Genomic DNA, 139860 nt, shown 5'->3' on the forward strand with positions numbered 1-139860 from the left:
AAAAACGAACCTGCGAATATTACGAATGCTTGGAGGCATACTTATAGTAACATCTTTCTGTATGTTATTTCAAACCATTAATCCAAGCATTGAAAACAACCCTTTTCCCTTTTTTTATTGTCTAGTCTCTTTTCCCTTTTTTTTTTGGGGCTTTCTGGGGCTGGGTACGTAATTGATTACCGAATGGTTTGCGTAATGCGTAAACAAACTGTTCCAAATCCTTACCCGTGAAACACTGGAAAAGCCCAAATGCGCAGATTCAGGAAGGAACTTTTATACTACACACAATTAGGCCTGTCAATGGACCGGATTCGATCCGGATCCGATCCCAAAAATCCGATCCGGATCCGGATCCGAATCCGATAACATCGATCCGATAATCCGATAATCCGGATCCGGTAATTCAATACGGATCCGGGTCGGATCCGGGTCGGATCGGATTAAATCCGTTATCAATCCGAATCCGAACTTTGTTTTTTTTTAAAATTTTAATTTTTTTAAAAAAAATAGTAAAATTTTTATTTTGAAAAAAAAAATGTTTAAGAAGTTGTATTTTTATTTTTATTTTTTATTTTAATTTTTTTAATTTTTTTTTCTGAAAATAATTTTTTTTTGAAAAAAAAATTGTATTTTTTTGAAAAAAATATTTTTTTTTGGCTAAAATTTTTGAAGTAAAAAAAGTTTCCGGATCGGATTCGGATTTTCGGATCGGATCCGGATTTTTCGGATTCGGATCCGGATTCTCACTATCGGATTTGAGTCTTATCGGATCCGGATCGGATTGTGTCTTATCGGATTCGGATCCGGATCCGGATCTGTCGGATCCGGATCGGATCCGGCCCATTGACAGGCCTACACACAATTCGTATTTCAGAAAACTTCCGACACAATTTTGAAACACAAATTGGGACACAAGTATATTCGAAATCGATAGATGTATATGAATCTATATGCATTCATCGGTTTCAAATATAGTTGCATCCGGAGTTACTTGCCTTGTTTGGAAAATAATTTGCAAAAAAAATTTCAACTCAAAAAATACACATTACCTCTAATTCTAATTATTACTCTCATTATCTTCAATTATTTCTCTAATTTCTCTTTCTATATCTCTCTATTCATTACCCCTTTATCCAATTACCCTACTTTCTCTCTCCATCATAACTTCAAAAATTCTTTTCAAAATTTTCAAAACTGTCATCCAAACATAGCAATACGGGTGTTCAAGAAAACCATATGAATCGTAAAACCGGCCCGGCCCGGCCCGACCTACTTGGTCCGGTTATGCGGTTCTACGGGGCTCAAAAAAATAAGAACTGTTAGTTTTGGTTCGGTTATTGCTTATCAATTAATGAACCGTGGTTACAATCGAACCGGACCATTTAAAACTAAGATAAATATAGATATACATATGTGTGTGTAATTAAATATGTATTTGAATTTAGTAGGTTAATCTTTTCCTTACTAAACTTAATTTATCTAGAGATGAAATTTTATTTATTAGGAAAGCTTTTATTTTCTTCATTCCTTTCCTATTCCATCAGATTATCTTTCTATTTCTTTAATTTTATGAGTTCATATTTTCTGAATGGAAGCAGATAATGCCACGACTCCAATTTATAGTGCCACGACAACTTTCTATTAAATGACCAACATACCCTCTCTCCACTCTACAACAAATCTCTCTCTCTCTCTCTTTCGCTTTACAGCAACCAACTTCCATCTTCTTCCATTGCTTTCAATCATCGTCAACGTGATACAACGGCTTGCCCTAGGATTCATCTCTATTGCTCCTTCTCTTCCCCTCCTCCGCTGCCACCACATCCACAAGACCCAATTTCCCCCACCGCCCCATTGAATCGTCTCCTTAAATTCCCTCTTTTATAAACAAAAAAAAAAAAAACAAGAAACCCCTCTCTCATAGCCCACAGTATGTAGTACAATATAAAATTGAGCGCTAAAAAGACGGTGATTATTGCAATTAATATTTGCATCAAGCACCATGTACACCACACAATTTCTACATTGGTCTAGATCTATATATTAATTTAACCCGTTAAAGGTGAACGCAACAGTTGGTCTGGCCAATTTTTATCTTTTTTAAATAGCAATAATCCTCCAGTCTTCTCTGTCTATTATTGTCCACTGCCACGCAGGTATAGATTGTGGATTCAGAAAATGATTTTCTGCATGGGATGGGGAAGGAATAGATTATAGAGGTAATCGAAGCAAATTGGACGGTGGCAGTTGTGGCTGGTTAATGTCAAGTGAGAGGAAAGAAGGAGAGAAAACTAGGTCTTTTGGAAGTAGCAGAGGCCAAAGAGTAAATGAGATGGATTCTAGAGGTGAACAGATTTGTCAACGATGAAGTGCGAGGGAAAATTTTGGGAGAGTGACAGACAGAGAGAGAGAGAGGAGAAATTATTCATTGCCCATGGGACAACACATCAGCTCTTGCCTTCCACCAATCAAAATTTGATTTGTGGGTAAAAAGTAAATTGCTATTCTCCCTTTTGACACCCCACCCCCGACCCCACAGCACTTTTTCCGCACTTTTCCCCGGGTTCTTCCCCAGACCCTAAAACGTTGCCGTTTTATTTATAAAAAAAAATTCAAAACCATCAATTTGCAATCCTGTGGAACAGAAACGTAATTATGAGAGCCTTAGAGCCAAAATTTAACTATGTCTCTTTAGAATAATATGATCAGAATAAAAATATCCGCACACCCGTTCAAACGGATTAAAAATTAAAGCACTTAATTTTTTAATTATATTTTTTAATATATAAACGGTTTCAAATAAGTCAAGTCACCAAAAAAAATTTGAATAAGTTAAAAAAAAAATAAATCACTTGACCTATTTAGTAGAACAACCTACTAAAGTTCTCTGAATCAAAAGAAAAAAGCTTTCCGCTAAAATAATAAAATCTTCACATCCGTTCAAATGGATTAAAAATTGAAGCACTTAATTTTTTAACCATATTTTTAAATATATAAACAGTCTCAAAAAATTAAGTGTTCAAATTTTTACTCCATTTGAATCAGTACAAAGATCTTGTCAATATAATCAGAATAACAAGATCTTTGCACGGATAAACGAAGTGAAAATTTAAGCACTTACCGTTTATATATTAAAAAATATGGTTAAAAAATTAAGTGCTTCAATTTTTAATCCGTTTGAACGGGTGTGCAGATATTTTTATTTTGATCATATTATTCTAAAGAGACATAGTTAAATTTTGACTCTAAGGCTCTCATAATTACGTTTCTGTTTCGTAGGATTGCAAATCGATGGTTTTGAATTTTTTTTAAAAAATAAAACGGTAACGTTTTAGGGACTGGGGGGAGAGCCGGGGAAAAATAGTGTGGAAAAAGTGCTGTGGGTTCGGGGGTGGGATGTAAGAGGGGAATAGCAAAAGGTAAATTTTGATTAGGGAAGGCAAGAGCTGACGTGTTGCTCCAAGTGCGATGAATAATTTCTCGAGAGGAGAGAGAGAGAGGGGGGACAAAAAGCCTGCAGTTTGCATCAGTTAACACGTGGAGGGTAAAATAGTCAGCAGCTCCAAAATGTCGTGGCACTAAAAGATCTCATCGTGGCATTATCAATACCCTTTGTGAATGCTTATTGAATAGAACCGGAACCGAACCAAAACTGGATCGGTCTTGCGGTTTGATTTTGGTTCGGTTCCATGCATATATTGGTTAGATTCTGATTCTCAATTTTTTAGAACAGTTTAAAATTGTCCGATTACTGATTTTCTAAAAAATCGGACCGTATACCCTCCTACGTAGCAACTATGATTTGTGCTCTTTTATAAGTACAAGTATTTCACTTTGAACATGACATTTTACTTATGGTAGAACATCGCAAGTCACAGGCTCTCCGCCATTTTCCCTTTTGGGGGGAGAAGTTTTTCAGTCCATGCAAAAAGTGTTGGGTGGGCACGGGTCACGTGGTGCCGAGCGCGATATCGGCTGTCAAAATATATTTTGGATGGTTCAGATCTGTTTAGGTAATTTTTTAGGATACAAATTACCAAAACACTCTCTTAAGCCCAAACAGATTTGGCCCGTCCAAAATACATTTGGATGGCCGAAATTGTGCTTGGCACCACGTGGCCCGTGTCCACCGGCACTGAAAAATTCCCCTATTGGTAGGCAGTAGGCACCTGATTAGGAGTAATTAGCTTGGCAATGATTATCAGTGGTTATTGATGATCTCGATCGGTCGCGTTTGGACCAACTTTAGCTTTCAACTTTTTTTGCCGAAAATAAATTAATCATGGGTAATGACCAAGCATTACACAAATCTTATGCATCCACCCACCCTCAATTCTCACTCTAGCAATTTTCAATAATTTTAAAGTTTGGACAGATGCTTTCTTGATCGTGCTCTTACTCACCTTTGCAGAGTCGCAATTATGTGATTTAGATCATGACTACAGAAAAGAACGAAGGACTAAACGTTGAAACAAAGAAAAATATAAAGAATCCGAAACAAGCGTAAAACAATTGTAGAGGGAAAAATATTGTCTTACTGCTAGATTTTGGCGAACCTACGTATTATGTGCAGTCGTTCACATTATTTTCTATGTTTTTTTTAGGAAAATGATTTTGTACACCACTTTCTTATAAATGCACTCCATAATTTGTATTTTAGCGCTTTCTTTGTGTGTAATTCTGAGTACTGAAAGACAACATTTGGAGTGCATTAATAAGAAAGTGAAGTGACAAAATCATTATTTTTTATTCATAATTGTTGGTATTCAAAATCATTACTGTACTATTATAATAAGCCCATAAAATAAAGAAATGATGTTCAGCTCGCCAAACAAACCAAAGTCCAGAACATTAATTCACTGGTAGTTAGCAGAAGAACGACATTTGCGTTGATGAGTTCAGCTACCAAACAATTGTTTTACTTTAAAAAAAGTTTTAAATGGGCAATAGCAATATTAGTGGAGAATAGGTAACACTGTTTTTTGTTTTTTTTTTCCATTCGTTAAACATAATTTACTCTATCCTAAGGGACTTGGGGAGAGGGGTAAGTGTTTATGGGAATCGAATCATGTACATATGCATGAGAATATAATGAAGACACCAACTTGAAAGAGTTCTGCAAGCGGGTTCATGTTCAACAATGCTAGAACTTCCGAAAAGTTTTTCCGAAAAATATCTCCGAAAGAAAAATTCAGTGATTCTGATTCACTTGGATGTTTGGATCAATAGAAATAGCACTAAGTCTAGGTACACTACATCCAACTATTACACCATACTACATTTTTTGTAGGGTCCACCTCAGGTCTTAAAAAAATACAGAAAAATGTTCATAAATTTATAAATAATATATTATGAGGCCCTATAAAAAATAAGCTCCAACAAATATCGGTAAGTATTATTTTTTGATTCGTAGGGACAAAATTGTTTAGTTGAGCAGTTTCGCCCCTACAAATCAAAAAATAATAATTACCGATATCCGTTGGAGCTGATTTTTTACATGGCCCGATAAAATATTGTTCTAAAATTTATGGACATTTTTCTATATATTTTTGGGACCCGGAGTGAGCCCTACAAAAAATGTAGTTGATGATACAGTTGATGAATTATAGTGTACGTAGCATCTATCATAAAAATAATTATTGGTTTGTGGTTATGAAAATTTGTCGTGAGGAATGATTGGACGTAATTCGAATAACTTGCTCGAGTGACAAAAAATGTATTTAATGTAGAACTAAAATGGCCTATAATCCACAAAAAATTGAAACGAAACTAAAAAATGCAAATTTTTTTATATAAAACAAAAAAGTTAATTGACTTATTTACCCGAAATTTTCGTGTCCGAAATGCAATATCCAAAAAGCCGGAAAACCCGCAAAACCAAAATTCCGAAAATTCGAAAACTGCGGTGGCATTTCCGTTATTTCCCGTAGTTTCGGAGGGTTTTAAACAACTCAGATCAACACGGAGGAGACATCAAAGAGGAAAGTTCCTCTCTTCCTACTTCAAAAATCAAACCCCATCGATTCATCCTTCCCGCATCGCCACGCTTCCTCTCTCTCTCTCTACATCCACCCCTTCCACTTCTCTCTCTCCTCCAAGGTTTATAGGGTTTGCGCGGCGAGAGAGATACACAGTGAGATAGAGACATGGGCCAGCAATCCCTCATATACAGCTTCGTTGCCAGGGGCACCGTAATCGTCGCCGAGTTCACCGAATTCACCGGCAACTTCACCAGCATCGCCTCCCAGTGCCTCCAGAAACTCCCCGCCACCAACAACAAGTTCACCTACAACTGCGATGGCCACACCTTCAACTACCTCGTCGAAGACGGCTTCAGTAAATTTCGTATTCCTTCTCTGTCGTTTTCCTCGTCAACGCGTAGATCTGATTGTCCTTAACGTGTTCCGATCTGATCGTAGTCGTAGTTTACTTTCTGTTGGCCTTATCCGTTTTGCCCCGATTTGACCTAGTTTTGAAGTTTTTTTCACTGATGTTTAGCTTGGATCATCGTTTATCTTGTGTTTGGAACCCGATTGCAGGATTTTGGATTATCGTTGAGTGTTTTCTTATTTTTTGGTTGAACTCTACATGGAGTATAGGTTTTGTCGGTGTGGATCTGTACTTTGTGAAGCTTCTTTTTATTTTTCTTTGTGGGCACGTATTGTTATTGTGAGCAGAACAATGATCACATATTGTTCGGATTGATCTCGGTGCTTATCCTTAACCTGATAGGGCGGGATGAAAACAGCGATCGAAGTTCGTGTACTAGTCTATTTTGAGGATCTCTCTACTCAAATCTGAGTAAGTGATTCACTTGATATGAAGCACTCCAATGTCCCAACTCAAAACTAAGCATAAAGTTGAGTAAAAACTTCATTAATGGCATTGTTGTAAATTTGAGAAGGGAGAAATAGCCTGTAAAAATTTGAGTGGCCATGATTTCAGCACAAATTTAAGTAATCAATTTGATATAGATTTGAGTCAGAGTGGAGTGCATTCTTACTTAAATTTTGAGTTTGAGTAAAAACAAGGGTAAGGGCGGGAGATGCTCTAAGCTATTTTACAGTAGCTCCAAATTGAAAATTACTTGCAATGGATATACTTTTAGGCACCTGAGGCCTGGTGGCTTGAATGCTTTTCCAAGTGTTATTATTATAGTAGTGTAAGCATGTCGTGATTTCTCGGCATGTTTGTTATAACTTATGACTTATCCACCTAGGATATGGTGTTTCAAACTTTAGTTGTTGCAAATGTTTTGGTGTTGCGATGATATTTGGCTATTTTATTCTTGTAGTCAATTATTTTCTGTCAGTTAATTGTGGGTGGAGATTGTTTCTGTGTATTTTTATTTTATGGAAACAAGACCTTTTATTCACTTTTCTCCCCTGCTCATAATGTGGTTTTTATTATCCTTATATGTCGATATGACCCCGTTATGTCATCTAGGATTGATTTAGTGAGAGTTGTGTTTTAACTTTAGTAAATGAGCTGCAGATGGCTTTAATGGACGTATTGCAATGGGGGAGTATCTGTCGTAATCTTGTTGAAGTACAAGATTGGCTAATGTTAATAACTCCACATATTTGCTACTTTTGGATTCGTTGTATTTCACTGTTATATTGGTCATATTTCCCAGTGTATTTACAAGTTTGTGGTTTATCCTGGCTTCGACACAGTAATTTTCTTTAAGTGAGAGGTCGCAAGTTGAATCTTTTATGGTAGAATTTCTGCATGTTTCTTTTTGTGTAGTATTTTTAGTTGCTAATCGCAATGTCAAACTTTCTATTATGGCATCATTGGTGTCAATTTGAAATCACCCGATCATTCTGTACTCCAAATATCTATGTCAGAGTAAACAAAACTAAGCTGTTCTGTGAATTGATTACATGGTGTATGCTATGTCTATATCTGTTAACTGGTCTTACTTTTCAGATCAGGATTAGACTTGTCTAAAATTCTTAGTTCTCCGTGCTTCCCCATAGACATTGGAGATGCTTAGTGTGTCTTTCTGCTCAATTGGGTTACTAAATTTGTCTGTCAAACTTTGCAGCTTATTGTGTTGTTGCCGTGGAATCTGCTGGCAGACAGATCCCAATGGCATTTCTTGAGCGAATTAAAGAAGATTTTACCAAGAGATATGGTGGTGGAAAAGCTGCAACAGCTGCTGCTAATAGCCTGAATAGGGAGTTTGGGTAATCGTCTTCCTCATTTATGCTGTATTTTTTTCCTGGTGATCTCTATAACTTAAATCTTGCAATGTAGGCCCAAACTTAAGGAGCAGATGCAGTACTGTGTGGATCATCCAGAGGAGATCAGCAAGCTTGCAAAAGTGAAGGCTCAGGTTTCAGAAGTCAAAGGAGTGATGATGGAAAATATTGAGAAGGTGAGGAAAAACTAAGGCCTTCTGGTCGTGCAAATGCTACTGCCAACCGATTTGGCTCTATGATATTCATCACGTGAAAGTTTTATTCTTGGGGAACTGGATTATAAGAAGTCTGAAAGTTGAGAGATGGCCTGTGGTATTAAGGAAGTATGTGATTTTGCAGGTTCTTGATCGTGGAGAGAAGATTGAGCTTCTAGTAGATAAAACAGAAAACCTTCGCTCTCAGGTCAGTGGATGCTATACATAACTTCTTGAGCTTTGAGTAGTGTTCTGTAAATCTAGCTTAGTGGTTATATTGAATGGATTTGTTCCTGATTTTTTTGGTTTGTTGTGATGGCAATTGGCCATGACATTGCATATAGCAGTATCACTTAAGACAGGAAGGATGTAATGATATGAAACAGAGGGAGAATAGGCTATGTTCAGTAGGGTTTAGTTTACTCCTATTTGAATTTTCAAAATTTCCAGATGAGTGCTTGGGTTTTTGGGTCGCAAACTCATAGGTCTGGAGCTGCTAAATTCGGTTCTTTAGATTCCAAGTGATCTTAACGGCCTTAATGTTCTCCTTTCATCAGTAAATGTAGTGCGGTAGAATTAGAAGTGCTGCATTTTTTTAGAGCCTTATTGGTAATATGTTGCAATGCAGGCACAAGACTTCAGGACTCAGGGTACCCAAATGAGGAGGAAGATGTGGTTTCAGAATATGAAGATAAAGCTTATAGTTCTTGGTATCCTTGTTGCCTTAATACTGATCATAGTGTTATCCATCTGTGGTGGCGGCAAATGTAAGTAGTGTATGGTGTGTTACACTTGCGTTAATTAGGATCATATTATTAGCAAATTAACGGTGTTCTACCAGTTTGATATCCTTTTGGTGTTGTTTACTTGTAATTTTTTGATGGTACATTTCGTATTGTAAGACCAGTGTAGAGTTTGGGATTCTGAATTCTTCTATTCTTCTGGTACTAGTAAATTGTCTTTTGATGTGTGGATGTCTCTTGCCCATGTACCTCTTCTTTTGTTCATTCATACCTGGTAAAATTGATAGTGTCTTTTGTTCATTCATACCTGGTAAAATTGATAGTGAAGATGGTGGATTTATAGTACTCTGAGCCGAATGTCCATTGTTGGGAAAATGAGAGTGTGTTATTACTGAGGGTCGATTTGCCTTTGCACGAGTCGTGGTTATTCTAAGTTCTTAGCCTTGCTGAACATGTTGGCTAGACTAGGAGGTACTTGTACAACCTGTGTGCTGTGTTTAATATCATTGGGATATTTAAGGGACTTCCCAGAAACGAAAAAGGAAGGGGGAAATGGAAGGGAAACCGAAATAGAAATTGATTAGCTTTTTCATTTGTGAAACCCTCCACAAGTTCATCATTCAGCCAATTATTGCCCTTTTAAGATTTTACGCAAATGTCTCGGCATAGATTCGAACACAGATATGTCTTTGGCTGTGTGATAAATGTGAGGTTCATGACTTCATGTGCATTGTGGAGGATTCACGTTATTGAATAAATCAAATACAAATTGCGCACAAAACAAGAAAAGCCGCAAAAAGTTAGCTCTGGTGTCGGATTCATCATTCCGCTCAAGGTGGATGGGGAGAATCATGGTGTGCACCATGCGCCATACGTGCCTCTTTCCGTCGTAGGTCGGAGGTCAAAGCCGGAACAATGCCGAATCCATTGCAAATGCCGTACCATCCCCGTCGGGTTATCCTACATCTGTATACGTAACACAGCTCTTGGGCGTCATGGTCAATCTTAAGTTGGGGGAAGAGAGAGACAGCCTTCTTGACATCTACCGGACTGAGGGGAGGCTTTTCTCGGAGCGCCTCTAACCCTTCCACTTGGAGTGAGTTCCGCTTCCTCATTCCATGATTCACAACTCGTCTTACGTAAGACGAAGAAACTCCAACTTCGAGCTAGCTTATTCCAAATTCAATTCGGAAAAGGTTTTTATTCCAATCTTTGTTAGCATTCTGAGGGTTCCCGGGAACCAGACAGAGGGAGCGGTGTTTTGTTCGAATCTTTGTCGTGAATGCGTCCATCGTTACCGGAAATTTTGTCTTACCATACCCCCGTTCATTGAGTGAGGCTTCTTCTGTTCAGCGAGTCCCTCATCCAGTGGTGGTCGGTCCGACTCAAAGTAATATCTTGGTTCCATTCCCGTCCACCGCATAGCGGCGTATACGCCGGATAAAAGCCTCTGCTCCCCTTCCCTGTCGTAGTTGTTGGGTGTTCCCGTTTCAGTCCGTGCATATCAGTAAGTGTGAAGTGAAATAAAGATAAAGTAAAGTGACAAGAATACTTGTTTTTTTTTTTTTTTTGGTGATGTACAAGAATACTTGTTGCCTTACTTTCAGTCATTCTTTTCTATAGGAAATGGTAAAATTGTTTGTTCGTTGTAAATTGTACAGTAATAATGTAATATATGCCTATAAGGCATATATCCAAGGGAATCCATGTAGGGAATATGTCTATGTAGCCATGTGACATCATTATGCTTGTATGCTTTCACTTTTCTAAATTCCTTGCTTCTCATTTCTCTATAAAAGGAAGTCGCCTGCAATGTATTTTCAAACTTGTGTAGTAATATTTTTTTGTTTGTCTTTTGATCATCTCCCTTCTTTGTGATTGTACTCTCTTAGTGATTGCACTTGCAATCAGAGACGGATCCATACTACGGCATACGGAGGCCACGGCCCCCATGTGGTTTCGAATTTTTATAATTATTCAAGTTTTTTTTTTTAAATATCAAAATTATACATGGTGGCCTCCCAGTAAATAAAATTAGTGGATAGAAATGACATTTTCAACTAAATATTGTCAGAACACGTACATGTTTCGAATGGAGGACGAGTTTCTCACAAATGCTTTGGTTATATTTAATGAGAAGGAAATTGCTGAACAATTAGTTCCAACTCAATTATGGATGACTTTTTGATCTAATGTGTCATTAAATTCCATTTTGATACATGCTTGGGGTATAACATATTGGAAAAGTTTTATTTTTTCACCTATAATTTAGTTGTTTTTGGTTTGTAAGGATCACGTGTTTTTGGTTTGTAAAGATCACCTCGATAATATTTTATTTTGTAATAGGCATTTTGTTGTCATTCAGATATTTTATATTCTTAAACATTGAAATTTCAAAATTTTATTGTTCATGTTGTGACCGGTCTCCTCGAATAAAAAATCCTGATTCCGTCCCTGCTTGCAATCACTCGTCGATTTTCATATCCAAACCAAGCAACAACAGATAATACAACACCACATTTGCTCTCTTCCACTGCTTCCCAAGAATCCCAACCCTCTTGGTCTAACACGTATTTTTGTGTGTTAAAAAGCTACTTATTCAACTTGGCTCGTGATCGACTCAATTTCAGTCCTGTTAAAATCGTCTCCAACGCTCACTGAGCCAAATTTCGACATTCCTCGATCAGAATCATTAACATTTTGAAACCAATTTTGAACAACTTGCTACTCGACTTATTTATTTATACCGTTATATAAACATCTGTTTTAACCTTATGTTATGTACACATATTGTTACACACCCATTTACCCATTGTTTTTCGCTGCCTATCTTCACGACTTTCCGGTCCGGTGCGAAAATCACCTAAGAAAATTCTAACTGATATCCAAAGGGTGAGATCTTTCTTCAAAGATTGGAAGCCTTTTTTATGTATCCCAAAGGAGCTCAGTCGTCATTCATCAAACGCTCAAGCCCATCAACCAAATCAGTATCCATGTCGAGGACCGGTCCATCCGGCAACAACGGTGGACGCCACCGTGATCCCATTTCCGATAACAACTCCTCGGCTCGAGTCCTGGACCTTGGATCATCCGAGCCCGGAAGCCTGCCCTGCAACACATCCTCGAGAACGGAACATGCGTCGTCGAACCGGGCCTGCTTGATGAGGCAGAGGGCCAGGTTGCAGGCCTTGTTCGTGTCCGGGTCGATCGCTTGGGCTTTCTTGTAGACCATTTCCGCTGCCATGTAATTGGTTTTCTGGATATAGGCCCAGCCCAAGTTTCCCTGCCACAGTCAGCACTGCAATCGGTCTCTTCAAAGTTACAAGATTAAAAATGCACCCAAGAATTGGGATATTTGCAAATATGCCAAATACGGTACGGCTGACGTGATACCTTTCGCGCACATCCGAGCCATCTAAAAATGCAACTAATGGTCCTGATTGAAACACACTTTTCCTTTCCTTTTAATATATATATATATATATATATATATATATATATATATATATATGTATGTTCGGCTTTCAATCCGAGCCGTCGGTTGCATTTTTAGATGTTCCGGATGTGCGCGTTGGGTACCACGTGGTACCCGATTTGCAACCAATAATTTCTCAAGAATAGGAGAGAGGGGACGTAATAACTACTAATGGTAACTAAAACAATAAAAGCTACACCTAGTTTGTCTCTACTTGTTTACCCTCACTTCAATTGATGGAAATCGTGTGAGGTCTATGATAAATACACGATTAGAAAATACGGTGATTAGTTTGTGGTGGAATTCACATAATTTTCACCAATTAGAACGAGGGTGAACAAAATCATTCTTGGACCTGAGAGACATAAATTGGGTGTAAACCTTGTCTTTTCACATCATATCCACAAATGGTTGTGACCAGAGCCTATAATCTTGGAAAATCAGAGGGAATTGGCCAATTGGGATCCTTTGCGATATCTGTGTGTGATCCTCACGTGAGGAGAAATGAAACTCATAATTTGATGATCCCAATCAATCCTTCTTTATATTATATATATATATATATACTAGTGCATGCCCGTGCCCGAAGGCACGGCTCATCAGTTTTGTCTCTCTAACCTCTTGAAGGCCAATGCCTCATTCGCAAAATTCTAACTACAAAAAAACAACAGCGCAAGTATATCTACCGGTTAACTTGAATAAGCACAAAACAAACTAACAGTTGTAGTGTCCATACTTGTGGGGTACTTATAGCAAGCCATTTGAATTCATAATATGCACACACACACACATATATAAATGTATCATCAATGTAAAATATCAGGTTAATAGTAGTAGATTGGTAAGTATCTCACAGAATCATATTTATCCCATGAGAAAAAGATTATCCGAAATGAACCTTTGTACTTCTGTTCATCCATTTCTCTCAAGACAAATGTGATTCGTACGTCCAGACTATCAAAAAAAATGAACAAATCAACAAATTGAATTATCAAAACGAGTCCGTCGCGAGTTCCATTCTATTCATGATCTGATAATCAAATGAGAGGATCGAAAATCACATATGAAAGGAAGTTATATACCAGAAGTCTGGAGGTTTCTTGTTTGATGGAGACGTCAAACTTCTTGCCATGTGAACGAGCTTTCTTTGTTGGCTTTCCATTGAAGGCTTCTCCTTCGTATATCAACCTTAGCTTGTGCTTTAACAATGCTATTTGTTCATCTACTTCACCACTTTTCTGCAATATTCGTGAAAACATATTAATCCTTTGTGAGTCTGTCCCATCTCAAAAGAGTGCAGCAAGCATGTATTAGGGGTGAGAATTTCCGACACAACACGAGAATACGACACAAACCCAACACGAAGTTAGCGGGTTAGGGGTCAGCTATTTCTGATACAGAACACGAATATAACACGAAAAGCTAAACAGGTCGGATTAGAGTTGAGAGAATTTTGACACGAACACATACGAGATGACACGATGCCCACCCCTAGCATGTATACACACGTGTGAACTGTGACGTATGTATGTACTCCTATATTTGTTTGAAAAAATTATTAGGTACTCCCGAAGTACCACATAGCATCATCACATGATGTCTCCAGCAACTAAAAATTGGCAAGACAAAATATGGGACACTTTTTTGTCTCTCATTCACCCAATACCTGGTAAATTTTTCACCATATATGTGATTTGCCGAGAGCACCAAGTGAATAACGCTACAAGGTATTCTGAGAGTATCGCTTTATTACTCGTTTATTAGAGTTCGTATCACATTGGTTTTCTAAGCCACTCAAACTTGATCAATATTGCAGTTTTAATACGAAATTCGAAAACAAGTACCTTGTATAAGTCGAGGAGGACATTGTCTAGTGAGTTTTGTGCTTGTTTGGAGCAACGACCCCTAAAAGACTTGATAGCTTCAATGGCCTCATCAGCTCTGTCCAGTTGCTTCATCACCACTGCCATGTCCTTAAGGGCACTATCTACTCTGTCTCCTTCATTTATTGCCTTCCAAAACCAAACCACTGCTCCTTCTAAATCCTTTTCCACCAGCTGATCATCAATTCTCACACCAAGTTAAAAATTACTACATTCATTTAAAGCGTGTGTACCCTATTTAAGAAGAGATTTATATTCTTTATACCTCCGGTGTAAATATTTGTTTCCTTCAAATCAAATTACATTGCGTCACGTCACCATGTTCAAATAATTGGGACTATTGTTTTGACGATGTGTCGCAATATAATTAATTTGGAGAAAACAAATGTTTACACCGGCGGTGTAAAGAATTTAATCTCATTTAAGAATATAAAAAAGTCTACACCCACCGCTAAACATTCGCTGTTCTCCCCCCCTCTCAATCTCACCGTTCAAAAGTGTTTTGGATGATCCGAATTTCAAAAAACTTTTATAGGGAAGAGTTAAAACTTTCCCTGGAGAATAGTTTTTTTTTTTTTTTAAATCCAAACAATTGATTGCAGAGACGGACGGTGAAATGTTGAGCGATGAGAACAGTCTTGCTGTTAAGTAACTTCTCTTTTGAGCGAGTGTGTTTAGACTGTGGGACTCACCCTATTTGCTAAGGGTGAGTCCCAAGGTATGTAGACCTAGACCTCACTGCAAGAATCACTCTTTATAACTCTCCAAGGTCTAGGGTTGATAAACGAGTTGATTGAGCCAATTAATCATTAATTGTTCAAGCTTCGTTTTAATATTTATTGAGCTTAAAAAATTTGTTGATGCTTATTTGGTTTATTAGGTAAATCGATCTCGATGGAGCTTTAATTGAGCAGATTTCGGATTGATCTCAAGTACTTTGAATTTTTCTTACATCATAAATCCAATGAAATAGGTAACAGTTTGTTTAAATTTTATACGAAAGGCTTAACGAGATTCAAAAAAAAATTAACCTTGGCTGTTTATATGACTAATTAGTCTTGAACGAGTGTTTTATGAGCAAATTTAAGCAGTTTGGATCGTTTATCAACCCTGCTTTAAGTCATGTTTATTTCTCAATTAATAATTTGAAAAACCCTAATTAATGCAACCTTAAAAACGAATAACTATGAAGAAAGAGAGGAGTTATAGAAATACGAGCTTTTATGAGAGAACTCGAGTAGCTTGGTTCGTTATCGGCCTTACTCAAGTCGTATTTATTCCTCTTTACAAATTCAAAATTCGTAGAACCAATAACTAGAATGAAGAATGAGAGAAGCTTTGGGAGAACAAACCTGTGCTTGTTTGGCCTTAACAAAAGGACCATCACCAGATGGAACCTTATGAATTATATGAAACATATCCTTCTCCATCTTCCCCAACCTCTTATCTGAACTCCCTTCCATTCTCTCTCTTACTCACTCGACCTGGAATATGATTTTAGAGAGAGAGAGAGAGAGAGAGAGAGAGAGAAAAGTGGTCATCAAAGTACATGCAAGAAATGAAAGAGAGTAATGAATATGGGCTAAACTTCCGTCCACATTCAGGGTTACTTTTTGGGAAAGTGATACAATACATACTCCTTATTTGGGTGTGTATCATATAAACCCTTATTGAAACACACCAAAATGTAATAATTCCTAAAATATTATGAATCTATTGCTAAAAAGTTACGAATCATATTGATAAAAAAATTACGAATTTTTAGCATAAAAGTTACGATACGAATTAAAATATTATGAATGCTACTCAAATTTGCAAATTTGACCCACGGCTCCGACCCGTATGTGATAAAAAATAATGCTACTCAAATTCACACTGTCGGGGTGTTTCCGGCGGTGAAAAATTTATAGATTTTTATTTGTGGTTGAGAAGTTGTCAGGTGTTTTCAGTAACGAGGTTGAAAATTTTCAAGTTGTTTTCAGCAGTGAATAAGTTGTTGCTGAGTTTGTGAGTAAAGTTATTGTAGCAAAAAAAAAAAATTTGTTGACAACTTTTTTGTTAGTGAAAACGAGATGGTAAAATGCTGAAACTTTTTTGTTAATAAAAACGAGATGGTAAAATGTAGGAGTATTAAGTTTTTCGTATTTTTTTTGTTAGTGAAAACACCACCTAAATAATGTGAGTAGCATTGTTGTATGATAAAAGGTGTTAGCAGTATTACGAACACATACGCAATAGCACTCACATTTACTATGGGTTCCGCACACACTCAAGGAGAGTGTATGTGTGTGTAAGTATTTGTGGTGCTAGAATGATTACATATAAATTGGGATTTGATACAATACATGAAAAGTATCCATGAAAGGATAATGAACAGCTTAAATTTACAGTAATGTACGTGAATCTGAATCGTTCATTGCCCTTTCATGGACCAATCCATGAATACTTGTTATGTATCTTAACATTTTCGACATAAACTATCTCATCAAAGTTATTAAGTGGGCCCAGATTACATGCTCGATCTTCTCACCCAAGTCAACTAATCTTGGCCTATTGACCGTTTGATCCCACGTTACTTCTTAATTTGCCCCATTTCCTCATTTTTTTAATATAAAATCGCATGGACTCTCAAGGGGATTCGGATTCCCCATCAGGATCTTGTGAGATTTTTGGTGTGGGCTTGACAACACATTAATGAGGAGATTTAATGGTCCACAACCGTCATTTTATTTCTAAAGCAAAACAACGCCGATTTAGAGGATCAAAGTGTAACGGAAAGTAAAGCCACAAATGGCCGTTTATTCTTCCGTTTCTTTCTTTTGCTCAACGTTTCTTCTTCTCCGTTTCGTCGATAGCAAAGCAAAAAAATCCTTCTCAGTTCTCACCAACTCTTCCAAGGCTGAACAATCACCTCCTCCTTAGGCCATTGCCGACGGTAACGAGCTTAGAGGTCGATCTAACCATCCCACATTACTTTTTTTTCTTCTCCTCCCCATCTCCTTTCTGATAGTTTATTGAGATCTAAATGTTAGGATTTTGAATTTTTGCAACCATTACTTGATTTGTGTGCATGTGAGGTTCAATAATATTATATTCGGTGAGTTTTTTTGATGCTTTTAATAGTATATAACAGGTATTGCTCTGCACAAAGACGGATCCATGTATCGGCATATGGGGGCCACGGCCTCCGCGTCGTTTTCGGAAATTTTTTTTCTCTCTAAATTTTAATATTAAAATTAGTTTTTTTTTTGTGGTTAAAAACACTTATTAGAATGTGTTTGTTTTTGGTTCCAAAACCCAATTTCTCTCAGCACACGGTCTCCCATAAGTTTTTCCTTTCTTAATTAATCTCATTTCTCTTTCTATATTTTTCCACTCATTACTAAAAAAAAACCTTGCTCAAAACCTAAACCAAATAAACCATTAGATTCTCAAACCTTGAAATTTTAAAATCTTATTGTTCCTAGTTCGGCCCCCGCGTTTATGAAATCCTAGTTCCGTCCCTGGCTCTACATATTGTTTAGTTTAAGAGTAGTTACATTATTGAGTTTTTTTTTTTTAAGTTATCCTACAGGTTGGGATGTGTGTGTGTCTATATATATATATATATTGCTCTTAACCATTTTTAATGTGCTTTTTGTAGATTGCACAGTTGATTTGATCGCGGATGAATGATGTAGAAAATGAGATTGAAATGGGTGAGGATGACAGTGAAGGAATACAATGGAAACCGAAAATGGGTATGGGGTTCGGCTCATAATGCATTCTCAAGCATTTAAAAAGCATTTTCGTCCTGGTGGTCCTGGAGGATCGGAAGTGATCATGCACAATGCTTTGGGAAAGTTTATGAACGAATATGAGGAGGAGTACGAGTTTCTTACGGCTTGGAATGTTATGTTATTAGATGTTCGTGACAATAATACCTGCAGGTTGCATCAGACTTTTGCATTGCGTAAAAAAATGGGCAAGGTCGACATATGTTAGGTCGGCATGGTCTGCGTGCTGGGATGAAGAGCACTCAACTTGGTGAGAGCTAGTTTCAATTTGGATTTGAAAGATTTCTTGAGATCTTGACTATAGCTTGGTACAATTTATGTAATCACATTCACCGGTAATATTGATGTGTTTCAATTTCAGTTTTTACAATGGCCTCCAAATTTTCAGGGTTTACAAATGCCTCCAAATATGCTCCCATATCTGTTGTCACAGTATGGGTCAATGCAGTGGCGGACCCAGAATTTATTGACAGTGGGGTCAATTACCTACCCTAAACCTTAAACCAACGTACAAAAAAGATTTAAGAAGACATCTATTGATCTTATATAGTTCATTTACAATATACTTACAAAAATTACATGCACTGAAATGCCATACAAGAAGTGGTTAAGTGAATTATCTATCTATAAAATTTCTCAAAACGATATCTATTTATACCTTAAAATTAAAATTCCAAATGAGTAATGATTTTTGCACTCATATATATATTTTTAATATGTCCACTCCTTTTATTGTCTTTTAATGAAAACTACACAAAGTTCACACTAAAAGATAAAAAAAAAATGGAGTGCCTTTATAAAAAAAGAGAGGATGATAATCATTTTCTTCCAAAAATACATACAAGAGAAAAAGAAATTAATTAATGCCCCTGGAATATGATTGAGCACAAACTTGGATCACACAAATGTATGATGTCCACTCTCAAGTGTGTAAAATCCATATAAATATGTGGTTCAGATTCGTGTTCAACCTAACTCAGGAGCATGGAATAACTTCTCCTAAAAGAAGTCGCACGCAATCCTTTTGCCCCCGTCGATCTTTCTTGTTGAGAGAGAGAGAGATACCTAAAAAATCTGGACAATTATTTTACTTATGGGACAAGAGCCAAAGGATATAGAACTCTTATGAGGCAATTCTATTATCTTTGGGGCAACAACTACAAGTTCAAAAGCCTATGGGGCAAAATTATCAAAAATGTCCGAAAATTGAAGTATTCCTCTGCTGGGTTTTCCAACTTAGGGGGGTCACTTGACTTCCCTTGCCCATTAATGGGTCCACCCCTGGGTCAATGCCACACATAGTTCTTCTTTGGCCTTCATTGAACTCTTGACCTGTGTGCTGGACAAGAATTAAATCATGTATCTTTGGAATTGCCCTTGGCTCTTAGTATTTCTTTTTCTATTTTCCCCCTTGAACATATGATCTATAATAGGGAGACACAGTTCCATTTTTGGGTTGGATGTTGGAGGAATTGTGTCTATAATCTACATAGTGGATGGAGGCTCCTAGCTAACTGGTTTATTTAATATTAATGAACTTTTAAATGTCAATTCTCTTTGCCTACTCCATTAGACACAAATATTTGACACGAAACTAACAAATGCAAAAAAGATTGAATAAAGAAAAAAAAATTAAGCCAATTAACTTATTTATCCAAGCTAGACCTTGAGTTGTTGATCCAAACAAGACCTTAAGTTTGATAATGTCAAGTTTGAGGTAACAAAGAAGAAGAAACGTTGAGCAAAAGAAAGAAACGGAAGAAGAAATAGCCGTTTGTAGCTTTACTCTTCGTTACACTTTTATCCTTTAAAACATCGCCGTTTTGCTTTAGAAATAAAGAAGGTTGTTGTGAACCATTAGATCTCCTCACCGGTGTGTTGTCAAACCCACAGTAAAAGCCTCACAAGGGATCCTTATAGAGGATCTAGATCCGTAGGGATGAACCTAGCCTTTTAAACAACCAAATTCAGATATAGGTTCAAACAAATTCATTACACCAATAGTCTATAGTCTTTGGGAAATGATTTTCACACTCCCCTTTTATCCATTGGCACTCATTCGTTTGTCTTTTATTCATGTGAAATTACTAAATTACCTTTATTTCTTGAATCACTTTTTTCATATGAATGATAATTTGGTACTTTCACATGAATAAAACAAAAAGGAGTGCTAATAGATAAAAAAAGTGAATCATTTCCCATAGTCCAAATGTGTGCTTATTTATATTGGTGCAACTCCTTAGGATCAAAGGCCCAAGACATTGGGTTTGCTCCCTCCTAGATTTTAGGTTCGAAACTTTCTAAGTGTTATCAACTCTAATATGATCAACTATCTAAACCTTTACTATGACTTTAACTAGACCTTGGCTAGCGGGCAGTGAGATTAATCCCACGACATTAGTCTAGGTACATCATATACATAAGCTGACCCGAACGCTCTCGATTGTAAACAAACTGGTGCTCAACTTAAATTATTTTAGAGCCTGCAAGTGTTTGGCGTTAGTTACTGCTTGCAGTATAAGCTGAAAAAGAGAGATTTTCTACAATTATTTAGGGCTTAAGCTAAATTCATGTTGTAAAGATTTAGACATTCATATATACCTTGATAAAGCTCAAAGTTGTTCTTAACAAAGTAGAGTGTATTTCTCTCTCTTCTGTGATCTGTATTCCTCTCACTTAAGGTCTGGGAGGATGTGAAAGGCAACATTGTTATGTATACGCTCAAACAAAAGGAGCTTGGGCAGTGAACCGAACAGCTAGATATGGACCAAAAATTAAGAAATTTGAATAAATACAATAGCATACTTGGGCAGTGAACTGAACAGCAATCAGAAACCGGCTACTTGCTCTTTGGCTAAAATAAAAAAAAGCAACAGAGTTAAACACGCCTTGCCCACATTCATAACCCTATGAAAAAGAACAAATCAAATGCTTGAAAACCCTGAAGAACATAATAAGCCACAATTCCAGAATTTCCAAACAGACTTTGGACAATATAGCAACTGCAAAACCATGGCAAACATTTAGCTAGAGCAAGACACACCCATTCCCCATTATGCTTGGTTTCCACCACCCCTCGGGCGGCCGCCCATCCGTCCACGTCCACGGCCACGGCCATATCCTCTGCCGCCTCCCCCGCCTCTACCTGTGTCATACCCACCTCCCCCGCCCCCGCCTCTGCCTGTGTCATAACCACCTCCCTCGCCTCCGCCTCTGCTTGTGTCATACCCACCTCCCCCACCTCTACCTGTGTCATACCCACCTCCCCCGCCACCGCCTCTACCTGAGTCATACCCACCTCCCCCGCCTCTACCTGTGTCATACCCACCTCCCCCGCCACCGCCTCTACCTGAGTCATACCCACCTCCCCCGCCTCTACCTGTGTCATACCCACCTCCCCCGCCACCGCCTCTACCTGAGTCATACCCACCTCCGCCTCTACCTGTGTCATACCGAGGACCTGCCAAAAAATAAAGGTTTTTAAGCTGTCAAAACCCAATAGATTTACCAAAACACAGACACAAATTTGCACTAACAGAAGACTTGAGCTGTCAAAAGAGAACTGGTATTATAGCCTGAAAACTAGGCCAGTTCTGGGTTCTATAAATAATGTCACACTGAAACATTATGCATGCAAGATTGCAAGTAAAACCATTTATTATACTAACCACGGTAGCCCCAACTTCTGCCACGCCCACCACCTCGGCCAAAGTTTGAATGTTCGCCATTTTCTGACATAAAGAGAATGCAGTGAATATGTAGGATAGGCAATGACTTCATAATTTATATGAAAATCTATAGAATTTGTTAAATTTCCAGTATGGCAAAACATAACTCCAAGAGCCACTACCTTGGTAATTTTCACTTGGGTAATAGTTGCCATATCCACGACCACCACCTCGGCCCCAGTTTGAATAACCGCCATTTTCTAGAAATAAGGTAATGCAGCAAAACATTAAGGATTATACAGGAAAGTCAAGATACATTTAAATACAAACAGATTGATCTTCAGGAGCCAATACCTTGGTAATTTCCACCTTGGTAGTTTCCATATCCACCCCTGTTCCAACCCCGTCCTCTCCCTCTACCACGGCCTCGCCCTCGACCATACGAATCTAAATCACATGTACAATAGCATTTCAATAACTTTATAATTGCAATTTAACAAGTATTCATATTTGCTATTGGTTGTTGCCCAAACCTTCATTAACAGCATTATACGGTTCACGTGCTTGTCTAGGCTGCTGCTGTTGTTGCTGCTGCTGATAATTATTTTGTGGCCGTCGTTGATCTGCATGTGTTGGAGCTTGGTACCTATGAACACATATTTCCACTCAGCCAGATTCGAGTCGAAGAACCAGGAAAGAAACAGATTTATTTAGCAGTTGAATGAAACATATTTTGAGAGAGAGAGAGAGAGAGAGAGAGAGAGATGAGGAAACCATGGGTAGGTAAAATTCAAAAATCATAGGTGGGTCATTAGACTCGTTACAACAAGAAAAGCAAAATAAATGGAAGCTAGAAGCAGAGGAGTTTAAATAGGTATTTCCAGATCTCCTGAATCAAGCAAAGTTTTCTGCGAGAGCCACAATCGTGTCTAGTATTTGTATTCAGGCATAATGTCCAAGCTTCCCAAACAGAATCATAAGCTTAGAACTGAAATTTACCCTGGAGAGTTCTTGTTTAGCTCCTTAAATGACAAGGTAATCGAAATCATTGAGACCTGACGAGTCTGCTCCACACTGCGTTAGAAAACAATGGTAACCTAACATTAGACATGTAGCTTCAATACACTAACCTAGAGATGTTGAAGAAGAATAGAAAAACTTACGTTGAAAGACCCTCTTCAATGGGTTCATATACATCAGTGATCTTTACTGAACTGATGGTAGTATCTTGATGCAACTGGGGGATTCTCCTCTGTTTCAGGAATAAGACTCCGTTGATTTGTATATGGAGATCCAAAAGAAAGAAAACATAATTGACCAAATGTAGGTGAACAAACCTTTATAATCTCTGCAATGGCTACTGTCTTGCTAATTGCATTTCCCATTGCCTTTAGGACAATCTCTCTTCCACGTCTTTCCTACATACAAGATAATAAATTTCTTCCTTAATCAGAGATGATTCCCGATATATATGAAAAAAGAACCACATAACGGATGTAAGTATAAGATAAGAAAGACTACTCAATTGACTTGAGGCATAGAAAAATTGCATCATTTTTTATGAATACAAGATCAATTTGCCGTGGCAATACAAATATGTTGGGCAATATTAAAGACCCCCAGTCACCAACATCTGGACATAATCAACGAGCCGGAGGTACAGAGGATAGGTGGACAAACTTTACATAATGCACGCAGGCCACGTTTGAGCTAATCCTAACTTTTTAAGTATATCATATTGCGAGTCAGTGCAATTTCACACCCCACAAGGATCTACAATAATCTACATTTAATTTCATTCAGTTTTCAACCCAACACCCAGATCAGATCACTCATGTCTAATCATGTTGCACATTAATCAACTAAGAGAGCTGTTCCATAAGGGATCCTAAGGTAAAGTCACCTACTCGGACTGTGCACCATAATTGTTCATCAAGTATCTCATTTGCTTTCAACACAAAACAGCTTGTCTACGAAAAAGTTCTGCAAATCCATGATGCAACCTAATAATGAAGCGAAATTACCAAATGGTGCCAAACAAAGCCATGAGCTAGAGTCCATTTTTCATTCCAAATCGCACATAATGGACCAAGACAGGATATGCACATACTAATTCCATATGTTCAGCATGCTTTAGCGTAAAGCATAAACATTAGCCCAATAGGCTTGATTTTAGACCAGAAACAACTAAAGTTGTCCTACTTTGGTTCATTTAAGTCCATAAAAACATGCACCTATTCAGTTGAGCTCCTTCACATCAAGCCTAGAGGAGATGAAGGAGCCAAATAAATGGTAAGCCCCTACAAAAGCCGAATATAGAGCCCCTTAATTTTGGAATATAATACAAATTTAGACAGATTATGCGTTGTATCTCACAAAACGAGCAGAAAGTCAGATGTAGTGATGCACTAGTGTAGAACTCCAAATTTCATGACCGCTGCAGCCTGCAAATGCTCGTATATGAACTAAATGTCTAAACTAGGAACCAAGAACCTCAAAAATTTCTAGCCAAGCCTACATGGTTTCAACTGAAATACCAATACTACGCACAATGCGAAAAATAGAAAGATAAACTATAAGTTACATGACCACCTCAGAATACAAGTCAAAAACTAAAGGTCTAGAGCATGTGGAGAACTTGAAGCCATCACAACACCAGTAAGCCTCATGAACCCAAAACACACACGGAAACTAAACAGATCACAACAGGGCAAAAACAACCAATGGATAGATGAATAAGTTCATCAAACCTTTAGGGAAAATGACGGCTCAGGTCGTGTTTTGATAATTAATACCCGCCAAGGACAAACTAAGAACATTTGTTAATGCTGAAAATGTCCTTGGCGGGTATTAATTATCAAAACACGTCCTCGGCTGTCATTTTCCCAAACCTTTACAGCAATCCATCACCGTCATGGAAACCAAAATATAAAATAATAACTAGGAACATGTGAACCCAATATTAACATCTTGAACTGCCCCCTTGCTCCTGTAATGGTAGCTTAATAAAATTTACGTTACCCTAAAAAAATTAACATCTCGAACTATAGTTTAACAAATCATAGCCGCTGCATGTCAGCCAGTCACTCCAACTATAAACCTAAACTGATTGCCCCAGAAATTCAACGCAACTGTCTGCATAATTTTACCCAACGCTGGAAAAATTCTCAATAAATTAGTGGAAAAAACACAAAACAAAACCCGTGTCATGTACAATAAACCAAGCAAGGCCATACAAATTACTGCAGTATCAAATGAGGACAATAAAAACAAGTTTTGATAAACACATCAAATCCATATCTACCAACATAAAACATAGTCAGCACCAAAACCAATCCACCAAAATAACAAAAAACAAAACCCTAGAACCAGAGAAAACAGTACGATCGACTAAAGCTAACAAAAAATAAAGGAGTAGATTGGACGAACGGTAAGAGTACCTGAAGAAGAGTGGTGGCATAGGTGAGGTAGTTCCTGACCAAGCCCGACGCAGTGATTCGGATCTCGTTCTCGTTTATGGGCACTTCGGGCCTGGGTTTCTCCACCTTCTGGTACCTATCCATGGTTCTGGGTTTCAGGATGAGGAGGGAACAACAGGAGTGAGAGAGAGAGAGAGTTTGGAGAGAGAGTAACCCTAAAACCCTCGTCCAGATTTAAGGGGCAGAAATATCGCAGCGATTAGTGAACAGACACGCGGGCCGGGTTTTCATCCGGCACTACTTTGGCCAAATATCACTTTACCCCCTCGACTGTATAATTGCTTTCTAATTCGTCCTTAATCTATCAAGTACTAAATCAATCGAGAAAGAAATTGATTCACCAGAATATTGTAATGAATATTTTGACTTATTTGATCTGAGTTATTGCTTCCTTGTTCTTTGACAAAGAAAATTCAAAAATCTCTTTCATTCCGAAGGCATAACCCGTATCCATGCATTTTATATTTGTTCGGAGTTTGTTGCTAGAAATATAATTATCTCTACCCCTCACATCAAATTTAATAATTTATTTTTAAAATTTCTTAAACTTTTCAAATCCATGCTAACTTTTAGTCTAATTTTGGATTTCATGGCTTTTTTTTTTTATACAACAACCAACGTGCTTTTAAAAAATATCACGGAACTTATGGCACTCAGTCATAAAAAAATCATTGATTTTGAAGCCTTTAATTTTTTTAGGGACAATATTCTTTTCATTTTTTTTCTTTTTAAATCAAGGATAGCGTTCCTAATTGGATTATAAAATAAAAAAGATAAATTTTTGCTTGCCATCTTGTATATATACACACCTGATATATATTCAACACGCAATTCAAGGGTTAATTTTTTATATAAACCACCGGATCAAATGACGATAATGAGTCTAAATGCTGACTCCAGCAAGGGAATAGTAGCTATTGTTAAGTACATAAATTTGAATTGGGAAATTCAAAATTAGACTAAATGGATATTGATTTGAAGAGTTTGAGGACTTAATATGTTTTAATTGGACAAATTAAAGATAAATACCAAGAAATTAGATAGTTTAGGGAATAAGTGAAATTTTAGCCACTGCTTTCAGGCCGACGAAAAGTCGGTTTAATTTGTGAGATAGGAACAGTCACTTCCATTTGAAGCGCGTGGTTAAAACGAAGGGTGAGGATTGGGCAAATAGGTGGGTAATCCACATAGCGACCGTCTACGTGATGGGATGAAAGCAAAAAGTCTACCCCACTGCTCTACATTTACCGCTCTTCCACTGCTCTCAATTTTTACTGTTCAAAATTGGATAGTTCAAATTTAAAAAAACTCTTTTTTCAGAGAAGAGTTAAAATCTGGACCATTGAATGCTCAGACGGATGGTGAGATATTGAGCGGTGGGCGTTGTCTTGCTCGGATGAAAGTCTGTATTTAGCCCCAAGGTTAGTTCGGTTGACTGAGGAATTTGCTACCCATACAATTGATCAGGATCTAATTATTTGGATTAGACTGCGAAAAAGAAATTTTTTTGTGAATTTTCTTGTCCCGACGTGGATGACATTCCTTAACAAACCGAGGAAAATATTAGTTAAAGTGTGCGTAAACTGGCTTGGACACTCCGGCCGGACCGTCCAAAAAAGAAGTCTATATTTTGGTGGGTAGGAATCCGTGCAAGTCTATCTAGCTACATATTTGGTGCGTGGTGTTCCATCCTTTTGGAACCTGCTATGTAACCATTTTTCATTTCTAAAGAAATGGATTCAGTTTTTAGATTTTCCAGTAACTTCTTCCCTGTTTGTAACTACCACATCACATATTTAATGATCCTAGTTTAAGCATCGATCAAAGGGAATGCAGCAGGCAAAGAGAGTGCGAAGATCGCGTGTACAGATGTAATTTGTTCATATTGGTATCGATGACTGTCGCACGTTCTATTCTTAGGGTCGAAAAGACCAACGATTCTGAATTCATTTAGCGAGGGAGAGAGGTTCACAAAAATTCAAAACTGATCTGGACTGCAAATCAAATTGGAAGTTGCCCGAAGCCTCGCCCCAAAGAGAAGCAACAAGGAGGATAGAGTAAGACGATCACCGTCTCTTCAAAACGAAAGACGATCCCCTTGTATACAGTTTACACGCGTCATGTGTGCACGTGTCCTATAGTGTACATTTTGTGTGCACGAATCCTGTGAAGTCATGCAATACTTCATCTCACAAGAGATAGAAGAAAATTGTCCTAAACGAAAAAGATGTGGAAGAGAAGTCCAGTGCAGTATCGATAAGGCCAAAGTACACTTTCAACTTTTGTGGTCATCGCCATGTACGGATATCTCTCTCATGGTTCAAAACTGACCACATAACCTATTTGTGGTTTTGAAAATGTGCGAATAGACCACCTGCCTTCATATTTTTCATTCATATTAACGGAATTGTATCTCACAAGCCTTTAGAATGTAATCTGAGTCGTTCATAATGTATTAAATAAAGAGTAGAGTATCTCTGTAAAAAATCATCTCGATCAGGCATCAATAACCCAGTGATCTAACTTTTAGCAAATTCAAATTTGAAATTTTAATTTTACAACAAAATCGATTCGACCATGAGATTTTCATTTTTTGTTTGACTTGAATTTGGGCATAGATGTAGTACTCGTCAAAATTTACAATATCAATGATTTGAATTCAATTTTTGGTATAGGAAATGGTGTTGTTAGATTTAAAAAAGAAGAAAAATCAAGGGACATGATGAGGATATATTAGTCTTTTAATATTGTGTCTGTTAATATGGATAAATAACATGACGGCAGGGAGTCTATCCGCACATTTTCAAAACCACAGGTATGTTATGTGATCAGTTTTGAACCGTAAGAGTGGTATCCGCACATAGCGACAATCCCAAGAGGTGAAAGTGGACTTTTCCCGTTGATAACTCATCAAAGACGCCATCAGAAAAACAAATTCTTGGTTTAACCTTTCTCACTGAAAGTCAAATAAATACATCATATTATTGAAGCAATATTTCTCTGCTTACGAAGTCACAAACAACCATAATAGTAATCAATATAACAATTCAGAAGCCAAACATGGAAGTTGATGGAGAGAAATGCTAAGTGTAAAGAAAATGGGCAAAAAAAAGATCCTTAAAATGTACATGAACGGCTCAAATTCACTGCACATTGAATCTGAGCCGTTCATGTACACTTTAAGGGTTTTTTCTTTGCCCATTTTCGTTGATGAATAAAAAGAAGACATCTTAAGAATAACCATACATGGGAGACCAACGGATCACCCCTCATATACAATACAACTGTGCAAGTCTCCTACCATGCCTAAGAAAGTAGTCAAGCAGCGACTGCTACGCTGTGAACTTCATTGGCCATAATTCCCAATCTCGTACGTGTTGTCATTGCTGCCAAACAATCAACGCTGAATCAAATATTTATAGAGCTCAATCTAATGATAAACACATAAATCACTATGCGGGGAGAGGTAAACAAATCAAACCAAGCAAATCCTAAGTTCCAATCGATTGAGATCAGCTACGTGAATCTGTCTTTTCTATTGAGCTAGATGTTGAGTAACCCATAATGATAATTGGATTCATGTCATAACTATACAAAGGGTCTTTTACATGCAGGTTGTCAGCAACCTAAGGTACAACCCTCCACCTTTATCCGGGCTTGGGACCTGATGTGCAGAAGATAATACTCTAAACACTAACTATACTACGCAGAGTTCTACTATGCGGGTAGAACTATAGTACTAGCATTATTCAAAACATGGATGTAACTATGTACGAAAGTACACGGATTGTAAAAACAAACATTGCAGAACGAAAACTCATTACAATGTAAATTCAGTTCCGAAAATAAAGGACTCAAAAAGCACAGAACTAATTTCCCTCTCTTGGGTGTTGAAATGCTCAAAGATTTGGGGTGTTTACACGAAGAAGAAACCAACAAAATTGAAAATTGGGAGGTGTTTATGGAGGCAATGCAACCAGGAGGAGACAAGGTTCAAGATGCTTTTCCAGCGAAATTGAATGAAGGGAGAGATAGTTGCCCTGATAATTCTGATATTTCACCACTGTGTCAAAGTTCGATGCAGCAAGCAAAATGAGTACTGTTCTGAGCTTCGCTATAGATACCATATTTTGGATCTCCCATTCAAAGCATTAAAAAATTAGTACCTTGTATAGAATTCAATATGAGGCAGGGTGAATACTTGAGTTTGGTTGTTGTAAAGTTGGCAGGGATTTTACTAACACGGAATTGCAACAAGTTTTCCATTGCCTTAGCAAAAATAGGAATTCGCTCTGTGTAAATTGAAGAATGGGTTATTTTGATTGTGTGTACAAATGTCAGATTTCCAATACACCATTTACTGAACCACTTTGAGGCCGACAACTAAAATCTCAACAAAATAAGAAAGATTGCCATCATAAAGAATAGACCTAAAGAGCTAAATCTTATTTGTGGTTTCTTCCAAAAGAAAAAAGGACTCGGAACCCAAACAATTCGCATCACCTAATGATGACCAAATGTCCTTTGCCATAGAAAAGAACACAAACATCATGGTGGAACTTGGAAGTAATAATCTTCAATGCAAAGTCAAAAGATGAAAGCAAGTAACAAGTGAGAACCAGTGAGAAGGCAGATGTCAAAAGAAAAAAGGATATACTATCAACGGCTTTGACGGTAAGCTTCAAAGCATTTTCGCAAAAGCAGACATCGGAAACATTAGGGTCTGCCCATCATATCCCTCTAACGATCTATGATGGTCATTCACAATTGAGTCAGATGCTAATTAAGGACAAAGGAAATCCTAGAATCATACGTATCAAACCTTATATATAGAGGAATTACATTTGTAGGTTGAGGAGAGTATACTTCTGTATTTTTTCACTGGGTGAATTTCAGAAAATTTTAATTTCTAAATAGAGTCAAAATACTTGTTGAAGCACCATAGCACCATAGATTCGAGAATCAAATAAAAAATGGGAAATTATGACCATGGGAGCAGAAAGCAGAAGAAAACAAATACAAGAGAGGTTTCTGGGTCAATTAGAATACATTAGGTAAGGTGACATCCCCTTTAAGAAAGAAAGTGGAATTAGAAAAAAAACCAACTTATCTTTCAACAGCAAAAGGGCTGGCCCACACCTTGGACGTATACGGATCCAATGTCTTGCTTTGAATTTTCCTTTTCCTTTTAACTCATGTTATCCAAGACTTGTCAAGAATATAGAAAAATATTAAAAGCAATTCCTTTAAGAGTCAGAGAGGAACATGTTTTTCCAAAAACTTGTATAGTAATGGCACTATCTTGCACAATAACCCCAACCTGTTGCATTCTCACCTACTTTTTCATGACTAGAATAACTAATTAAAACTCTAAATCGATCACAATAGCTGTTTTCCACACAGATAGTTCCGGTAGTCAATAATTGGATGCTTTCTAGGGAATTAATGATGCAAAATAATTGGTCTAGTGACATCACCTCTAACAATTGACGGATGGCTGACCAAAGCCAAGTTCAACTCAATGGTCACTTTCCCCAGCCTCAGAACCGAGGACCAAGCCTATACATGTTCACAAGAATATTTCTGCACCAAAATTACTCCCAGATAGACATGACTTGCAGTAATAACCAATCCAGCCTACTACTAAAACACAGCCCTACCAAATCCTACAGTCTGCAGATTCAAAAACTACGTTCTCACATACAAGACATCTACAACTTGTACGTGTATCACCACATCATTAGAATCCAAAAATTCTCCCATCACCACGGGGAAGTTGACACCATGCCAGAAGTTTAAATTAAGTATCAATTCAAATACCTTTAGTATGCCCAGTATATATGCAAAAGGACTTTAATATTTATATGCCCAATGAGAAGAGAATTTAAGAACGTCTAGACAATAATTAATCAAACAAGGAAATGAAAGCTAAATACCTGAGAAATTGGAAACTCAATGAACAGCCTGCCCCAGACCGAGTTCTTCCCCTTCACCTTGAAGAATATTCCCAAGCGAAATGGTGGAACAAAAGCTGATAACCTTATGAAACCGATTAGCGGGCACCATCAAATTCGGAACCCTCCTCCAACTACATTTCCCAGAATCACTACTAATCTCACAGACACAAGCGGGGTAATTCCGGTGATGCTCTTCGTTGAACACATATATGAGGTTACCCAGTCCAACACATTTCAAGCTAGCCAACTTATCATCCTCATCACTGTCAAACAACCCATAAAGCAACTCCTGGGGCATTATCGCAATCTCACTAAACTCCATTGTTTCCTCATCAACTTTCCACAGATTAAATGAAGGCCCGCGAGGGGCATTGCTCAATCCAGCCAAAACAAGCTGGTCTTGACATGAAATCAAGAACGAAAACAATACCCCTGGAGGCCTTAGGGTCTGGACCTCACTCCAAAACCGTTTACTCAAATCAAAAGATGAAACAAAACATGAGCAAATCCCAAAAACATAGAATTTTCCTTTGAAAAGGGCTGATGACAGCCACTGGGACGAATTCCCTGACCGGAAATCAGCAGGCAGAGGCGGGCAGAGGTCCCATGAATTCGAAAAGGGATTGTATATTTCAACTGCTAATCTATCCTCTATATCCACCAACCCGCCAATAAACCTAACACCCCCAACAACAATAAATTTTGAAAACCCAGCTCGGTCGTCATAAACCCCGACAAGAGGGTTACACCGGGAGAACTTAAGTGGCGGTGTCTGACGCCATGCGCCATCCTTGAGTATTGGCGCGTAACTGAATTTGGCGGCAGCAGTGGTGAAGAAGAACCCACCGGACCCTACGAAGGACTCTTCCTGTGAAGAGGCATGAAGCCAGTTATTAGACGTTATGGTGGGCAATATAAATACAGCCGAGGAAAAAGAGAAGTTACATTAAGAAAATTGATACTCCTTCCAAAAAGAATTACAAGAATTATGAAGTTTGAAGGTATTGTGCAATACGTAAATAAGTGAAGTCGTGCTAATATTGAGCCTTGCTACATACACACCATTTTCGAACATACTTCTCAAGCGTGTGGTCCTGCAACCTATTTTGAGAATCCGAGACGTCCATTTTGTATCTCCAAATGTGTGAATAATTAATGCAAAAAATTGGATAGATCAGATGTTGATAAGTGCATGATTCAAATCAATTGATTAACCAGAAGAACTTTAGATCCATTTTTTTCAACAAAAATATAAATTTTGAATATGGCTACCTATGTCCAATCAACTTTGATTTTCTGCATGAATAACGTGTTATGATTTCGAGACCTACAAAATAAACACTTGAAATTGTCAAAATATTTTGTGGAGGTCACTCTATTAGGTGGTGTGTCAAAATACGCTGTGGAGGTTGCTCTATTAGGTGGTGCATTTGAGAGGTGTGTAAGTAGAATTAAAATAATACTCAAGTCAAGAATTCTAGATTGTGCAAGTGACCATTTTATGTATAGCATAAAAATCTCCGAAATCACAAGGGTAGTATATATAAATTATAATTACTACAATCTCGAGCTCAATCTATTATGTATCTCCATACGCATAAATCATTCATAAAAAAAAAAACAAAAAAACAGATCAATCAGATATTGATAAGTGAATGATTCAAATCAATCGAATAACAAAAAGAGCTTCAACGATCCATTTCTCCCAAGAAATATGCAAATTCCGAATATCGCTAGATCTTTTGCAGGAATAAAGTGCATGCCGAGACCAACAAAATAACCAGTTCGGATCGCCAAATTATGTTACCCTATTAGGGTGTGTGTGTTTTTTTGATAACTAATGGGTCCGGGCCAGCTAACCGTGCTTACGCGCATCTCGACTAATCTTGGGAGCCGAATCCTGTCGCCCACATGCGGGGAGCCCAATTTAAGCCGGAGCAAAGCTTCATATGAACCGGCTCCAAAGGAGTGTTAGGTGGTGTATTTGAGAGGGGTGCAAGCAGAATTAAAAGGAATAGAAATCAAGAAAACGTAAGAGACCAATTAACGTGTAGCATAAATTTCTCAAAAATTACAGGGGTAGCATATACAATTGCAAGAAACATGAGGGGTGTCCATGCCTGCGAAGTGGGGAGGGGGAAGAGAGCGGTGGGTAGCTTGATCCACTCGTTGGACTCGGGGTCAAAGGCGAAGGCCTGGTTGTTCTTGAGGAAGATGTTGTTCTGGCCGTAGAGGAAGAGCCAGGGCTTCTTGGCGGCGGAGACGCGGCGGGAGAAGGCGGCGGAGGTGATGATGGAGCGCCAGGGCTTGCAGACGGCGGCGGCGCGCACGATGGAACGGATGGGAAGGTGGGAGAGGATGAGCTCGGTCAGGTCCGACCCGATGTAGTCGAAGCTGAATGGGTCGGGTTCTTTGATCGATTTGGATTCTTCCATGTGATTCTTGAGACTGGGGGTTGTAGTTGTTGGGAATTTTATAGAGAGAGAGAGAGAGGGATGAGAGAGAGGTGCGTCGGTTGAGGGAAGAAAGAAAGGGGTGGTTGGTGAGGTCACGTAGTGGGCGAATAGTGCGAGGAGGAGGAGAGAGAAAAAAGGTGTCGTGTTTGTTTGTGGGTATATTTTTTAGTACTACTTTAATTAATCTGTTTATTGGATATTGAGATTGGGTGCTTACGCTAGTAATTAACTTATGCAGCATAATTTTTAAGTTTTGTCTTTATTTAATTTTTTTTGAGTTTGTTAGTTTAATACTTCCAATTTTTTGTGATATGAAATCATCTCAACAAAAGGAATCGGAAAAGTTAAAAATTTGAGTATGACTTTTACGTAAGTATTTTGGAAAATATCTAAAGAAAAGCTCAAAAAGTCAATTTTTTAATATTTTCCAAACTACTTGTTTAAAAGTTATAATTTTTTTACTTTTTCGAGACGAACCCATATCACATAAAGGTTTAACGTAAAACTAATAAATGCAAAAAAAAAAAAATTTGAATAAAGACAAAACCAAAAAGTTGCGGTGCACAAATTAATCACTAACGTGAACGAGGCCGCAAAGGAATTGGATTATTTTTTATTGGGGAGTAATTTTCACATTTTCCTATGTGATATTCACATTTTTTTTAGTGTTGAAAATGTGTGGTTTTTTTAATTAAAAGATGAAAAAAGAAAATATGGATATTAAAAACATGAGTGTGAAAATTATTTCCCTTTTTATTTTCTGCAAAATAATATCTTGCTCAGGCTCCGTTCAGTTGCCAGGAATGTTGTATAGGAAAGTTATTTTCAGGAAAAGTCAAGTAAAGTGAAGTAAAAGAAAAAGAAAATTATTTTTCTGTGAGTGTTCATTTGACAAAAGAATTTTGCAAGAATAATTAAGGATTAATTGTTCATTTGTCAGGAAAAAGAAACTTTCGGAAAAATTTTGTGAGTGTTCACTCATTTTCCTTTTCCCGCGACGCAAAATTCTGTGTTTTTTGCAGGATCACTTTTGCAGGAAAGTAATTCCTGCAGGAAAACTTAAAAACATGTTTCCTACTACTTTCCTGCCAACTGAATACTATAAAAATTATGGAAAAGTTAATTTTCCCATTCTTTCTTGTACTTTCCTGGCAACTGAACGGAGCCTTAAGAGTGTCCAAAATGGTTGTTGTAGATGCGAATTTTGCAAACCTTATTAACGTCGAAAAAATCTTGACAGCATTTCAATTGGTTGTAGGGTTCATTAGGTAGTGAATCAATTATGAATCGCCTATGAAAAATATTCCAATAAGCATCAAATACTTGTTACTACGTTGCAATATTGAATGTTGTGAATGTTGTGGGTGTGAATTCTTCAAAACTTATTAACATCGGAAAAATCTTGACAGCATAATTCAGTCAGTTGTTGGGTTCAAGTTTCGGACAGTGAATCAGTTATGAATCACCTATCAAAAATACTCAAATGATATGCATGCGATTTGTATACCCACTCATATATTAGGTGTAACGACATTGAAGAACCAACTCCAAGGGGTTGGTCTAGTGCTCTTGGCATGAGATTTAATAGTTTGTTCCCTTCTAAGGTCTCAGATTCGATTCTTCCAGGCAGCAACTCTTGGGGTCACCTCAACCTCACGCATAAACGTGTGAAACGGCTGGGGGAGGGGCCATAAAAATTATTCCAAGGTAAGCGCAAATTGACCCGGGACACATTGCATTAAAAAAAAAAAAAAAGAGCTTAGGTTAAATCTTGCTTTTGACATCATTTTGACATTTTCTGTCTAGGGTCTCTCCACTTGTTCCACTCTATTAATACTAGCAAATAGAGAGTACTAGAATGCAAGCATAAATAAATAGTGACACACATGGCAATTAGTCATATGGGCAAGGAGATATTTGAAGGGAGGAATAGGGTAAGGACATGCTAGGCTGGCATGGGGCGTAATAAGTAATGTTGTCCGATTGCATCCCATCATTCAGTTCTTTATTGGGAAGTTCAATTACTGGTGACAAGTATAGTATAGTATAGTATAGTATAGTATATCTATATATATATATACAGTCATTTTCAAATAAGGTGGTCCTTAGGACCTCTCCATTTCTCCTATTTTCCGTTTGAATTTTGATGATCCAAACCGCTCAATGTGTTCAGAACGTGATTTTAAAGGTATCCGCGAGGAATCGGCAAAAAAAAAGACCGGGAAGGTCTTCATCCGAGCAGTTTTAATTTGAACCGTTTGATAAAAAATAAACAAAAACTGCTCGGATGAAGCCCTTCCCGATCTTTTTTTTTGCTGATTTCTCTCATGTACCCTTAAAATCACGCTCTGAACACATTGAGCGGCTCGGATCATCTAAATTCGATCGGGAAAAGAAGGTCCTTATTTTATTAAGTTAAGGTGATCCTTAGGAGAAGGAAACTCTCTCTATATATATATATATATATTATATATATATGTCATTTTCAAATAAGGTGGTTCTTATTTTAACTAAAATAAAGACCTCTCCATTTCTCCCATTTTCCGTTTGAATTTTGATGATCCAAACCGCTCAATGTGTTTAGAACGTGATTTTAAGGGCATCCGCGAGGAATCGGCAAAAAAAAAGACCGGGAAGGCCTTCATCCAAGCAGTTTTAATTTGAACCGTTTGATAAAAAATAAACAAAAACTGCTCGGATGAAGCCATTCCCGATCTTTTTTTTTGCTGATTTCTCGCTTGTACCCTTAAAATCACGCTCTGAACACATTGAGCGGCTCGGATCATTAAAATTCGATCGGGAAAGAAAAGTCCTTATTTTATTAAGTTAAGGTGATCCTTAGAAGAAGGAGACTCTATATATATATATATATATATATATATATATGGTTCAAACAAAAATTACACATATAGATAAAACACGATTACATACACATTAAGGCTTCTTGTTTGGGGACGGTAGGATGGTGCAGCATCTCAAAAGCGCTGCAAATATAACGCTCAATCCCTTTTGAACGATTCAGATTTTAAAAGAAGCTCTTTTAAAATCAGGAGATAGTTCACAGTTGTTGGCATAGATATCGATTACTGATCGAACTAACTTATTTACCAAGAAACAAACCTAAATATGAACAGTGCCGATGAACGGATTTTTCCTGAATATATTAATGTTGGATAAGTGTTACTACTAGATATACCTATTTGACAAATCTTACAGAGCCTGCTCAATAAGCCCGAATGGACCCACATCAACTAAAAATTGGAAAATGACAGAGCCTGCTTGATCCGGGAGAGATTATTCCATGCCCCTGGGGCATGGCCATGTGGTGCCCCAGGAGCTCTCTGCACCACACAAACATGTGGCCCGCACATAATTATGTGGTGCAGAGAGCCCCTGGGGCACCACATGGCTATGCCCCAAGAGCATAGTATAATATGTGTTCAGGTGGCAGAACTAGAAATCTGTCCCCAGTCCAGGAAATAAATACTGTAATCCTTTCCAGCTGCCAATATTTCAACACACAGAGAGAAAGAGAGAGAGAGAGAGAGAACAATTTTATTTATAGTCAATCACAGCAATCCTTGACCAGAGCATACGAGCTAAAAACTGAATGAAATAGAGGAGGATACGGAAACGACCAACATATATAGTGCCAATAAAATGTCACACTATTACACAAGTTCAATAACAACTTCACCACACCATCAAATCCACAGGCAATGCAACTTTGAACAATTTCCAGAGCAAAGCATCCAACAGTGAAACCAACCCGGTATCACCAACTCATTTTTCTACCCCAGGTTCTTCGAGAAAGACCCGTGAACTATCCTGTTGTTTAAGCTGCAGATTTGCACACAACTGAAAGAATTTGATAATGGCAATGCACAAAATGTCAGCTTACAGAAAATCTGGATAACTTTTCTCCAGTAGGTAAATTCAAGTACATGTACAAAGCAAAAAAAATTACCAGACATTCTTAGGGTTGATCTTCGTCGGACCTATACCGCGTCAGACGCCGACGCCTTCTTGGGACAGGAGACTCATCTTCAACTGCATTGTTTACTATAGTCATCAACTCATCGTCGTCATCTCCATCGTTGTCCTCATTGTCATCTTGTAGACCCAACAGATTCTCACCCCAAAGGAAGCGTCGCCTCGGAAAAGCTCCACTTGACCGCCTATGCCCTGCCCGTACCCTTGACCCACCTCTCATCCCGGTATCCGAATCCATCGATTCAATCATCTGAAACAAGAGGAATGTAGTCCACAAAGGCCCATTAATCTCACCTGAAGCCCTTGAAAGCCCATTCACTTCATCTGAGGCCCTTTGTTCCCTTTCTCCATTCTCTATCGCATAGTCCCCAAATACTACAGCACCGGGCATGGCTGAGCGAATAGCACTCACAATATCGGCATACTCTCTCTGGTTCTGAAGGCGTCGCCAGGCCCGTTGTCTAGACGGGTCAATGTCACCGGGTCGGACCATTGGGTGTACCCGCCTAGCATGTCGACGCAGGTCCCTATAGTTACCGGAGAATGAGCACGTTTCTCGAGAGCAACTTCTAGCCTTCAGGTTGAGGTATTTTCTAGCCTCATCTACAACCTTCCACCCCACTACAGCTCCACGACACATGGGGCATCTCAAATTAAATGTTGATTCTGGTGAACTCTCAACACTGTTGTCCTCAAAATTGCCCGTTTCTAAAATTCCTTGTAAATGGCCATCTGCACCTTGGTTTCCTTCATCTTGATCGCTATTTCCAATTCGTTCAATTGAGTCAGTTGGAGTTGTTGAATCCAAGTTTATGACAATATTACTTTGTTGGCTCCTAGGGGAAGAAGAACCGGGTACAGGAGGACTGTTATTCCTGTTATCTTCTCTGAGCTTTTTAAACCTGTCCAGGCAATTTGAATGCCTGTAACTTGTATCACATATGTAAGGTCTACAGCCCTTGTCGTGCGAAGTGCATTGAAGCAGAACAGCATTGTGTGGGTGGTCCATGCAGATGGGGCAAGAAGCCTCATCCAATTCCTTGTGGAGAGCAGCACAGGCATCTGCCTCGTATGATATGCTTCGTTTTCTACTAGCCATCTAACTGCACTACAGTATGTTACTAGAAAAATTGCGATCATCAAAATACCAATTTATTTCCCATGGAGAAAATCATTTTTTTCCCATGTCTCCCAGAGCAAAACATAAAATAATAGTAAAGAACAGAATGTTGACCCACTGAACCATTTATGCACAATTTGAAAGAGCAGACTGAAACCGAAATAAATGAAAAGATGAAACTAGCCCCAGGTGTTTTTCTTCTCTCTTGTTTTTTATTTTTTATTTTTAACCTTCCAAACAAACACACACATGTTGCCCCTTTCTTTCCTTTTCTTATTCTCCTCCTCCTCTCACTTCTTCTTCATTATATTTTTTGCTGTCTTTTGTTGAGCGGAGAGGAAGGTTTAAGGTTCTTCTATGGTGAAGCTTTGCCCTAGTGAATAGCTTTCCTACATTAACTACGCATTCAATATCACAAAAACTAACATAACTTAAACCTAACACTAACAGAGTTATTAATCCCATATAGGATGGGACATAGTAGTGTAGGATCTATAACGATATCTTTCATCCAATAGATTGGGTTGGGCATATTCCAATTGATGCAGAAGTTAAAATAACTCCTATGAGCCTACACATGATTCACAACCATAGTAACTATTAAGGTCTCCAACCATATTATTAAACATTCAGATAAAATTGGCCATGTAATCATTTACCAAGAAACATTCTAACAGAATTTCACACAAGTACTACAGCTGCATACCATATTTTTCCAAATCAAGAGGGACAGAAAAATTAAAAAACCAGCAACAGACTACGTATTACACAATCAACTGCAGACGAATAAGCCCCACAGCCTCTTGAAAATAACCACTTATACTCTCACTACGGATAGCCAACTAGCAGTGATAAAGAAGGAATAAATGCCACTTCAGCACCTATAAGCCATATGAGGAAAACAATCTTTGAACAAGATGTGGATGCCCAAGGATAATGTTCCTCTAGATATTTCACTAGTAGATTGCTCGCAGTTTTTATTCAGAAGACTGATGAATGTATCCATACAGATAGAGACTTTTGGATGCATCCTGAGCTATTTGTCCAAGTTATGACTTACCAGATGCACTCATGCAAATGTTCCTTACCTGAGGATCATACCTAACTGTCATAATAAAATTGAGGCCCCTAAATACTTCAGTGCCACTTCAAATGATGATATTATACAATCGTCATTTTGAGAGATGAGACCCAAGCACATTTGGATTGCTGATATGAATCTGTTTTCCTCCCACAAGTTGAAGACACAAAAAGCTATCTTCATGCTTAATCAATCATTTCCGGTCGATCTATAGAAAAACAGTCGTTCACAGAAACTAAACTCACCATAAGTATACAACCGCCCCTACCCCACTGCAACACTATCCGACGATATAAACATACCACAACTTCTAAAACTTCACGTGAAAACAATCTATGAAGACATCAGGAAAGCAAAAGAGAGTTCAAAGCTATGAAGCACGGGTACGTCGGAAATGTCGCCGTATGCGCACCGGGTACGGGTACGGCGTCGGTAAGGCAAAATCGTACCGGGTACGGCAAAATCGTACCGGGTACTTTTGGTATCTTTGGGTACAGCAAGGGTACTCCGTGGGTACTTCGTGGGTACGTTTTAGCCCAAAATAAGAGACACACACATTGAGAGAGAGAGAGAGAGAGATATGGAGAGAGAGAGATGAGAGAGAGAGAGAGAACCAGAGTCGATCGATTGACGCCGGCGACGAGGTGATGACTGGGTTCAGATCGATTGACGACGGCGAGGTGATGACTGACGACGACGAGGTGATGACTGGGTTCACATCGATTGACGACGGCGACGGCTCTAGGTCCTCTGGCTGGCTTCTCGATCGAGATCGACGACTGATGACTTGTCTTGTCTCTATTTCATCGTAATATAGATTACAAAAATACAGCATAGCCCCTTAAGTTCTTTACCACGACAATAAAGTCTCTTAATTTCTAAAAATTACAATTTTATATCTTCCAGTTCCAGCATACCTCTAATTGTTTAGTATTTCAGTTTTACCCCTAATAAACATAAATATTATCTCATTTTGACTTTTTATCTATGTTACTTTTTGTTAGTAAAATGGATTTATATTCCATTTTATGCAATAAAAATAGTAAAAGATATATCTATTCGCCGTACCCCCGCAGTACCCGTACCTTACTTTTTTGGGGTTTTGCCGTTTCTCGTACCCATACCGCGTACCGGTACCCGTGCTTCATAGGTTCAAAGTGAAGTCCAAACTTATTGCCCTGTGAAGTTGTAGTATAATGTGAAATGAAAGCAACTGGTGGTTCAGATAGGACAGGGCAATTCCCACGTAAAGAAGACAAACCAGCAGAGACAGTGATGGATTCAGTCAATGATAAGAAGCTTGTAGTTATAGAATTATCCATTTCTACGTATATACTCACCAAGAGATGAATATTTCTGCACCGAGAGCTTCTGAATCTTTATGACGCTGATCACTTTTAGCACAAGCAAACTACAGAACCTCTATGATATTTTCGAGTAAACTGAAAGCAAGCTCTCGTGCAATGCTCCAAAGCACCTTATAACTAATTCAGAAATGAAATATCCTACATATCTTGAAGATTGGCTACATTAAGTCTTATACATATAATCTTGAGCCACAGCCGTGCATATGAGCCTTAAAACCTGCAGTTATACCGCAGACAATGTCATGTGCCGAATAACTCAACCTATAATGTCACGCCCTCAATTTTCAGCTAAAATAATAATACATTTTCTACCAACAAAAGTCTCTTTTTCCTCTAACACACAGTGTGCATAAACTAGCTAATGTCCTCGTATCACTTTAATTCATGATTTTGATCACTTAAAAGGTGAACCCAATACTAATGAAAAGCAAGAAAGCCGTGAAATTCCGAATTTGACCAATTGAGATTTTGTTCGGATAGATGCGTAGCCCTTTGTCTGTAGATCACGTTTTCTTTTCTTTTCTTTTTTTTTAAGGCTTTGGATACATCTTAGGTTCTCGAACGACCACTTTCTCTTTACCGATTCAATTACTAAAACACACCCTTTTTAACAAAATCAACTTTTCACATGTCTTAAATTAAACCCACATGCTAGCCAACATCAAAACAAGAGTATTCGAAGATAGACAAGCCTAAACTTTTTCTATGGCCCCCTTCCCTTTTTTTTTATTTATTATGATTCAAGTTTTCCCCAAGTCACACCCACCTCAAGCATAGGGTTTAGACACTCAATAATGTACTAAACTACCACATAAACAAGCATAGAGAGAGAGAGATCCCTAGATTAAAACTCAATTCTTCCAAAACCCCCAAAAGTCCCGGCACACAAGGCACCACAATTTCCGTTGAGCAAATTTGCCATACTCTCTTAGAAAAATCATAACCTTTTCATCTTAAACCCAAAAATATTGAAACCAACACCAAACGTTGCACCACTACAAGCACCACACTCAGTAAAAATCTCAGGTTCATAAATGAGAGGACATTAACCCAACAATCAAAAGAAAAACAGATCCGCAACCATTTTCGCACCAGTCAACCAGCCCTACTTTAGAAATTCACCAAAAATTGTATACTTAACCGAATCACTTGATTCCAACGCCAATCCCTTCTTAACTTAAATATGCAGCTCCTGTAAAAGACCCAAAGCCACCAAATTGTTCATCATGCCCAGAAAATTAAAAGAAGACAGCCACGCAGAGATTCGCGTATCCAGGAAACAGCCGATATTCAAAAATTCATAACTAATTGTGTGATTATCGGTTTTTCATGACCTTGGTACCGAAATCTTCGTATTGAAACGTACTTTAACTGTTATGAAGACACCAAAAATTGATTCCTAGCAGAAGGGCTCCCAAAAGACAGATTTCCAAAACCCACGAAATTTTCAGCATATACCAGATTTGTTCAAGACTCAAAATAAATGATCAAACTTGATTCTCGTACATTAAACCAACACTTAAACATGTAAAGAAGGCAGGAGATCCCTACCTCGAAGGTTAGAAGCAAGCCCGAACATGGGGGAGACTTCGAAGTGCTCCGATCATGAATTTTCTTGGATGGATAGGAAGCTCTCGTCGCGTAGAACAACTTTAGTACTTGGGATTTTTCCGAAATCTCATTCGTAGTAGACGAAATCGAAGAGAGAAGGTGAGAGGGGTGAGAGCCGAGAGGGAGAAGACAGCGTGGAAGAAGAAAAAAAAAAGTAAAGGGCCTTAATTTTTTTGAGTTATATAGCACATATAACACTTACACCCTTCCACTCCTATTGCATTACGTCAACTCCCACAACTTACAAGTCATCTCACATTGACCCAACTCATATCTACATCATTATCCATACTTTGATAATCCAAATACATATTAAACATTAAAAATTTGAGAAAATAATTATGGGTCTCTACATATAACTTAACAGAAAAATTTACTAACATACAATACATTCAAACGTAGTGCAGCTAACTTGAAAGCAAGACAAATAGACAGTCAAAAGAAATGTGTGCATTGTATATAAGGCAGAAGACTCATTTATGAGAAAGATTTATAGATCATAAACCTTACCACCACGTTCAATTAAATAATTTTAAACTTGCTCAACAAATACCCAGTAGTATTATATGCACTGGTTTCAAGGCATAGATAGTAAAGATCGTCCCGGCCAAACCTAGAAAAAATTTGGCTGCAAAAGGGATTAAATCGTCCAACATCTAGCAAAACGTATGCCAGTCAAAAAAATGAAAAATTCAACGACTACAAAGAAGAAAAAATCTAATCCAAACACACAAGGGATTATTCCTCTTATCCATTTGAAGTCTTTTTAGAACTCTTGATAAAATAAACTAAAAAAATAAAATCCGGAATGTTAGATATGATGCAAATGGAATTGAACTTTCGCTACATGCTCCAGTTTTTCATAAAAATTATGACAAATCATATATCGAATTCTGACAAAATGTCAAACTGATTAACAACTTCGAAACACAAACCCTAACCCTAATTCAAATGGGAAAACCAAATTGACCCGATCCTTTATTCAAGGCCGTAAACATGTAGATCCACATATAGATATAAATCAGCATAGAGACTGATTAAATCAATAGAAGATGAAACTAAATCGCAATTCGTCAAACAAAATCGTCAAATTTTAGATAGCAGAGACGCGGAATTACAATTAATCTTTCCTGAAGAAATCCCAAGGAGATCGATCGGAGAAGCTGTTGGAAATTGTAGACGGGGGTTGATTAAATTTTGTAGATTTTGAAATTTCGAGACGCTTGTGGGAAGGATTTGGAGAAATTGGAGAAAAGTTGCAGGACGTTACCATCTACCGCGTATATATACCGTGTGTGTGTGCGCATGTACGTATACGTATAAACCGAGCGAAACGTAGACAAAAAAGGAATGATTTAAAATATATACGTAATGCTTAAATTTATAAGTAATAGGAGTTTTATTAAGGTAAATTTAAAAGATAAAGTTTAAAAATTTATAATAAAAGAATTGAAAGAGAAAATTATTTATCTTTTCTATATCTGTAATTATAGATGTGGCAATTATGTTGGTAGCATTAGAGAAAGTAAGGTCTTTTTCAGAAATAATATTATCGTTTTTGAGTGTCTTCATAACTTATAATATTAGTTATGGATGACGTGATTTTCTCAAAATTCTATAACTATGTTCTTATGAGTTTTTTTTTTTTGTTGCTTCGAAACGATTATTATAAATTTCACATATACGTAAACACATTAAGTAAAGACAAAGTTGAAATTTGTAAAAAAAAGAATAAGCTTATTTGTAGCTAATTTTTATTTATTAATTAAATAATTACTCCACTTGTTGCAAAAATACTATCCAGTCCGTTGAAACGAGATTTTTAATACTCTTTCCGTTAATGACAATCTACTTTCATTATTCTGGGAGGAGCTCTCAATTTTTTTTTATATTTTTTAATTTACAATACTTTTTTATATGTAATATGAATCTTATTTAATAATTTTCAATTAATATTATCAGACAAATTTTTTAAAATTATTTAAAACACATAAATTGTGAAAATGTAGACGAACTAGTGCTTACCCGTGCCTACGGCACTACCCACCTCGATTGGAATTAGAATTATCCTTTAAATCTTGATAGTAGCCCAAATTGCTTAAAATTAACGTGATACAAAGAAATAGTTTGAAGTATGAAATGATCACCAACTCCTCTAAGAACATATTGCACTAGTTTCATTAAGATTGGATGCTTCCGACCAAAACAAAACCTATGTTCATTCTAATTGATTATAGTACCTAAATACAAAAAGGAACAAAACTCTTTTTTTCTCAATGTACAAAGAATCTAGAGCATTGTCCGTGCCTACGGCACTACCAACGATTCTCCAAACAACACTAATATCAAAAACACAAACCAAAGGAAGGAAACGATTATGTAACGACCCGGATTTTTGACCCAATTTTTTTTTCTTAAATATAATATTATTAGAATTATTTTCCTTAATGCAATTCTTTTTTTTTAAAATACAATTATCCATGCAATATATACATGCATTCTTTTTAAAAAAATTTCTACACACACATGCTTGCATGCACACTCCTTCTCCTCCCTCACCTCAAACTCCTTCCGTCTCTCCGTCTCCTACTCAGTCTCTACTTCCTCCCTAACCCTAAAATCAAGCCAAATTCGTCCATTCCAAATCTCATGAACCTAACCCCATTAAATTCACTCTTATCATTTTCCATCAAAATTCTCCTATAAATACCCCACCCCATTGACCCACGAAAATATCACAATATTTCCCACACTCCACCGACCAGAAAAGAAGAGAAAAACAGAAGAAAACGAAGCTCCAATCCATGGAGTTTTAGAGAGAGAAAGAAAGAGAAAGAAAAATGGGTTTCATAGTTTCGTCCCACCGAAACTCAAATTGATCGATCCAAACATCTCCTATGACCCCTAGCACCGCCAAACATCTCTCAATTCGATCCCAAAGTCTCCCGATCAAAGGAACCCGAAGTCTTCTTCCCCAAAATTCAAGATTCGTTTTTAAATCAATCCGATCCAATTCAAAGTATTATAATCCATTACAACCCCTTCTCCAAGTATATTAAGTGTTTATATGCTTAACCATATGTTCCGAACGAAAAAAAAAAATAGTTCACCGCGCGTTTTCTTCTCTATTCATCAGTTTGGTATTATTTTTGATCCCGACACCTTATTTGTAATTATTTTCGAAGAAGATGACCTATGTGATATTTATTTTTCAATCTTTCAATATTAATATTATGAAAAACTACTGAAGTGATATTATTTTCTTACAATATATTATCATCGTAGTATAAAAACGTATTAATTATATCAGTTTAATTTATTTGGTAGATTGAATTGATTAATAAAAGTTTTTAAATTAATAATACTCCTATTTATTAATTTTAGATGTTTTGAAACAACTTTGCGACCTTCCAAACCTCATTTTTTACACCCAAACTAATTTTTCTAGACTTTCACACCTCAAATATCATAACTTGTTAAGATTATATTTATTAATTTTAGACTTTTCACACCTCAAATATCGTCGAGCTGAAGAGAGATAGGGTCGGAGGATCTGCCGAAGTGAAGGACGAGAACTTTGTCGACGGTGTCTCTGATGATGGAGTCCACCTCCCGCTTCTTCGTCAGTGTTGTCAACATCAAACTCATCTTCCACCTCCTCTCTCTCTCTCTCCCTCCCTCTCTGACCTTCCCTTCCGTTTCCCTTCCCTTCTCTACCCCGTAAAAAAAGATTTTCGGTCTGGCAAACGAAAACTTAATAAATACGCCATTCATTTTTATAAAACAAGTCTGAATTTATTTTATTAAAGTATTTACTCCCTACATTCAATAGTACATGAGAGTTATTTTTCGACTTACAAAATCTCTATTATAAAACAGAAGGGTATGGGGACAAGTTGTTAGAATGGTTGAGATTGAATTGATCCAATGGATGAGATGAGATTTCACTTTTATTAAATTGTCCGGCCTTTTTCATTTAATTACAAAATTGCCACTGATCAAAATTATATCTACTTTCAAATTTGAAACCCTACTGCAGGAGCATTCTCCTTCGTCTTCTCTCTCTCTCTCTCTCTCGACACTCTCATTGGTGTCACCGGCAAAATCCACTGGCGCCGATCCTCAAGTCTGGGCTAAAAGCTATGTTTTGAAGGTAATTTGGAAAAATCAGACCTTCGAACCAGTTTTTTATTCTATCGTGCATACCCAATTGAAGCATTTACTTTACTACCTCACTCATTTTCCCCTTTATATTTTTCCAGGTGTTGCTTTCTTTCTTTTCATTTGTTGGGTGTTTTGATGGTGATTTCAAAATCCAAATCGACGGTATCGACCCATTAGAAGTTTTCACCCTTTATAGTATGGAGACTTTTCTTTGTTGTAGTTGTAATTCCTTTATTAAAATTGCTTATTTAAAACGTAAAAAAAGTGGGTGTGACGGAGCTTTTATGTGGTGATGCAAAGAGGTAGGAGGCAGGACTCCGTGCCAAAAACCCCTGTGAATCTGTGCGGAAGGGTTTTGTTCGGAGGTTTTTCTTTTTAACATTTTTGCTATGCATATTCATTAGAAGCTAAATTATTCATTAGTTTGTAGAGTGGATGGATTTGTTTGCTTTCACTTCTTCCTCTTTTTGTATTAGGTTCTTTTTGTATCTCTATTATAAACACAATGGTGTGGGGACAAGTTGTTCAAATAACTGAAATTGATTTGATCCAAGGGTTGAGAGGTATTCTATTCATTTGATTAAAGTGTCCACATCCCACACATGTATTACAACATTGCCATTAAATCCAACGTCCCATCCAGCCAGAACGTAGAAGAAGAGTTGAAGAAGCAACAGAGATAGAGAGAGAAGGTCAGAAAGTTTGAGAAGTCCCAGAAAGGAAAGGAGTACTTCGAGAAAGCGGAGATCGTGAGGTGGAATTACGGCGAGGGCAAAGGGGGTAGTGGAGGTGGTTATGAGGCATATGGCGGAGTACTTCGAGAAAGCGTGGCAGCCGGCAAGCAAGCATTCGAGATCCGGGTCGTTACATAATCGTTTCCTTCATTTGGTTTGTGTTTTTGATGTTAGTATTGTTTGGAGAATCGTTGCTAGTGCCGTAGGCACAGACAATGCTCTAGATTATTTGTACATCGAGAAAAGAAGAGTTTTGTTCCTTTTTGTATTTAGGTACTATAATCAATTAGAATGAACATAGGTTTTGTTTTGGTCGGAAGCATCCAATCTTAATGAAACTCGTGCAATATGTTCTTAGAGGAGTTGGTGATCATTTCATACTTCAAACTATTTCTTTGTATCACGTTAATTTCAAGCAATTTGGGCCACTATCAAGATTTAAAGGGTAATTCTAATTCCAATCGAGGTGGGTAGTGCCGTAGGCACGGGCAAGCACTAGTTCGTCTATATTTTTCACAATTTACGTGTTTTAAATAATTTTAAAAATTTTGTCTGATAATATTAATTGAAAATTATTAAATAAGATTCATATTACATATAAAAAAGTATTGTAAATTAAAAAAAATAAAAATTTGAGAGCTCCTCCCAGAATAATGAAAGTAGATTGCCATTAACGGAAAGAGTATTAAAAATCTCGTTTCAAGGGACTGGATAGTATTTTTGCAACAAGTGGAGTAATTATTTAATTAATAAATAAAAATTAGCTACAAATAAGCTTCTTCTTTTTTTTACAAATTTCAACTTTGTCTTTACTTAATGTGTTTACTTATATGTGAAATTTATAATAATCGTTTCGAAGCAACAAAAAAAAAAAACTCATAAGAACATAGTTATAGAATTTTGAGAAAATCACGTCATCCATAACTAATATTATAAGTTATGAAGACACTCACAAACGATACCATTATTTCTGAAAAAGACCTTACTTTTTCTAATGCTACCAACATAATTGCCACATCTATAATTACAGATATAGAAAAGATAAATAATTTTCTCTTTCTATTCTTTTATTATAAATTTTTAAACTTTATCTTTTAAATTTACCTTAATAAAACTCCTATTACTTATAAATTTAAGCATTACGTATATATTTTAAATCATTCCTTTTTTGTCTACGTTTCGTTTGGTTTATACGTATACGTACACGCGCACACACACACGGTATATATACGCGGTAGATGGTAACGTCCTGCAACTTTTCCCCAATTTCTCCAAATCCTTCCCACAAGCGTCTCGAAATTTCAAAATCTACAAAATTTAATCAACCCCCGTCTACAATTTTCAACAGCTTCTTCGATCGATCTCCTTGGGATTTCTTCAGGAAAGATTAATTGTAATTCCGCGTCTCTGCTATCTAAAATTTGACGATTTTGTTTGACAAATTGCGATTTAGTTTCATCTTCTACTGATTTAATCAGTCTCTATGCTGATCTATATCTATATGTGGATCTACATGTTTACGGCCTTGAATAAAGGATTGGGTCAATTTGGTTTTCCCCTTTGAATTAGGGTTAGGGTTTGTGTTTCGAAGTTGTTAATCGGTTTGACATTTTGTCAGAATTCGATATGTGATTTGTCGTAATTTTTATGAAAAACTGGAGCATGTAGCGAAAGTTCAATTCCATTTGCATCATATCTAACACTCCGGATTTTATTTTTTTAGTTTATTTTATCAAGAGTTCTAAAAAGACTTCAAATGGATAAGAGGAATAATCCCCTGTGTGTTTGGATTAGATTTTTTCTTCTTTGTAGTCGTTGAATTTTTCATTTTTTTGACTAGCATACGTTTTGCTAGATGTTGGACGATTTAATCCCTTTTGCAGCCAGATTTTTTCTAGGTTTGGCCGAGACGATCTTTACTATCTATGCCTTGAAACCAGTGCATATAATACTACTGGGTATTTGTTGAGCAAGTTTAAAATTATTTAATTGAACGTGGTGGTAAGGCCATTCCTTAGCCTCCGAACCTCGCCTTCCAATAAGGTTGAAACACCCCAAGCGTAGAGTTAGGTCGTCGATAGCATAATATCCGAAAGTCCGGGATCATACCCACAGAGAATCGAAATATAGCTAGTTTGGATTGTAGATTTATATGGTAGAGTGCGGCGTTCAAGACGGCCAACTTGATTTTGATTTATAAGCGAAAACTAAGGAAAAGACTAGAAATGAGCTTAATGAACTTAAAAGAGGCAAGTCTAGGGATCGTTTTTCCATTGACAAAGGCCATTACCGGTTCTCAATATAACTCAAACAAGAGTCACGACCGCGTGCTCAAGCTCGGAAGATTTAGTTTTAAAGACTACGTTTATCAAAAGATATGATTTACCGGAACTAAAACAATCTATTTTTGCTAATGTATCTAACACGTAGGAGGCCACGAGCCCGCGGTACGTCGCTTGCCAAGACCGCTTGACTAAACTTCATACCAAGGAGTTAACACCCCTCGCTTAGACTGAAATGGCTAGGTTAATTAAATTCCGAAAATCATGATTTTAAGCCCGAAAGTTTGAGAATCAAATAACAACCTAAGTCATTGGGAAAGATTAGCCCAAGACTTAGTCAAAAAACTACTCAAACATATTGAAAAGACTAGAAAACATGCTTAAGAAAGAAAACATGATTAATCGATAAAAACGGAAATAAACTTGATATTAGTAAAGACCTAACAAGTAGCTACAACATTAACAAGCGAGAAAATAACATATGACAATTACTTACTTGAGTTCTTGAAGGAAATTACTAGAAAAGCCTGAAGAACATTAATGGAGTCCTAGAAAATAAAAATGACTTAAAGTGAAAAATGACTAGCTAGATAAAGATGAGAGAGGGAGACCCTATTTATACAAGGTGGTCTTATTCTCTCACAAAATATCCCAAAAAATATCCTAAAAGTAGCCAAAAGTGAAAAATATCCAAAAAGTGGAAGGTTGAAAAAGGTAGCAAAACGTGGATATTTCTCCAGTATGAACCGATACTGGGCAACCCCCAGTACCGGTACAAGGCCTTCAAACTGGTTGGAAAAATTGAACTCTGGACTCTATGTACCGGTACTGGGAATTGGCCAGTACCGGTTCATACTTGACAGATTTTTTTGGGCAACTTCGCAGGCTCGCTCCGGACACTTCCGAACTCGGATTTAGGCGTTCTTTGAACCGTTGGAAAGCTCCTCGAGCCTACTTTCTAACCCAAGTGGTTTGGATCAAAATTAGTTTGTACATCAAAAGTTATGACAATTCTACCCTCAGCTAGTCGGAAGATGAGTAGCTTTGGTAAAATCCTCACATGTCCTTCAATTCCCTTGACTCTTGGGCGACCCGAGCAACCTCCAAACCATCTCTTGAGCACCACAACGGGGTGACACTTGGCCTTGAGTACTTGGTTGCATCCGGAGCATTCCTTGGCGTTCAAACACATCTTATTTATACGAATTACCTAAAAAACACAAAAACCTACCTTACGTGCAATATCATTATAAAAACTAAATAAATGCAAGTTAAACCAACATAATACGGGACTAGACGCACCAAATATCTACAATATTGGGTGCTCATCAGCCATCCACAGTGGTATAATCAAAATTGGATAACCAAAAGTTGACACATCAGCTTTTGATTATCCATTTAAGAGGTTGCTAAGCTTAACAATGTTGAGGTCCACAATGGTTACTTCTAATTCATAACCAAAATAAGGGGTTCACTACAATTTCACTCTCTCCTTGTGTTTTCCACCATTGATCACTTCCCTCCATTACGTTTTTTTTTGGGCAAAAATATATCGTTTACATACCTTCCTTAATTTTGGGGAAAATTGGTGACTTTCATCCCTCATATTATGAATTTGGAAAAAAAAAATCATGTAATAATAAAAAAATAAAATAAATCAGATGTGTTCTTGAATTTGAAAAAGAATGCAAGGTTCTTCATGTACTCAATCACAGGGAGAGGATCGAAAAAAGAATAAAATAGAAAAGGAAAAAAAATGAAATACCTTAATCCGGCGACAATTAGTTGAATTGTAGATGATCGAAAGATATGAGCTTCACTTTTGGAGGGAAAGAAACAAAGAAGAAAATACCATTTGAAACATGCGTGTATACAATTTTAGAACCAATTAACTTATATGGTGTGGGATCCACAAATTTTGATTATTGAAAAAGGTTGTTAGTTTTGGTTATCCAAAGCCCAAAATTTGATTATTTCTAAGAATGTTGTTAAGTTTGATTATACCATTGTGAGCCATTTTTTACACTAATATTGTTAACTTTAAAAATAATTTGCTTTTGATTATACCACTGTGGATGGCATAAGGTTTATGATCTATAAATCTTTCTCATACATGAGTCTTCTGCCTTATATACAATGCACACATTTCTTTTGACTGTCTATTTGTCTTGCTTTCAAGTTAGCTGCACTACGTTTGAATGTATTGTATGTTAGTAAATTTTTCTGTTAAGTTATATGTAGAGACCCATAATTGTTTTCTCAAATTTTTAATGTTTAATATGTATTTGGATTATCAAAGTATGGATAATGATGTAGATATGAGTTGGGTCAATGTGAGATGACTTGTAAGTTGTGGGAGTTGACGTAATGCAATAGGAGTGGAAGGGTGTAAGTGTTATATGTGCTATATAACTCAAAAAAATTAAGGCCCTTTACTTTTTTTTTTCTTCTTCCACGCTGTCTTCTCTCTCTCGGCTCTCACCCCTCTCACCTTCTCTCTTCGATTTCGTCTACTACGAATGAGATTTCGGAAAAATCCCAAGTACTAAAGTTGTTCTACGCGACGAGAGCTTCCTATCCATCCAAGAAAATTCATGATCGGAGCACTTCGAAGTCTCCCCCATGTTCGGGCTTGCTTCTAACCTTCGAGGTAGGGATCTCCTGCCTTCTTTACATGTTTGAGTGTTGGTTTAATGTACGAGAATCAAGTTTGATCATTTATTTTGAGTCTTGAACAAATCTGGTATATGCTGAAAATTTCGTGGGTTTTGGAAATCTGTCTTTTGGGAGCCCTTCTGCTAGGAATCAATTTTTGGTGTCTTCATAACAGTTAAAGTACGTTTCAATACGAAGATTTCGGTACCAAGGTCATGAAAAACCGATAATCACACAATTAGTTATGAATTTTTGAATATCGGCTGTTTCCTGGATACGCGAATCTCTGCGTGGCTGTCTTCTTTTAATTTTCTGGGCATGATGAACAATTTGGTGGCTTTGGGTCTTTTACAGGAGCTGCATATTTAAGTTAAGAAGGGATTGGCGTTGGAATCAAGTGATTCGGTTAAGTATACAATTTTTGGTGAATTTCTAAAGTAGGGCTGGTTGACTGGTGCGCAAATGGTTGCGGATCTGTTTTTCTTTTGATTGTTGGGTTAATGTCCTCTCATTTATGAACCTGAGATTTTTACTGAGTGTGGTGCTTGTAGTGGTGCAACGTTTGGTGTTGGTTTCAATATTTTTGGGTTCAAGATGAAAAGGTTATGATTTTTCTAAGAGAGTATGGCAAATTTGCTCAACGGAAATTGTGGTGCCTTGTGTGCCGGGACTTTTGGGGGTTTTGGAAGAATTGAGTTTTAATCTAGGGATCTCTCTCTCTCTCTATGCTTGTTTATGTGGTAGTTTAGTACATTATTGAGTGTCTAAACCCTATGCTTGAGGTGGGTGTGACTTGGGGAAAACTTGAATCATAATAAAAAAAAAAAAAGGGAAGGGGGCCATAGAAAAAGTTTAGGCTTGTCTATCTTCGAATACTCTTGTTTTGATGTTGGGCTAGCATGTGGGTTTAATTTAAGACATGTGAAAAGTTGATTTTGTTAAAAAGGGTGTGTTTTAGTAATTGAATCAGTAAAGAGAAAGTGGTCGTTCGAGAACCTAAGATGTATCCAAGCCTTAAAAAAAGAAAAAATAGAAAACGCGATCTACAGACAAAGGGCTACGCATCTATCTGAACAAAATCTCAATTGGTCAAATTCGGAATTTCATGGCTTTCTTGCTTTTCATTAGTGGGTTCACCTTTTAAGTGATCAAAATCATGAATTAAAGTGATACGAGGACATTAGCTGGTTTATGCACACTGTGTGTTAGAGGAAAAAGAGACTTTTGTTGGTAGAAAATGTATTATTATTTTAGCTGAAAATTGAGGGCGTGACATTATAGGTTGAGTTATTCTGCACATGACATTGTCTGCGGTATAACTGCAGGTTTTAAGGCTCGTTTTAAGGCTCATATGCACGGCTGTGGCTCAAGATTATATGTATAAGACTTAATGTAGCCAATCTTCAAGATATGTAGGATATTTCATTTCTGAAGTAGTTATAAGGTGCTTTGGAGCATTGCACGAGAGCTTGCTTTCAGTTTACTCGAAAATATCATAGAGGTTCTGTAGTTTGCTTGTGCTAAAAGTGATCAGCGTCGTAAAGATTCAGAAGCTCTCGGTGCAGAAATATTCATCTCTTGGTTAGTATATACGTAGAAATGGATAATTCTATAACTACAAGCTTCTTATCATTGACTGAATCCATCACTGTCTCTGCTGGTTTGTCTTCTTTACGTGGGAATTGCCCTGTCCTATCTGAACCACCAGTTGCTTTCATTTCACATTATACTACAACTTCACAGGGCAATAAGTTTGGACTTCACTTTGAACCTATGAAGCACGGGTACCGGTACGCGGTACGGGTACGAGAAACGGCAAAACCCCAAAAAAGTAAGGTACGGGTACGGCGAATATATATATCTTTTACTATTTTTATTGCATAAAATGGAATATAAACCCATTTTACCAACAAAAAGTAACATAGATAAAAAGTCAAAATGAGATAATATTTATGTTTATTAGGGGTAAAACTGAAATACTAAACAATTAGAGGTATGCTGGAACTGGAAGATATAAAATTGTAATTTTTAGAAATTAAGATACTTTATTGTCGTGGTAAAGAACTTAAGGGGCTATGCTGTATTTTTGTAATCTATATTACGATGAAATAGAGACAAGACAAGCCATCAGTCGTCGATCTCGATCGAGAAGCCAGCCAGAAGACCTAGAGCCGTCGCCGTCGTCAATCGATGTGAACCCAGTCATCACCTCGTCGTCGTCAGTCATCACCTCGCCGTCGTCAATCGATCTGAACCCAGTCATCACCTCGTCGCCGGCGTCAATCGATCGACTCTGGTTCTCTCTCTTTCTCATCTCTCTCTCTCTCTCTCTCTCTCTCTCTATATATATATATATATATATATATATCAATGTGTGTGTCTCTTATTTTGGGCTAAAACGTACCTACGAAGTACCCACGGAGTACCCTTGCTGTACCCAAAGATACCAAAAGTACCCGGTACGATTTTGCCTTACCGACGCCGTACCCGTACCCGGTGCGCGTACGGCGACATTTCCGAAGTACCCGTGCTTCATAGCTTTGAACTCTCTTTTTTCTTTCCTGATGTCTTCATAGATTGTTTTCATGTGAAGTTTTAGAAGTTGTGGTATGTTTATATCGTCGGATAGTGTTGCAGTGGGGTAGGGGTGGTTGTATACTTATGGTGAGTTCATTTTCTGTGAACGACTGTTTTTCTATAGATCGACCGGAAATGATTGATTAAGCATGAAGATAGCTTTTTGTGTCTTCAACTTGTGGGAGGAAAACAGATTCATATCAGCAATCCAAATGTGCTTGGGTCTCATCTCTCAAAATGACGATTGTATAATACCATCATTTGAAGTGGCACTGAAGTATTTAGTGGCCTCAATTTTATTATGACAGTTAGGTATGATCCTCAGGTAAGGAACATTTGCATGAGTGCATCTGGTAAGTCATAACTTGGACAAATAGCTCAGGATGCATCCAAAAGTCTGTATCTGTATGGATACATTCATCAGTCTTCTGAATAAAAACTGCGAGCAATCTACTAGTGAAATATCTAGAGGAACATTATCCTTGGGCATCCACATCTTGTTCAAAGATTGTTTTCCCCATATGGCTTATAGGTGCTGAAGTGGCATTTATTCCTTCTTTATCACTGCTAGTTGGCTATCCGTAGTGAGAGTATAAGTGGCTATTTTCAAGAGGCTGTGGGGCTTATTCGTCTGCAGTTGATTGTGTAATACGGTCTGTTGCTGGTTTTTTAATTTTTCTGTCCCTCTTGATTTGGAAAAATATGGTATGCTGCTGTAGTACTTGTGTGAAATTCTGTTAGAATGTTTCTTGGTAAATGATTACATGGCCAATTTTATCTGAATGTTTAATAATATGGTTGGAGACCTTAATAGTTACTATGGTTGTGAATCATGTGTAGGCTCATAGGAGTTATTTTAACTTCCGCATCAATTGGAATATGCACGATAGAATAAAAAACTGGTTCGAAGGTCTGGTTTTCCCAAATTACCTTCAAAACATAGCTTTTAGCCCAGACTTGAGGGTCGACGCCAGTGGATTTTGCCGGTGACACCAATGAGAGTGTCGAGAGAGAGAGAGAAGACAAAGGAGAATGCTCCTGCAGTAGGGTTTCAAATTTGAAAGTGGTGTAATTTTGATCGGTGGCAATTTTGTAATTAAATGAAAAAGGCTGGACAATTTAATAAAAGGGAAATCTCATCTCATCCATTGGATCAATTCAATCTCAACCATTCTAACAACTTGTCCTCACACCCTTCTGTTTTATAATAGAGATTTTGTAAGTCAAAAAATAACTCTCATGTACTATTGAATGTAGGGAGTAAATACTTTAATAAAATAAATTCAGACTTGTTTTATAAAAATGAATGGCGTATTTATTAAGTTTTCGTTTGCCAGATCGAAAATCTTTTTTTACGGGATAGAGAAGGGAAGCGAAGGGAAACGGAAGGGAAGAGAAGGTCAGAGAGAGAGAGAGAGAGAGAGAGAGAGAGAGAGAGAGAGAGAGAGAGAGGGGCGAGAGAGAGAGGAGGTGGAAGATGAGTTTGATGTTGACAACACTGACGAAGAAGCGGGAGGTGGACTCCATCATCAGAGACACCATCGACAAAGTTCTCGTCCTTCGCTTCGGCAGATCCTCCGACCCTATCTCTCTTCAGCTCGACGACATCGTAAGTTTTTTCCCCTCTTCTTTTTACTCGCATCTCCTCTTTGTCAAACCTCCACCATCTTCATAAGAGCCTGATTGAATTTCAATTGCATATTCTTAAGCTCTCGGTTCCTCGTATTGTGCGTTCTCATTTAAGTATAACAAGAATAAAGAGTGATAGGTAGATCAGAAAGAGTTTGGTGATGAAAGTGAAACCTCCCGGCTGAAAGTAACCCAATTTCTCTCATGACAAACCCCTTTGGATTTTGAGGAATTTGATAAGAAAAGAAATGAAAGGATTAGAGTTTGTTGCCAAATCCCTCATTTGGGTTGAGTAATTTGATGAGAAACAAAGAGGTTCAGAAATTATATTTTTTTGATTGGCGCCTTCCCCTTTCTCAACCAAATCTCACCGAAAAGAGAAAAGGCTTCCCTTTCTTATCACACCCTTTCCCATAATCTGAAGGGGCTGTGACATAAGTTTGGGTCTTTCGTCGTTTGTGGCAATTGTCATGTATCGAGTGAGCTTTGTAAATTAGGAGAGCCAAGTCGAACATTTGTGCCTTGCTAACAATAGTTGATATATGATTAAGTTTTGTTATTTCCTTAAGGCTGCGGTTGGAAACATGGAATTGGATTTGGAGATGGATTGCAGTCTGTTGATGTCTAACGTGTACACGGATTTCAAAGCTATAGGTTGGCTATTGAAATAGTGAGAGGATTTAATATATAGGGTACAGGTGGATGCTGTGCTAACAAGAGGTCAAGAGACTTCTTATATTGCTGGACCTTCTATTTGTATGGGTATATAGATATACTCTTATGAAAAATAATGAGATGTTTACTTGAGATAACAAAGCTGACTCACTGAGTTGAGCGATGAATTATCAGATAAGCATGCATAGCAACCTGTGCGGGATTGATACTCACCTACACCATTCTCATCGGAGCCTGAAAGTAGTTGTTTGTCTTAGATTTCAAGTTATTGTCGGAAGCTTAGAGATTAATGCTCTTTTTCATTTGTTGCTCTTATGATTTCTTTTACCCCCCTTTATTTGACCACAGATTTCAAAATCAGCACGGGAGGTGTCGAAGTTTGCAACTGTAGCATTGGTTGATATTGATTCAGAGGAGATTCAAGTATATGTCAAGTATTTCGACATTACCTTCATACCGTCGACAGTTTTTTTCTTTAATGCTGATCACATGAAGATGGATTCAGGGTACAATTTCTTCTAATCAGCTAGTGCTTCTTTTGGCTGTTACATGTCATTCCCTTATTTTTTCATCTGAAGTACCTTTTCAAGAAAGAACCGTTCTCTGAAGCATACCAGGGAAAAATTATATTGTTGAAGGAAATATTTTCTCCTATCTTTGCTTCTCTGCCACCAGATAGTTTGTTTGTGGTTGCGTATGCAAGTGAGATACTTTGTGCTAATTTATTACATATGATCTGGTCTAAGGCTCTTTGTGCAAAACTGTTGCATTGATAGATTTTACAACATGGCAGTACCTTATAAATTGAGAGGGATGGATATTTACATGATAATTGTCTTTCGGTTCTTATTCAGGAGTGCAGATCACACCAAGTGGGTTGGTGCATTTCACCGAAAGCAGGACTTTATTGATGTTGTGGAGGTATGCTGCTACTGATTTCTTAGGTGCCATGATGTCATCATTATGGTTTATATAGTGGTAAATAAACTGGAAACTTTTGTATGTTGAGTTATGTTCCTTTTCCATGTTTAATTGTCCTCATTTTCTGGGTGGGACTGGGGAGTGGTGTTGGGCATAATGTTGATATTGTCACTGTGTATGACCATCATGTGGAAATTTATGAGGTGTTAATAGAGTTTTTTTTTTTTGAATATGCATATATGCATCAGATATATGTGGATGTTATGAACATGCATTCGCCAAACCAGTGATGAAGTTGTTCAAAAGTTGATGACTGTGAAGTTGACGATTTGAGAAAGTTGGGCCCTATTTCAATCTATAAATTAAGCATTCTCACAAAGTTTACACTTAAAAACTGTGATTTTGAATAAAATCTTTCACGTTGATCTTGCAAGAAATTTGCTGGAGTTTAAAATTTAAGTAATCTGCCAACAATTGATAATTTGGTGTCTAACAGGCAGGGGAAGAAACATGAACTTAATTGTCAAACAATGAAGATTGAGAATGTACCTCTTGGGTGATTTTTCGACTTTCATATTGCAATTAGTTTTGTTCGATGAATTATTTGGCTGTGTCGTTGAACAACTATTCAGAATGTTTGTGAACTGCATTGTCTACTTCATGGATGTTTTAACTGAGATGGAACAAGTTAAAACCACTTCTGATATTAGATTTGTACTATCATTCTTGCCTGGTCACGGCAATGCTTAATCGCTAAGAGTAACAATGTATTGAGTCTATTGTCATTTAAGTGTCTTCCGTTTTGCTTGATTTGGTGTAGAACTTTCTCTACATGAATTACTCAAGCCCTATCAGTGGGTGATAATTTTCTAATTCTCCTTGTATGTGACATACTTTCTTCCAACTATGGGTTACAATGGGTTTGGGGTTGAATCTTCTGCCGTTTTCTTTCGCAGGCGATATACAGAGGGGCCATGAAAGGCAAGCTGATTGTGAGCTGTCCCTTGCCTCCAGAGCGAATACCGAAATTCCAGTTGTTGTATAAAGATGTCTAAGAGGTGGGCTGGGTCTTTGGTCTTGAGACGCATCAGTTGAGGTTATACAATGACATGGATTATATTGGGAGGATATAGCTCCCCCTTGTATATTTTGTAAGGTGCAATTTGGAACTCCATCTCACAAATTGAATGGAAATATCCAATTCTGTGTTCTTGATAGTGAAATTCATGTAAACTTTATCTTTTTGAATAATATTCATGTGGGGTGATGCAATCTTGGGCAGACTTTGCTTGGGCAGACTTTGCTGATAAGACTTACTGACTTCCGAAAATACAATTGGGAATCCCCTGAACTGAATTGCAATCTCCGATGTCTTCATTTTTGTAAAGGTTACTTAACGAGGTTAAGTAGTGCGTTAATGTAGTTTAATTATATCGCATAACAGACTTGTACCATACTGAGGTACAAGGCTCGTAATTTAGAAGTGTCAAAAAGGGCCGGGTTGGTACGACACGGATGTACACGATTTTAGACGGGCACGGTACGAAAGTGGGCCGAGCACGGCACGACACGGTCATAGATGGCCACGATATGGAAGTGGGTTGGGCATGGCATGACAAGGTTCTAGATGGGCACGTCACAGGCATGAAAGGGTATGGCACACCAAATACTAATTTTATACCCCAAAAAGTTGGGCATGGCATGACAAGGTTCTAGACGGGCACGTCACAGGCATGAAAGGGTATGGCACACCAAATACTAATTTTATACCCCAAAAAATATCAATTTCTTATTTTATAGTGTAACATGACATATTACACATTTTTGTGTTCATACATATTTTACACTTTTTGGAGTGTTTTTTTCTTTCTTTCTGATGAAAACTCAGTTGGAGATGTGTCGACATGGGAACAAGATGACACGATTAAAAAACGGCACGGCATGAAGAACCGTTGGCACGGAGCTAGACGGGCCGAGTCAAACGGCAAAACCCATTTGATACCTCCGGCTCGTGCGTACTACAATTTTGACATCAACAATATTAATTTTAACATTATTATTATTTTTTACTTAATTTTTATTGAGTTTATCGTGAACTGCATTCGAGTAGTTGCATGCAGCTGTGCAGCTGTGGATTGCATGCAACTACTACTATACAAGGAAAATGGTCAAGTAAAGTGACAAGAGTTGCATGGGGATGATGGCCGTGGAGGTCTGAGAAATACAGGGGCGGCACAGTAGCCAACAGTGGCTGGCTGCAAAAAGCCCAATTATACTCTACTTTAAAGCTGGCCCAGGAGAGGTCACTCTCTTGTGGAGAGAGAGAGAAAGGCCAAATGGGAGGTGAGACGTTAAATATTAAGGCAATGTTATCTTACTCGTCGGATACTTATTGAAATTTAGACCATTGAAAATACTTTTTGATACTTCAATTTAGATTGTGCACTATACCCCCGAGTGCATGGTGCATTATAGGATCCCCGAGTTCGCAGTCACCACTCCGACCAAGTGGAGTGGGGGACTGTCTTGTATGTGTGTGTGAGAGAGATCGTGAATGGGGACTCCCTTTGATTAGCTTTACAGTTTTTTTATTTTTATTTTTTATAATTCAAGAGTCCAGACCAGCTTATGCGCGTTTCTACTAATCATGGGGGTTCAAATCCCTCCACCCATTTACGGGGAGCCCAATTAAAGCGGAACCAAAACTCTGTGTGGACTGCTCCTAAAGGAGTTGATAGCATCTAAGAAAGAATTTTGAATCAGAGACCTAAGGAAGGAGCAAACCTCTAAATTCCCGGCCATAGGGTTAATTAGCTTTGCAGTTGCCCAATCCTTCAACATACCAGATCCAATTGAGCTCTGCTCATGTAATCTTTACTGCCTCTATCTCTCTCTCTCTCCCTGTGTGTATGTTGTTGATTTCAACATGCAAATTTGCACAGCAAAGCTTTGCAGCAATGCAGAGAACAAGTGTCCCTGATGGATATGGGGACAGTGTCTTTGAACCAGTGTCATGGGACAAGTAGCTAGGGAGCTGCTTGTGTTCCAGCAGACAGTAGAACTTAATAGGATTCCCAAAGGCACAAAATCCCTTAATTGGTTTACATAAAACAAAGAAAGAAGTAAATACCCCTGCAAATGGACACCCAAGTGCCCATCCAATTGTCAGAGAGAGATCTAGAGAGAGAGAGGGGCCAGCAAGTATGCTCCATTACGGTTCTGAAAAGAGGCTGATTGGTGGGAAGGAAGAGAGATGGCATGGAATTGGATAATCTCTCTCTCTCTCTCTCTCTCCCCCGCTCTCTCTCTCTCTCTCTCTCTCATCTATCTCTTGTGTTCCCAAGCCCATACACTCTCTTTTTAATGGAATAAATTCTACACTCAGACACCTCTTCACATTTTCCAAGTCCTGTGAGAACTTAGTTTTTGAACTCCCCCTTCTACCTCTTTTGATCATATCAACATCTCAAAACCACTTCGAAGCCGATATAGATTGTCTGCCATGCCATTCTGCTCAACCTCATCTTTTGAAGGTTTTCTTTCATGAATTCCGACCTCATTAATCTTTTCGGGTCCAATTCGGAAAGTTAAAGACTGTTCGTTTTAGGTTTTGAGGAAGGTTTTTAAGAATAATGAGTAGAGAAAAATAGATAGAGAAAAATTATTGAAGACCGTGGCCTGGGGTTTTGAATCCTCCAAACGAAGAAGGCGAAAATTGTTTTCGAGTTTTCTTACACCTTTGTTTTTGTTGCAGAGATGGAAAACGGAGAGAAAACACTGAATGCCGCAGCAAACGACGTAGTAGAAGACGTCGTGAGAAGGTCATTTCCTTGTCTATTCTGTTCGAGAAAGTTTCACAGTTCACAAGCTCTGGGAGGGCATCAAAACGCTCACAAGAAAGAAAGATTCGCCGCGAGGAAAGCCAAAAGGGCTCCTTCTCCTTCTTCATCCTATGCAATGAACAATTTCTCCTCGTTCCCACCGCCCCCGCTTGTCTTCGCTCCGAACCAGCGTTTCAATCTCCTCAATCCCGCGATGTACATCAGCGCTCATGGCGCCGCGTTTGGTCGGTTTCCGCATCAGAGTTTCACGGGCGGGTTCGGCTCGAACGGCGCAGCCCGGTTCGAGAGCGGACTGTTCTTTGGAGGGAGCTATTTGAACCATTCTCAGGGTCAACAATTTGGTGAAGACAGTGATATGAACTGTATGAGGAATCGTGAACTTGAGAATGGAGATCATAGGGATAAGAATCAAAAGCTAGATCTGTCTCTCCATTTATAGATTATGTGGAGAATGGAATAGTAGGGATCCAAGTTCTGTTCTGTTTTGTTTCCCATTATGTGTTTTTGGTACTATTAGACAAAAGGGTATGGTTTAATTGCTACAAGCAAGCTTCTTTCCTTGAAAACGAGCACTGAACGGGTCTGATTATTGAAGTAAATAAAAAATGAGTTCGAAAATGGCTGGACCGCACTCGAAATCCGATTATTGAAGTGAATCGAAAAAGTGTTTGAAAATGGCCAGACTGCAAGGGGTGCAGTTGAGGGCCAAATTGCAGCAAAGCCATCTCCTGCCCAAATAATTTTTGTTTTAGTTTTTTGAATTTTGCATACCTATCGAATTATTCATTTTACAAACCCAAATAGAACTTGCGTGCTGGAAACATTTAATCCTATGTTTTACGTTAATGGTTAATTTTTAGGAGTCCTAATGAATGATTCACATCACCGTTGAAGGCTGAAATGGAACCCACAAAGAGTTTGGCAAAGTCTTTGAGGATGGTGGTTGAGGGAAGAGGAGAAATTTTTGAGTGCCGAGCGGGTATTACGCGGCGGTACTCGTCGTTCATCCCAGCCGTCCAAACGTGTTTTGGACGGCCCAGATTTATTCCCTTTCTTTCCCCTCACCGGACCGTCCAAAACATATTTTGATGGCTGGAGTCGTTGACAGAGTACACGTGTGTGGTACCTGTCCGACACCCAAAAACTTTGAGAAAGGATTTGCTTCTTCATCCTCGAGAGGGATTTGGAACTAACTACTGGAGTGGGCCTAATATAGGCAACGGGGCCCAACCCAAGTTTTTCCAGGTCTAGTCCAAACTCGTTTAGGTCCGGGTGAAGAATGGTAGTAGCCCACTAACACTATCATCCCTAGGTGTGCACGGGGCGGGTTGGGCGGGTTAATGATATATTTTCCAACCAATCCATACTTACTGGGTTGACAATATTTTTCAAAACCCCCTAATCATCATGGCTGGCTAGATTTGTGACCAAATAATATCATGCCTAGATTTATTTCCGAAAGTATCCTGTAGTAGATGAGAGGAATAAGGCGGAACAAGAAACCAAACAAGAAAAGATCAGATGAAAGAAGGGACTATCTGAAAACCATCAACGTCGAGAGCATCTCGAACTCGTGATTAATGAATCTCATCGTGGCAAAGGCACCAACAGATCCCGCAAAGCCATTCTTTTTCGTCAGAATTAAAGCATCGTTAATTAGTATACCAAGTTAGATTACTAGAAGTGCCGACATCCTGTCGAGGACTCAAAACCCTAGTCCTTTCCCGTCCAAAGGGTTTCTACAAGATCACCGGGCCAGTGTCTAGACGTTTTTTTTTTTCTCGGCAAACGAAACATTTTTATAAATCTCGAAAATGGTTACATCGAGAGGAAGAGGGTGATAAGCAAAACTTGCTTATCCACAAAACATCCACAAAACAACAAACAAAAAAACAACATCCAGCCGGAGTTTGGATGTAGCACACCTCAAATCCATGGTTAGAGTTTCAGCTTACGAATTCCTCCTAGAAAACTCTTAAAATCCTCTACCGAATACACCTTGATTTCAAACTTCGTCTTCATCCACATAGCCACCCTAGCTTATATTCGGTCTCCTATACCTCACTAGCTGACTTTGAAACATTGTTAAAGATGAGCAAGAAAGTCACCTCCCACAGGTGCTTCTCCAAATTTCTAAACCTGAATCCAAACCACCAATTTGCTAAGGTTGCTAAAGAAGGACAAACCCATAACATCTGCTACCATACTACTATAATCGATCAAGTGTTCCACGAAAACTGACAGTGCAAGAAAAGGTGTTCAAGGGTTTCCTCGTAGATAGAACAGAAAGGGCACATTGACAGTGGACCCTCCGGAATCATATTTTTGCTCGCAAGCGCAAGTGTCTAGATGTTAATAACGTATATCAAGTCTATTACTCCCGACGACTCAACCGATAAAGAATAGCACATTCATGTCCTCTCCCACAACGAAAAAATTATTGGAACTTCACATTAATTTAAGAACTTTATTGTAATACAAGTCTATGGTGTTGAGATGATTGCATTCATAAATTACTCTTGTTCATAGAGTTGCTGATCTCACAGAACATGGCCATAAAAGAACAAATTTTAAAAGTGATAGACAGTTTGGTATTTCGACAGCAACTAGCTCATGGGCTTCAAACATGTCCCCGCTTTTATGTTTGATAACCGGATGTCCGCATTAGTTCGCGCGCGTATGCGTGCATCTTGACTGATTCTGGGACTTTGAAATTAATAATTGTGCAAATCCTCTAGTGGTCACAAAATTTGAAATGTTTGGTCTTCGTGAGATTCAAACACGGAACCTCATAGGGTTAAACATGTTACACTTACATAAATGTCTTGTAATTCTTCACGTGAATGAGGTATTCATTAATTCTATACTAATGCAATTAAATTTAATTAGACAAATAAACCTTAAAAAAAGGCCACTCAACATAGTATATACATGTTTTGGTGTGTGTGTCTATATATATATAAAGTATGTGCGCAGATGTCATGTATCGTACATTAGAAAAATTACATGGGAATTTGAACAATTATTTTCAAGAGAGAAAGTTTTCTTTTATTGACATCACAATATGCATGGACGGACTTTGGGTTGGTGCTATGCTGTGTGGTGCATAACACCATGCTGCGTACTTTTGAGCCGTCGGACCGTACATCCAACGGCTTGGATCTCATCTTGACAATCAACGATCGAAAGCCGGTTATTACCGAGATGATATTTGAGTCATCAAATGCACGATCTGATGGCTCGAAGGTGCGTAGCATGGTGCTGCGCACACCACTGCACATCACCATCCCCCAATTCATATGCATGACCTACAGTTTCACAAGTCCCATGTCCAATTATTTTGGTCCCTCTTAACATCTCAACAACTTCTCATACCTATTCCGGGTCAGATAACCAGGTAAAGTCTGTTTCCGTATTTCAAGCTTGCTCCCCCCAATAATTGTAATGACATCCCATGTGAATTTCTTGATTTTTTATTTCACATTTTTGTTTTTTTGTTTTCAAACCATTAATATTACTAGTATAAAACTAATTTTTCCCGTTCGGCTAAATAAGCCAAATAAGCCAAGTGGCTTATTTTTTTGTCTTTATTCAATTTTTTTTCGTATTTGTTAGTTTTTCGTTAATTTTTTGGGGATTATTGCATTATCTTGACGAGAGGAATCTAAAAAGTAAAAAATTATGATCAAAATTCAATTTCTTTTGGATAAAGACGAAAAAATTGGTTTATTGGCTTATTTTTGTCTTTATTCAAAAAAATTAGGTTTCGATCATAATTTTTTACTTTTTAAATTCTTCTTGTCATGATGATACAATAATCTCCAAAAAATTGACGAAAAACTAACAAATACGATTTTTTTTTTTTTGCTTGGCAAACGAAGATTTTTATTAAGCTCAAAGGGATACATTGAGAAGAAGAGAGAACAGAAGGTGCCTCTCAAAGAAACAAAACGAAAAAACAAGCAAACACCACCATAGCATCCAACCAAAGGTTGGATACAAACACCTCACCAGAAAGTTAAAATTTCAGTTTTCGAATCCCATCTAAATACCCCTTAAAGTCCTCAACCGAGTGTATCTTAATGTCGCGTTTGGTCCTCATCCACATGGCTACCCTTGTTTTAACAAGATCTGCCACATCCCAAACCAGCGTAGAAGCATTATTGAAGATATAGTCATTCCGCACTAGCCATAATGACCAAAGTGTTGCATAAAAACAAGACTCCCAAATTTCTTTCTCTAAGTTTCGAAACTGATTCTCAAACCACCAATCAGCCAACGCCTCTACCGATGAAGGGCACACCCATTTAACATGCCACCAATCCAAAATCAAAGACCAAACATCCCATGAGAATTGACAATGAAGGAGTAAGTGTTGGGGAGTTTCCAGGTGTAGGGAGCAAAAGGGACATACCAGTATTTGGGAATTCGTTAGAATGTTTCGACTTCGTAGAACCGACCTCGTTGCCACTCATTCTTGGACAACCAGCCATGAAAAAATTCCCACTTTTGGAGGGCTTATGTTCTTCCATAGAGAGCCCAGTATTGCAGCCCTTGACTGACTCATCAAATGCTCCCTTTGTTTGTAAGTTGACCTCACCGAAAAGCACCTATTTGCCGTCCAAATCCAGTGTAAACAATCAGGTTTGGATGGGTCTGGAGTCACATTCTGTAGTCTCAGCTTTAGTTCATCCTGTTGTTGATTCTCCAAGTCAAATAGCCTTCGCCTGGACAACAAATCCCACCTTCCATTTTCTGCACCCTCCCCCACTGAACTAACCGTGTCATCCTGTTGGATCAGACACCGAGAAAAGTCGCGGATATTCCTCTTTGAGAGCTTTATTCCCTAGCCATACGTGATTCCAGAACGAAGTGTCACACCCAGAATTGACCTGCACACGGAAACCCTCCCGAATAACCTTTCCAAGGCAAGATTCATTATCCCCAATAGAGCAGATATCCGTCCAGATGGTAGAAACTGAACTTGAGCTCGGAGTATAGGGCAACCAACACAATTGGTCCAAATTGTATTTTCCTCTAGTAACTCTAACCCAAAGAGATTCCTTGTCATTACTAAACCTCCACCACCACTTGGCCAGGAGTGCCACATTCTGCTGCAATAATTTCTTCACCCCTAAACCCCCATTCACTTTACTCTTGGTAATTTGCTCCCACTTCACCAGGTGCAACTTCTTCTTGCCCGCTACATCTCCCCAGAAAAAACGCCTTTGCATTTTCTCTAGAGTTTTAGCAACAGCCACCGGCATCTTGAACAATGACATAAAATAGATTGGCAATGTGCTCATGTTGGAATTAAGGAGGGTGAGGCGACCTCCAGTGGACATGCACCTACCACTCCACACATTAAGTTTCTGCTGAGTTCTATCAATGACAGGTTCCCAAGTTTTAATCCTCCTTGGGTTTGCGCCTAGGGGCAAGCCAAGATATTTAATAGGTAGGGATTCTACCTTGCAGCCCATAACTTGGGCAAGGGCAGCCACATCTTGTGTAGGGACCTTAACACCACAGAGAGAGCTTTTTGAGAAATTTATCTTTAGGCCTGACATTAGCTGGAAACACCTTAAGATTCTCTTGATATTGTTGATTTCCTGCATATCATTGTTACAGAAAATAATTGTATCATCCGCAAATTGGAGGTGAGAAATAATTACCCCAGTTCTCCCAATCTTCACTCCCTTGATAATCTCTGTATCCCTAGCTCTTTCCAACATAATATTAAGAGCCTCAGCTACTATGTTGAAAAGAAAGGGGGATAAAGGATCACCTTGCCTGATTCCTTTTTGAGTTCGGAATTCCTTTGTCGCGGAACCATTAATCAAAACCGACATAGATACAGAAGAAATACACTCTTTAATCCAATCACACCACTTCCCACCACAGCCCACCTTCCCCATCATATCTACTAGAAAGCCCCAATTAACACAATCATATGCCCTTTCAAAGTCTAGCTTTAAGATAAGGCCTCCTCGAGTACTATGTTTCCAACTATGGATGGCCTCATTGGCAATGAGAACACCATCAAGAATTTGTTTTCCCCCAACAAACGCAGCCTGAGCCTCCCCAATTATACTTGGAAGATGTTGTTTTATCCTATTAGCTAGCACCTTCGACAAAATTTTGTAAATGCAGCCCACCATGCTAATGGGTCTGTAATCTTTAAAGGTTGTAGGGCAATCAACCTTGGGAATTAAGGAGATGAAAGTTGAGTTAATACCTTTAGTAAGCCTGCCATTCTCATGAATTCAGCAAAAAATTGTAGTACCAAATCCTTCAAAAAGCCTCAAGCTTTCTTAACAAAAGAGAAATTAAAGCCATCCGGCCCCGGCGCCTTGAGGCTATTATAGTTTTTAAGTGCAGCTACAATTTCCCCCTCCTTAAACTTCTTCTCAAGTTGCATGGCTACGTCGAAAGTCACCCGCCGGTTAAAGTGTCCCCCCAAAACAGTTCGATGTCTCATTTCCTCCGTAAAGTTGGATCTGAAATAATTCACTGCTGCTTCCTTAATTTCTCCAGGCTCCTCTACTACTCTGTCATTCATCTTAATCGATCCCACCATGTTCCTTTTGAACCTATAATTGGCTATGACTTGAAAAAATTTAGTGTTCTTGTCGCCCAGTTTCAACCAATTCACCCTAGATTTTTGCCTCCACAGAGATTTAGACAATCTTGACAGACGCCAGAATTCGGTTCTCGCCTTGCATCTAGTTGCTTTCTCTTCTTCAGTGAGATGGCGCTCTTCATCTATAACATCAAGTTGGTGTGCACTTCAGAAATGTGAAAACACGAATTTTATTTGAATAAGGACAAAAAAATAAGCCACTTAGCTTATTTAGCCGAACGAGATTATATATTTGGGGTGCGGCCCAAATCACTCCAAAGTTTTTTTTTTTTGAACTGGTCAATACCACAAAGTTGATTATAAACTACGTACATACCAATTTTTTTGATAGATAACAATCAAGGTACTCCTTCTAAGTACTACAAAGATGCTACATGCACTACGGTTATGTTTGTTGTGTAACCAATTCTGACCGTTCAGATGTGTTTCGACGCTCTAGATTTAAAAAAAACTTTTCTAATGAAAAGTTTAACTCTTCCAAGGAAAAGTTTGAAAGAATCTTGACCATTTATTACAACAATGAACGGATGAAGATTGGTTGTATTTGATGTTTTGCACAACCGTTGTGCATGTAGCATCTTTGGTTCTAAGTATACGTTCTATATTTGTAGAGCCAAAGCAGTCAATTGAAGGAGAAAAACTTCTGTACGGAGCATCTTGTAAAGAAGATTTACGGCACTAAAACGCGCGCGTCCAAAAGTGTTTTGGTCTATCCGGATTGAAAACCAATTTTGACCGGTAAAAATTGTTTTTCACCAGTCAAAATTGAAAACATATCTCATCCTTTGATTGCGCAAATGGATGGATGAGAATGCGCTCCACCGTGAATAATAAGTTTCTCTTGCAGTGGAAAATGAAGCTTGTGGCATTACATAGCGGTAATTGGTACACTGAATGATTTTTTTTCAATTGAAAACCCTGACAAGTACAACAAAACTTACTAGCAAAACGGCCACTATTAAAGTACAAGCTAGGCATAGTACCAAATAATTGTGTTTGTTTGTTTTGCTTTTTTGTTCTTCGCTGAAATTGCTTGCTTGCTTTGTTGGGACATGCCTCTGCTAGGGGAAGTTTTTCAGTGCCGGATGGGTACGGGCCACGTGGTGACGAACACGATCTCAGTTGTTCAAACGTATTTTGGACGGTCCAAGTCTGTTTGGGTAAGTTTTTAGTGTAAAACTACCAAAATATCCCCTCAAGTCCAAACAGATCTGAACCGTCCAAAACACGTTTGGACAGTCGAGATGCGTGCTCAGCTCTACGTGGTCTATGCCCACCCGGCACTGAAAACTTTCTCCTCTGCTAGAATATAGTAGTACCAGAAAATGGTTTTGGTCATCACCATTTGAGACTTGTTATCACGCAATCACAAATTTTGTTGGTATGTACGTAAGTAGGGGTTGGGAAATTAATGAATACAAACCTTCTTTGTCTTCACTCCTCAAATCAATACTCCATGGCAACAAATAAGTAACCTCTTTTGTTTGCTAGTGCAAGTAAATTGCTCTCTCTCTCTCTCTCTCGCTCGCAAGCTTTTACACACGCGGGGTAATGTTGTTTTTATAACCGGATGTCCGACCTCGCCTCGAGTAAATCTGGGATGCTAAAATTAGTGACGGAGCAGATCCTCAAGCGGCTCCAAGTTTGAAATATTTAGCTTGAATAGAAATTTTGAACATGCAGCCTCATGAATGACTGTGGATGACAAACACTTTCAAACAGACAGTAATTATTACGTACATAAATCCAAACATAAAGCGGAATCGATTAATGTGCATTTGATTTTTTTTATGGATTTTTATCATTTTGTGAGGTTTATGTACATCAAACGCCTTCAAAAATACTTGTTTTTGAATCTGTGCCGGATCAGAATGGAGGAAGCATATATGTGGTGTGTGCTTCACTCGTTTACAACTCTCATCGTTTTCAAACAGGTTTCACATAAGTATCATTTTCATACAGGTTTCACATACGTATTGTTTTTGATCACCGCTCCAGATGAAATGATGGTCTTCTAGACCAATGTGTGATGGGGAAGGATCCTAGAGCATTACGTGTTCCCGTGTCTGTGCCTCAGGATCACTGAGTAATCATAGCATCAATGAATGTAGAGGTGTTGAAACTTGAAGCCACAACCACAAACATATGAATACCCCAAAGCCAACACCACATGGTCCAAATCCATTACCAGTCTACAGAAGAATGCAAAGATGCAGAGAGATTCTTATTTCAAAATTAAGTAGCATATCAAGAAGTATTACCTGAAGTACATTAAATAAGTATGTTAGGAACCATACACATTCTCCCAGTACAGATTTCAGTGAAATTGACCCTGAATGAAAAGAGACTCCCCTACCAAAGGAAACCCTAAACACATACAGATTTCAGTTTCTACAATATTTCATACTAAAAGGTTACAAGTAAGGGTATACCACCCCAAAATATGATCCGTACAGGGTAAACCCTATTTATATATAAAGTTTTTGAGTACCTCCGATTACGACAATTAAGCATCCGATAACAAAATACCGAAGACCCTGACAAAGGATTTGTCATAGCATTCCGGCCCATGTCATATCAAACGCAGATAGGGAAAGGCAATGGGACTTCAGGGGAAGGTTTTCCAGCTTCATTTCCATTCAGCCTTCACGCTCTTCGTGATGGTTGGGAGGAGGAGCCACTACCATCGGCTTGCGCTGCTGTACATGATCTTCTATGACTCTTCGCTGGTTTCTTGGCTTCGGATTTTGGTCCTGGTTGTCTCACCTTCACTCCTCTTATCATCTGTTTAAGTCCATGAATTCGTTAATAAGAAACGAATATAGATATGTTCATATGTTTACATAAGCCCTAGGAGGATATACAAAGATTTAGCATTTGGAATGGAGACATACGTATTTCGCACACTTTACATCTGAGTATATCACTATGAAATCTCCTTCTTGGAGTCCATTTGCTCGGACAAAATCTCCTGAAATAAACAGTCATACACAATCCATATAAGAACATTTCCTAGAGTCCCAAGTCCTAGACGTTGAATGATGTACCTGTGTTCTCAAGGAGATACATCCGGCTTTTGTTGTTCGGCCAAAATCTGAGACTCCACAAATTAAAAGAATTGACTATTTGTTTAGTATGGTGAAAAAAAAAACTATAATAGATAATTTAGGTGGTTTGAAATGGAATTTGATTTTCGGTAAAATCGCATACCTGTAGCGCATGTTCCAGACCTGAGAAGTTCCAATGTCTTCCATTGTAATCGCAATTCCATCCCTGGCCTCCAGCTCTGGAAGATGGGTTTCAGCTTCTTTCTGACACATCAATTCATTTCAATGACAGTTATAATATTTGTTATGACTAACTACTAGATTAAATTCGAACGACAATATTTGACAAGAAGTAAGTGCTAACACAATTATCGTCCAACATTTTCATACACAGAGATTTGATCTTCTGTCAAGCTTCCATTCAAATCCATCCACTCTTATAAGAGCAACTCTAACCCATGACTCTTCATTTCTTCATTTTAGAGACTCAAAAAACTATATTTTATGCAAAAAGTAAACATAGAAAATGTTACTATTCACATACACTCCAACCACAAATCTCCATTCCAATCTCTATATTTCAAAAATCCATTTATTTCTTTTTAAAACTCAAGTTTCCCTCCAAATACTAAATACTACTATTTTTTTCAAATGTTGACAAAATATATTCAATAGTGGTTTCATTTTGTAGATATTGTCAATACGTGTTGAACAATACCAAATTTATATACATCGGAACAATATATTCTATGATATACATAAGTTTTTTATATAGAGATCATTCTCTATTTGTTGCAAACATCTCTAAATATAGAGAACCAAATTTAGGTCTCTATTTATGTAGAGTATGGTTGGAGTGAACTTGTTCTCTATTTTAGAGTTAGAGAACCAATATAGAGCTTGGTTGGAGATGCTCTAAATGTCAAATTGTTTAGTGCCAACTCTATCTCGTATAAAAATTGCATTTACCATTCATTTTTCGAGTCAATCAAAATCCAAGTAATGTATGCTTAAATTGAAAGAGAAAGGTGAAGGGAGTAATTACTTTGGGCAACACAATCCTTCCGAGATTACCCACATCACTTTGCTTCAACACTTTCTGGAGAAGAAATTTCAAGTTCTTTTCAGGTTTCCATCCCTACAGATACACAAATAAACCACAAGAGACAAATCCACATATCAGTCTATACATCCTCAACCACACAAATCCTTAAGGATTGCCAAATAAATGCCAACAAAAAGTATTCAAAGAACAAAACATATGGCCAAATTCACGTTTGGGTGCCATTCACAACATTTAACCTTATCTTACCCTTTCCTCCTACCATACGTTCCTAGTATTTTTCCAAGGTACGTAGCATTTTCAACGTAATAATGGAAGAAAAATTGATGTATGATTTAACCAAAATGACGATCAATCAGGGCCTATTGAGTATGGGAAATTATCAAAAATACCAAATGTGTGGATCAAATTCGTTCTGGATGTAATGTTTGGTGTTCCAAAAAAGTAAAACAAAGATGTGATGCAAGCCACACCAAAGTCGAATCTATGTTCTCGATACAAATTGTTTTCGCCCTAATTTTCTAGGTACTTTTATAGGCACATAGCATTTCAAGTTAATAATCAATGGAACGTCAATGAGGAGGATCATTGGCGGCCTATAGAACCCACCTGCCGCTTTTCGGTATGAACCTGCCGCTGCTGACTATTTTGCCCTTGAACAGGAGGAGGGCAGTCCGCCACCACTTGTGGTGGTGGTGGCGGTGCCTCCGCAGGCACCACCACGGGCACAGACGAACAACCGGCAGCATTAGCATTGGGCCAATAAACCCAGTTCGCCCCCGGATTGACTTGACCTGCCGCGCTACGACTCTCGCAGCCACCAATGCTTATAACTTGCTGATTGTGATCCACTTTCTGACTGATCATCTGAAGCTGCTGATTCTGTTGGTTATGATTATGGTGCTGATGGAGTTGATGGTGCCGGTGGTGAGAGAGAAACCGCTTCTGTCGCGCCATCCTCTTCTTCCTCGCCTCTTTCGTCGCCAAAGAACCCAACCTAACCAACTTCTCCCCATTGTTGTTGTTCCCCTGGTAACTATACTGATGCTGATACTGATACGGATTCCCTCCGTACCCCACAAACCCTTGTTGATTCGGAATACCCGTAACAACATTACTGTTAGTATTAGCCTCCGGAAATTGGTTGAATTGGATCTGGGCAGCCCCCATTGGGTACTGCTGCTGCGGGCCCGATGACGGAGGCCAGGTTTGGGCCGTCTCCAGCGTTTGATATTCCGTCTGATAGTTAGACGGGCCACCACCGGTGTACAAATCACCGCCGTAGGGAAACCCCGTCGGATCGGCGACGTACTGCGGTTGCGGCGGTGGCGCGGGATGCAGCCACGTGGAGGGTGGGAAACAAGGGTTTATATTATCAGGAGAGGGAATGGGATTGCAATTAGGGTTAGGGTTTTGGAAAGGCTCTTGGAATGGGAATTGAGACGAGGAGGCGGCTGCTGCGGCGGCTTGCTTTTTCTGGAGCTGGTAATTCTCGACCCACTCGAGGATTAATTTCAACAACTGCTTCCGGCCCTCTTTCGTGCTCCCCAACCGCTTCGAGGCCGACTCCACCGTGGCTCGCCGCAGCTTGATGTTCCGCATGTCTTCGGCCGATATGTACTCCTTGTTCGACTTGAGCCACTCGAAGAACACTGTTCCCAGTTCGTCCACCGGCACCGGCGCCGGCGCCTTCTGCTGCTCCTGGACAACCTCGTTTTGCAACAAGTAATTGTCGTTATGATGATACTGTTGCTGCTGCTGGTGATGCAAGAGAGATTCTTCGTGCGGAGGTTGAGGATTGTCGGCTTGGAAAATCGAAGACGGGTCCCATATCTCGTTGGAGTCCATCAACTCCATGTACCCGAAAGTCTCCATCACGTCCATGCAATCGATGCCGTCCTCCGGCGGCCCGGGAACCGGCAACGGCGGTGCAACTGCAACCGGCTGGTCGCGGTTCTTGTCCGCGTAGGACTCCTCCGCGTCGGACTTCAGGAGCGCCCATGACGCAGCGGAAGAGGAGGACGACGACGACGCTGAGGAAGCGATGGGCTTGGGAGGCGGGGCCGGGGCAGAGGACGAGGACGAGGACGAAGACATGCAGGGGAAGTCGGGGAGCGGGGGGAAGTCGCTGTAGAAAATGGAGGGGTCGTTCACGTCTACCAATAGATCTTCCTCCGCGTTTCCTTCCAGCCAGATCTCATCTCCTCCTATCCCTCCTCCTCCTCCTCCTGCACCTGCATGTTCATCTGAGCCCTTCATTTCTGATAATTCTAGAGAGAGAAAGAGAAAAGGGTATGTGTACGGTGATGTGGGGGATTTTAGAGAACTTGTACTGTATTTGATTAAGGAAGCAAAGATAAAAGGGCCCCTCTTGCCTGTGGAAGTAGCATCAAGTTAGCAATTGAAGCAACATAAAGCATCTGGGCCCGGAGAGGGGATACATTTATATGTGGGTTTTTAAGATCATATGCTCTCCATTTATGTGCAGGAGGATTAAGGATTCAATGAAAGCGACGTCTCTGCAGCCTAATCAATCTACTTTGCGGTGGCGATTAGAGTTCATTTATTTATAGGCGTAATAAAACTATCATTATCAATTTATCATGAAGCGGCAAGGGGTATGCGGAAAAAGGGTACAGATGTTCGATTGAATATTACTAGAATCCGAAGGAGGATTTTTAAAATCCCTAAAAAAGATTATCCTGAGAGAGAGAGAGAGAGAGAGAGAGAGAGAGAGAGAGAGGGGGGGGGGGGGGGGGGGGGGGGGGGGGGGTTTGTGAACTGTGCAATCCCCACTACTACCAACTTTCTTTAATATAGGAGAGTAGGAGGAAGAAGAGAAGGAAGAAGACGTTAAAGGAGAAGAAGAGAAATCGCCTGAAACTCAACCACCGTTATCGCCATTACTGTTTTTTTTTTTTGTTTTGTTTTGGCTTGAGACTTTTGTTTGTTTGGGATAAGTTCAAATTGTTTTTCTGTGGTCTTTTTATTAACTGAGAGAGAGAAAGTGGTTTGCTAATGTACTCAGTATTTGAGAGAGAGAGAGAGGATAAAAAGAACAAAACAATCAAAGAAAGCAAGAAACAAAACCTCGTGCCGATACTTTCTCCCCCTCTCTCCGCATTCTACGCCAGTCGCCATGCGCTCGAATCTGAGTGGTTGCACCCAGCGGTGCTACCCAGCCTTTTCCCAACAGACAGAAAAAGAGAGAGAGAACGAAAATGTCTTAAATCCCTAATTCACTGAATCACTTCTCTCTCTCCCCCCTCTCTCTAAAAGTATCACAGAGATGTAGAGAGAGAAAAGGAGAGACATTGGGGTTGGACCGTCTTGCGCTCTCTCTCTCCCCCCTCTGTTCACACGGGTTTGTCTGGATTGGTTGATGAAACGGCGGGGATGATACAAATCTGACGTCACCCACCAAGCACCGGCCAAACTTTCTCTCTCTCTCTCTCTCTCTCTCTCTCTCTCTTGTTTTTCTGCCAATGACAGTGCTCTGCCGTTTAAATAGCTCCGTTATGCCGTGCAGGGAAGTATTTTCCGGCTACAGAGAAGAAAAATGTGGTAGACCAATGGGGTTGTACCACGTAGGTAATGTTTCGGGGTTGATGCGGCAGAGCGATTTTATTGGTTACGAGAAGCGTTAATTTCCGTACGTAACAGACGGCTTTGTATACGGTGGGACCTTCACGTGCATTTTGCCTACGTGGGGGTTCTCCGTCTAATTATGTACCGCCACGTAATAGGTGCAACATTATGCGGGACCGACTGGAATAATTTTCCAAATATTGTTAAGGTTTTTGTTTGGGGTACACGTCCAGCGTTTGTTTTGTCCAAACCTAAGTCAAAAAAAAAAAAAAAATAGCATGCGTGAGCGCAAACGTAAAACCGTCTCTGAAACACGTGCCAAACTATTCAAATTCACCAAAGAGCGAATTGAAATTGTTTAGCATAGTATGAGAATTGAGAATGAGAGCTCAGAACATGTTGAACGGTTATGTGACTAATGTCAATCTAAACGGACAGAGGCATTTTGATGTAGTATTATATTGTTTCTCCAAGGATAGTTTTGTCGAATCCTAAGTCGAAAAAATTGCATGCGTGAGCGCAAGCATAAAATCATCTATAAAACAAGTGCAAAACTATTCAAATTCGCCAGAGAGAGAATTGAGGATGTTTAGCATAGTTGGAGAATTGAAATGAGAGCGCAGAGCATCTTGAACGGTTATGCGGCTAATGTCAAATCTAAACGGACAAAGGCCTGATTTAGGCCCCGTTCCAGAAATCTTCTTAAAAAATAAGTAGCTTATTTCACATTTTCAAACTAAAAAATAATGTAAATGAAAAATAATTTTTTAATTTTTTTTGTATTGTATAAAAAATCTCAATGAGATCTTTCCAACAAGATTCATAGTGCATATTTTTAGATTTCAATAAGTCTCTCATTTTTGAACTTGAAATTGCCTTCTTAAAAAATAAGAGCTTTTTTTGAGTACCGGAACGGGGCCTTAGTATTATTTCTTCAACAATAGGGCTGCAAACGAACCGAGCCAAGCGGCTCGCCTCTCAGCTCGTTAGTGGCTCGTTCAAGCTCGACTCGAAAGTTAAACGAACGAGCTCGAGCCGATTTTTTCAGCTTGTTTTGTAAACGAGCCGAGCTTGAGCTAGGATGAGCTCAGCTCGCGAGCCGGTGTATATATACTTAAATTTAGGATTTTTATTGTTATTTCATAATTTATTCTTTCCGTTTTCACTTTCCAGTCAACCAAGGGAGGCGAAAGCACACGCACACCTGTACACCCTCACTCCATAGGAAAATGAAAGATATATACCTTTATAATTCAAATATTTTTGATTGTATCAAGCCTATGCGAGAATATATATATATATTTTTTGTTGGTCCATTGAGGCTCGTTAATAAGGTCAAGCTCGAGTCAAGCCAAGGCGCACTTGGCTTGAGCTCGACTTGTTAAGTTTTCATTGAGCTCGAGCTCGGATTCGTTAAAAACTTAATAAACAAATTTAAACACAATAAAACTCGGCTCGACTCGTTTGCACCATGTTCAACGGTATAGTTTCTCTCTAGTCCAGTATTTGGTAGGTCAGTGGCCCACTACAGGATTTATATGGCCCAACACAGGTTTTATGTGTTTCCATCGCTTGCCATTAACAATTTTTCCCACTTTTGTTTTTTTTTTGAAAAAGAGTAAGAAATTCATTGATAATATGGATAAAGTACAGGCAATGCAAACCTTACAGAGAGACAACGGCCAACAAAAAATAAAAGTAAGAAAAAATCACTCCAGCACCTCAAAAAAAACTAATGGAGAATAACAAGCAGATAAAGGATGCTAATATACCACATGACGCTGTGGTGCTCGAAACACATGAGGATCGTTCCAACTATCCTTGAAACGTAATTTTTTTTTCTATCTAAACAAGTGTAAAAAAATGGTTTGTGTACAACCATCACAATCACAAATTTTCAACTAATAGAGACCCATTAATTATGGGGCAAACGATCAAAGTAGTGAGAAATGCAATGAACACATACGGATTGCACAATTTGAACATAGATGAGACAATTAAAAGTCATATTGTCCTTGGGTCCTACACGATAGATGTGGATTCTGATACATTTGACAACTTCGGATACATCTACTTCTTTAGCATTTTCGCTAATTAATTCATATTCGTAATCAATTAGATGAGACATTGCCCAATCATGCATTTTGACTACTTGGCCCATCGTCCTAATTAGCTGTGGAAAAAAGTTTTGGAAAATTCGTTCTAGTCAATGGAAAGACCCGTAGTATTTTTTTTGTTCCGAAGAAATCAACTCAAATATAATGAGGGGCCAGGATTAGCTCATTTTCGGTTCCCTTTTAGAACTGGACCGTGGACAGTGCTATCGTAGTCTTTTTGTGGGTTCATTTTAGGTCTACTTTGATGATTGGAATCGTATATTGTCTAAGCTCACTAAGAATATTATTAACTTGCATGTCTAGATATGAAAGCTCATAATCGAAGCCCATTTATATTTAGTAAAAATCACTTAATTTCACTTTATCTGAAAGTAGAGAAAGATAAATTCAACATAATTCCAATAATTTAGGTAATCACCAATCGAAAATCTTTCAGGCCTACCCCACGTTACAATTTCGGATTGAATCAGTTCTAACAAAATAATTCACAAGTTTATTCAGATAATTTTTTGTCACTTGCAATCCCATTTTAGCTACCAAAAAAATTGGTCACCTGGCCTCTATCACCATTTTGTGATGATTTAATTTGCTATTTATTTAATTTGTCAAATATTAACACGAGGCCAATTACTCCTACTAGCTAGTTTTCGGATAAGAGAACTATTTATAAAGTACGAATTCCAAACATACATAATTGTGAAAGTTTATGAGAAAATCAAGCTCGATCAACAACTCAATCAATACAAGAAAAAAGTCAAGAGGGCTTTAGAATATAGGTTCGATTCGGTTTGGGGATTTCTTTTTGGAACCAGGTGTGGTTGGGGGACACGACACTTAGAGACGATTATCCATGGCTGTACCTGATCTCTACTCAAAAAGAGGCATCTGTAAATGCTGTCTGGAGAGGTTCGGGAGTTGAAAGATGGCATCTGACCTTCAGTCGAGGGTTACGTGACTGGGAAAATGACCAAATGGAGGAGTTAAAACACCGATCACATCCCGTCGTTCTGGAGTCGTCCAGTTGTGATTCCTTGAATTGGAGATGGTCCTCAGATAATCGTTTCTCGGTCAAATTGGTGTACAATCAATGGGAAAGCAGCGAGCAGTCAGGAAGTCCGGGGTTGGAAGTCCTCTGGAAGAACATTTGCCCTCCTAAGATGGAAATTTTCGCTTGGATGGCAGTTCAATCCAAGGTGGCTACGAGGTCGGTGCTCGTGGACAATAACATGAATTAGAGGGACAGTCCTCTTCTTGCCCACTATGTTCTTTGCTCATGGAAACTCCACAAGACCTGTTTTTGCACTGTCAATTTTCATGGGCTGTTTGGTCTCAGATTTTAGAATGGTGGCATGTACGTACAATGAGTTTGTCCCGAATCTCTAGATGCCCATATTTTAGAATGGTGGCATGTACGTACAATGGGTTTGTCCCGAATCTCTAGATGCCCATCTAAGATGGTGAATGGACACTAAATTCAAAAATTTGGAGAAAAGCCTTTGGGAAACTTCCTTCTTTGCAACATTGTGGTCGTTATGGTTGGTGCGAAATGAGTATGTGTTTAACAATGCAATGGTGACAACTGAGGTCGTGGTTGACAAGGTAAAGACTAGAGTTGTTATGTGGGTAAAAGCCAAATTCGATATTAAGGTGCATATGGTGGAGGAATTTAAGGGTTTTTTTGGATGGAATTAAGTTGTTAAAACCGTGAAGAGTGCTTTGTTTTTAGGTGAGGTTCGTGTCCTCCAATGTTCTGCTGGAGGGCGAAGTCAGGTGTTCTCTTTTTATTTCCTGTCTTTTGCTTTATCGCGTAAGTTTGTTTACTTACTGTGATTGAACAATAGATGTACCCCTTCGAGTTTGCAATAAAATTTCGTTTGTCGAGAAAAAAAAATACTAGAAAAAAGTCTACCACGGGGAAGAAACGAAGAAGTAAAGGGAAAACCCTTCTAAGAAAAAAACATTCACACAGAACCTGAGAGATTTGGACTTCTAATTTTCTAGTGAAAAGCAAAAGCTCTAATTAACTTAGCTAGCCTAGTTGGTTAACTACAATGAAATTAAAAAGAAAGAAAACTGAACCGGCGACCATGCTACTTTCCTTTTTTAGATGCGTCACAGAGAAGTGTAGCCCGCTTTTTTAACGGACAAGCCGTCCAGGGGTACGTGACTACGTGGCGAACATGCAAGAAAACGAGACGTAAAAACCGAAGAAGAAAAACGGCACTGATCTTCTGCGGTACGGGTATGTACCTTTATCATATGCCTTTTTTTTTTTTTACCTGCAAAAATTTACTTAAAATTCGACAAAGTTATTTATCATACGCTATTAAGTGGTTTTGGGCACCGCATATGCACTGTCACGGGAACCCTCAACATTTTTCTCCATTACACATTTTTACTATTAATTAAGTCTGCACAATTAGTAGAGGACGGTATAAAAATGGGTGGTGAAAGAGAGTATTGGGGTGACGCGAAGGTGTCTCAAAACCACTCGATAAGGGTATCTGGGTTCCGCACGATCAAGATGAATTACAGATTTGGACATTAGTATTGTTTTCTTATCTGATCTATATTTGTGCTTTTTATGTATTGTCTTCGTCCTAAAATAATTGTCTGATTTCTAATATGAGAATTTAAAAAAAAAAAACTATTCATGTATCAAAAATAAAATTTTTTTTTTTTGCCGCTTGTTACTAAATGTAAATGAGTTGTCTCCGTTCATCGCAAAAACAAGTTTGAATATCACTGAGGAATGTATGCAGGAAAAAAAGGATGTGTGGTGAAGATTCTAAATTAAGAAATAAGGGAAAATCACTACAAACACGTGTTTTGATAATTAATACTCGCCAATGATATTTTCATTATTAACAAATATTCTCAACTTATCCTTAACGGGTATTAATTATCAAAATATGTCCTGGACTGTCATTTTCCAAAGAAATTATGGCGATGCGATTAGAGGCCACGAACAAGAACGAGATCCAGATTCCAGACAATAGACAAAAATAAATACTCCATGGGAAGTGATAAAATACACAAATTTATTTGCGAGTTTATTATCCATCCTTTATGATCGTGTTCTTAGATTTTTTTTTTCATTCAAAAAAGAGAAATTATAGGACGATAAATTAAGTTGTGCATTAGGGCGGGCAGTGGGGGAGCTGCGCATGCTAATTCTTCATGTCCATTTCGCGCTTGACCTTTTCTGCATTTTGCTTGATGGAATCCTTTGATTCTTCGGCCTTGCCAACCACCGTCTCTTTGATTTTCTGGGTTGTATCCTTGACTGAACCCCAGGCATCTTGTGCAGTCTGCTTGGCTTTCTCTGCTAAATCCTGTGCAGTGTCCGCCGCCTTCCCGGCCGCGTCTTTCGTTTTTTGATTCATCTTAAAATGAAAAAAAAAATTAAATGTAGAAATATTAGTCGAGTCAAACACCCAAATATCATGAAAACAAGTACTAGAGTTCAATAACAAAACTAGATAAGATAACCGTAAGGAATTTGTCGAGTGTTGTCCCATTTAATCATTGTAATCCTTTACATTTGATTAATAAAATTTTCCGCTGCTAAAAAAAGAAAAGAAAAGGAATTTGTCAAGTGGAAGCATTGTAACTATAATAAGTAATGAGTTTAATTACTCCCTTAGGCCAGCAAGTTCGACTCCAGTTCCAGCAAGCCCTAGGATCGAGTCAGAGGAAATGGAGGTTTGTCCCATTGTTTACTTGAGGATTTGGATTTCTGAGTGCGGGTAAACTGGTCTTGACTTTCCGGGAAAAAAAAAAAGGATGAAAAAAATATAAGGTTGCTAGTGTAATTAGTAACACTTACATCTTCAGCAGTGGAGGCAGCCTTGTCTTTCATTTCTCGGCCGGCCATTTTTAACTCGCCGGTGCCTTGTCCGGCTGCATCGGCCGCCTTGTCGCATGCATGTGTTGTCTGAGACTCATGGCGCTCAATTTTCTGCAACACATACATATCAACGGTTGCACCAATTCTAAGCGAGCCAATATAGTTTCTTTACTGAAAGAGATGGACATGTATATAGACCTTAATAGATTACAGAAAAAGGATGCAAAGTAATATATACGGGTGCAACATGAGTCGGATCCTTAGTCATGTAATTCTTTTTTAAGCTGCTCGCGCTATCAATCCTCTCTCCGTGACTCACTCTAGCTCTTGCGGATTTTAATAGTTGAAATGTTTTTGGAAAGATGCTTTCATATAACTTGAACGCATGTACGAATTATTATGCGACTTGAGTCTGATCCCTAATGAAGTGGTCAACTAGGGTTTCATTCATTGTTAAAACAGTGTTTTCACAATATGTTGAATATTCTGAGGCTAAGTTTCCCTAAGGAGATTTTTGAAAATTTTCTTGTTCTGTAATTATTCAATTTTTTTCCGCTTTTTTTATTTTTAATTGTGCCTAACTTTTTTGGTTTTCCGATTCGTCTATGACTTTTACTCAAATGCTTTTGAAAATATGCAAGACAAAGCCCAATCAAAAAGCTCTGGTTTTTGTGGATTATTGCGTGAAATCAGATTTTTTTTTTAAATAATGATAAACTCAATTTTTTTGAATAGAGACAAAAGAAAAGTAAAAAAAAAAAAAAAGCGAATAAAATTTGAATAAAGATAGGAAAAAAAAAGAAGCCAACTTATTAAGCCAAACCGGAGTAACAGGTCTAAGCATTTTACGGGAAGAAGGAAGCGAATCGATGGAGATGTTCACCTGAAAAGGACGCAATGCAACGGGAACAAAAACCCTAGAACTCCATGGGTTTCGAACCACCATCGCTCCTACATTATGGGATTTGGTAAGGATGGATGTCAAAGACATGCTTGCCATTTTCTCTCTCTATGGTGGATTTTCTAAATGAAGGGTTTCTTCGGATAGGATTAGTCGTTCTCTCTTGATCGCCTTACTAGCAAGCTATTTGTAAACCAAAATGGCCTCGACATCAGGTGTTGTGTGCAGTCTTGCGATTTTCTCTCATTTCTTATGGTTGCAAAGTTTATTTGGGGGGGGCACTGGACCCAGTATTTTTGGGTTGGTTGTTTCCCGGGATTCATGTTTTCTGTTTAATAGCTTATTTTCATCCGAACCACTACGTCTGTATATATTATCCAAATCATTCCTCGATTTTACCTCATTTTAATGAATTTACAAAAAAACACTATTTATGTGAATTGGTGAACCGTTTTTAATTTCTAATCATTGAATATTTTAGTAGATATTTCGACAATATTGCATGTCGTGAATATTTCAGTAGATATTTCAGCCGTGAGGACGTTTCAATAAATTGTTAGGAGGGTAAAACTACAACAGAATATTATCTTATTGGCAATTGCGAATCAAATCTCTGCACTGATGCTAACCAAATACTGCATTTTTTTTTCTGATCTGGACCAAATACTACTTATTTCACAATATTCTTTGGAAAAACAAATGTTATAAGACTCCATAGCTAAAAATGCAGCAAAGCCTTGTCCCCATATTTCCTCCTAAAGCTATTGAAACTTTAGTTGTGGGCCGCTAACGGATTGGTAAAACAGAAAGTCTACACACACAGCAATCTGTGCACAGATTGTGCACAGATCTTATTGTGGGGCCCACCATGGGTCCCACAAAAATCATCCGAGCCGTTTATTAAATGTAAAACATTTTTTCAAGGGCCCCCGTAAAAAAAATAAGCTCAATCCGATACCTATAGGTGCTCGATCCAATCATATAACTTTTCATTATCTGAAAATCTGAATGAAAAGTTAGATGGTTGAATGAAGCACTTATAGGTATCGGATTGAGCTTATTTTTTACGGAGACCGTTGAAAAAATGTTTTACATTTAATGCACGGCTCGGATGATTTTTGTGGGATCTGTGGTGAGCCTCACAATAAAATCTGTGCACAGATCTGCTGTGTGTGTAGCAACTCTCTTGGTAAAAACTAGATGGGCCTACTTTTTATTTCTTGCATTTGCAAACTACACCTCAAAATTTCTCGCTACAGCAGATCGAGAGTAGCTCTTGCCATAGGTCCGTATTAGATTTTTTGGAGGTTCCCACCTAAAGTCGATTGGCGATAGGTGGAGTAGTTTCTAGAATATATTAAACATGATTGGTTGACTTAGATAGACGATGTAAGATATAGTCTAACAGTTCAATTGCGTAAAGGATCATATATTAATTAATGTTGTATAATTGTTTTAGTGTTTAGTTACCAAAAAAGGTTGGGACCTACAACGTAAATTTTTTTTTTCTCAGCAAACGAAACATTTTATAAATTTCGAAAGGGGTACATCGAGGGGAAGAAAATAGACGAAAAGAACAACATACTATCCAACCAAGGTTGAATAGGCAATACGCCTAAAGATTACGCTACAACTTCACTTTCTGAATCCCATCTAGATATCCTTTGAAATCCTCTACTGTATAAATCTTAATGTCAAACTTGGCCTTCATCTACATGGCCACTCTAGTTTTGATTAGATCCACTACTTCTCATGCCTGAGTTGAAACATTGTTGAAAATATATTGATTCCTCACAATCCAGATAGACCAGAGAATTGCAAAGAAGCATACCTCCTAAATACTTTTCACCAAATTTCGAAACCTGTTCTCAAACCACCAAGATGCAGGTCCTGCTAGAGACGGGCAAACCCACTGAATTTTCCACCATTCCAGAATACTTGACCAAACTTCCCACGAAATTCAACAATGCAAGAGTAGATGATGAGGGGTCTCAACAACATCGGAATAGAAGGGACACAACGCCTGTTGGATTTCAGAAATCAAGTTCCTATTAAATAGCACTGACCTTGTTGCAACTCTTCCTTGAATGGCCAGCCAAGAGAAGATTTCCAACTTCGGGGGGCTCAAGTTCTTCTACAGAGAACCCAGAACACTATTACTTGATTGAGTTTGAAGTTCCCATTGCCTATACACTGATTTGGTGGAGAACTTTTTGTCTGCAGACCAGAAGCGAATTCGGTTTTGATGGATCTAAGGTCACTCCTTGCAGTCTTTGCTTCATCTCCTCCAGTTGTTGACTCGCCTATAAGCGCAACCTTCCCCTAAATTGCAAATCCCAATTATTACTACCCCTTCCGATACAAACCTCGCTCAGAACAGCATCTTTTTGAGTGGAATGCAAGTACAATCGTGGAAAGTCTTTTTTAATAGCTGAATTACCCAACCAAATGTGATCCCAGAACAGCGTATCACGGCTTGAGTTTACTTGCACTTGAAATCCCTCCCGGATGGAGAAACCAAGGTCTGAGTCATTATTTTTGTAACGCCCCCAATTTTGGGTACGTTAAATGAGGCATTTATTATATAATAAAGAGAGTCTGGCTCATTATTACATCATAAATACATCATAAGGAAATGGTACATTTATTCAACAAGAAAGGAAACTAGGGTTCCTAACACTACTCTGCTTGCTCTTCCATCCTAGCAAGCTCCTCTGCTTCAAAAGCTTCCACGGTGTACATCTTATCCTGTTCATCTAAGGAGTCTGACACATCATACCAGCGTCACCACCGATATAATATGTCAGGGTCACCAAAAGGTAACACCGTGAGCTACAACGCTCAATAGAACAAACTCATACCCGCTAACCCATAACTTACAAACAACAGGTTATACAATCATCGATTTCCACATGATACATGTATATACAGCTAACAATGACACATCCACATTCGTTAATCATCTATCGTTGGTGTCCAAGATTTCCGTGTTTCTCCTACGCGACTCATCGTAGACCGTGTCAACATTTCAACCTTTCAAAATCATTTGTATTGGCTCCGTACCGCGGATAACCAAGCTACACACCCAACCTTTCAAAATCATTTGCATTGGCTCCGTACCGCGGATAACCAAGCTACACACCCAACCTCGGTTCCGCCGTTCCGGTCTCCCGAGTATCCTCACAATGGTTCCGCCGCACCGGGTTCCCATTGGCACACAATTGCATTGGCTCCGTAACGCGGATAACCAAGCCACACACCCAACCTCGGTTCCGCCGTTCCGGTCTCCCGAGTATCCTCACAATGGTTCCGCCGTCCCGGGTTCCCATTGGCACACAATTGCATTGGCTCCGTAACGCGGATAACCAAGCCACACACCCAACCTCGGTTCCGCCGTTCCGGTCTCCCGAGTATCCTCACAATGGTTCCGCCGCACCGGGTTCCCATTGGCACACAAAACACACACCACACAACGGGCTACCATGTCCGGCCACATTGCGGTTTCCAAAACATTTCACCTTTTCAAAACACGCCTTTTCGTTAACCACACCCTAGGTGTCATGTTTCTAACTTTCTCGATTTTCGTGTCACGTTTTCATGCATAGACTCCGCGGTAGGACTTTTCACATACGCAACCATAAATCATTCATTGTGATCTAACAAGATCATCCAATTCTATATTGTTACTCATGCTCAAAATCATCTTAAAGATCAAAATACGATTTCTTCTATTCAAGCGTCAAATTCTATCTTTCGAAAATCGTTCTTTCTTTCTTTTTGAGAAATTCAATACAACATATGTTTATTTAAGACAAAATTATTTATCTAACATGCTCATACCTCCATTAGTGAGATAAACTTATTGACAATCATGCATTTTAAACGATAGATAACCTTATCTACTTGAAACTAAACAATAGATAACCTTATCTACTTAAGAAAAACGATAAGGATATTGATACTTTGAATCAATAACATTCTACTATCTAACGTACGATTCTATATGTAGAGTTTAGGGAACAAGGGGTTATACTTATACTTAGGGAAGTGAGTAGAGAAAATCTACATGATCGTAATGTCATTTCAAGATTTTGTAAAACGAGCTTGCTATTTATTCCTAATACTTTAACTTGCCTTATCATAAGCAAAATAACTAAAGTTATACTAGGGAAAATGAGTAGAGATTTATCTACCTTGATCCGAAACTTAGTCGGGGCCGAATAAGCTAGTTGGAAGATTTTCTACGGGCGGTGAACTTGCAAATCTGGACCGAACTTTGGATGGCAGTAACTTGGTCAATATTTGGCCGAATACGATCGTTATTGGGTCGAAGTTGAAGCTCTCGAAGTGCTCTACGACTTTCGTGAAGGAAGTTGATCCTAGAAACTACTTTAGGTAGGAGAAAAATGGTGATAAAGGAGAAGACAGTATGCTGTCTGGAAATAGAAATCCGAGATTTTTACTGAACTTCGGATGCCGATATCTTTGTCATTTCTTTGCCGATTGGGATGGTTCTTGGGTCTAACTTGAAGGTTTCGAAGTGCTCTACAACTTTTCCGAAGGGAGTTGGTTCTAAAAACTAATTTAAGCAGGAGAAAAATGGAGATTCGTGGAGGGCAGTAAGCTGCCTAGAAAAACAGAAATGGTTTCTAGAGAGAAGTGAGAGCAAGAAGTGATGGTGTGAATTGAATGGAAGGCATGGGGTGCTATTTATAGCCAACACTTGAGCTCCTCCTCCCTCCTCTATGGCCGGCCCCCCCCTTCTCTCCTTTCTCCCATGGATTTGCTCCATTGTCATGTCCAATCAAGCTTGAAAGCATGCCAAGTCTTCCATGAGTTGTCACTTCCATTTGTTGGCCAAATCTTTAGGTCATTATGAAGGGTTTTGGACTTGTCAAGTCTATGGGGAGGTTGCTTGCAAGAAAGAATGAAATCATTGGCTAAATTTGTACTTTGAAAGACTAGAAATGGGTTGGCATGTAGTCAAAAAAATAGGCTTAAGGCTATAAATGTTGCTTGTGTAAGTAATCAATACTCATGCACACACTCCACCCCACTCTCTCCATCCGGCCTTTCTCTCTCTCTCTCTCTCTCTCACTTGTATTTATATACATCCAAGAAAATCTAGGAAAGTGAGTCTAGGATTATTAGGTTTAAGGCTAAAATCTTAGGGTTGCATGCATGCATGGTTAGGTTAACTAGTCTTGGAAGTAAAATGATGATATTCTTGGCCCATGATTTTGTATGGTCAAATCAAAGCCTCATTGGCAACTTAATTGCTATTAACCAATGGTCAAAAATTCTCCTAGCATTTATTAACCATTGGTTAAAGAAGGTAAGTATGGGCTTGAATGACTAGTCAAATCTAGGTTCTCATTATGGCAAGTCTAAGGTTGCTTCTTTTGGAAGCAAAATGATGGGATTCTTGTATGACTTGTCTTGTCATGCATTTTGGCAAGTCAAAGGTCTAATAACCAAGGGACAAAAATTCCCCTAACAATTATGGACCAAGGGGTAAAGGGATATTGGTAATAATTTGATATGACTAGTCATGGAAATCTATTGTCCAAGGGATAATATTTTCCCTAACAATTATGGACCAAAGGTTAAAGTTTTCCCTTGCCTTTATTATCCAATAGGTAGGGTGAGTAATGATGCTAGGTAAAGTGAAATGACTAAACATAGGAATAAAATGATTACTCCTATAGTCTAATGGTTCAATAGGGTTCGGAGGGTTTCATAAGGCTCAAAGACGGTGAAAAAGGTCCATCTAGGATTAGGAAATTGTAACTAGGTGGATTGGTAGTTCGGTTTCTTAAACTAATCGGTTAGAAACTAACCTTACTTGCCAAGTAAGATTTCTAGCCAAGAAATATAATTTAAAGATTTTATTTTAACTCACTAGAAAAAAATACAAGTGCTTCTACAAGCATACTTGTCTTTAGAAAATGACTAGATTGCTCGGCGTGAAAGATATAATTTTATAAGTTTCAAATCTAATTATGACGGATTATAAAAATTAAAAAGAAATTTTTAGTAGCAAATCCAAGTAATTAAGATAAAATTTAAATATTTAACGAAATTTTTATTTACCAAAAATCAGGGTCGTTACAATTTTCCACTGAACAAATATCCCTCCAAACATTTGAAACTGAGCCATTGTCTTGTATGAACGGAAGCCAACTGCTCTGGTCCAGATTATACTTCCGTCTAATAACCTTTGCTCAGAGTGAGTCCTTCTCGTTACCGAACCGCCACCACCACTTAGCAAGTAGAGCCAGATTTTGTTGTACCAATCTCTTGACCCCTAAACCCCGTTTTCTTTCTTCTTGGTAATTAATCCCCTCCCAACTAACCAGGTGCATCTTCTTCTTGTCCGGTGTATCTCCCCAAAAAAAACTCTCTGTATTTTCTCAAGGGTCTTTGCTACTGATATTGGCATTTTGAATAATGACATGTAGTACGTTGGTAGCGTACTAGAGTTGGAATTGACAAGAGTTAATCTGCCCCTGTAGAGATGGTTCTCGTTCGCCAAATATTTAACCTTTTCTGAGTTTTTTCTATAATGGGCTCCCACGTTTTAATCCTCCTTGGGTTAGCTCCTAAAGGTAACCCAAGGTATTTAATAGGCAAAGATTCTACTCTACAACCCATCACCTGAGCAAGGGCTACAACCTCCTCCGGGTGGACCTTAATACCACATAGGGAACTCTTAGAACAGTTAATCTTCAATCCAGACATCAATTGAAAACATCTAAGTATCCTCTTAATGTTTGGGGATGTTAATCATGCATTACAGGAAATGAAGTTAAACTCCACCAGTTAGATATTCTAGCTGAGGATAGGCCGCTTGACGCAGGGGAAAAGGCACTAAGATGCAAGACCAAAGCAGAGTATTGGAGGCTTTATAAGCTGTCAGAATCATTATGGAGACAGAAATCTCGGGTTAATTGGCTGAAATTGGGGGATAAGAACACCAGATTTTTTCAAATCATTGCGAATCACATGTTTAAAAGAAATATGTGGGCTCAATCAAAGTAGATGGGAGAACTGTGGAGGATCCTAAGGAAATCAAGGATGCCGTAGTGGATTATTTTCGTAATAACTTCACCGACGAAAGAAAGGTTAGACCAATTCTGGGGGATATTTCCAGAGACGCTTGCCTGAAGGTGCAACTCTACAACTGGAAAGTCAGTTTGAAGAGGGAGAAATTAGGGCTGCTCTGAAAGGGTGTGGCAGTCTAAAGGCTCTGGGTCCGAATGGATTTAACTTCTCATTCATCAAGAAAGGATGAGAGTTCATGAAGGAGTAAGTGCTCCAATTCTTTTCAGAATTTCACTCAAATGGAAAGCTTACGAAAGGTATTAACTCTACTTTTGTTGCGCTGATTCCTAAGATTGATTGCCCTGCTACTTTTAAATATTTTAGGCCTATTAGCATGGTGGGGAGTATCTACAAAATTCTCTAACGTAAAATTTTTATGTTACCTACAACGTAAATTTTACCAACGAAAAATATAGATCTGGCACAAAAGAAAAAAAATTAGTTTTCTGCAAAATTCTTCATCAACGTAGCACATGCTCACACACAAAATAATTTTTTGTACTTAAATTTTTCCGAGAATTCATTTTTCACGTAACAATTAATCTCGACCACTTAACCGAGTCACAGTTTATGGCATCCCAACGAAGAAGAACGAAGCTACCCAAATCATACTTCTATTTTTCTCCTTAAAATTGTTGAATTCTAACTGCGAGCAGTGAACTAGTTAGGGATTGGAAAATTTAGGCCCATTTTGGCCAATTTTCATTCAAATTCTTGTAATTTGAATCAAAAATAAAAAAATTGGATCGAGCACCTATACATATTAAATTTTCCGTGCAAAATCTGTAGTGGGTTCTGCATGATCATCGGTGGAAGATCGGTATAGCCACCGACATTATGGTTATCCAACACACCCACCAAAGAGAAAGTAGTTGTAGCATTTGTATTATGAAAATTACAGATCATATGTATCGGGCTTTCTGAAATTGCATTTACTTCACCTCCAACCACAGACAGCAAATCATACTCGTAGTCCTTACCGAGTCCTTACCGCTGCGGTGAAGGGTCAGGGCAAGCTGTCGATGTTCATCACTCTCGTTCAGTCCAATTCCATTCGAGGAATGCAAGGTATAAAAAAATATATATCCGGAAATCACTGAGGGGTTTCTTATCGCTAATAAAAATTTATTAACGGTAATTATAAATATCTCTAAAAGTGTATTCTGAATAATTTTCGGATACACTTTCTTTGTATCTAATACTTTTGATTCCGTTCACTTTGGGTACGTAATGGGAGCAGGGCACGGCCAGGAGGGCGAGGTGGATATCAATGTTCCTTTCGATCCCCACTTAAAAAAGTTTTTTCCTCTTCCATTCCCGTTTGAAACAGGAATGGAGATCCGAAAATAATAAAGAACAAATAGCCTTACATGTTCAACAGACAACGTATAAAATTATGAAACTAGATTTAACATGCATTTTCTTAACAAAGCACAAAAACAATAGCGGAGTTATGCGGAATAGTTTTCGCATTTCCCAAATTACAGTACTAAACGCATTTTCAAGGAGAGTTCGAAAATTGACTCCATATTGATTTCCGTGACTTCAAATTGATTTTCGCACCCTCCGAATTATTAGATGTATAGTAAAAGAAAAAAGGATGGGACCATATGAAGCTCATTTGATCAACATACAGAAAATTAACTACTGTATGGCATTAATTGGATTCTCCCTCGATCTGGTAAAAAATGGAAGAGGCCGGGCCGGTATCACATGGGCAAAAGATGAATAGTCTGACGTCCATTTAAACACTCCATTTACTACCCACAACTGTGCCCCAACCGCCCAAAGTGCACCTTCAAAAGGGCATGCACCACTATCAAACCCCATCAAACCACACACACACGCAGAGAGTGAGAGAGAAAGAGAGAGAGAGAGAGATGGCAATGCGGTCTGCAGTCACATTATTTCTCATCGCTCTGGCACTTGTCCAGTTAACCACTGCTAGAAACGTGCCTAACGAAGGCCAAGGTCTCAAGGACCAAAAGACGTTTGGACCCTTTGCTGGGCTCGGTGGGTTTAGCGGTCTGGGAAGCAATGGGCTTCCAGTTGGCGGGCTTGGTGGTACGGTTGGCTCCGGTGGACTTGGCGGTGATGGTGGATTGGGAGTACCTATGGGCGGTCTTGGCAGCGGCAGCGGTGCCGGTGGTGGTTTAGGCGGAGGGGATGGTGGTTTGGGAAGTTCGGGCGGTATTGGCGGCGGCGGTCTTGGTGGCCTGGGTAGTTTAGGTGGAATTGGAAGCGGTAGCGGCCTCGGTGGTGGTGGTGGTCTTGGTGGAGGAGATGGTGGCTCGGGATCACAGGGTGGCCTCGGTGGTGGTGATCTTGGTGGCGCTGGCACTGGTGGTCTTCCAAATCCATGAAAGTTTATGTTATTAGCATGGCTTTTATATATCACCGATTTTATTTCACCGTTCCCAAGATAAAAGTTTCTTTAAAAAAGAAATCCAAAATAAAATTATTTGGTTATTATAGAATCACCCATAAGTATCTAAGTGATCGGTGAAACAAACGGTGATCATAAATAAAGCGGATAAATGTGTGTCGTGTTCTCTTATGTTGGTGTTTCAGGGGTGTTTACGTCATTAGGTTTCCCCTTGTAGGGTTTTCCTTTTCCTATGTATATATTTTGTCGAAGTTGTTTTATATGAAGTGAAAATGTTCTTAGATACAAGTGATCCTTTTAATATCGAGAAGTTTTTGGGTGCCGAGCGGATACCACGTGGCAGTACCCGTCGGCTATCCGAACCGTCCAAGCAGTGATTTAATGGCCCAGATTTATTTCCCCTCTTCCTTACCACATCACTCCTCTTTTTCTCTCTCTTAAATTCGATCCGGACCGTCTAAAACACGTTTGAACGATCCGGATTGTCGATGGAGTACCCTGCCGGCACCCAAAAATTTCTATTTAGTATGGGTACCCAGTTGATCGTGTAAATAGAGAGAACAAAAACCATGGTTCAAACTACTCCAAATTTAGAAGGCACGTATTTGTTCACTACAAGAGTTTAGCTTGGAAAACGCTGCGTATAGTTATAGCGAAGTTTTTATACGCAGCGTTTTTCCTCAATTAGTGTCGATTTTGCTAGAGTTGGCTATGGCGCTTTCAAAGAGTCACCGTTTCTTTTTTGTTTTTGCGGCTTTTTTCACGACGCCTTTTGTTCTCTTGAATCATCCACGATCCTTCAATAATCTATTGAATCATCAATGGTCCTTCAGTAAGCCGTCAAAATCGCATACTATTAAGCCAATGACATCATTGAATCATCGACGATCCTTCCGTAAGCCGTCAAAACGACATACCATAGAACCATTGATGTCAGTGGCAACGTTTTGACGTTTCCCAACAAAGCGCCAGCTAATGATTTGTTTTTTCTGGTTTTTTTCCATATGAGCATGTCTAACGAGGAGCCAAAGCCACATTTTGGCTCCCAAGTCAAAAAAACCATTTTTGCCACATCAGATTTTTCACCAAGTTCAACTACCAAAACATCTTAATTACGTGCAAGTCAATTTATTTGTTAACAACCAATTTCATCGTGACCCTATAACTAAAAAATTACAGGGTGTGTTTCACTAACTAAAATGTACTTATTTTTTGAATTTAAAGTGATGTATTGTAAGAGACTTGTTTTTTCTCGCAAAAGTGAGAAACAATTACTTAAAAAATTCGGAATAAGAATCTTAACGAAACGGAGAATAGATTAGCAAATGTTATTAGATCACGATGGCAGTCAAATATCACTATATTTATGATAACATGCTAAAGGAAAGAGGTTTCTCATTCAATGCTAATCTTTTTTTCTTTCGATCAAAAATAGCTAGCCTTTACAATGTACTTAATAGATTTCACATTTAATGCGTCATGGAAGGTGGAGGATCTTGGGGAGTTAATTAAAACCAGGGTAGCAATGTGGGTTAAGGTGAAGTCTGATATTAAGGTATACTCGGTGGAAGATTTTAAGGGTTATCTTGATGGTATGAGGAAGGTCAAAGTGTAATTGATTTTGTGTGGGTGCTGCGGTTCAACTTTCGGTTGGACAATTTCTTTGTTTTCTCCTTGTTCTAAGCTTGAGTGCTTAGCGAGTTTTTCTCGATGTACCCCTTTTGAGTTAATAAAATCTTCTTTTGCCGAGCAAAAAAAAAAAAATTTAGATTTCACCTTTTTTTCTTTATGATCAGGGGCGGAGCCAACATATGACCAGGGGTCTCCTGGAATTTTATCCTCTATACTTTTATTTTTTGGTACAACTACTTGAAAAAATGTTAGAGAAATTGGAAATTTTGGATATAGGGCTTATTGTTTACTTTATTTTCAAGTGTTTTCAACCAACTCAATGGATCACTTAGAGAATTAAATACTTGTTTCAGAGGAAAATAGCAAATTGCTAGTATTTGTTATCTTTTGTACTTATATTTTGAATCTTTTGAATACATTTGGTTATAAGCTATTGTGCCTATTAAAGAATACTTAAATTTTTTTCTCAGTATTTCTTTGCTAAATTTTATTGTGAATGTTTTTAGTTTGTTGTGAAATGGTGCCCCCTATGAACGGAATTCCTAGCTCCACCACTGTTTATGGTAACGAAATTTTATTTGGCGTTCAAAAAATATATATATCCAAACTTCGAGATATCTCTCTCTTGCTATATTGGTAACAGTCTTAAAAAAAGTTGAAAAAAAAGAGAGAGAGGTAAAGATTCATTTCATTCACATGGATAGCTAGAAAACATAAGAAAATGATGATCATAAAAGTTAAGAAAATAAAACGAATTCTTTTACTAGCTTAGGCCATCTACAGTGGTATAATCAAAAATGGATAACCAAAAGTTGACACATTAGCTTTTGATTATTCACTTAAGTGGTTGCTAAGCTTAACTGTAACGCCCCGATTTTCCAAAGAATTTCGGAAGGATTAACCCTAAAATACACTGAATTTTACAAAATATTAGGCCCCTATTTATCCTTATACAAAAATTACAATCTCAAAATAATACAAAAATCTATGTAACAAAAGCAACTCCAGAGCGACTCTAGTTTTGATACGAAATTCCAAGCAATGTTGGCCCAGACTCCGTTCCAGGGGGTTCCACCTGTATCAACTGCTCCACTGTGGAATCCTGCACACTCTGGCAAATTGAACGCCGAAGCAAACGATTTGCCAGGATACAAACGTATCCTAAGTGATAATTCACTAAGTAGAAATTCTAAAACCCAATACCACAATATGCAGATCAACAATATAATAATTCATAATACACCGAAGGTACAAAATAATAACACATCGTCTTTTTCTTTACTATCCATCATCTTACATGTAATCTAAGGATTCTCTCCGCGAGATCCTTTCCTCCCACATCCACTAACTACAATCGTCTCATGGGTCCACCCTTCCTCTTGCTTGTCCTGCACCAGGGTCCTAGGTGAGCGCATCTAAGTTATGTACCGAGTATGTTCTCACTTAAGACCATAACAGGAGGATCGAGTCATCCCATGACGTATCGTACATTAGGGTCGGACATCCACTACCCCACGCTAACTATAACCGTCTCATGGGACCCATTCTCTTTCTCCAAGAGAAACTTCCCATGACGTATCATACATTAACGTCTCACTAACTATAACCGTCTCATGGGACCCATTCTCTTCCTCGAAGAGAAACTTCCCATGACGTATCATATGTTAGCGTCACAACACCGGGCCCCTCAGGTAACCCATTTCAACACAGGGCCCCATAGGTTACCCTTGCCATCACCATGGCTCAAATCACAATCCACACAATCACACTTCCAACACTTTATCAATTTCCATTTACTTAACATCGTCTACATGAGTCACTACTCGTAACCACCCAGGGAACCTATTTGTCCAATCTACAGCCACAACAAAATATCGCACGGTTCAATATTTCAACTAAAAGTACTAACAACACATAACTATGCGATAAAATTAATCATGTCATAGAATTAATCATGCGAGTAACAAAATAATATTCAGTCAAACAATTAATTACTACACTTAAAATTAAGTCTGTTTCCCTCATTTAGAAATTTTATAAAACATTTCTACTATTTATACATTTTTCTTTAACTATCGTATTATTCATAGATTTTACAAACAAATTTTTATTGGAAAATACTTATTGCTAAATTTAGTATTTACTAACTATATTAAATATTAATATGAGATTTTTATAACAACAAAATTATGCGAGGCTATTTTAGTCAATATTTATTAGAGTTAAAGATTAACTAATATATAATCTAAAATATTTCTTGTTTACAATCTAAATAAAGTTTTACTTATAAAATATTCTTGTTAATGTTTCATAAATATTTATCTACTCCAATAATTTATTAACCACGTAAACGTCCATTCAAATACAAATTAACAATGCAACATCAATAATAATTTCACAATCAAATATTTGTTAAACGATCATAAATTTTCACAGGGTATAACACTAATCATTCCAGCACAACCAGACTAAATTTTAATATAAACAGGACTAAAAATAAATTAACAATTTAACAGCAGATCATCGTCTTCAATAAACTTTAAATCTAAGTAACTCCATTAAAATGCAGATAAAGGTTTTGGGTTTTCGAAAAACTACCTCAAACGCGATTCTAAGTTCGGATAAGTGTTATGCGGTGTCCGTAGATCGCCATGGTGGTTTTGAAATCTCGAGGCAGCGTTCGGCGGCACTCCGACAGGGCCCGCAGCAGCGGTGTATCCACGAAACTCACAACTCTCTCTCTCTCTCTCTCTCTCTCTCTCTCTATTCTAGACTCAACAATATAATTGAGAGTAAAATAATATACTGGTGTTCAATTTTTGGATTATGTGGGTATGTATAATGAGAGAGAATAAGGTAGTAAGAAGGTGAGAGGATAAGTGTAAAAGTGGTGGAATGAGGAAGGAGAGTGATACTGATAACGATAAAAAGATAGGGGACAAGTGCCACATTTGGGGGGGGTTTCAATTCTAATGTATGTGGACGCATGTATGTACAGGGTGAGAATGTATCTGGACGCTTTTATGTATAGGATGAGAGATAGAGAAGTGGAGAGTTAGTTTGAGTAGAGTTCTACTTAGGGTTTAGATAGGAAAGATAAGAGATGAATATGAATCACTGATTTCTTGTATATCTAAAGTTTAAATACATATCTTATACAATAATGCAAATAATATCAATTGCACACATAATAATATATTTTAATTATTCAATCTAATTAATTATTGAATTAGGAATTTAAAAATATAAATTTGTATTAAAAAAAATTGGGTCAAAAATCCGGGTCGTTACATTAACAATGTTGAGGTTTACAATGGTCACTTCTAGTCCATAACCAAAATAAGTGGTCCACTACAATTTCACACAATCTCTCTCTCCCCCTTTGTTTTCCACCATTCACTTGAATCACTTCCCTCCATTATGGTTTTTTTTTTTTCTGGCAAAAATATATCAAACATATGGTGTTCCTCCTATTGCTATTTATCAAAATAACATCGAGACTTTTTTTTTCTTCCTATTCCTGTTACCTATATCACAAATCTACCAATCTATTAATCTTTCAAAAAAAATCAGATGTGTTCTCAAAATTTAGAAAAGAATGCAAGGTTCTTCCTTTTTTTTTTTTGTTTTTTTGCAAGGTTCTTCATTTACTCAACTATAGGGGAGGAACAAAAAAGGAATAACCACTTTTTAGTCGAAAAATTTATTTATTTTTTTGAAAAAAAATGATTATTTCTCAAAATACTTGGGTAAAAGTATAAAAAAAAAAATTACTTTTCCGATTCCTCTCATCGAGATGAATCAATAAACTATAAAAATTTGGCCTAAAACTAACAAATGGAAAAAAAATTCAAATAAAGACAATTTTCAGAGTTAAGTTAAAGTTAAATTCATAAGAATGCAACCTAAAATAGAAGCGGGAAAGAAGAGTGAAAAATCTGACAACGATCGATGCGTTAAATTGTAGATGATCGAGAAACATGAGTTTCACTTTTGGAGGAAAAGAAAGAGAATGGTTAAAGTGAAGAAGATATAGAGCAAGTGAAGAAGAGAAGAAGAAAATATATTAGTTGAAATATGCGTGTATATAAATTTTGGAACCAGTTAACTTATGTGGTGTGGGATTCACAAATTTTGATTATTGAAAAAGATTGCTAGTTTTGGTAATCCAAAGCCTAAAATTTGATTATTTCTAGGGATGTTGCTAAGTTTGATTATACTATTGTGAGACATTTTTTGCACCAATATTGTTAACTTTAACAATAATTGGCTTTTGATTATACCACTGTGAATAGCCTTAGATAACACTATTGGTCCATTTACTATTTCAAAATCACAGAGCATTCTCCATTCACACTAATGATTAACTTATGCACCACAATTTTTTGGTTTTGTCCTTATTCAATTCTTTTTTTTTTTACGTTTGTTAGTTTTACGCCAAATTTTTATGTGATATGGGTGAGTAAGGATGAGAGGAAACGAAAAAGTAAAAAAAATATGACTTTTACACAAGTATTTTGGGAAATATCCAAGAATACTTGTGTAAAAGTCATAATTTTATACTTTTTCAGTTCCTCTCATCCTTACTCACCCATATCACATAAAAGTTTTTCGTAAAACTAACAAATGCAAAAAAATTGAATAAAGAAAAAATCAAAAAATTATTCTGCATAAGTTAATCACTGGCGTAAAGTAACTTAGAATCTAGAGTGCGAATTTGTTCACCCTCACTGAATAAGAGTGAACAATACCCTCACTCTGATTGGTGGAAAAAAGTGTGGGGTGCACGGAATCAAAATATCTATTTTTCACTAATCAGAGAGGATATTGTTCACCCTGAGGGTGAAAAAGTTTGGACTCAAAAAAGTTGGCTTATTCTCGAAAGTCCAAACAAAGCCTAATTAGGCCCAACATTCAAACAAAGCCTAGTTTTTGGGCTTGAAATATTCCACCGGGTATTTAGGCCCAATATTATACTCTCGTATCGGGTTAGATCATCCCCCTTTGTTTGAACAACCTTTGGTAGTTTTCTTCATCAGAAAGACAACTCTCAAAGTCTCAACTCCAAATCCAGCTCTCTCTCTCTCTCTCTCTCTCTCTCTCTCTCTCTCACACACACACACACACACACATTCCGAACCATGGGTCAAGGAACACCCGGCGGCCTTAACCGGCAAGGCCTAGGCGGCGACCGCAAGAACGACGGCGACAATAAGAAGGACAAGAAGTTCGAACAACCCGCCCCGCCCGCCCGCGTTGGCCGCAAGCAGCGCAAGCAAAAGGGCCCCGAGGCGGCGGCGCGTCTCCCGACCGTAACCCCCGTAACGAAGTGCAAGCTCAGGCTGCTAAAGCTCGAGCGGATCAAGGACTACCTGCTGATGGAAGAGGAGTTCGTGACCAACCAGGAGCGGCTCAAGCCTCAGGAGGAGAAGACGGAGGAGGACCGGTCGAAGGTCGATGACCTGAGGGGGTCGCCGATGAGCGTGGGGAACTTGGAGGAATTGATTGATGAGAATCACGCGATTGTTTCGTCGTCGGTTGGCCCGGAGTACTATGTGGGGATTCTGTCGTTTGTTGATAAGGATCAGTTGGAGCCTGGGTGCTCGATCTTGATGCATAATAAGGTAGGGTTTTTTGTATTCGTTTCTGATTTGTGATTTCCGTAATAAGGTAGGGTTTTTTTTTATTCGTTTCTTATTTGTGATTTCCTGTTTGTGGACTCTTGGAGAAGTGGGGTTTCTTAATGTCGTGTTAGGGTTAGGGCAGCACGACGTTGTTTTTAGGTTTTTTTTTTAGAAATTGAGGAATTAGGGTTTCCAGATTCTTAGACATTCCAAAAAAACAGAGAGTTTGTTGAGTAATTACGGTTTTGATGCATAATAAGGTAGGTTTTTTTTTTTTGAGGAATTAGGGTTTCCAGATTCTTACACTCCTTTTTTTTTTTGATTCGCGATTCTTAGACACTCCAAACAGTGGGTTTGTTGAGAAATTGGGGTTTTGATGCATAATATGGCAGGGTTATTTTTTCCTTTGTTCTTTTCTGATTTGTAATCAACCAAGATCTGCTTAGCCCATTTTTGGAGCTTATTTCCTCCCGACGTACTTAAATAATGAAGGAAACCTAGTTCTGCTATCTTCCTTCATTTTGTTTGCTTTATAGGGAGGGCATAAAAAGTAATGGGTAAGGAATTTTGTTGTGAGTAAGATGAAGAAAAGGTCACAATTCGTCAAACACGTTAGCTTAGTTTAAAGTTTATGAGTGATTAGTTCCAATATAGTAAAATGTAGATGCAGGTATTATGCATTTTAGTGGTATTTCAAATTTCAAAGAAAAGGAGACCACCAGTCCAGATGCTGAGTGTGGCCATAGGTCTTGCCGTCTTGGTTTAGTTCATTTCTACCTTTTGGAGTTTCGTATTTGTTCAAGAGACAAGAATTGAATTACCTCGTTGTATAAATTATTAGTAACAAATTAACAATAGATGTGAAATCTAGAAGACAGCAATCACTAGGAAAAAAAGGAACTGTTTGTCTCTTGTGGTACGGCCCTCGCAGCTTGGAGTTTAGGTCATACTGTGCTCCTTTGTCATTTGACATACAAAGGCGATATGTATTCTCACCTCAAAGGTTCTGTTTGATAGAGCTATGATCAAGGTTATGAGTTATGTTGGTTGGGTTATTTATAGAGGGAAACATGTAGAGTTGATGCAGTCCTGAAATATTTTGAACTTGAAAAATAATTTATCTTTTTTCCATGTGAAACTAGGCTGGAAACAAGATAATTATGGATATGTGACTGGGATATTGTTAAGGTGTTTTAGGATGCGCACTCCTGTATGAAAACCCCTCTCAAACATCTCAAAAAACAAAACTAAACAACAGAAACAAAAAACACATTATCTTATGATGTCAAGCTAAAAAGTGGAGCCTGGGATTGGCTTTTTAAGAGTTTTCTAACCATTCAGAAAGCTTTAATTGTGGTCAATGGAAAATGATTGAGTCGTTTAGGAAACCTGCATTGTTTGATGTGGATCTGAGATTTTGATAATGTTGCTTGAGTAAAAGTTAATTTGGGTTCTCGTATTATGGAATGCCTCATTCTCAGGTTCTTTCTGTTGTTGGGCTTCTTCAAGACGAAGTTGATCCAATGGTGTCCGTGATGAAGGTTGAGAAGGCTCCGTTGGAGTCATATGCTGACATTGGCGGGTTAGATGCACAGATACAGGAAATCAAGGAAGCTGTTGAACTGCCTCTGACACATCCGGAGTTGTATGAAGACATTGGTATCAAGCCTCCCAAGGGGGTCATACTTTATGGAGAGCCAGGAACAGGCAAGACCTTGCTTGCAAAGGTATGCACTTCTATGTTCAATTTACCACTTGTCAATTTGGCATCTTTTCTGCATCTTCAGTCTCTTCTCTTGAGCACATTACCCTGACTGATGGAATGCATCAATGCAGTAGTTTTTTTGCTTTTAGTCTCCAATCGTTGTCTTCAAAACTGAACTTTTTCATATCAATCAAACACCCTTCACAACCAAGCAAATGCCGGGCCTCAATATTCTTTCATATTTTTCATGCCAATGTGAGTCCTATTTAGCTAAGCATATTTGATATTATGAGGTTATTGGCTTAGTTGAATGGTTAAGTTGAACTATGTTAGTTCGCAGGACTGTAATTCTCTAGCAATGTCAATGAGCCTGAATTCTTGGAGTTATACCATCCTTCATAGAATTTTGCCCTTTTGAGTTGGGACTGGGGAGAATATGTATGAGCAGTCTTTAGCAAAGGATTCTTTTTGTTTTCTTACAGGCAGTAGCAAATTCTACATCAGCAACTTTCTTACGTGTCGTTGGAAGTGAATTGATCCAAAAGTACCTAGGAGATGGTCCAAAGTTGGTGAGGGAACTCTTTAGAGTTGCTGATGATCTCTCACCTTCTATTGTGTTCATTGATGAAATTGACGCAATTGGTACAAAAAGGTGAGCTCATTAATATCCCCTTAATAAAGCTGACTAATATGAAAACTATTTAATGTGCATTATCAAAATATTTTTTCTCCGTAGGTATGATGCTCATTCGGGTGGTGAGCGTGAAATTCAGAGGACCATGTTGGAACTGCTGAACCAGTTAGATGGTTTTGATTCAAGAGGTGATGTCAAGGTGATTCTCGCGACAAACAAAATCGAAAGCCTTGATCCTGCTTTGCTTCGGCCTGGTCGAATAGATAGGAAGATTGAGTTCCCTCTTCCTGATATTAAGACAAGGAGGCGCATTTTCACGGTACTTGCATGACGCATTACAGAAATACAAGTGTAACTGTTACATCATTGGTGAATTGTCCTGATTCTGTGAAACTTCTTTCCTTACAAACCTTGTTATGTCTTGAGTGCAGATACACACTTCAAGGATGACTTTGGCTGATGACGTCAACTTGGAAGAATTTGTTATGACGAAGGATGAATTTTCTGGAGCTGATATAAAGGCGATATGTACAGAAGCTGGTTTGCTTGCTTTAAGAGAGCGACGTATGAAGGTGAGACAATTTATTAAGCAAGTAATTAGGTGTTTGTGACTCCACTGCATGTTTGGCGAACTCTCATATCATGTTGCTTTTTGGATGTTTTGAATATCGGCTTTTCAAGTGGGTAAGTAACAATTTATTGGTCATGTGACGTTCAAATGAGCTTGGAGTGAGGGTTGTTGATTTGTATTTTGAGACTGAATGTTGTTTTAGGTCCTCGCTTTGGCAAAGCAAATAGGTAAGCTTTTTGGAAAGCTGACTCCTTGGTGGTTACTATTGCTACATTTGATCCTAGTTCAACTTCAAAAAAAGTATGAAAGAAGGAAGTAAGTCAAAGGGAGAAAACTAGAGATAAAATGGAATCACTCTTGGGAAGGCGGTCAAAAAGGAGATGACTTATCTCCAATGGGTCTACTTTGCTTGACTTAATTCGCTGCTAATGGCCTTTAAGGCGTGTTTGCGGATCAAAAAAAAAAGTTCGTTGCTAATGTGAGTCCATAATAGAGTGTACTGTTATTTTGAGATTTGTAAACGACCATGTCAAAACAGTTCACGAGGAGTTGTTAAATTCAGGTTGAGGCAACATTATTGTGTTCCTGTGCCTTGCCTTTCTATATCACCTAATGTCAGTGACTCGAGATATCTTTTCCTGTGAATTCAATATGTGGGAATGCTTTATCCGGCTTTCCGGATGTTCTTTAGAGTCAGTCCTCTTATGAAGTGTTGTATATGCCTCAGGTTATGCATGCAGACTTCAAGAAGGCTAAAGATAAGGTTATGTTCAAGAAGAAAGAGGGAGTTCCAGAAGGGCTCTATATGTGAAAAATACTCTGTTCTCTAAGACAGTTCTCTAAGCCAGTCATGTATTGCTTGTTTCTCGCCATTTTTATCCTTAATTTTTTTGCTGAACAATTGGCTATGAGTGATTGATTGAAAGTACACTGTAATCCTTTTTGGGAAGCTCCTGCATGGCAAACGGTCCGTTTAATTCCTCTGCTATCGATCAAATTACTTATTTCCTTACGATGGTTTTATGTTTCATGCGGGAATTCTTGGATTTTATTTACCGTAGAAAGCTACACGAAGGTGTTTCATAGGAAATCTCAAATCTCTTCCATAGGTAACGGTTTGGAAGTAGGATCACTGAAATTGTTGTCGAAGACTGTTTTCTCGTCCCAGTGATGGGCTAAGAATCTTTTCATAGCTCTAGACTTCAAAGATGTTGGGATATAGGATCCTCTCCAGGGAAGGGGCTGGACGGTCCTGTCCGTCCTGTTTTGAGTCCTTCCCGAGCTTGTTTCGATAATCGGAAACTTTCACTATTTAGATATCATCGGGAATTTTAATCAGTAAAAAATCATATTTATTGGATATCGTTTTAGTTGTTTCTTGAACACAAAAATGAGTTTGAAGTGTTTATCGATTATTCCAGATGACCGGTTCTCAACTTCTACGAATTTTGAAAAGCTGAAAAATTGAACGAAATGTTGAAAATTCTAAAGCTGAGTTTGGGTAGTTTTTTTTTGTGGAGCTTTTCGAATCAGAATACAAGCTTTAGGTTTTAAAAAGGTTGAATCTAAACTCTAAAGCACAGAATGACGCTAGATTTTAAAATATGTATCCAAAATTATTGCAAATACTCCCACAGTCACAATTATGACATACTATCATTTATCTTTGGTAATTTGTGAGATTCAGCTTCCCTTTTTGCCGATCTCATTCTTCTTTGGTAATTTTCGTAATTTTCTTTAGTTTTGCTTGATTACCAAGTATTGCCTTTCGTTATTTCATTTTCCCTGGCGGTCCACCGAGATGAAATCTAAATCGTCCATTACTAAGCACGGACGGCTCGGTTGGAGGCGGACAATAGGCACCCCAGGTTCTATGTTTTGTGTTCTAATGAGTTATATGAGCAAACTTGTGATTCCGTTACTGGACTGACTCGCAGGTGCTCGTCGGATTGTTTCAAAAAACACAAAGTTACATGGATACATAAGTATTTGGCACTAGCGCAAAGGTTTAAGCTTGCTGCTGCTGCTGCTGCATCTTCTCCCGACACAAAAATGAGTAAGTAAATCTGTTCAAATCACCTTCTTGTAATTACAGAGGGATATTCATCCTTTTGTCTAATAAACGTGCTTCCCAAGTTCCTACTCGAAACGTGCTTCGAATCTCTAGAGCGTGTTTTTCTTTTATTCTAGCTAGAGAAATCACTTTAATTTCGCAAAACCATACAAACTTGTACTAGTATACCTTGTGCTGTAGCTCAAGCGGTCGTGCATGGTGTGCACTTAGGTGCTACTACCGTGCTAGTGCGTGAGGTTTCAGGTTCAACTCAATATGGAACGGTCTGCCCTAGTGATATGCCACTAGTAACATCCTATGTACGTGTATACGTGTGTTTGTTTATAAGTAATGTCATGTATGGATTCACAAACTTGGATCAAAGACTTGCATACATATTGCGTACAAACTGGCTAGTTTTGTCAATATTTTGGAAAACACGAAGCCTGCTGCTTCTGATGCAGTGTAGGTTCGAAGGCCGTAGGACAATTAGGAAATTCCATTGGCTCCTTGTGTAGGCATCACAGATTTTGGCTATTTTGCAACAATTCTTCCAAGTACCTCGGTCTAAGAAAATGTGACCGATGTATCTTCAGATGTTGTACATACACTGGGACGACTCATATCCACCGGCAGCTCCACAGCCAACATAGGGTATTCATGTGAATGTGAATACCCTCGATGTTTCAGTTTAATGTAGAAGTTTAACCCACACCCAAATACACACCCTCTCACAAAACACAAGGGTCCCACACACACTATGTGTATAGTGTGTGTGGGACCCTTGTGTTTTGTGAGAGGGTGTGTATTTGGGTGTGTAATTTGAGTGTGGTTGTAGCATCTCTCTTTTTTTGAACACTCGGTCCACTGCACTTGAACATTTAGCCTAAACATTTGCACACATAGGTAAAAGGCTGGAGCCTATTAGAGAGGTATCTTGAAACCACCCATTTTTCTCAAAATCTTCATTGTTGCTACAAGTTTAAAAGTAATACTAATACAAATTTGAACCATCAAAGTCGTTATATTGGAGACTAGTGTTATTCATGCTGCTTGACTGATTTTCGGACTTGTGACAATATGTAAGTGGAACACTTAACTAAGAGAATCCGTGCAAACGTAAAGGCGGGTAAGGAAGATCACCCGGAGTGGATATGCTCTTTGCCGATTCATACGACTCCACAGTTAAAAGAGTTAAATTCCAACATGTGATATGCCAAATGAGTTATTCTTAAATCAAAACTTAAGATGATGGCAATCACTTGTGATGAAAATAACCTAGCTTTGGAACTGTACTGGCCACCTACGTTAATGGAATTTATTCCTTCTATGAGTTCTATCTGCCTACTTTCTGTCAATTCCAACCTTCCTATGGTGCTAATTTCTTTTGGTATACTTCCCTGTTCATTCTGCTTGCTAGTTAATGTAAGAGTGGACAGCTTATGTAGCATAGGAATTGAAAAAAGTGTTTGATAACCATGGAGAATTGACATCTTCTTGTCTTAAGAAGTATAGAAGACACTATGTGTGCATTACCAACTGATGAAACAGATATACAGGGAAGTAAACCCATATGCATACGCACGTGAACCAATCTTTACTCCTCAAAAAAACTACTCCTTTCTGCTATCTATAGTTCTTTGACACAAAATCTGCAAGTCTTCATCACTTCTCCGTCATTCTTCATCTGTTGTATACAGCTTCGGCTCCAGTATCAGACATTCAAAGATCAGATCATGTTGATGAAGCAAGCAAAGTGCTGGAAAAATTGCAATTGGAGTCTGCCGGTATGGTTTTCTTATTATGTTCGATGTAAGACATATAGTTATTCTTCATGCTGTGGAAGTTGTGCTGATTTGAAATATTCAGCTTATTTTTGCACGTTGCAAGCTGCCATTGAAATTTGAAATTGGAAAACATAAACGATTTCCCCAAGTAGGTGGTTGTCAATAGCTTATTGGCATCAGCCCTCATTGACAGTGTAGCATAGAAATATGCGATAACAATGGATGTGGTGGCGCCTATAAGAAACTGGAGATATTTATCCGATAAGACGCATCTAAAAGATACTTCTAGCCACAGTAAAGCATGTCCTGTGTTAGAATAAGATTCTAATATATCCTAGAGCTGATAATGCGTAAAAGACTCGGAAGATTACTTGGTCCTTGGAGCCTTCAAGGGATAATTATACAACAGAAGGACATTTGCATTAAGATCCTGTGGAGGATGATGTTGATCATTATACATAATCCTTTAACATCTTGTAAACCATCACTCTTGAATTCCTACGAGAATTGGGCCCTAATTTACATCTTTTGCAGCCAGAATGGCAATGGACCCTAATTTACGCCTTTGCAACTCATCGGATCCTGTACTATCATTAGCATGTGCCTGATCCCATACTCGAGACATAGTGGTGGCTCTTGTACCAAAACACATATGTTTAGCTTATAGTCCATCTAATAATCCCGTGGTTAATACACATGAGGGGTGGCTTGGCGTTATCACTGGTACTCTCGCCTCTCATCCCTGATCCCATATCAGTTATAATGGTCATCAAACACGGCCTATGAGTATAGTTTGAAGTAGAATTGTGTTCTGTCTTTCCATCCATGTCGTTGAATAAGATAGATGGATAAGTTACTCGGATCATGCATAACGTGTATTTAATATCATAGAGGATTGGATGAAACCAACTGATTAAATTTGCGGCTCTTGTTATTTCTGTGGAGAATAATCTTGGAGAAATGAAGAACTCGTGTTTTTCTTGCAGCATCTTCTAGTGACGAAAAATGATAGGGAACAAGGAGTACTCCATTGGCCCCACAAGCTATTCGTACATGATCCAAGACGATATTGATTTATGTTATCATTATCTGTTTAGATGTTGGGACTTCATTTAGTGGTTTTAGTTGTTATTTAGTAATCCTTTTTAGGAATTTAGATTAGGTTTCTCGTTTTGTTATCTTTTGAAGAGCCTGTGTTTATTTGAAGAGTCTATTTGAAGGACATTACTCATTCCACTCAGTTAATTGGTGAATTATATTTGGCTTTATAAATTTGGTTGTGATGAAGAGATATCATTACGTCCTTAGACACAGGGATGTCTAGGGGTCCTTAGTCACAGGGATGCCTACAGTTTTCCTTTTTTATATCTTGTTCTTGACTGTCCTGCATCAAAAGCTTCAAAAACTGATAGACTGTTCGCCGGATGCTGAGAATGTGAGTCGGCATTGAAGATGTTCTCTCTCTGCGCGTGAAACTTATTGCTGGAAAATGTCGTCGTGCCAAATTAGCTTTAAGAACTGACTCAAGAACTTGATAAATATAACTCGGTCTTGATTATCATTTTGAGGAACTAGATAAAGCAATGCAAGTCAAGGAGTTCCACATATTTACGTCTTGATTCCCACTTGAGCTGTTAGCCTTCCCAGATTTTATCAACCATTAGTCAGCGACAGTGAGCCCTTGTCGGGATTAGGATTCAAAAAAAAGTTCTAGGGCTTTCGTTTGCATTTTCTGATCGGATCGTGCTGTCCCAAGCCCAGGTTAGAGTTACGGTCATCCCCAACACAAGTTGATCAGAGCTACATCAAAATTTCGTCTCGGTTGTCCCCTTGAATTATGCAATTTGAAATTGCATCTTATGGGTTGGATATGGTTGTATGTTGTTTTGAATTATTGGCATCCCAAGTGCACATACAAGTAATTGCCATGCATTGCCAGTACTCGGATTGGAAGCTTCTGTTAATGGCTATTAGATTTGCTTTTTTCTTCCCTGGCTTGATTTAGGTTTCCCCATCCCTTGTTCCCCCACCCGGAGCTAAATCATCCTACTCACTGGAGACATAGCAGTTCTTGTAGTCAGCTAAGGTCTTGTTATTTTTTTTAATTATTATTTATTTAATCGGCACTCTAAGGTCTTGTTTGGTGATGCAATTAAATGCTTTAGATTAAACATTTTCAGTAACTTCACCGTGGTGCTTCATACCATGAAGATACTATCAGATAGGCTTGTGTCGTCAATGAAATAAAAAATTAGCGAAAATAAACATCATTTCAATCAATAGGAAGGAAAATAATGTTCACCATCTTTTAGTGAGGGGCCGCCAGTTGATTGGCTGCCTAAAATTTATGGCGGTGCTCTAGGCCCTTCTGCGCTGTACATTGGTATGGGCTCCACCACCAATTGTGTGGCTCCCACACTAATACGTAAGAGAAAACGTATAACGTGGGTTACATGGCGGTAAACCCCGATTACGTATTTGAAGACCCATTATTCCTTGTCAATTTGGGCAGGCCCACTTCCATCTTATAGTATCCAAACATCAGCTATCTCGTTCACTCACTCATTCTTGATGGAACACCCATCGATTCATTCCTAGCTGGAATTTGGTAGTCTATTCAGACATGAAGATGCAATGAATTTGATGAACCAAGAATTGCCCGCTTTGCAGGTGGTGCTTGGCGGCATCCCCTATCCCCACGAGAGAAACGTAAGTGAACTCCAGGTGTTTATTTCTTGTGAGGAGTCCCATGCTATGCTAGGTCCAAACCAGACCCCTCCTCGGAGTTGGGGGCCGCACCCCCTGAACCTCATCCTGTAAATCTCAAGGATCTTACGCAATTCCGGACCCATGACCTGAGAAGAATCTTCTATAATTAGCACATGCTGACACCCACCAAATAATTGCCACATTAATTCTCGTGCAAAAAGGTGGATGCGCGGCGGTAGGGAACCACGGGTGGGGTCCGATCTCCTCTGTCCCGAAAATTCATGTGCCGATAGATTTTTCAGCCGTTCAATTTAAAATATTAAAAAAAAATTCAACCGCCGGAAAATCTCTTAGACACATCAGCACTGAAGATCCTGCCTCCCACGGGTGTGGCACAGATATCCTTAATTTCCATAAACCTTAATTTTTCTCCATTGTTCACTCAATAAACCAGACCCCAACACTGGTTGTCTTTAAGGCCTTCTAACCCTTTCTTTCTCACCCGGAGGTCGGAGCAGACGAACCAGTTTCGTACGATCATCAGAATACATGGATACACGGCTAACTGGACAAGTCCAAGGCTGAACTTTTGGGAATCAAGAAGCCCCATTTAACTCGATTAGTACTCTAAGTAACCCCTAAGATGAGTGAGTGATTCTAATGGAGAATGTAGTAAGAATTAAGGGTCCGTTTGAATAGTGTGAAAGTGATAGAAAATGCAAGAAACAAAAAATAATAATGACACTTTTTAGTGTTTGATTAACATAGTTTCTTTTTTCTTTCTAAAAACACAAGAAAATAAATTGTGAAAGTTACCATATTTTATGACAATTTCCATTATGTTCATAACTATTTTTTTTTCTTTTCTATCATGATCGATAATATATGTAAAAGGCTAAGCTAGTAAATATAGTTTTTTCTTGCAAGATTCTTACAAAACTTTTCATTTTAACCAAACAAATGTAAGGCAATAATTTTTCTTTTCTTTTACTTTACTTTATATCTTATTTTTACTTTCCAACGCGAATTTCTTTCTAATCAAACAAACCCTAATGGTTTCAATATGTTTGATATAATCTACCAAAGATGCTACGGTACAGACGGACACATACAAATCCGGACACAAATGTGTTCATAATCATCCAATATATGTCGGCCCCACATAAATGAATGATTCCGAACACGCATGGGTCCATATCTGTGCACAGACTTCTGTGTCCGCAGCATTAGTATGATCCCACCTCTATCATTTGGGTCAATAGAACCTCTCCTTTTTTCTTTTTCTTTTTTTGGCGATTGAGATCAATACAATAGAACATGATTCAAAGAGAGGAATGCAAAACATGGTAGTGGAAACTAACTCCAACTAGCTGTCCAACACATGAAAAAGATGGAGGGAGATAGAAAGAAAGAGACAGGTGCTAGCCCCTTTATACGATGTAATCAATTGAATTCGATCAATGAAAGCAAGGCCTTCCAAATTTCAAACAAGATAAGGCCAGGCCATCATGATCAATGAAATAACTTTTCAAGAAATTTGCCAAGCGGTCCCCGTTTGTGACCACCCAGCAATAACTGTGGGCACAACTAGACCACCCTTGCGAGATGTTAAGGGCTGCTTCAGGCTCTGAGATAGTCCGATACGGGTCAAAAAATATGGTACAGAAAAAGGGAAACCAAAAAATAAAGGACCTTACTGCTACAAGGGAGGAATAATTACATGTTAGCCTCTGTTTCTAATGTATATTATCTGGCACAGGATCGACTTCGGTTGTTATATTGTTGGTCTTCTCTTATGCTACAAAACTGAGTAGGCGAGAGCGCCTTTCGTAATCCATTTGCCTGTATATTACCCTGCAAAGTGGAGAGATTTTCAGAACTTACAAGACTTAACTTACTAAAACCAGCTGCTAACAACCACTTTTTTTCCAAAGTAGGGTGCTATTGGTGGTAATGACAGGAAGAGCTTGGGTTCTTGTTTGTTTGTGTGTGCGCGTATGGAGAGAGAGAGAGAGAGAGAGAGAGAGAGAGAGAGAGAGAGAGAGAGAGAGAGAGCAACCATCAATCAAACCAAACTACAGGAGTAATAGGCATACCAGACTGAAGATTCTGATGAGTCTCAACTTCCCTGCTGCTATTTGGCTTGCTGGGACTTGGCTGCATCATTGCTTGATTCTGCACAAAAAGAAGGGACCACCCCCATAAGCCACTAACATTCTGACAATGTTGAAATGGAGCTCAGTGAACTTGGGCATTTAGCCCTAGCTCAAACAAGCTTTGCCCTGCTAGTTTGGCTACTCCCAGGCAATATGACTGAAAATTCTCCCAGTGACAAATTTCAGCCATGCTAGTTTTATGAGAACCCCCTGGTTGAAAAGTAGTGCCTGAGTGGTAGCGACAACGTTACATGAAGAGCTCCAGTTGAAAGGTTAGTGGAGAAGAGTCCAAACATACCTGAGGCAATGGTAGTTGCATATGGTGGAGACCACGATACCGCTGATAAGGATCGGCAAAGCTTGGCATCTGGGGCGGGTTGGGATTCTGGGTACCCATCGAGTTTAGCATGAGATCTGACTGACTAGTTGCTTGGATTCTGGATGGATCAGGTAAAGGAACAGGCTGTGGAATATGAAAGGCTGGCATTGGGAATGTTGGACCCAGCCGTGCATTCGCAGCTGCTGTAGGCAATGCTGAACCAGGTAGTACAGATGGAAATGGCATCATCGGATGATTCATTCCCATTTCCATACCCATTCCCATACCCATCCCCATACCCATACCCATACCCATAGGTGGCATGTATTGCTGAACGCCAGGAAACATCATGGGAACCATGGTGCAACCCATGGACATCATCTGCAGAAATTAAATGGAAACTTCAATCTTTTAGGTGGCTAGTTGACTTTGGAAACTTCTAGGCACGGTTAAGTAGGCTAGAAAGTCCCTCTGTTACCAAAACGATTCCCTGTGCAAGGTACAGGATTCCAACTTTCCAAGGATATACATATGACAAATTTATTCCTTCTTATTTCTGCGCATCACCTCATTTGAGGCATGACTGCTACTGGCATTTTGATATTATGTGCCTTCTTTAACATCAAGTACTATCGAGGGACAAATAAATAGATTATTGAACCATGAGATCAGAGAAAAATAAAACATACCTGCACTTGCAATTGGAGTGACTTCAAGTACTCAATGGCTTCGTCCAACATTGAGGCTTTGTCCGACTGCAATACACATAAGGAGAACCATCTGTAAAATAACGAAGTGGAGTATCTATTCTAGAACAGTCGCTCACAATAAACAAATGGGTAACATGAAAAACGATAATTTACCTTGTTGCAACGAGGTATGAGTTCTTGCAAAGCCTTCATTTTTTCATTAATCCTATCACGACGTCTCTGCATGGGATGCAATATTAGACCCATGTAGAGAAAGACAACATCAAAATGGAATGCAAGACCACTACATCAGTTAAAAGGACAGACCCTCTCTGAGAGATTGTGGACCTCTGCAGCACGAGATCTCTTTGTTGATGTTGATCCACGAGCTTGCTTCTTTGCATCAGGAAAATCAAACTCAACATCCTGTTGGTAGAAGAGCACCATAACGTCAGAATGAGCTCAATTGCACAATTTGTACATCAAAAGGCATAGGACCATTACATTCAAAACAGCAAACAACCCCAAGAGAAATAAGCATCAGCTAGAAGTGCCTCCAACCTGTGCCTAAAGCGTACCTTAGTTGTAACACCATTGACTATCTGGCATCTACCGACTACAGCTTAATATCAAACGCACATTTCCCCTTGACATTAAAAATCATTGGTTTTTCATCTTTAAGTAATGTTTCGGTAATGGAAAAGAACTCAGAGAAACTTCAGGGTAAGAGCTGAAATTGAGAAATTGTATGCAGTCCCCACTAGGAGCCTACGCCATCTATTACAAAATGCTGTTTCCTGGCAGCCCATCAATCCGCCATAGGATATAGCTGGACTCATAGAATAGACGTTTCTCATAGAACTTTCTTTCAAATTGTAAGCCCACAATACACTGAAGCACCCTTCTACTTAACCTATCCTACTGTGTTTCCATATTAAGTACTATTATTGACGATATCTACCTCCTTCTGCAATCAAGCCTTGTTATCAGAGCCTTCTCACTCATTCATTCTGGTATACCACATCCAGCGAAGTTCCAAATCGCTATTTATCCCAAATCCGGCAAAATGTATGCACCATATAACCTCATTGTGAACTTGTCTGATTGACTATAGGTGGAAAAGATGAAGGCTCAACACCAGCGATCCCTACACTCTAGAGGGTGAAGGCAGGATCCAGTCCATCTCTTTTTTTGGTAGAACTTCCTAGGTGCTAGGCCATCTGCCACCTGAACTACCTAGGTGCTATGCCATCTGCCACCATAGAACCTCATTGTGAACGTGTATAATTGACTAAAGCGAAAAAGACATTAATACCAGTGATCCCTACACTCTAGAGGGTGAAGGCAAGATTCAGTCCCCCTCTATTTTAGTAGAACTACCTAGGTGCTATGCCATCTGCTGCCTTCAAGATTTAAAAATATTCACTTGAATTGTTCACCAATGTCTCCTCAAACATCAACATACTTGAGACTGATGTTTCACACGCAATGAAACTAATCCAGGTTGGCATCGTCATAAACCAATTCTTCACATGAAAATGAGCATCACAGCTGAAAGCCCCTTTTCACTTCTATTCCAATAATCGGATTATTAAATGATGTCTCCTAAACTTTTAATGTAAAGAGATACTAGAAACGGTTACTGCTACTTATTCTTCGACTAAAACATTGGTTGGATTAAAAGCAACCCGAATATGGGTACACTAAATGTACACCGTAATGCGGTTCAAAAAATGTACACTCAGAGTCCCACACAAATTATCCGAGCCGTTCAATTTGTTTAAAATATTCTTTTATGGTTCCCCGCAAAGAATAAGCTCAATTGAAAATTGGTAAGATCCAAAAATTTAAAATCCAAAAACCGAATGAATTGATGAAGCCTTTACCGATATTTTCATTTTGGCTAATTTTTACAAAGACCCTTAAATTTAAAAGGGGCTCAAATTATTTTTGTTCTGATATACAAGAAACTTTTATATATCCCAGGTATAGAAGGGGTCTTGGCATCCCCTCCGGTCTGTTTTTAATTTTTCGGTCATTTTCCAAACACACTTTGATGATTGACTTCGTTCATTTTGTAGATCTTGGCGAGAACTTTAATCTTGCCAAAAATTAGGATCATCGGACTTTAGTAGATACATGATCGGCACATGTGAAAAATACAATAAAACAAAAACTAGGTTCCAATTCAGCGTGTTTTTGGATTCAATTCTTATTTTTCTTCAATATTCACGTGTGTTGATCATGTATCTACTAAAATCCGATGAATATGATTTTTTTTCATCATTAATGTTCTTGCCGAACTTTATAAAATGAACGAAGCCGATCATCAAAGTGTGCTCAAAAAATGGCCAAAAAATAAAAAAAAAAAGAACGAATGGGATACCAAGACCCCTCGTATACCTGGAATATACAAAAGTTTCTCTGATCAGTGGGTGTACTCACAATGATGTACTCTTGTGCAGTGCCCTCAATTTGGCAGCACTTGCACTTCTCCCTCCAAGAAGTGATACAAACAAGTGACAACAAAAGGACCCCAGTCTCGTGATTGGCACCTAAATACTTTAGTACCGGACCATCATCAATCACTCCTACCATTTTTGTGGAGTATTTGATTTCAACACTGTAATGGAGTACGAGTTATGTACTTGCCATTTACCCCAAAAAAAGTTATGCTAGTTGGTACAGTACTTGCTAGTAGAATAATGCACCAAATCATATGGAAACGAGTGAGATACCAACCATACACGTGGCATGATTGGGTTTCCAAAAGAGCAGTTATCTAATGGCCAGATGCAATTGCACCGAAATGACTCATAGAGGCGGTCACGCTAAACGACGCAACTGAACCTGCGCACGATAGACGAGACGAATACCTGGGGAAGGAGGAACACCATCCGTTCATTCAATTCAATTTTATTTTTTTCCCCTATCATCAATTCATTTTTTTTTTAAATCGCATTCATTCAATTCAAATTTTCTTTGGATAAAGAAAAAGAATATTCATTTCATTTTCCAAATTTTCGTTTTTTTTTATCTTTTGAATCTTTCTTAGATTCACATTAATTTTTTTAAATTACTTACGAGAATCGAAGTAGTGAAAAAAGTTTCTAAAAAGCTGTACTTTAATTTTCTAGTATTAATTTTCTTTTTATCGGGAAGAATGATTGCTCTTAAAAATAACCACCACACTCACCTCACTCTGACATTCAAAGTCGTCGGCTTCTATTCCTTTCCGCTTCCGATCCTCCGTCACCGCCTCCAGCACAGGTTTATGCACCGGCTCGGCGCTCGCACTCACGCTGGCTCCCGAGCCGCCTGGCGATGACGCCAGCCCCGTTTCCTCACCTGCCGCAGATGACGCCACTGCCACTGCCGCAGCACCGCTCGCGGCTGCGCCGTACCATACATTTCCGCCTGATACCTGCGCCGCAGCGTGTGAAACCGTAGACCCCGGCGCCGGCGTCTCGCTCGAGTCCACCACCGTCGAGTCCCTCGCCGCCTTGTTACAAATCGACGGTCCTGCCTCTGTCCTCCCCTTCTGTTAAAAGTAAATTAAAGATACTTTAAATAATGATGTTAACAAAGCGGCTGCATTCCAATTTCACTTTTAATAATTAAAAATACTTTCCACATGTTAATAATTAAAAATTCGGAGCTCTCAACTTATTTAAAATATTTTTAAGAATCGCCTTAAAAATCAGCGCACTAAGATATGTATAAGGGTACAAGGGTTTAATCGATTGTGTGGTCAATTTCTTGTCAAAAAATTAAGCAAAAAACTGATTAAATCTCTCTGATATTTAATTTTGAACTAAATTTTTATAAAAATTCTTTAAAATAAGTTTGAATAAATTAAGCGACTCAGATCAATTGCGTAGAATTTCGCAATATCCATACTTTCATTGTTATCTATAATCCACTCGTAAAAGAGAATCTAGTTAAGTGGGGGTCGTATGATTTGTGAATATAACCGCTTAAGCTTTTAAATAAGTTGATAGATTATCAATTTTACTACCTTCGGCCTCGAAAAATGAAGGAAATTCTGAATCCGCACCGGTGATTCCACCTCGGGACGCCTCGCCGGTGGTGGAATCGGCGGCCGCGGAGCTGCCGCCTTTGCGGCGGCAGGCGGGGTTGAAACACGCACATCGTCGGGAATGGGAGCCACGGGAGCAGTCGGCGCAGGATAGATGAGATCAGCGTAGAAGTCACGGTCGAAGGAGTCCTCGATAGGGTAGTGTAACCAAGAGGCCATCTCATCCTCTTGGATGAACAGCTGCGTGGCCGATTCTTCCTCCGTCCTGATCTCTTTGGCCGCCGCCGTGTGTTCCGGCGGATTAACACCGTCTCCGACGTGAGACCGCCGGAGAGATCTCTGGTTTTGGCTCTGCATGACGACCTGGCCGTTTTGCCAAAGTAGCTCCATGATCTCTTCCTCAGCCCTGTACAGTCAATAAAAGGTGGATTCAGATCGATCAGTTCGAACTCACGTTCGCTCGATAAAATCTCATTTGAAACTGATTAAACTTGTCCTGTAAATTAAGTTCTGACAAGTTACTATTCTGCTTGTTCAGCTTACGTTTTTAAAATAAAAAATTCAAGTTCCTTATGATCGGCTTGATTAAAAGCTGGTTTACGATTGCTCACTTAGTTCAAGTCAGACTCATAAATTTGTGAAGTTCGTTGAGTTTTCAAATCAAGCTTAAAAAATGCACTGTTTCTGCTCGTTTATCAGCCATAGATGCAGAAAATGAAAGGATTTTGAAACAAAAGGTGAAAGGATTTTCAAAGAAGAGTGGAGGGGCTTACATTGGTGAGTACTTCTTCGGCCGAGTTAAACCTGAGGAACTCGGAATAGAGTAATCGTCGTCCATTTCGAAATCTGGAACCAAGTGATTCATCTTCTGCGATAGGATTAATGATCAACTTAGCTGGGCAAGCAATCAAATCTCAATCAAGCACGATTCGAAAGGAAGTGGACACAGAAGAGAGAAGGTTCAAGGGATCAATCAAACTCACGGCATAAATTTTAGTTTTTAGAAGAGATGATGGGGAAATGGAGAAAACTGCATCTCCTCTGTAACCGCCTCTCTCTCTCTCTCTCTCTCTCTCTCTCCTCGTTGGGGGCTTCTCTGAGCTCTCTCTCTATCTCTGTGACTCTGTGTTATTTTTGGAAGGAGATGATGGGGAATTGGAGAAATGCTTCAGAAGATTGAAGTTGAGCTAATTGTTTTTGCCTGGGATTTTTCAGTGGCGTCCGGATATATCCTACTTGGTATCCGTTCGATGCATCCGAGTTATTCAATATATTTTCGGACGGTTCGAATTGAAACCCTTTCTTTCCTCTCATTCTAACAGTTTCTCTTTTTTTTTTTCTCTCCAAATCTGAACCATTCAAATATGCAATGAACGACTCGAATGCGCGAGCGGGTACTGGCACTGAAAATTTTTCCCTTATGTGGATAGTGGCTTTTTGCAGCCGAAAAAGATAAGGGTCAATTTCTCTTTCCTCTCTCCACGAATAATTTGGGAGCAAAGAGACGAAATCGTTTTTTGACGGTATTTATCAAGGGGTGGGGGAAAAAATCTACTCTGTTCACGCACGTACAAATACTACCTACCACTTGCAGATTGTACGAGATTCGTGTACATATGTACGTATGTGTCCCTCGTATTTTACCTAGATCCTTTCCGGTGTCCAAATCTTGGACGGGAGGAGACATCCCTAATCTGGGCAGCGTATTAAGAAACTCAATGGTTTAGATCTGCTTATAAACCCTGGCAAAAAAAAAAAAAGATTTGCTTATAAACTCTTCGCAAGAAGAATTCAAATTCTTTACGCGTAGAACAAATCGGAACCATTGATTGTAGTATTGAACGATCAAGATTTTGATTGTCCGTTCCAATCCAAAAGTTGGATCGGAGAGGATTCTCTCTCTTTACAAAATCATCTCTATCATTATATTAGTAAACTCGAAAATTATGGGCTGTAGTGTGCGATTCTAGCCGTTCATCTTGCACAATTTTTAGATTTTAGGACTAGTAAAGATGGACGATTCGGATCACGCACTATAGAGCCCGGGTCTTCTTTTACTTTTGTTTTAAACTATTAATGGTTAACTATATAAAAAATTAATCTTAAGTCCATTAAGTGAATTTCATAAGTTCATAAATCCACCTATTAGTTTTGTAAGGTGTCAAGTCCAATTTAAAAAATCCATAGTAGGATACTATAGGGTTTAGGTACTTTCATAAGATTTTAGTGTGAACTTTTTATATTATATGATTTTAGTGGTTTAGGCATTTTTATAGGGTTTATGATTTTAGATACTTTTATAGGGTACCTTAGGGTTTAGGTACTTTCATAGGGTACCTTAACGTGTTGACTTGTGGGCTTACGAAACTAATAGGTAGACTTGTACCTAGCATTGCACTATAATGATACTCCCTCCGTCTTAATTCTTTTAGGAGTCCGTACCACTTTTCAATTGATTATATCTTGCAATTTATAATATTTTATGTGATTTTGAAAAACATCGTTTAAAAGAATTCATTGAGATCTATCAAACAAGATCCATATTACATATAAACAGTATTATTAATTAAAAGTTATAATTAATTTTTTTATCCGGTTGGGACAAAAGAATGGGGACGGAAAGAGTATGTTGCACATGTCTTGGTGTAAAGCACTTGAAGAGCAATGCTAAGGATACCAAAAATATATCCGAAAAAGGTAAATTAACGGTACAAATTCACTTGATTTATCTTTTCGAAATAATTTCGGGGTACTGCATACTATTATTTTGGGGTAGTTAGAATTATTGTTCTTTACAACCTAATAAAGTAATTGCCCTTGACCTTGTACTTTCTCTGTTGGGATAAAAAAGAGTTTTGCCGGAGCACATTATAAAAATATACTCCTTCGTGTGGCCACCAAATAAAGAATGTCGAAAATGATAATTAATTCGCGATTTGGATACTTAATGAGCATAATTAGTGGCTCAGGAACAACAGCTAAAGTTTTATTTATTGTCTTGAAGTAATCATCGCAAGATTTCCCACTATAAAAGAAATTCCGATGTGGAAAAGTGGGATTTCTTTTGGATAGGTTATGAAATGACAGTAAACGGTCAACTGTCTTGGACCCTTGAAGTCTCATAATTTCTGTTGTTTTTTTTTTTTATAAATAAAATAATAAAATTGTCTTAAGAATTTACATAAAATATTGTCGTGCATAATGTTTTCGTTTTCGAATAAGTATTTATTTTTTGAATTAAATGTAATGTATTGTGAGAGAATGACATGTCTCGTAAAGCGATAAATAAATACTTAAAAAAACGAAAACGAAATCCAAAGATAATAAAAGCCACAAAAAATACAACTCCGGTGTTGGAACCCCTCGATCCGCTCGCGGAGGCGAGTGGTGTGACAGCTGAATGGCATCTAGTTGGAGCTCGTATCCGTCGCAATCTCCGCTGCAAAAACGCCGTCGCCGATGTTGTTTAGAAGCCCAAAAAATCCGTCCACAAAGCCAAACAAAGTCAAGAGCCAATTCCCGGATTTGGGAAACCAGATCTACTTACTGAGTCAAAAAATGCTAGGACAATTGGAGATTTTCTTTTCCTAAAGAAAGTGTGGGTAAGACAATGGGAGATTTTCTTTTCCTAAAGAAAGTGTAGGTAGGAAAGACTCCCAACTCAACTCACACCTTCCCATCTCCCATGTTTGTTAATTTTCAATGCATACAGATGATAGTGTACCCGCGAATGAGATTTGTGCATATGTACACACCTCGGTCCAGGCCCTTTCATTTGGCAAAATGTTAGCACCATAAACAAATGCGCGAATACACTCGCATTCACTGTAGAACTTTCCGCAATGAACGTGAGTGTGTTTGTGTACTTGTCCGTGTATCACCTTGGTTCCGGCTCATTCATTGAACAAAAATATTAACAGCACCAAAAACACGTCCCATTTTATGGTGCTAAATATGATTGTTTATTGAAGTGATGGGTGAGGGAATTAGTGGGGCCCAGCCGAAATTGAGCCCTTAATTGTTTGCCGGTTGATGGGCCAACAAGGGCACTCTACGCCCCTTGCCACATCTGCACGCCTGAAGATACGTGTACACCTCTAAAGTTCGACTCGATTCGACTCGTTTACAGCCTTAGTATAAGAGTATTAGTGTAAGAGTATGTTGAAATTTTAGCGTATAAAATTATCACCAAAGTTTTCAATAAATTTAAGGGGTCTTGGGAGAATCAACCATGTTTTTCTAATTAAAATAAGTGCTAATTTTTTGAATCGAATGTGATGTATTATGAGAGAATGATCTGTTTCATAAAATGAGAAATGAGTACTTGAAAAATAAAAATCTTAACAGAACGAGGCCTCACTTTTGTGTTTTTTTTTTTCTATATGGAACTGTTGGGGGCCTTGGGCTGGGACATTGTATTGGGCCTGTGGACTCCGAAACCAATAGGGGCCCCGGCTCTAATAGACTGAAATCAAGTATTTGGTTGTGACTTCCATTTGTAGCCCTAACAGGCCGAAATGGGAACATTCACTCCATTTTTTCAGCCTTCCAAAAAAATCCAAATTTCATGAATAGTAAAGGGGTGGGAATTTCCGACCCGACACCAAGTTAGCGAGTTAGGATTAAGAGAATTCTGATACGAACACGACACGTTGCCCCCCTCTCCCCAAGGGCCCTAAATAGTAGCGAAAGGGAGGGGACTTCTAGCACTCGAACCCAGAGTGGGATAATGCTTACACTGCTCGGATTCGGAGATGATGTAATTCTGATATGAACAAGACACGATGTAATTCGGATTCGGATATGATGTAGTGCAGCATTACAGCAGTCCAAAAGTGTTTTTAACGGTTCAGATTAAAAACAAACTCTTTCCCGGAAGAATTTAACTTTGGAAAAGTTTGTTTTTAATCTGAACCATTAGTTGATGAAATCGACGGCTGTCGGCCACCCTACACAGGAGTGCACTACAGCACCCCGGGTCCACACTGCTCAGCTTAAGCTATAGTGTTTTCTTAATCATGCTAGAACATCATGTCATTACTTTCTCCGTCTTCATTCGTATAGTTTTAATGTCTTTAATGGTTTTATAAGATACATATCCATTTTGAATATCCAATGAATAAACTCAAATTTGTTCCAAATTCAAGTGATGATGATTAAAGAAGTGTTTATTATCTAGGGTAAATAATTAACCTCCTTTATTTTATTTTTTTTACTAATAAATAAAAAATCTTTACTGTTTCTTGCAACCTAATCAGAACTAATCATTAGTCACTAGAATGATTTTTTTCTCCCCCCCTCTAATCTAACAATAAAGTTACGGAGTATAAAACTTCAAAACATGATTATCATGAGTGATCAGACTGCTAATGATTGAGACAAAAAAACATGTTTTCGGACAACGAATCTCAGAGAATCTAAATAAACATTTTATTACTGCTGACGATTATTTCAAACCATTACTACTATAAACTGGTAACAGACAACATCACATAATAGTACTAAATCCATTGCTGAAAATAAAATAAAATAAAAAAGTTGTTTTTATATTTTGATCTGAAATTCCCTCAATTGTTTTGTTGCTAATTTGAATTGTTAATGTCTCTGAGAATGCGAACTAGTTGCTGGTGAGGCACTGGCTTCTCGAAAAACTCATCCGCTCCAGCTTCCAGAAATGCCCTTCGCTCTTCTTCCAAGCCATATGCAGCAAGCCCCACAATCTTGCAATCCACTCCCATTGCACGGATCTGCCTCGTAGCCTATTTTTATTCAAAAAAAAATAACAAAAAATTCAGATTTCTAGGGTTCTAAATTAGGCAATCATAGTTTTCTTTAAGTTGTGTCGAAAATAGGATTTTGTTGTTGTTTCCAAGCATAAATTTTTTTACAAGGTTTAAGAATTGCATATGGATTCACCCATGGTATAGCGACGCTTTTCGAAAAACGGAAATGATACTCACACAACCGTTGTGTGTGTTGTGTAATCAATTCTGACTGTTCAGATGTGTTTAGACGTTCTAGATTTTAAAAAAACTCTTCCAATGAAAAGTTTAACTCTTCCAAGCAAAAGTTTGAACGAATCTTGACCATTTATTACAATAATGGACGGATGGAGATTGGTTGTGCTTGATGTTTTGCACAACCGTTGTGCATGTAGCATTTTTGAAAAAAAAATGCCGCCTTAAGTTTTTACAGGGATTATCTGGCTTATGGCAGCGCTTTTGAAATGCCAGAAAAGGGTTTTTTTTTTTTTTTTTGTAGTGCCATGTTGCATTTTTCGTGTGATGCCATCAACAAATCACGCAACGATAAATTTTACTAGTGCAACACCAACAACCTTCTGTCGATGTGTCAGGAGGCAAAGGGTGACCCACATAGTGTGTGTGTGATGCAGTAACTCATTGACCGAAAGTATTGTCTCACACACCATATGACACTTTGAGAGTACCCAATAATTAGTCTTTGAGGTGAGCAATTTCACAAAGTGCAACACAATCATTGGAGTACCTCTAGCCCACTGAGACCTGGAAGAGAGATATCTATCATCAGAATGTCAAACTTTGTGCCAGAAGCAAAAAGATCCACAGCATCTTTTCCATTGTCCACCACTTGAGTCTCAATGCCATAATGCCTGAGGAGTCCCTTCTCTACAGCTTGACAAGTTCTTCCACCATCCACCACCAGAGCAGTGAGTCTCTTCTCTGTTGCTGGATTTCCTGAATTTGCTTTGGATGCCATTTTCCCCCTCCTGGAATTGATGAATCCAGATAGAAACACAAGACAAGAAATGGAGAACGAAGAATAAAATTAAAAACAAAGAGAAAGATGTTTAGACTTGTATCTTTAATTAGGAAATGTTATGCCATTTTTATCATGTATATTCAGGAGACTAGAACTAAGGTTGTGTTTGGATCTAGGATTTGTCGATAGGAAAGAAAATCAAAAGGAAAAGACACACACAAGCGTATGTATAAATCATACGTATAGCCTTTCTACCCATGGAAAAATGAATTTTTCCTGACGAATACAACGTTTTATTTCGTATTCTTAAGCCAACCAAAAGAGAGAAACCGACGTTGTTGTCGATGGAAAACAAAAATAGTGAAAAGATCTATTTAACAACACACAGTTTTCATTTCCATGCCAAACAATTTCCAAAAAATTGAGATTATCATTATGGGTTCTCTATCGTAAGTTGTTTTCAGAAAAAAAAAAAAAAAAACTCTCTAAAATATAATTTCAAGAAAATGTGAACAAAAAAACCAAAACAACAACAATACCAAACAGAGCACAAGGGTGACACATAAGTGCCCAACTGCTTACAACCTCTTATTACCTCAAGAGGTTTTGTTTGCGATTAAGTCATGCAGGTCTAGAACTGCAAATTAAGAGGTATTTGCACGAGAAATAAAAAACCTATTCCTAGAGCACCCTATCGAAGAACAAAAATCGCAATGCTAAACAGGAGAGAGAAACTTAACAGACCTCTTCAAATTAAGTTCGGTATCACTACTTCTTGTAGCTATAACCTGACATCTACAAGGGTTTAAATAGGTAGATGGAAGCTGTTGGTGTTTTCCTTTCAGTCTTCCATTTCTTAATGGTTGGATATGGCACATTATCTGCACACAGGGGGAAGAAGATACGCAGGATCGGATGTGATCTAGCTCTACAGATTCATTTCATATCTCTGGGAAAATAATATTGATTGCTTCGACGACGACAAAAAAAAATGACGGTATCACCGGATAACGAAAGAACGGCGCAGCTTCGGTCAAACAAGAAGATATCGCTAACGATGTCGTGTCATGTGGTACTTGTTGTGCATTTATGAACGGATCCTTGGCGAAAACCCAACGAAGTGTCCTTGTCATGTGTTTTTACGAATGGACTGATAATGCATGATTAATCTCTTCAATTAAATTGTTTTATGTGCAGATTTATTTGTAAAAGAGTTGAAGCCTTTTGACTGAGTGAAAGATGAAAGAAAGAGTAATCCCTTTGCCATATCTAGTTAGATGATTTTATTTCATCCCTAGATACTTATTGATAAGTTTGCAATTATTGGGGATCCTCTCCATGTGATAAACAAAACAGAGATCTACATAAATAATGTATCTCAAAAGGCCGCAAATCTCCGACGGGCTTGTAACTCAATGACACTTCCTCACCTCTTCCACATAGAAGATGAGAGTTTGAGTTTCGCTAGGAGTACAAGTGCTTGGTGTGGTGATTAATGCCTTTTGGGCAGTACCTTTTCATCATCCTCTTAAGAGTAAGCTAGACATCTATCCAAATAACAAAAAATAAAAATAAAAAAACCCGCAAATCTTGATAATTAATTGATACAATATAAAAAAACCGCATCAACAAATCTCTGCTAAAACATAAGGAAAATGTTTTAAAATTCACAACATAACCATTATAGTTAATATTTGGATTTTGATGATGTATTGATGGATCACCACTACATTCATGAAATAGTCTAGAAATACAATAATTTGTAGTACTATATTTTGCACACCATATCTATGTGATAGTGTCTTGTTAACAATTGAACGGAGTATTATTTTTTTAGTACAGTGAAACAATGTCACGTAAGCATGCTATACAAAATCTAGATTAAACCTTGCAAAGAATTCTTGAGGTTTGGTTCCCGACTTCCCATGTCAGGATAGCTCCTCTCCGTCCTCCATCACAAATTCTATAATACCTCTCCAAACGCATGTTATTAACTCAACCAAGATCACAAAGAGGATTTGAGCCGTTCGATTCATAACACAAGCAGAAAAAAGAAGAAAAAAAACCGTCTGCTTAAAATCAATTTGACCGAATATGAATAGACATATGAAAAGTTGCATCTCATTTTGTAAAATTAACAACAAATATAACCTAAACTTGACACAGTATTTTGCATATAGAACAAAATGAAACTTGTTCATGCCCCTATTAATATCCAATCAAGTTGATTTTCCATGTACATGTTCTTTGCAAGTTCTACGACATGAACAGTTTGGATGATCATAGCAGAGAATTAGAGGGGTATGGAGAGGAGCTCGTCCCATGGATGCCCCCTTCTTTTTCCTCCATAGCATGAAAATAATCGTGGGTAAACATGTCTCATCCCCATAACAAGCTCAGAAGAAGAGACCCTAACTTGGGAAAGCATCGATCCATACCAAAAAAAATTGAACCATCAACAGCTTAAAAAGAGACTCCTACTTGATTCAGTATGAAATATGTTGCATCCCAAACAGTGTCTCCACAGGGAACAAAACAGAACAAATGATTATACAATATCATCCACGGATTGCGGAGTATTCCAAAACCAGAATCCATTCATCTCTACACACAACAAAGGTCAATAACTTGGATTTCATATGGACACGGCACAGATTCAAAAATTTGCTTACCGCCTCTCTCCCTCTCAATTCCACCCCAAACAGGTCTAGAATAAATAAATACATCAGAAAAATAACCAAGAAAACCCATACCCTTAAATGCATATTTCGCAAAATAGACAAAATAGACAACAACGAATGAACAGACCAATTACCCCGCAACCATCCGTCCCAAAACCACTGATGATTCATTGTTATTGCTTCGACTCTCCCGAACACCAATATTTTCCATCCCAGAAAAACCGGCTACACATGGTTAGCATCTATTGCGGTACCTGTTCTGGCCTGTGAGATCCGGTTGGCATAGATAGTCACTAACCGCAGTTGTGTGCTGTTGAGCCCCTCCAAGCGTGGCAAGAATGCTTTCCCAAGAATGATGTAGATGTCCACAAGACAGAAGACAACAGTCTGCCCAACCCAGGGAAATCATGTTAAGTAAGACGCGTTCCAACTCGACCAACACTTGGATTAAATCTACTAGTAATCAGCTAATATTAAGGCATAAGCTATGTCCTGCATATGCATAATAGGAAGTTCCTATCATTGGTTTCATTTTCGTTAGAATATGCCTTCCACTCTATCACAACCTTTCATTGATCCAACTTACTACGTAACTAGAGGCATTTATAATTTTACTCCATTTCTTTTCAATTGTAAAACCTCTAGATCTCATTTCTGGATGCATTATTTACCACTGGTCTATTGTCTTCTAGACCTGAATTCCAAACTTAAAAACAGCCAACATAACAGGAAGGCCCTGAACTGGTAAAGTAGAAATTTCACTCTTCTTAGAGAGAGCTGTCTCAGTTGCTAACACCTGGATAAATGCTCCACTGAGGCTCTCAAACATATCAGGCACATGCTAGCTGCCATACATTATTTTTGTCTTCTAGACCTGAATTCCAAACTTAAAAACAGCCAACATAACAGGAAGGCCCTGAACTGGTAAAGTAGAAATTTCACTCTTCTTAGAGAGAGCTGTCTCAGTTGCTAACACCTGGATAAATGCTCCACTGAGGCTCTCAAACATATCAGGCACATGCTAGCTGCCATACATTATTTTCCCAGAGAAACATAACATGGCCAGAGTCAAGAATGCAACATAAACTTGAACTGCGACACAGCTTTAAGAGTTTAAAAGCAAATGAACGGACAGTCAAGAGATTTAAACCCATCTCATTTGTCATCCGAAGTGGTGCTTATGGGTGAAGCACCACTCCATAACAGCTTTGGCAGCCTAAATGCCCCGTGGGTGGACTTGCTCTAAGGTGTCAAAACAACTTTGTCAGCTCGGCTCGAATCCATACCAGATTAAATCCATCTCATTTGCCACCCGGAGTGGTGCTTCGAGCTGCAAACGAGCTGAGCTGAGCCAAGCATTGACATGTTCAAGCTCGGCTTGCTCAATACTAGTCTAGCTCGAGCTCGGCTAGTCTAGTACCGATGTGGCGATGTGTTCGAACTTGATTCGTTTACCAAATGAGCTTTTATAAATGAGCCGCTACAAACAATCCAAGCTTCTACAAACAACCCGAGTCAACTTACTAACGAGCCAAGCCAAGCCTCGAGCAGCTCGCGAGGAGCCTCGCGAACAATTCAATTGGCACGGTAGAAAAAACTAACAATTCAAACTTCACAAAAGAATATTTTGCATTTGCACCTTCATTGTTTTGGGTAGATTTAGGATCATAGCTCCCACTACCGAAAAACTCCGTAATATCATCCAATGTCCCCCCATAAACCCCCAACCTAGGGTTCCTTGGCGCCACTCTCTCACTCCTCTCTCCACCCTTCCTCTCATCCCCATTATTAGTGGACATGCACATACCAGGGCCATTCATGGTCGATAAGGGTAATTCACTAAGAGAGTTCCGAAAACCGCATGTGCGGTTAATTCCTTTTTCCAGTATCACATGTTACCAAGTGCCAGGTGAAACAAACACAAACAACACGCTACTCAAGTTCAGCAATCTATTCCAGATTCATACTAGGGACCAGAACCAGAAAACATGATGAGGTGCTAAATTTAACAGACTCAGATTAGTGGATATGGAAGTATGATTAGACAAAATTACAGACAAAAATGTAGAAAACAGCATCAGCCTAGCATTAGCCTTAAGTCCTAATTACAATTTTAGTACTTTTTGTCAATACATCTCACAAAAAGGTTACAGGTTTCTTTGATACGAATATATCTAGTACCTAAGCAAAACTATAGCATAAGTTAATTAAAAAAAAAGAAAAAGTGAACAACTCCTGAAAAAGTGGGTTCTTCAGTGGTAGGGATCAATCAATAAAAAATTGCAATGCATGGAAGGTAATTGATGTTTCATTTCTGTGCGATTGACAGGTGCATTTCCAATTTGAGAAACACATGATTATAAGAAGGGACCTGACATGGCTAATTGCCAAAAAAGCAAGATATGAACTGACAAATAAGACAACCAGTTGCACGTTGGACAATATATTAGTACTACAGCAGTTTGATTTACCTTGCGGACATCAGCACTTTGGTTTCCAAATGCCTCGAAAAGTGCAGGCAAAAATGATGATAACTGGGCCGTCAATTCCTCTTGGGAGAACCTGCCAACAAGCTGAATACCGAAAACATACAGGCTTAACAAATTGTTGTCTACAAAAAATGCTTTCCAAAGTCAGACACCCAAGAAGTATGTGATCAACACAAAATAGCAGTCAACCACTGTCCAACTGTGCACCAAAGGTTCGCCAAAGTTATCTGAATGATCTTCAAATCTCCTTTCCAAGTTAAAAGGAATAGACTGTGTAGTAACAATTATTGCCTTTCAAGAAGAAGAAAGAAAAACATGGACAAAAGAATAGACTTGAAAAACCATGCCGAGTCACAAGTCTTAGAGAAGCTTGAAACTTGAAATTGTCTACGAGATAACAAGGTTAAGCACAGCAATGGCAGAGTTGATGTATACAAAATTATTTCCAAGCACCAATTAAACCATTTATTGAACATTGAATATCAACTGAAGGATACTACCTCCGTCCCCAAAAAAATGTCCGGTCTGCAAAACAAGGACTTAAAAAATAATACGTTTTCTACAGGAAAAATTTTCAACTTTTTTAATAACTTAAAAGAACTCATGAATTTCTAGTAAATTGTTGAAATTTTTTTGAATTTTTCTTGGAAAATTCGTATTATTTTTAAGTTATCGTTTTGCGGACCGGACATTTATTTTGGGACGGAGGGAGGTATCTCACTATCTCCAAAACAAAATATCCAAAGCCAACATATAGACGTCTGACGGAATAAGTACCTTTGTTAAACAATTTATGCAAGTAATAAGAGTTTTCTCATCTTCAGTCACCAACAAAGGGATGATAACCTGCAATAACAGAAAATGAGAACACTATATAAACTTACATACTGAAACTAAGATCCAAACCAAGCAAATTCAAAGATCTTGGGATCTTCAGTAAGCAACGCAAAATTCCAGTACCACTTACACTAAGACATCTGAACGGATCATATTGAGACAGCACAAGAGTCAAACACTGCTCTGCTTCATTGGCAACCTGAATTGGAAACTGATGCCTGAGACAACGGGAAAGAAAGTGATAATCATGAATGGAGTAGAGAACCTAAAGAACATTACTTTTGGTCTGATGTCTTTGGTAACATGAAGCAGTTTTTCAATTATAATCTCGATAGAGTCCTCCATGGCATCCTTCTGGAAACAAAACACAAACATCATAAGATGATATCATGAAATCATGAAACTAAGGGAAAGAAACTTGCGTAATGCCATAAATGTACGGGTTCTTTAAATCTGTTTGTTTGCTTGTTTTTAGCCATGGGCCAGGTGTTGCTGGGTGGGGAGTCAAAGACTCAATGAACCAGACAAGAACAGGCAGAAGCATAGCTGAAAACAAGGGGAAGAAACATATTAAGCAGACCTGGTTCCTTAGCATTTCAAATATCAACGAAAGAGCAAGTTCCCGAATTGAGGATTCCAAGTCATCCAACACTTCAAGAACAACCATCAAAACCTGATTGAAGTACTGCAAATAGGCCAGAATTTGCAAGTCAAATGATAATAATGTAGAAGCACATAATATGCAACTCAGAATGAAGAAATATTGTTCCAATTGACTGGAAAATAAATCAAACTTCCTCCATTCAGAACAATAGATCAAACAAATTGTTGGGGAAATCTAACAACGTCAGAGTGCAGATCATTTCCAAAGCTAGAGTCCGCAGGCAGAAGAAAACCAACAAAACATATTCAAACTGGGGGCATTAATTTCATCTTTAATGATTAACCAGTGGCTACAGATACGAAACATCTTTTAGCAGCAAAACGTGGTTGTGGAAGCAAAAAAAGGGGTATGCAAAAAGACAAAAAAATTTTAAAAAATTAAATAAAAAAAAACCTAAGAGACCACAAGGGATTACATCTAGAGTTCAGATAATAAGTCTTGGAAAAATGCAAATCAATGTAATATAGCTCTTCAAGGATCTTTTTCTCTGTATAGCCCTTTATGTGCTTCATGAACTTCAAATATATCCATCCATCTACAACTAGTTCGTTTCTCTCTTTTCATCCTGATTGGCAGTAATCTCAGATCATAAGTGTTATATGCCCCAACAGACTGATGACCTAAAGCCCCAAAAAAGTTAAGTCACAACAAGCTCTTCATGGTGCCATAGCAAAATGAAGCCATTCTCAACACCAATAAACACCAACTGAATGGCATCCATAGAAAAGATGGAAAAAGGGCACAAGTGTGATAAACCTCAACAGCTAGATCATTGGGAACTACCCTCACAAATTCATCATGCAAGGTTTCGATCAATATTTACTTAGTTACATTGTGAGAATTCAAGTTGAAATTCGACCAAAAAGAAAGTGTACCGAAATCACTGGTTGACATTAGACGTTTATCTCTCTCTGTTGCGAAACAGCTGATTACTCCCTCAGTCCCAATTCGTTTGTCCAATTATGAAAAATCCAACTTTTTTCAGGGAACACGATGAATTACACCTAGAAGTTTTCAACTTTCCAACATTTACCCTTCAAATTTTTTGAAAGGTAATTTTAAAAAAAAAAATAGAAGTAAGGGCAAAAAGGGAATTTGATTCAGCCAAAAGTCAAATGGACAAACATTTTGGAAAATGAAAAAGTCTAAAAGTGGACAAACAAATTGGGACAGAGGGAGTACGAAACTAGTGAACACCTCAGAAGAATCAAGAACCGAAAAATGGTTAAGAAGGATGAACAAATATAGGATCTACACCTTGGTCCAAATTGAATGATCATTTTCCTTCGAAGCTTCAACTAACTGCTGAAGTGCAACACGCTTGCTAGCAGTTGGGTTTCCATCATTCCCATTGCAAATCTATCCAGTAGGTACCAAAAAAGAAGAAGAAGGGGGCATTAGAGTGTTATCTGCATGTTGTTTGTGCAACACTGAGTGCATCAGAAATGTATTCAGCATATGAGAATTGATAAGACTAAAACAATATAGGGGGAATGCTGACTACAATGAACTCACCAGGTGAAGAATTTGAGGAATGCTCACACCTGTGTCACGAGCAGAGTTAAGCTTCAAAGCGGCAAGTTTTGAATGGTCAAGGTCCAATTCAGGCAGAGCATCATTATCATGCCAAATGCCTGCAGTGACCCCCATGTGGTCGGAGCTCACCAATCCATTCATGTCCAAACGTGGTGTGGAAGAAGCCTCAATCTTTACATCACAGTCCACACTACTAGCTATGCAGTTCAGATCCTTGGTTTCGGAACTAAGAACCTCAATGTTGACACAATACCCAGGACTACGATATGAGTACACTTGGGTTTCATCAGATGCAACTTGACCAATGGAACCTGTGACCGGCATTGACTCTTGTTCAGAACTCCAGTTCTTGCCACCAGTGTTATCAACTGAACCAGCAGAATACCTTCCAAAGGCTTGGTTCTTTCTTGAGATTCCAATGTATCCTTCTTCAGAAGATGTTCCAACAACATCAGAAGGATCATAGGACTTGGGACGCAGTCTCTCTTTCTTGTTCTGCATAAAGTTCATCAAATCCACTTCAATACGAGGAGTGTACTGTTTAAGGACACGTCTCAAGGAATTCTGTTCTTCAACCGATAAACTAAGAATAAAATTTAGGACTGCTACCGAGTCATAATGGGAGTAAACTGATATAATGCATGAAACTGCTGCTTCCTTCAGTTTTGTGTTCTTATCATGGGCCAATGGTGTCAATTTAGCAAGCCATAACTTTAGAATGCCACTATTACCAAAGCCTTCAGAGTTCATCGCATGCTTGTTAAAGGAACTTATGGCAAACTGAATGACAGCCAATTTTGCCTTTGGTGACCGTTGTTCATCCAGTGAACGAAGCAAAGCTGGTAAAAGAGAATCTATGCCATAAGTTTTGCCGACAATTTCCAGCGTTGTTGAGCAAGGTTGCCTCACTAATTCTTTTGGATCAATTAAACGTGAGAAAACATGGGGTAAGATCCTCTCCATATAACTTTCAAATGGCTTTCTGCAAGCAGGAATAATTTCTGAGAGTGTTGAGAGAGCTGCCTGGGCAACTTTATGGTGGGGATCATCCAAGTGCTGGAAAAATAACTTCATTACCTTCTCAAAATTTTGTGTAACCTCTTGAATGCCTTTTGGACCTTGCTGCAACAAAGAACGGAGATAATTAAATGCAGCAACTCTAGCATTCCAGTCTGAACTAGGATTGAGTCCCTCACTAAGAGTATTGTTGAGAGAAGCTGGAGCAACCAAAAAGCTTGACATATCCCCCAGTAACAGCTGGCGATCATCAAAACTCCTCCTCCTGCTAGCGGACATTCGTCCAATAGCATTCTTTTTCAAAAGTGGCCTTTGAAAATTGGGAACATAACTATTCTGTGATTCCCCGTAATTTGAATCATTACATGGGCGCCAACCCTCCTTAGAATCACTGTTTTCTTCGTAGAAACCTCTTTCTTGTAGTTTTTCAGGAGTTCTCTTAGCTGAGTAAGATGAAAGAGCTGACAGAGGCTCAGCTCCTACAGTACTGCGGTACAATAATTTACTTGAATCTTTGGAAGCCTGAATCTGGGTGATGATGTCAGACATACCCAAGCCACCATTGCGTTTGTTACCTTTAGACATACCAAATGTAGTTGCATCAACCCCAAAAGAGGTGGTTAGATTATGTGAAGCGGGGACCGCAAGAGGGAATGGTGGATCACGAGAAGATGGAGGGTCAACTCCTGCACTTGCAGCAAAAGGAGAAAAAATAAGCCATTCACCAGTATTTAGAAGATAAATACACCCAGTCACAACTATTTACCCATCCAGACAGTTATTCACCATTACATCAATGAAAGAGTTTTAACCACAAAAACAATGAACCTCCCCAATTCCTCGTGAAAGTCATTACAATACCTAGATCCAAACTAGATGACCGGAGAGTTGAAATACGTTTCTCAGATGTATCTAACCCTCTAAGCATGCTTTCAATAGCTGTAACCTTCTGTTTGCTCGATTGCATCACACTTTCCAGGCTTCGATCTGTACCTTGACCAACTGCCTTTGACTGTGAAAACAGTAGCCCAGAAGAGGGAGACATACCTGAGGCCAAACTTGAACTTTTGTCCATTGCAACTATTGCCGAAGTTCCATATCCAGGTAGATTTGAAGGGGCGGGTGTTTGTGGGGTTAAAGAAATCTGTGAACTTCTGTCACGAAGGGAAGGAGAAGCATGTCTTCTGTGCATACTCTCATTCTCTTCAACAATTACCTACACAAAAATGAAAATATAGTTAGTCAAATTTTAACAATGATACAATGAGATTTTCCTTTTGGCAGGGCGGCGGGGAATGTAAAGGATAGGCTATTGGAATGAGAAGAATGTCTGTACTCTTTGGATAACAGGATCAAAGGACAACAACAGCTGCCGGGAACGCTCTGGCCAAGTTTTTGCAAACATTCTGTAGCAACTTCTTGCAGTTGCTCGTACCTGTGGAAGTTAACATGTCAAGTACTTATTGGGTAAACCCCCAAGACATGACCAATGGCACGGTTCTTGAAAGCACATATAGAGAAGAACATGCAGATGTTATTTGCCAAATAAGCTGAGCAACATGATATCTTGCTAGCTTAAAAGCCACCTAAAAAAACAAGCAAAGGGGAACTGGGCAAAAGATTGATCACTGCAAATGCTATATATGCCACACTAGAAGAACTAAGAACCAGTGTAGTCAAATTTGACCGGATGCTATTTGTCAAGGCAAGGCACAGGTCACCTAGAAGCAGCAGGTCAGGGGGCGAATTTAATCCATCAATCAAAATTTACAGCCGAAATTCTACAGAAACAATAGAAAATCAGCTCATATGTCAAGGTGCACCCAATGTTCTCCACTTCCCCCCCTGTACACTTCCTCCATCCATCACTGGAAAAAAGAAGTAATCTCAAACACCAAGTACCTCACTCATTGCATCTGCAACACAACACTTAATAAGATCTTCATAGAGATCGGCTGCCCGCTGTATTTCAGGTTCATCAGCCCAATATTCTAATATCAAGAGGGCATACTCACAACACCTGCAATAGAGGATGTAGCATTACGTTCACTCAGGTATTGACACATACAGGCAGTACTACATAGAAGAAGCAGAATCCTACCTTGAACGAAGTATAGAACTACGGTCATTCTTTGCAGAATCAGCCATACGCGGAAGAACACGGGCAACTTTGCAATTACGCAGCATCTATAAAGTCAAGTAAGTTACAAACAAAGGAAGGACATCCATGAATAACACAAATACCAAAAAATGTAGCACGTTAAACCATACCGTTTTAATGCAGTTATCAGCAGACTCTGCAATTACAAGTACAGTTATCACAACAAGCTTGAAAAGGATCTGGGGGTCACATCACAATCAGAAGAATGTATGAGCACATCAAGAACCCAAAATGAGCAAGCAAAAAAGAATGGTTACCGGAATGAACACTTCAGCACACGCTTCAAAATCTCCCAAGAGCTCTTTAGATAAGAAGTTCAACAAGTGGCAAGCCTGGCAAAAGAGAATAAAACAACTTAAGAAAGCTGCCGGTTTGGAGATTAAACAAATATAAAATCGCAAATACTTCTCCACTGTTTAAGAAGTTCTGGAAATAAAATAACACTTTTAGACATGTCTCCAAAAAGCGTTGGTGGTGTTCCTGACACTGGTGGGACATGGCACCCTTGTAGCTGCATCAAACACCCTTTAAGTAGCTAATAATTTGCATCCTATATCAGTACCACATAAAAAGGTTGCTAGACCTAGAGTTAGGAACCCGAGACTCTTTACATTTCAAAGCAACAGAAAAGTGATGCATCAACGAAAGTGATATGCTTTACAGTCCACTTATATTTTCAATCAAATTGGAGCTGTCAACAAAAATAAGAAAAGAAGAATCCTTGACAATAACATTATGGAAGTTCAAGAAGGTGAACCTTACCTGCTTCACTATAGTAGATCTTCGATCAGACAACTGTGTGCTTAAGGGGCCAACAAGGTGTTTCAGAAGTCCCCTGAAACACGGGTAATCAGCTGCACCTGACATAATGAAAGAGAAAAGCAACAGATATAGTGTCTTTATAAGCCCATGCCATATTATAGGAAACAAATGGAACCATGAATCCCTTCATCAACCAATATGAAAATTATTCAACGACAGTCCTTAGATGCACAAAACAGAAGCGGGGCAAGCAGAGGAATATAGAAGCTCCCAAGGTTGGTAGCGTGTATGTATATTATGGAAATAATGTCGCATAGAGTATTATTCACTTTAAAAGTACAATCATTTTAGGAAGTAAAAATATGGGCCAAGTCCACCATAAATGTAATAAATGAGCTAGTGTTACAAGAGTATGGTTTTCTTTTCAAGGTATCGTGACTTGGGCTAGATATATGAGTTCATCAAAAACCAATTAATAAATCCAAAGGATAAATCCCCATTTTTCTATACAAAGATCATACAAAAGCTCCCATTTTCATATTGAGCGAGCTCCCATCTCGAGGGGAGTGGGCTCCGAAGGTGGGAGCGGCGCCACTTTAGGAGCTCCCTACTACTAAGAACGAACTTCTTTGAGGAAAAAGGGACAGTATAACTGAATATAGATACATAGATGTGCGACAGTCGGAAAATGTGAACAACATTAACAAGGAAAAGAGGTCCTTGCAGAAGACCTGATTATTGTTTCATTCTGTAATCTGTTCACTTCAAAAATCAGACAAATTAACACAATTGAGTCTGTGAATACTATCTTTCCAAAATTTAGAATTTCTTGTTTCACTATTATAATTATATCCTGTTCAATCCTTGCACAAAATTTCAAGAACCCATATTTTATTTTATAAGGTTTCAGATTACTCAATTTAAAATTGAAGTGTTCAGTTCTCTGCAACCACACAGACTGACAGACCTAAGTGTTCTCCGTTCTGTGTGATGAACTTTGAAAAGCTGAAGCCGTGATGATGCGTCCTTCTCTCCTCCATCTCTCCACAAAGCACTGTTCAAGAGGGACTTCCAGCATCTTTGTTAAAATTCAGTAATCAGCATTCTGAACTCAACCTAATTTTTACGCCTGTCATCTACAAGCTACCTATGAAAACCCTAAACCCAAAAGCTTTTCATAGTTTCATCAAAATAATATGCTTCATTGAAACATTTTCCTAGCAAATCAAACATAACTTTCGAACTCAAAGCTTCAATTTCTTATTTCAAACAGCAAGTTTCTCTTTTAGCGTGCTGCAATGTGCAGATACTTTCATGGAAATAATCAGAATCTGAAACAATTAAATAAAAGGAAAAGAAAGGCAACAAACCTCCAATAACAAGACCTTCAACTCTTTGCATGGCTCCAATGCGGAGAGACCAATCCTTGTCAGGTACAAGAGTTGAAGCAATTTTTTCAACTTCCCTTATAAGCTCTTTCTCAGAGTAAACTTTAACAGGGTCAACTGGTTTTTCAGTGATATCACTATCGCCTGCGCATGACATGGAACGAGCCAAAGTGAACCCGAGTACTGTCCAGCACCACCAATCATCACTTCATTATACACCAAACTTTTTTCAATAGAGAGGTACTTAATAATTCATGTAACACCAATTTATGTAATAATCCAAGCATCATTCAACTCCAGCTGTTAGTCATACGATCCGACAAACATAACCAAGATCTTGCAATTCATGCATCTGGGAAATGACTACATAAATCTCCAGCCAAACAAAGTTAAATCTATCAAAATCACCATGGGTTGCCATGGAATCAGCAATTAATGTCCAATTCCAAGTAATAAGGTAATGCTGGGAAAAATCTTTTGAACATGTGTGCTTCAAACTACCATGAAAATATCTACAAAGCTATGGATAAACATACAAACCTCCAAAGAGAGACACCTCACGTGTGGAACTCTTGGCCTTTGAGCTACTCCTTTTAGGATTTAGGCCGGCAGGTTTAATCTCAACAGCAGTGTAACTACTCGCAAGTCCATCTGAAGAGTGAACTTTTGGTTCAATCCTCTCTAGCCTGGCATTAATATCTTTTAACTGCAGTTTAACACCATATTTAGAAAAGAACAGTTGAGTGATGATATTAACAGAACAAGGCTCAAGTTTTTGTAGTAAACTATATAGATCATCTAAATATGAAACAGAATTAAACAATAAAAAAAAAACTCAGTTCGTGGAAGTTTTAGCCTTTTAGGCACTCGTAAGTTTAGGAAGGCGATAGCAGGGTAAAATACAATTTCTTCCATTATACTCACAACTGACGTAGAGAGATGATGACGCTGGAGTTCATCACCGAACTGAGGCCCAACTTGAGTATACATCTCCTGAAAAAGAAACAAGAGTCAGATTAACATGAGAGGATGAATTACATAATGTAACCAAAGTAGAACATCTGAAGAAGAAAGAGGTGATTTCTCCTATCCGATAACGACTTTTCCTCCCATTAAAGGGATTTTGTCATTTATTATTTCCAGGTATCAGAGGGAAGTGCGCGATTCTTAATTAGAGGCATATCTTTCTTTGCTTTTTTAGTGCCTTTTTCATCAGTAGACTTCTTGACCCCACCTTCTGTTGTACTTTTTTAATCTATCATCAGCCAGATTATTTTTCTTGACCCCAAGTGGAACACATTCAGGTCCAGTGGATCTAAATGGAACAACATAAATCTATTTCAGCATGGATCTTGCAAACCTCAATACATGATATTGCTGCTTCTCGCACACCATGATTAGAATCATTCAACATCTGCAGAATCTGATAATCCAAAAGGAAAAAAGTGAGTTCATAGTTCTCTTTTCCTGCTGAATAACTAAACATCAAAAGTGCATGTATCTATATCCCAATCAAAAGGTAAAAATGGCCATACTGGAGGAAGAATAGCACGTTGAAGTGGGAGCTCAGTGGATGCAAAAAGACCAATTGCTGATGTGACGGTTCGTGCATACTCTTCCCGTACTCTCCAGCTTCTGTGAGTCCAAGCGTAAGTCCCTGCTCTCTCAACAATGATCGTTGGTGATGAAACCTGCCACAAAGAACCATAAATTACTCTTATAGTCCGTTTTCCCAACTCTTCCACACGTCAACTAACAAAGAAATAATTATAATTTAGCATCAGGGTAATGCGACCGATGCCAAGAGCAAAAGAAATGTTGGTGACGCAGAATCGTAGTCTGACAGTTCAACGTGCATCACAGATAAAATATTGAAATGGAAGAACAAATTGCGAAATATATTATCTGGAGAATGCCTAACCTGCAATGTCCTTGTAGCTAGTCCACAAATCTAACTAACCAGTGTTTGTGGTGCTGTGGGTGTAGGTGAAGGTGGTGGTGGCTGTTGGGGGAGATTGGACTTGATTCAACAAATCCAGAAAGGCTGTTAAAGTTACACCTTTCACTGGAGAGAACTCTAAGATCCCTGTATTCGACAAATGCGTACAACTTCACCACTAAAAGAAATACTTAATTCATCACAAGACAAGTAGCAATTCAAAACTTCAAGTTGTGAGGGTGCGTAGGAATTCAGAACATCAAGTTGTAAAGGTGTGTGGGCAACAAGCCCACATAAAAGGTGTTGCATAGAAGGAAAATAAAAAATGCAAAAAAGTGTTTTAACTTCAGGATTCCCCAATGTTTAAAGATTTCAGGCATGGTCCCACAAAAGCAAAAATAAAATATTCTAATCAGGGGCCCTAGGCTTCTGGATAAAGACAGAGAATCGGGATCGTTAGTTAGAATTCATCAACATCCCCCCCAAAACAATCCAAAAAATTGTTTAACTTCGTCTAATTGCACGTCTTAGAGCGGACTAAA

The 139860-nt window shown here is 38.4% G+C and overlaps 15 protein-coding genes and 3 long non-coding RNA genes across 28 annotated transcripts in view; 7 read left to right on the top strand and 11 right to left on the bottom strand.

Annotated features, from left to right (window-relative positions):
- Positions 1-5953: 5953 nt before the first annotated feature.
- LOC131320450 (vesicle-associated membrane protein 722) lies at positions 5954-9375 on the top strand. Its single transcript, XM_058351166.1, has 5 exons — positions 5954-6336; positions 8051-8192; positions 8263-8383; positions 8547-8609; positions 9030-9375. Exons 1-5 carry the CDS (start codon positions 6147-6149, stop codon positions 9174-9176), a joined length of 663 nt encoding a protein of 220 aa, XP_058207149.1. The 5' UTR covers positions 5954-6146; the 3' UTR covers positions 9177-9375.
- Positions 9027-10215, bottom strand: LOC131320457 (uncharacterized). The gene is made up of 2 exons (XR_009198273.1): positions 9452-10215; positions 9027-9415 (listed from the first exon to the last, which is right to left on the bottom strand). It is a non-coding gene; the product is annotated as an uncharacterized LOC131320457 (long non-coding RNA).
- Positions 10216-11854: 1639 nt separating this feature from the next.
- Positions 11855-16081, bottom strand: LOC131320432 (protein SULFUR DEFICIENCY-INDUCED 1-like). Its single transcript, XM_058351145.1, has 4 exons — positions 15855-16081; positions 14464-14676; positions 13702-13857; positions 11855-12427 (listed from the first exon to the last, which is right to left on the bottom strand). The coding sequence occupies exons 1-4, from the start codon at positions 15963-15965 to the stop codon at positions 12089-12091; spliced, it is 819 nt and encodes a 272-aa protein (XP_058207128.1). The 5' UTR covers positions 15966-16081; the 3' UTR covers positions 11855-12088.
- A 4960-nt stretch (positions 16082-21041) lies between these two features.
- Positions 21042-25642, bottom strand: LOC131320470 (glycine-rich cell wall structural protein 1.0). The gene is made up of 9 exons (XM_058351191.1): positions 25387-25642; positions 23284-23364; positions 23110-23198; positions 22946-23020; positions 22480-22592; positions 22301-22393; positions 22129-22206; positions 21947-22009; positions 21042-21738 (listed from the first exon to the last, which is right to left on the bottom strand). Exons 1-9 carry the CDS (start codon positions 25507-25509, stop codon positions 21332-21334), a joined length of 1122 nt encoding a protein of 373 aa, XP_058207174.1. The 5' UTR covers positions 25510-25642; the 3' UTR covers positions 21042-21331.
- A 2740-nt stretch (positions 25643-28382) lies between these two features.
- On the bottom strand, positions 28383-33919 carry LOC131320479 (F-box/kelch-repeat protein At3g24760). Of its 2 annotated transcripts, none has more exons than XM_058351200.1 (3): positions 33503-33918; positions 31362-32250; positions 28383-28811 (listed from the first exon to the last, which is right to left on the bottom strand). In XM_058351200.1, the coding sequence occupies exons 1-2, from the start codon at positions 33815-33817 to the stop codon at positions 31378-31380; spliced, it is 1188 nt and encodes a 395-aa protein (XP_058207183.1). In that variant the 5' UTR covers positions 33818-33918; the 3' UTR covers positions 28383-28811; positions 31362-31377. The 2 variants fall into 2 exon arrangements, with proteins under 2 accessions (XP_058207183.1, XP_058207191.1); XM_058351208.1 differs by having other exon boundaries at positions 28656-28828; positions 33503-33919.
- A 3456-nt stretch (positions 33920-37375) lies between these two features.
- On the bottom strand, positions 37376-44285 carry LOC131320496 (uncharacterized). 6 transcript variants are annotated; one of them, XM_058351227.1, is made up of 4 exons: positions 44129-44285; positions 41373-41616; positions 37806-38934; positions 37376-37678 (listed from the first exon to the last, which is right to left on the bottom strand). In XM_058351227.1, the coding sequence occupies exon 3, from the start codon at positions 38928-38930 to the stop codon at positions 37815-37817; it is 1116 nt and encodes a 371-aa protein (XP_058207210.1). In that variant the 5' UTR covers positions 38931-38934; positions 41373-41616; positions 44129-44285; the 3' UTR covers positions 37376-37678; positions 37806-37814. The 6 variants fall into 6 exon arrangements, with proteins under 6 accessions (XP_058207210.1, XP_058207206.1, XP_058207233.1 ...); XM_058351223.1 differs by having other exon boundaries at positions 37376-37696; XM_058351250.1 differs by having other exon boundaries at positions 37806-38939.
- Positions 38862-41346, top strand: LOC131320533 (uncharacterized). Its single transcript, XR_009198292.1, has 2 exons — positions 38862-40394; positions 41183-41346. It is a non-coding gene; the product is annotated as an uncharacterized LOC131320533 (long non-coding RNA).
- A 10175-nt stretch (positions 44286-54460) lies between the features above and the next one.
- Positions 54461-56315, bottom strand: LOC131320548 (uncharacterized). Its single transcript, XR_009198295.1, has 2 exons — positions 55392-56315; positions 54461-54616 (listed from the first exon to the last, which is right to left on the bottom strand). It is a non-coding gene; the product is annotated as an uncharacterized LOC131320548 (long non-coding RNA).
- A 558-nt stretch (positions 56316-56873) lies between these two features.
- Positions 56874-59919, top strand: LOC131320539 (uncharacterized). The gene is made up of 4 exons (XM_058351269.1): positions 56874-57031; positions 58075-58232; positions 58581-58647; positions 59604-59919. Exons 1-4 carry the CDS (start codon positions 56900-56902, stop codon positions 59700-59702), a joined length of 456 nt encoding a protein of 151 aa, XP_058207252.1. The 5' UTR covers positions 56874-56899; the 3' UTR covers positions 59703-59919.
- Positions 59920-61511: 1592 nt separating this feature from the next.
- LOC131320556 (protein LATE FLOWERING-like) lies at positions 61512-63047 on the top strand. Its single transcript, XM_058351285.1, has 2 exons — positions 61512-62180; positions 62402-63047. The coding sequence occupies exons 1-2, from the start codon at positions 62150-62152 to the stop codon at positions 62926-62928; spliced, it is 558 nt and encodes a 185-aa protein (XP_058207268.1). The 5' UTR covers positions 61512-62149; the 3' UTR covers positions 62929-63047.
- An 8288-nt stretch (positions 63048-71335) lies between these two features.
- On the bottom strand, positions 71336-76703 carry LOC131320563 (B3 domain-containing transcription factor ABI3). Of its 3 annotated transcripts, none has more exons than XM_058351304.1 (7): positions 76330-76703; positions 73849-75473; positions 73222-73314; positions 72340-72440; positions 72177-72223; positions 72024-72100; positions 71336-71913 (listed from the first exon to the last, which is right to left on the bottom strand). In XM_058351304.1, exons 1-7 carry the CDS (start codon positions 76361-76363, stop codon positions 71776-71778), a joined length of 2115 nt encoding a protein of 704 aa, XP_058207287.1. In that variant the 5' UTR covers positions 76364-76703; the 3' UTR covers positions 71336-71775. The 3 variants fall into 3 exon arrangements, with proteins under 3 accessions (XP_058207287.1, XP_058207280.1, XP_058207295.1); XM_058351297.1 differs by having other exon boundaries at positions 72177-72229; XM_058351312.1 differs by lacking the exon at positions 76330-76703 and having other exon boundaries at positions 72177-72229; positions 73849-75865.
- Positions 76704-81872: 5169 nt separating this feature from the next.
- On the bottom strand, positions 81873-83866 carry LOC131320583 (uncharacterized protein At4g13230-like). The gene is made up of 3 exons (XM_058351325.1): positions 83678-83866; positions 82774-82905; positions 81873-82330 (listed from the first exon to the last, which is right to left on the bottom strand). The coding sequence occupies exons 1-3, from the start codon at positions 83792-83794 to the stop codon at positions 82115-82117; spliced, it is 465 nt and encodes a 154-aa protein (XP_058207308.1). The 5' UTR covers positions 83795-83866; the 3' UTR covers positions 81873-82114.
- An 8695-nt stretch (positions 83867-92561) lies between these two features.
- On the top strand, positions 92562-93473 carry LOC131320591 (uncharacterized). Its single transcript, XM_058351334.1, has one exon. It carries the CDS (start codon positions 92608-92610, stop codon positions 93160-93162), a length of 555 nt encoding a protein of 184 aa, XP_058207317.1. The 5' UTR covers positions 92562-92607; the 3' UTR covers positions 93163-93473.
- A 6335-nt stretch (positions 93474-99808) lies between these two features.
- LOC131320598 (26S proteasome regulatory subunit 4 homolog B) lies at positions 99809-104363 on the top strand. Its single transcript, XM_058351344.1, has 6 exons — positions 99809-100441; positions 101923-102168; positions 102629-102798; positions 102883-103099; positions 103212-103352; positions 104079-104363. Exons 1-6 carry the CDS (start codon positions 99959-99961, stop codon positions 104160-104162), a joined length of 1341 nt encoding a protein of 446 aa, XP_058207327.1. The 5' UTR covers positions 99809-99958; the 3' UTR covers positions 104163-104363.
- Positions 104364-104559: 196 nt separating this feature from the next.
- On the top strand, positions 104560-108463 carry LOC131332123 (uncharacterized). The gene is made up of 4 exons (XM_058366202.1): positions 104560-104605; positions 105180-105407; positions 107105-107191; positions 108178-108463. Exons 1-4 carry the CDS (start codon positions 104560-104562, stop codon positions 108198-108200), a joined length of 384 nt encoding a protein of 127 aa, XP_058222185.1. The 3' UTR covers positions 108201-108463.
- Positions 108464-111304: 2841 nt separating this feature from the next.
- Positions 111305-118584, bottom strand: LOC131320607 (transcription factor PIF1-like). The gene is made up of 9 exons (XM_058351355.1): positions 117877-118584; positions 117083-117509; positions 116261-116605; positions 113392-113490; positions 113239-113304; positions 113065-113130; positions 112355-112756; positions 111997-112075; positions 111305-111754 (listed from the first exon to the last, which is right to left on the bottom strand). Exons 1-9 carry the CDS (start codon positions 117966-117968, stop codon positions 111750-111752), a joined length of 1581 nt encoding a protein of 526 aa, XP_058207338.1. The 5' UTR covers positions 117969-118584; the 3' UTR covers positions 111305-111749.
- A 3927-nt stretch (positions 118585-122511) lies between these two features.
- LOC131320617 (two-component response regulator 24-like) lies at positions 122512-124783 on the bottom strand. Its single transcript, XM_058351368.1, has 3 exons — positions 124589-124783; positions 123611-123851; positions 122512-122862 (listed from the first exon to the last, which is right to left on the bottom strand). Exons 1-3 carry the CDS (start codon positions 124720-124722, stop codon positions 122686-122688), a joined length of 552 nt encoding a protein of 183 aa, XP_058207351.1. The 5' UTR covers positions 124723-124783; the 3' UTR covers positions 122512-122685.
- A 1589-nt stretch (positions 124784-126372) lies between these two features.
- The window catches only part of LOC131320626 (CLIP-associated protein-like), a 15321-nt gene continuing 1833 nt past the window's right edge, over positions 126373-139860 (bottom strand). Inside the window, exons 2-21 of one of the 3 annotated variants that reach the window (XM_058351388.1) lie at positions 138915-139070; positions 138740-138802; positions 138304-138372; positions 137920-138085; positions 137362-137523; positions 135992-136089; positions 135487-135561; positions 135340-135408; positions 135170-135255; positions 134971-135088; positions 134405-134503; positions 133930-134284; positions 132031-133754; positions 131773-131874; positions 130432-130536; positions 130131-130202; positions 129982-130050; positions 129792-129860; positions 128997-129098; positions 126373-126912 (exon numbers count right to left, since the gene is read on the bottom strand). In XM_058351388.1, the coding sequence (XP_058207371.1) occupies positions 126751-126912; positions 128997-129098; positions 129792-129860; positions 129982-130050; positions 130131-130202; positions 130432-130536; positions 131773-131874; positions 132031-133754; positions 133930-134284; positions 134405-134503; positions 134971-135088; positions 135170-135255; positions 135340-135408; positions 135487-135561; positions 135992-136089; positions 137362-137523; positions 137920-138085; positions 138304-138372; positions 138740-138802; positions 138915-139070 (3921 nt within the window). In that variant the 3' untranslated portion in view covers positions 126373-126750. Of the gene's footprint in view, positions 126913-128996; positions 129099-129791; positions 129861-129981; positions 130051-130130; positions 130206-130431; positions 130537-131772; positions 131875-132030; positions 133755-133929; positions 134285-134404; positions 134504-134970; positions 135089-135169; positions 135256-135339; positions 135409-135486; positions 135562-135991; positions 136090-137361; positions 137524-137919; positions 138086-138303; positions 138373-138739; positions 138803-138914; positions 139071-139860 lie in introns of all 3 variants that reach the window. The other 2 variants (XM_058351395.1, XM_058351379.1) reach the window with 2 other exon arrangements.

Source organism: Rhododendron vialii, chromosome 1a (assembly GCF_030253575.1).
Source record: "Rhododendron vialii isolate Sample 1 chromosome 1a, ASM3025357v1".
NCBI classification, from domain to species: domain Eukaryota; kingdom Viridiplantae; phylum Streptophyta; class Magnoliopsida; order Ericales; family Ericaceae; genus Rhododendron; species Rhododendron vialii.

Coding starts and splice junctions, on each gene's coding strand:
- LOC131320450 (XM_058351166.1), top strand. CDS start 6,147: ATGGGCCAGCAATCCCTCATATACAGCTTCGTTGCCAGGGGCACCGTA. Junction 8,193..8,262: donor AGCCTGAATAGGGAGTTTGG/GTAATCGTCTTC, acceptor CTTGCAATGTAG/GCCCAAACTTAAGGAGCAGA. Junction 8,610..9,029: donor CAGAAAACCTTCGCTCTCAG/GTCAGTGGATGC, acceptor GTTGCAATGCAG/GCACAAGACTTCAGGACTCA.
- LOC131320432 (XM_058351145.1), bottom strand. CDS start 15,965: ATGGAAGGGAGTTCAGATAAGAGGTTGGGGAAGATGGAGAAGGATATG. Junction 14,677..15,854: donor TTAAGGCCAAACAAGCACAG/GTTTGTTCTCCC, acceptor ATTGATGATCAG/CTGGTGGAAAAGGATTTAGA. Junction 12,428..13,701: donor AAGAAACCTCCAGACTTCTG/GTATATAACTTC, acceptor TGACTGTGGCAG/GGAAACTTGGGCTGGGCCTA.
- LOC131320470 (XM_058351191.1), bottom strand. CDS start 25,509: ATGGATAGGTACCAGAAGGTGGAGAAACCCAGGCCCGAAGTGCCCATA. Junction 22,207..22,300: donor CCAAGGTGGAAATTACCAAG/GTATTGGCTCCT, acceptor CCTTATTTCTAG/AAAATGGCGGTTATTCAAAC. Junction 22,010..22,128: donor CCCAAGTGAAAATTACCAAG/GTAGTGGCTCTT, acceptor TCTTTATGTCAG/AAAATGGCGAACATTCAAAC.
- LOC131320479 (XM_058351200.1), bottom strand. CDS start 33,817: ATGGAAGAATCCAAATCGATCAAAGAACCCGACCCATTCAGCTTCGAC. Junction 32,251..33,502: donor TCCCCCTCCCCACTTCGCAG/GCATGGACACCC, acceptor GCCTCTTCACAG/GAAGAGTCCTTCGTAGGGTC.
- LOC131320496 (XM_058351227.1), bottom strand. CDS start 38,930: ATGGCTAGTAGAAAACGAAGCATATCATACGAGGCAGATGCCTGTGCT.
- LOC131320539 (XM_058351269.1), top strand. CDS start 56,900: ATGAGTTTGATGTTGACAACACTGACGAAGAAGCGGGAGGTGGACTCC. Junction 57,032..58,074: donor CTCTTCAGCTCGACGACATC/GTAAGTTTTTTC, acceptor ATTTGACCACAG/ATTTCAAAATCAGCACGGGA. Junction 58,648..59,603: donor ACTTTATTGATGTTGTGGAG/GTATGCTGCTAC, acceptor TTTCTTTCGCAG/GCGATATACAGAGGGGCCAT.
- LOC131320556 (XM_058351285.1), top strand. CDS start 62,150: ATGCCATTCTGCTCAACCTCATCTTTTGAAG. Junction 62,181..62,401: donor CTCAACCTCATCTTTTGAAG/GTTTTCTTTCAT, acceptor TTTTTGTTGCAG/AGATGGAAAACGGAGAGAAA.
- LOC131320563 (XM_058351297.1), bottom strand. CDS start 76,363: ATGCGGAGAGAGGGGGAGAAAGTATCGGCACGAG. Junction 75,474..76,329: donor GGAGAAAGTATCGGCACGAG/GTTTTGTTTCTT, acceptor ATGAACATGCAG/GTGCAGGAGGAGGAGGAGGA. Junction 73,315..73,848: donor TTCATACCGAAAAGCGGCAG/GTGGGTTCTATA, acceptor GTGTATCTGTAG/GGATGGAAACCTGAAAAGAA.
- LOC131320583 (XM_058351325.1), bottom strand. CDS start 83,794: ATGGCAAGCATGTCTTTGACATCCATCCTTACCAAATCCCATAATGTA. Junction 82,906..83,677: donor TTGCATTGCGTCCTTTTCAG/GTGAACATCTCC, acceptor TATGTGTTGCAG/AAAATTGAGCGCCATGAGTC. Junction 82,331..82,773: donor CTGCCTCCACTGCTGAAGAT/GTAAGTGTTACT, acceptor TTTCATTTTAAG/ATGAATCAAAAAACGAAAGA.
- LOC131320591 (XM_058351334.1), top strand. CDS start 92,608: ATGCACCACTATCAAACCCCATCAAACCACACACACACGCAGAGAGTG.
- LOC131320598 (XM_058351344.1), top strand. CDS start 99,959: ATGGGTCAAGGAACACCCGGCGGCCTTAACCGGCAAGGCCTAGGCGGC. Junction 103,100..103,211: donor CAAGGAGGCGCATTTTCACG/GTACTTGCATGA, acceptor TCTTGAGTGCAG/ATACACACTTCAAGGATGAC. Junction 103,353..104,078: donor TAAGAGAGCGACGTATGAAG/GTGAGACAATTT, acceptor TATATGCCTCAG/GTTATGCATGCAGACTTCAA.
- LOC131332123 (XM_058366202.1), top strand. CDS start 104,560: ATGTTGGGATATAGGATCCTCTCCAGGGAAGGGGCTGGACGGTCCT. Junction 104,606..105,179: donor GGAAGGGGCTGGACGGTCCT/GTCCGTCCTGTT, acceptor TCCATTACTAAG/CACGGACGGCTCGGTTGGAG. Junction 105,408..107,104: donor TTCTCCCGACACAAAAATGA/GTAAGTAAATCT, acceptor TGTTGTATACAG/CTTCGGCTCCAGTATCAGAC.
- LOC131320607 (XM_058351355.1), bottom strand. CDS start 117,968: ATGAATCACTTGGTTCCAGATTTCGAAATGGACGACGATTACTCTATT. Junction 117,510..117,876: donor CCGAAGAAGTACTCACCAAT/GTAAGCCCCTCC, acceptor TTGACTGTACAG/GGCTGAGGAAGAGATCATGG. Junction 113,131..113,238: donor TCATACCTCGTTGCAACAAG/GTAAATTATCGT, acceptor TGTGTATTGCAG/TCGGACAAAGCCTCAATGTT.
- LOC131320617 (XM_058351368.1), bottom strand. CDS start 124,722: ATGTGCCATATCCAACCATTAAGAAATGGAAGACTGAAAGGAAAACAC. Junction 123,852..124,588: donor ACCGAACTTAATTTGAAGAG/GTCTGTTAAGTT, acceptor CATCAATTCCAG/GAGGGGGAAAATGGCATCCA. Junction 122,863..123,610: donor CAGGTCTCAGTGGGCTAGAG/GTACTCCAATGA, acceptor GAATAAAAATAG/GCTACGAGGCAGATCCGTGC.